Source organism: Ammodytes marinus, assembly GCF_949987685.1.
Source record: "Ammodytes marinus genome assembly, chromosome: 7".
NCBI classification, from domain to species: Eukaryota; Metazoa; Chordata; class Actinopteri; order Uranoscopiformes; family Ammodytidae; genus Ammodytes; species Ammodytes marinus.
Genome location: NC_137211.1, coordinates 31776029 through 31913784, shown reverse-complemented (window position 1 = coordinate 31913784; position 137756 = coordinate 31776029). Strand labels below are relative to the sequence as shown.

The 137756-nt window shown below is 41.9% G+C and overlaps 2 protein-coding genes across 5 annotated transcripts; both read left to right on the top strand.

Annotated features, from left to right (window-relative positions):
- Positions 1–21370: 21370 nt before the first annotated feature.
- Positions 21371–53416, top strand: vwa1 (von Willebrand factor A domain containing 1). Its single transcript, XM_080030790.1, has 6 exons — positions 21371–21670; positions 34975–35532; positions 36763–37092; positions 37345–37617; positions 38579–38827; positions 52409–53416. The coding sequence occupies exons 1-6, from the start codon at positions 21586–21588 to the stop codon at positions 52435–52437; spliced, it is 1524 nt and encodes a 507-aa protein (XP_079886916.1). The 5' UTR covers positions 21371–21585; the 3' UTR covers positions 52438–53416.
- A 3617-nt stretch (positions 53417–57033) lies between these two features.
- On the top strand, positions 57034–124242 carry ralgapb (Ral GTPase activating protein non-catalytic subunit beta). Of its 4 annotated transcripts, none has more exons than XM_080030570.1 (31): positions 57034–57162; positions 58216–58442; positions 59764–59966; positions 60414–60580; positions 60674–60860; positions 61410–61541; positions 67914–68092; positions 68959–69110; positions 75299–75524; positions 81793–81994; positions 83425–83592; positions 83762–83876; positions 84113–84260; positions 84402–84466; positions 84559–84703; positions 85744–85865; positions 88361–88543; positions 88754–88902; positions 93523–93710; positions 94914–95017; positions 97166–97318; positions 97476–97541; positions 98103–98312; positions 117907–118065; positions 118253–118421; positions 118548–118670; positions 118779–118915; positions 119028–119136; positions 119597–119675; positions 120784–120932; positions 122183–124242. In XM_080030570.1, exons 2-31 carry the CDS (start codon positions 58266–58268, stop codon positions 122374–122376), a joined length of 4560 nt encoding a protein of 1519 aa, XP_079886696.1. In that variant the 5' UTR covers positions 57034–57162; positions 58216–58265; the 3' UTR covers positions 122377–124242. The 4 variants fall into 4 exon arrangements, with proteins under 4 accessions (XP_079886696.1, XP_079886695.1, XP_079886698.1 ...); XM_080030569.1 differs by having other exon boundaries at positions 97163–97318; XM_080030572.1 differs by lacking the exon at positions 97476–97541.
- Positions 124243–137756: the final 13514 nt, after the last annotated feature.

The following is a 137756-nucleotide window of genomic DNA, read 5'->3' as shown; positions in this document are numbered from 1 at the left end:
TTCCTAGCAGCAACAACACACAGATGTGCTTTATGCAAAACACAGCTGTATTCAGTACTTTGGATGGTTTTTGACTTTAAAAGTCTCATACAGATTTTTTTTGTGAAAGATTGATCCACTACAGTTGATCTAGACACATGAAAACAAAATGTAAATGCTTCAGATTTTTTATTTTATTTTGCTATTTCAGGTTTTTGCAAAAGTAAAAAAAAACACAAAGACACACAAGAAATGGTACAACAAAATGTTCTACAAAACATAGTGTTTTAGGGGAATGATTGGAGGACATTTAGGCTATGGATCCTGTCTCCTGATCTATAACATGGTCCACTATAGTGACCCTGTCTCAGTCTGTTGTCTCCTTTGTCCTCGTCCTCCTGCCTCTCTCTCTTGTCCTCTTCCCCTGACTCTTACTGTCTCACAAAGGAGCTGAGCTCATCTGAGGTCTATTTGTAATGCTAAGGCTCACACTGATTGGTATTGTATTAGCTTTATTTTTATTTTTCATGTGTGTGAGTCTGTGTGCTTTTCCAATTTTAGTTGTGTTTTGTATTTTAAATAGATGTGTTTTCCCAATGATTGCAGGAGATTTCATTTTTTAATAATGTGTCTTCTGTGAAAAACAGTGTGTATTGTTTTGCATTTGAATTTCAAACACAGTGCAAAGCACATTTTGTGTTTGTAGGGTTGGTGCTTGTGTTTAGGGCATGGTCACCAAAGTTAGAGGTTGTGATGCTTTGGGCATAGCAACCACTATTAGTGTTTACAGTTTTTGCCTAATGCTTAAACACTAAAAGTGGTTGCTAGGCCCAAAGCATCACAACCTCTAACTTTGGTGACCATGCCCTAAACACAAGCACCAACCCCACAAACACAAAATGTGCTTTGCACTGTGTTTGAAATTCTCCAACACACTTCTTGCAAAACACTACACACAGTGTTTTTTACATGTTTTTGACACATTGTTCTAAAATGAAATCTCCTGCAATCATTGGGAAAACACATCTATTTAAAATACAAAACACAACCAAACTTGGAAAATCACACACATGAAATATACAAAATAAAACTAATATAATACCAATCAGTGTGAGCCTTAGCATTACAAATAGACCTCAGATGAGCTCAGCTCCTTTGTGAGACAGTAAGAGTCAGGGGAAGAGGACAAGAGAGAGCGGCAGGAGGACGATGACAAAGGAGACAACAGACGGAGACAGGGTCACTATAGTGGACCATGTTATAGATCATGGCCTGGCAATATAGGAGGCTGGTCTGAGAGTCCAGCCCAACAACACAATAGCTCCATAATTAGGACATTTAGACTGGATATCAGGAATAGTTTCGCTGTTGCTTCTCAAAGGATGACATTGCATGTGATCGATGAGGCGATGTGGCCAGACGCAAGCGTGAGGCCGTATCCAAAGGGTTCATAATCCACTCGCCCCATTCCTTACAACACTGTTTTTTTATTTTCTCATAATCTTTTCAGAGTTTATAGTGACACACTGAATTGCTTGTTGAACTGCATCCTACCTATTCGTTTTTTTGTTGGCCAAAATCATGACATTGCAATACACTTTTTTTTCCAGAAGCTTTTTTATTTTTATTTTCATGTGTCACTAGATCACATGTGTCAAACTCAAGGCCCGCGGGCCAGATGTGGCCCGCGACACGTTTTTATCTGGCCCGCGAATCAATTCGGCCGATTTGAATCAATTCTGGAAAAAATAAATAAATAAAAAAAATTCTTCTTCATGGAGCCTGTGCCATATCCGCACGTCGCATATGCTCCCAACTGTTAGGAAACTTACGTGGCTTACAGCTAGGAATGTCTGCTGAAAGTTCTACAGCTCAGGATTTTATTATACTATTTATGATTTTAAGCCATGAATTGATGAACTTGCATCTAAGAAGAGCTGTCAGTTTTCTGAGGGCTGTAAATAGGCCAATATATGTGGCCAAATAGCATGCTAATATTGATGATTGATTGTGTCAAGTGTCTAAGGCAGTGGTGTCAAACATCCGGCCCGCGACTTGTAGAGCACACATTTCTGAGCATTTGAAGAAAAAAAAGTAAGTTAAATTAAGATTAAATTAAATTGGGAAAAACGTATTCCAAAACAACAAATAACCTCTGTATTTAAAAATAAATCAAAACAGTAGAAGTTGCACTTTTATTTAATTATATTTTGTACTGTCTGCATGTTTGCACAAAATGTGTCCCTGTACATATAGTAAACAAAATTGGACAACTGTAAGGTCAGTGCCTGTTGTATTTGTGTATTCAAATAAACAGTTGTTTATTTCATTAGTGTGTATTGGCATCTTTGAGCAAAATACCCCCAACATTTTTGCTGCGGCGCTCCGCACCTCCTATTCCCATGGCCGGCAGCAACCTTTACTAAGACATTTCCTGGGGGCTACAGAGATCCCTTGTGATCCGTGATAATGTAGGTTACATATGTAGGCTGAGTTATAAAGCATATTACTGAAAAACAAAGCTAAAGATTTGGATTTGACATACAGTCATATGAAAAAGTTTGGGAACCCCTCTCAGCCGGCATTATAATTGACTCTGCTTTCACACAAAAAAGATAAAAGTGGTATGTCTTTAATTTACCAGGAACAGCTAAGTACTGGGATGTTTTCCAAACAAATATTTTTTGAAAAGCAGTATTTAGTTTTATGAAATTAAATAAAATGTGAAAAACTGGCTGTGCAAAAATATGGGAACCCTTGTGGTCTTGCTGATTTTAATGCCTGTAACAGCATGTAAAACTGAGGACTTTAAACACAAAATTGGTTGGATTATGTTATTAAGCCTTGAACCTCATATAAAGGTCTGTTTAATCATGATAAAAGGTATTTTAGGTGCCTAAATGCAAGTTCCACTTCTCTTTGACTCTCTGCAGAAGTGAGACAGAATGCGATCATCAAAACAGCTCCCAAAAGATCTTAAAAACAACGATTATTCATTGTCATGGTTTAGGGGAAGGCTACAAGAAGCTTTCCCAAAGGTTTCAATTGTCAATTTCTACTGTAAGGAACGTTGTCAGGGAATGGAAGGACACAGGCACAGTTGCAGTTAAACCCAGGTCTAGCAGACCAAGAAAAGTACAAGAGCGGCATATGCGGCGGATTGTGAGAATGGTTGCACACAACCCAAAGATCACCTCCAAAGACCTGCAAGAACATCTGGCTGCAGATTGTGCATCTGTACATGGTTCAACAATTCAGTGCAATTTGCACCAAATCATCTGTATGGCCGGGTGATGAGAAGGAAGCCCTTTCTGCGCCCACGCCACAGATACAGTTGCATGGAGTATGCAAAAGCTCATTTAGACAAGCCAGCTTCATATTGGAAGAAAATGCTTTGGACTGATGAGACAAAAATTAAGTTATTTGGTCTTTATAAAAAGCAGATGTTTTGGTGCAAATTGCGCTGAATTGTTGAACGATGTACAGATACACAATCTGCAGCCAGATGTTCTTGCAGGTCTTTGGAGGTGATCTGTGGGTTGTGTGCAACCATTCTCACAATACTCCACCTATGCCGCTCCTGTTTTTTTCTTGGTCTGCCATGCCTGGGTTTAACTGCCACTATGCCTGTGTCCTTCCATTTCCTGACAACGTTCCCTACAGTCGAAATTGACAATTGAAACCTTTGGGAAAGCTTCTTGTAGCCTTCCCCTAAACCATGACAATGAATAATCTTTGTTTTTCAGATATTTTGGGAGCTGTTTTGATGATCACATTCTGTCTCACTTCTGCAGAGAGTCAAAGAGAAGTGCAACTTGCATTTAGGCACCTAAAATACCTTTTCTCATGATTAAACAGACCTTTATATGAGGTTCAAGGCTTAACAACATAATCCAACCAACTTTGTGTTTAAAGTCATCAGTTTTACATGCTGTTACAGGCATTAAAATCAACAAAACCACAAGGGTTCCTATGTTTTTGCACAGCCAGTTTTTCACATTTTATTTTATTTCATACAACCAAATACTGCTTTTCAAAAAATCTTTGTTTGGAAAACATCCCAGTACTTAGCTGTTCCTGGTAAATTAAAGACATACCACTTTTATATTTTTTTTGTGAAAGCAGAGTCAATTATAATGCCGGCTGAGAGGGGTTCCCAAACTTTTTCATATGACTGTATGTACGTTATTTTGCCATTATTTTACTGGTCCGGCCCACTTGAGATCAGAGAGGCTGTATGTGGCCCTCGAACCAAAATGAGTTTGACACGCCTGCTCTAGATGAACTGTAGTGAATCAATCTTTCACAAAAAAAATCTGTATGAGACTTTTAAAGTCAAAAACCATCCAAAGTACTGAATACAGCTGTGTTTTGCATAAAGCACATCTGTGTGTTGTTGCTGCTAGGAAAGAGTCATTCAAAGGTGCATGTGTGTATTGTTTTGATGCTAAAACAGTTTTGAAATGGGATTGTTAGGTTTTGTTTCAAGAGTTTCATTTTGCCATATAAGTTAGAAGTTTATCTCCATGTGCTTTGTCCTATTCGGCCTGTGTGTTAAGTTTTGACACAGTGGGCCAAAGTCTGCAACATGTGTGTAAGCATTCGGCAAAAACTGTAAGCGTTAGGTAAAAACTGTAATCGCATTTGCTATTAGAATGCATTACGTGCGAAGATAATTACAGGCTGACAGCTGCGCAACGTGAACACTCTACCGTCAAATACAGGGTTAGGAGTTAAAGTTATTGGGGGACGAGATCAGCAAATAAAGATGGTCAAACAACTAGAGGAATTCCCCCGCTCGGAATATTGAATTAACTTGTTTTTAATTAAATAATCGCGTTTGCGGAAATAATATTAATCTCAACAGGAATCTAGTTGTAGTCTTGCAATATGAGACCCCATGTCTTTTCAAAATCTCACTCTGTGACTGAAAACTAATGACTTTGTCTTCAGGTGTGAGTTGATTGTCTTTAGATGTAAGAGGGTTTCAGTCTTCAGTCTTTTCAAAGTCTTTTAAAAGTCCTCTAGTGTAAGCCCAGCATAAGTTATTACGCCACTTTGGCTGGTGAAAGATGTGTGTTTGCCCGGCGGCTTTTCTAACGTCTGCTAAACTCTTGTCACCACCACCAGTACACGGCTTTCTATATTGCAGTGAAGTTACTTCTTGTGCGAACAGAATATTTCCTGTGCGCCTTCACATTAAAAGCCTGTTACTAGCCAAACGCGAGTTGACTTTTATTTTTAAGCAGATAGAACAGGAAGTTGTTGCCTTGCAGCTCTCCAGTCAATAGCAGCGATTTCCGTGTTTTGAGATTTACGCAGTGAAATAAAAACAGAGGACAGAAAGCTTGTCATTTGCAATACTGGCGGATGCAACTAACATTCATGAGGCTTCTATAAAAGCTGCATGAACGCCAGTGATGCATTTTCAACATATTTCCGCTCAGGCAGGGGGCGGCAGTTGAGTAGGAGGTCCCTAATGTGGACAAAAGTCACATTGTGTTTCCACTACCATTTGAATGCGGACACATCGGACACAAGCGACGTAAACCACCTCTGAATGTGGTTTTTGTGATCCGATCTCAATGCGTCTTGAGAGTGTTTTCACCTGTAGTTAGAGCTGTATCCACGTGATCAGATCACAAAATTATGTTAAAGACAAATGGAAACGGGGTCTTACTGTCTCACAAAGAAGCTGAGCTCACCTGAAGTGTATTTGTAGTGCTAAGGCTCATACCGATTGGTATTATATTAGTTTTATTTTGTATATTTCATGTGTGTGAGTCTTTGTGATTTTCCCAGTTTGGTTGTGTTTTGTATTTTAAATAGATGTTTTAACTTATGTATTACTCCTCCATTATGGAGGTACTATTTATTCACTAGGCGTGGCAAAGAGTGTTTTTATCTGCCATATGTCGAGTACAGGTTGATGCTGTGTGTGTGTTTGTGTGTTTGTGTTTGTGTGTGTGTTTGTATATGTTGGGTATGGACACACCCTGCTGTTCCTCCACATATGAAGTTCCTAACGGAAGAATAAAGTTATTTGAATTTGAATTGAATTTCCCAAGGATTGCAGGAGATTTCATTTTCGAACAATGTGTCTTCTGTAAAAAAAACAGTGTGTAGTGTTTTGCAAGAAGTGTGTTGGAGAATTTCAAACACAGTGCAAAGCATATATTGTGTTTGTAGGGTTGGTGCTTGTGTTTAGGGCATGGTCACCAAAGTTAGAGGTTGTGATGCTTTTGGCATAGCAAACACTTTTAGTGTTTAAGCATTAGGCAAAAACTCTAAGAGCATCCTAGCAGCTGCATTCTGAACAAGAGTTTACCGAGTTTCCACTAACTCAGAGCGAACAAACTCTGAGTTGCCTCAAAACCCGCTTCATGAAACACCCCCCTGATTTTTGAAATGTTTCAAAGATGAAAAAGAGGCAGTTCTAGTAATATCTCTGTAAGTTGAATGTAAGGGAGGGATCACAAGAGATGTCTGTGAATTGGCCATGTGGGGAGATTGTAGCTGTTTTTGAACCATATACGAGGCCTTGTGTGTGCTCTCTTTACATTTGTGCACAAGCTGATACAGGAGTGGGGGTGGTTTTCCTCATTGCTTTGATAGGCTGCCAGGTTCCTCCCCCACTCCAACTCAACCTGCCCTGACAGATTCCACAGCGGATGCACTTGTAATTAGGATAGATCCTCGCTTCTTTAAACCTTCAGACATACCACAAAAGTGACTTCAGCTACCTTATGCATGTGTGTGCATCGGCGTGTGTACTTGTGAGGGCTTGTGTGCATGCTCGTGTCTGTGTGTTTGTATAGCAGGCAGGAGTGTTACTAAGGGTGGAGGGCAGCTGGGACTGTTGAGGAGGTGAAGAGTAGTAAGAGAGAAACACACAAAGGGAGGAGGAGAGAATGGAGAACCCAGCTGTTATCCACCGCAGCCAAAAGGAAGAAGGTGGAAAAGAGAAAAGGAAACTCATGGAGCCTGCTATATTACAGTTTTTCACAATTGCTTAAAAACATTTCCTGATAGACTACCTCACTTTTTCAAAACCCTAAACACAAATCTCAAAACTCAAACACAAAATGCAAAATCATTCACTTCTCTTGCAAAAGCACACTTTACCCTCAAAACAGTGTTAACTCTTCACTAAATGGTTTTTTATTTTCAAATGACAAACACATACATCATATGAGTAGACATTTATAGCACTCATTGAACACTGGTGAGCAGAATGGAAAACACTGTAGTATAAATGCAAAACACTATATGAATGCTTTATCAGTAGAATTATGCCTTTGCATGTTCATACACTTTCACCTACAGTAACAACAAATACTTTACGGTTTTTGCCAAATGCTAACAACACACATGTTGCAGAATAGTTTATTTTGCCATTTCAAACAAACACAATGAATAGGTAGGACTGCAGTTAAAGCAATTCAGTGTGTCAGTATAAACTAAGAAAAAATTGCAGCAAAATTAGGGAACAATGGTAAAAAAAACAGCGTTGTAAGGAATTGGGTGGTTGGATTATGAATCCTTTTATGGATACCGCCTCCTGTTTGCGTCTGGCCACATCGCCTCATCAACATCACACTCAATGTCATCCTTTGAGAAGCAACAGGGAAATGATCACCTGATATCCAGTCTAAATCTCCTAATTATGGAGCGACTCAGGTTGGGCTGCACTCTCTGTCCAGGCTCCCTCATTGATAGGCCATGATCTATAACATAGTCCACTATAGTGTTCCTGTTGTATGTGTCTCCGTCTGTTACCTTCTTTGTCCTCGTACTCCTGTCACTCTCTCTCCTCCTCTCTCCCTGACTCTTACTGTCTCAGAAAGGAGCTGAGCTCACCTGAGGTCTATGTGTAGTGCTAAGGTTTAGACTGATTGGTATTCAATTAGTTGAATTTTTTTTCAAGAAGTGTGTTGGAGAATTTCAAACACAGAGCAAAGCATATTTGTAGGGTTGGTGCTTTGGTTTAGGGCATGGTTACAAAAGTTAGAGATTGTGATGCTGTGGTCATAGCAGTCACTTTTAGTGTTTACAGTATTCGGCAAAAACTGTATTTGTACCAAAATGTGCAGTCTACTGTAAATCACAGCAAACAGGAGCTCATCTCTGACCCTTCTATAGCTAACTGCACAAAAGCCTTTTGAGTTTAGAAATGTGATTGGCAGTGTGTTCTCAACTTGCCACCATACACCCCATTTTTGAACCCCATTGAGGAGTTCTTTTCAGCATGGCGCTGGAAAGTGTATGACCGTCAACCACATGCCCGCATGCCTCTTCTACAAGCCATGGAAGAGGCATGTTGCCACAGTGGACCCCCTTTGTTTACATAGGCCTACCATTTTAAACAGCATAGGCTGTGTATTACAGTTTTATGTTGCAGACTTTGGCCCACTGTGTCAAAACTTAACACACAGGCCGAATAGGACAAAGCACATGGAGATAAACTTCAAACTTATACGGCAAAATGAAATTCTTGAAACAAAACCTAACAATCCCATTTCAAAACTGTTTTTAGCATCAAAACAATACACACATGCACTTTTGAATTACTCTTTCCTAGCAGCAACAACACACAGATGTGCTTTATGCAAAACACAGCTGTATTCAGTACTTTGGATGGTTTTTGACTTTAAAAGTCTCATACAGATTTTTTTTGTGAAAGATTGATCCACTACAGTTGATAGACACATGAAAACAAAATGTAAAAGTAAAAAAAAACACACAAAGACACACAAGAAATGGTTCAACTAGAATATTCTACACAACATAGTGTTGTAGGGGAATGATTGGAGGACATTTAGGCTATGGATCCTGTCTCCTGATCTATAACATGGTCCACTATAGTGTGAGTCTGTGTGTTTTCCAATTTTAGTTGTGTTTTGTATTTTAAATAGATGTGTTTTCCCAATGATTGCAGGAGATTTCATTTTTGAACAATGTGTCTTGTGTGAAAAACTGTGTGTAGTGTTTTGCAAGAAGTGTGTTAGAATTTCAAAACACAGTGCAAAGCACATTTTGTGTTTGTGGGGTTGGTTCTTGTGTTTAGGGCATGGTCACCAAAGTTAGAGGTTGTGATGCTTTGGGCCTAGCAACCACTATTAGTGTTTAAGCATTAGGTAAAAACTGTAACACATTATAAGTGGACACACAGTACGGTCAGGTTATGGATTGTGAGGGAATATTCACAGATGTTGACAAAAAGGGATTTTGACAAAAAGCGTTCTCCAGAATCGCTGACTACAACTTTTTTTTTGAATTGCTTGGGAGAGGGATGAGAAGAGAAAGAATGAGAAGAAACTAAGGCATGAGTGGACATGTGACCAGAGAAGATGAGCAATGAAATAGACGTGACTACACACACAAACACACTTCAGCACAGTGCTGGTTTCCAGTGGTCAGAAGCTGCGTGGGAGAAAGGCCTGTTCCATCCAGCCAGGACTGAAGCCTACCAACGTCCTTCCCACAGGCTGCATCCAGCAAGAGAGTACTCTGAGATCCATGAGTCACCGCCACTGACCTTTCTCATGTGGTCTCTGACTAAGTGGGACTTTTAGTATTTCTCTTGTGTCAAATGTTTAAATCCCAGTGCTTCTCTGAGCAGTTTGGGCTTTGGATCCAAGGCCATCATTCCATTCCATGTGGTACAGAGAGCACTCGGGGGCAAACTGTGGCTGTGAATGGAATTTTTTCCTTTTCATAAGGCCAAACTACACTCAACAACGCAGAATTCCTGGATCTCGGTTACTCTATTTAGAGATTGCCAACAGCAGAGCCTCTCCAGAAGACTTCAGACTCATAAGGGCCAATGTTTCTCTCATGCCATTGCTGTGCTGTCAAAATCACCCATAAAACCTTCTCTCAGTTAGCGTCTACATGAGTCATAGCAGTCTAATCTCAGGCGCTAAATGGAATCAAATCTTTGGACCTGCGCCATCAGCCAGCCATCTTTTTAAAGAGGTTTATCCAACTGATCAGTTTCAGTTCATCCTGTTCCAAAAAGATGAGTGCAGTTATCCGCTGTAAATAAATGATTCCCTCTCCACACCACAATAACACCATTGTCCGAGCAGACCTTTCAAGAGGAGCCCAGCCAGCTTTGGAGGAAAACCTCCTTCAACCCAACTTGGCAGAACCAGAGGCTACAAGTGACATTTTACTGTGGAAACATGCAGTGGGTGTTGGCCTCATCAGTGCCGAGGCTCGCTCACAGTCGATTATTGCAAAACAGATTTGTAAGAAGCCAGTCAGGTCTAGCTGTATTCCTAGTTTTACTTTAAGACAGAGAGCAGACACGGGGAGGCTTATGTCCAAACATAAACATAACCTCCGTGAACATGTGCTTCTGCCTCTGGACTGTTACTTGTGTTTAATGTAAGTTGTCATATTTGTTTAGGCAGAGCAAAGATTAAGCATTTCTCGGCATGCAGTTATGTCTTTTTGTAACATAGGGCGATAGCTACAGTTCAAGAAGCAGCATTTTACCATTTTTATGTCTCATTTCTTTGAACCGTTCTGTCAGATTTTTTAATACAAAACAAAATGTTCTTAAAGTTTTTTAAATATTTTTTTTTAATTAAAGTTCACATATTATGCTCAGTTTTTGGTTCAGAATTCTAATTTGTGTTTCTCTTAGAAAACAGTTTGCACGGTATAGCGTCCAAAAAAACATTTATATTTCTCAGTGCCATTTCTGAATCTCCTCTTCTCAGCCTCTGTCTGCAACACTTCGTTTTAGAGCCTGTCCGTTGAAGCCCTCATTCCAGAACATTGGTCCTCTGTGATAGAATGTTTAAATGAGTCAGCTATTCTGGACAAAATCTATTTTTTAAATTTCAGTGAATATCTCCTCCCAATCCGCTACCTGAACATACTGTGTGTGCAATGGGGAAAAAACAGTGTTACAGTTTTTCACAATTGTGTAAACACATTTATTGGAACATCAAACACAATGTGCACAATCTGAAACTAATTTACCAACTGCTTAACCAATTCTGCTGAACTCCAAACACATTTCCTGCCTTAAGGCCTTTGCACACCGGGCGCGACGCGAATAAACGCAACGTAAAAGCGAATGTTTTGAAATGTGAATTTTGTCGCGTCTCACTTTAGAAGCGACGTCCCAGAAAAATTGAACTCAGCTCCAAAAAATAAAAAACGCAAATTCGCGATGCGAAATGACGGCGCTGGTGTGGAAGCTTGTATTGACTCTGTATACGTTCGTTAATAAACGGATTAATCGCACGAATAAAACGCGCCCGGTGTGCAAAGGCCTTTAGACTCATATTCTCATTCCAAAACACACATTTTTCACAACACTACACACAATTCTCTATATGTTGCACACTCTTCCTGAATTCTCTCTCTTATATTCACACAGAACACACTGCCAATCACTTTTCTAAACTCAAAAGGCTTTTGTGCAGTTAGCTGTAGAAGGGCCATAGATTTTGGTACAAATACAGTTTTTGCCGAATACTGTAACACTAAAAGTGACTGCTATGACCACAGCATCACAACCTCTAACTTTTGTAGCATGCCCTAAACCAAAGCACCAACCCTACAAACATGATATATGCTTTGCACTGTGTTTGAAACTCTCCAACACCCTTCTTGTTTTTTTTAACAAATTGAATACCAATCAGTCTAAACCTTAGCACTACACATAGACCCCAGGTGAGCTCAGCTCCTTTCTGAGACAGTAAGAGTCAGGGGAAGAGGAGGAGAGAGAGCGACAGGAGTACGAGGACAAAGAAGGTAACAGACGGAGACACATACAACAGGAACACTATAGTGGACTATGTTATAGATCATGGCCTATCAATGAGGGAGCCTGGACAGAGAGTGAAGCCCAACCTGAGTCGCTCCATAATTAGGAGATTTAGACTGGATATCAGGTGATCATTTCCCTGTTGCTTCTCAAAAGATGACATTGAGTGTGATGTTGATGAGGCGATGTGGCCAGACACAAACAGGAGGCGGTATCCATAAAAGGATTCATAATCCAACCACCCAATTCCTTACAACGCTGTTATTTTTACCATTGTTCCCTAATTTTACTGTAATTGTTTCTTAGTTTATATTGACACACTGAATTGCTTTAACTGCAGTCCTACCTATTCATTGTGTTTGTTTGAAATGGCAAAATAAACTATTCTGCAACATGTGTGTTGTTAGCATTTGGCAAAAACCGTAAAGTATTTGTTGTTACTGTAGGTGAAAGTGTATGAACATGCAAAGGCATAATTCTACTGATAAAGCATTCATATAGTGTTTTGCATTTATACTACAGTGTTTTCCATTCTGCACACCAGTGTTCAATGAGTGCTAGAAATGTCTAGTCATATGATGTATGTGTTTGTCATTTGAAAAGAAAATACCATTTAGTGAAGAGTTAACACTGTTTTGAGGGTAAAGTGTGCTTTTGCAAGAGAAGTGAAGGATTTTGTATTTGAGTTTTGAGATTTGTGTTTAGGCCCTAAACACAAATCTCAAAACTCAAAAACTTTAGGGTTTTGAAAAAGTGAGGTAGTCTATCAGGAAATGTGTTTAAGCAATTGTGAAAAACTGTAATACCCATCCTAGGCTCTGTAAAGGACCATGTTGTTATCTTCAATGGGACCCATTTTTTACAAAGCCTTTGTGTATACCAGTTTACAGAGCCTTTAGGCTGTGTATTACAGTTTTTGCCAATTGCTTACACACATGTTGCAGACTTTGGCCCACTGTGTCGAAACTTAACACAGGCCGAATGAGACAAAGCACATGGAGATAATCTTCTAACTTATACGGCAAAATGAAACTCTTGAAACAAAACCTAACAATCCCATTTGAAAACTGTTTTCAGCATCAAAACAATACACACATGCACTTTTGAATGACTCTTTCCTAGCAGCAACAACACACAGATGTGCTTTATGCAAAACACAGCTGTATTCAGTACTTTGGATGGTTTTTGACTTTAAAAGTCTCATACAGATTTTTTTTTTGTGAAAGGTTGATTCACTACAGTTCATCTAGACATATGAAAATAAAAATAAAAAAGCTTCTGAATTTTTATTTTATTTTGCAATGTCATGGTTTTGGCAAACAAAAAAAACAATAGGTAGGATGCAGTTCAAAAAGCAATTCAGTGTATCACTACTATACTGTAAACTCTGAAACAATTATGAGGAACATAAAAAAACAGTGTTGTAAGGAATGGGGCGGGTGGATTATGAACCCTTTGGATACCGCCTCATCGACATCACATGCAATGTCATCCTTTGAGAACCAACAGCGAAAATATTCCTGATATCTAGTCTAAATGACCTAATTATGGAGCTACTGTGTAGTTGGACTGGACTCTCTACCCAGGCTCCTATATTGTTAGGCCATGATCTATAACATGGTCCACTATAGTGTTCCTGTTGTATGTGCCTCCATCTGTTGCCTTCTTTGATCTTGTCCTCCTGTCGCTCTCTCTCCTCCTCTTCCTGTGACTCTTACTGTCTCACAAAGAAGCTGAGCTAATCTGAAGTCTATTTGTAGTGCTAAGGCTCATACTGATTGGTATTCAATTAGCTTTATTTTTTTTATTTTTAATGTGTGTGAGACTGTGTGCTTTTCCAATTTTAGTTGTGTTTTGAATTTTAAATAGATGTGTTTTCCCAAGGATTGCAGGAGATTTCCTTTTTGAACAATGTGTCTTATGCAAAACACTGTGTGTAGTGTTTTGCAAGAAGTGTTTTAGAGAATTTCAAACACAGTGCAAAGCATATTTTGTGTTTGTGGGGTTGGTGCTTGTGTTTAGGGCATGGTCACCAAAGTTAGAGGTTGTGATGCTTTGGGTCTAGCAACCACTATTAGTGTGTAAGCATTAGGCAAAAACTGTAACACCAGATTTTGATCATTGAGTCAGATTACTTTTGTGTGACTATAATATAATTTTTAATTAAAATGTTGCATCTTCAACCTTTAAAGTCAAAAGCTTAGGAACTGCCTTCATAGCCAGGACCCACTGTAAACACACACAGGATGCTGATCAGAGGCAGGAAAGCACCACTGACGCAGGAGCGGAGGTGTTGCTCAGGAAGGCAGTGGGCATTTGGCACACTGCTGGTCTTCTGCACATCCCAGTGATGGAATGGGAAGTCCCTCCGACGTCTCCGTCTGTATTTTTAGTTTAATGGCTTTTATTTATGGCTCATGTCAAAATAGACTACGCAGAAGAGCTGTTTGCCTGTGAGCTCCAAATGTAAAATCAGCTTAATATGGTTTCAATCTTATCCAGCATTGATGGAATTTATCTACACTCCGCTTCCCTTCCCTTGCTCTTCTCCCATCTCTCAATTACTATTTTGTCTTGCCTCTCCCATTTCCATAATCTAATTCAGCAACGGAAACTTTCAAATATTTTAGATTCCTTACGCACAAAGTGAAATATTTCAGGCCTTTTTTAAAAATTAATCTAGTTCATTATGGCTTGCAGAAAAAAATCCAGCATCCCAAAATAGTACAATATTACATTAAACCAATAAAAAAAAGGATTTCTAATACAGAAATGTCGACCTTTCGAAAATAATGGTCATTTATACATTGACTTTGGACTTGATTACACAGTGGACCAACACCAACAGATCACATGGCAAACCAAATCATCACTGATCCAAATTAAATTTGACATTTCATTTGTAAATAAAGGTCCCAGAGTCTGGAGGAAGATTTGAGAGGCACGAAATCCAAGTAGCTCAAAGTCCAGTGTCAAGTTTCCACAGTCAGGGATGATTTGATGTACCATGTCATCTGCTGGTGTTGGTCCGCTGTGTTTTATCAAATCCAGGGTCAATGCAGCCTACCAAGAGATTTTAAATACACAAAGTCAGGGAAGACATGGGCTGTGTTCGGAAAGCCATACTTACGTCCTCATACTCATTTTGACGTCAATTTGAGTATGTGTTTGGGTAGGCGAGAAATCCCCGGATGAGTACTAACAAGTATCGTTTAAGAAGAAGAAGAAATTCTTTATTGCTTGAGTATACTTCAGTGTGAATGTTTCGACGCACCTCGCATACACTATCGATCGTTAAGTAGACAGTATGTAGTATTAGTAGGGCTGTCAAATTAACGCGTTAATTTCGATTAATTAATCACAGAAAAATTAACGCGATTAAAAAAATTAACGCAGATTAATCGCACTTCTATAATGCCCTTTGACCCGGTGCAAAAGTGGTGCGGAGCTGCACCTGTAGCTCGCCGCGCCGGGTGCGTGGGTTAAAGGGAGAAAGGTAAAGAGAGAAGCAGGGGAAAGGGGCCGACTCAAGGGCTCTATGGACGGTTTATGGGATGCATGAAGGTAGGAAGACATCTTACTTAATTCTCCGCAGTGTCCGTGCATTATTTATTTAGTGGGTGCAACAATGTAGGCTAGGTTCAAAACAGTAGTAGGCCATATCTCTCAATCTTCCTCCAATTTTGTTTGCTAGCTGTCTAGCACCCGCCCCGTGTGTGTGTGTGTGTGTGTGTGTGTGTGTGTGTCAATATTTTTGCCTATGAGTAGGCTACGAAATGGTGGCAGTGCAGCGCTGTCTGTTGTGGGAGATGGAAAGTCGTAATTTTGTCTGCTTGTTTTTTTGAGAAAATTCGGCGCTAGTTCATAGCTGGCTGAGGGGAGGAGACAGAAGTTACGAGAGACGGAGAGCGAGCGCGCGCGAGAGAGAGAGAGAGAGAGAGAAACAAACTGTAGTAGGCTATACAGCTGTTTATAAACAGGTATAAAAGTGTCATAAAAGTATGCGATTAATTTAGATTAATTAATCACAGAGTCTGTAATTAATTAGATTAATTTTTCTAATCGCTTGACAGCCCTAAGTATTAGATGTTGAGTATGTAGTAGGGAAGACGTTAGTATGGCTTTCCGAACACAGCCATGGAGACACAGGTGAAACACATTAGTGATCAAACAGGAGGGAAACTTGACATGGGATTAAAGAAGATGACACATTACCAAAATAAAACAGGAAACAGTGAATCATACAAATACAATGAGACTAGAACACTTGCCCTGCATTCCGAATCGCATACTCTTTCTTTTTTCTAGTCTACATACTACATCTGACGATAAAAATAATCTAGTTAGGATGCAATAGGCATACAATTGGGAAATACTATTACTTTTAATACTTTTAATTATTTATTTCATCATAACATTGCGCCTTGATCTTGCCTCTTGCTTTTATATCCATCGCATCCCTGTTTGTTTTCATATGGAGGCTCCGTCGATGTGACGTCACTTCAGGTACACAAGGGATTATGGGTCAGAATCACCCAAATAGCATGCTGTTTTCAACACAAACAATCTTGGCCGGATGTAGTAGACATCCGGGTCTTTCTAACCATCCTAAATCTGGCCACAAAAATTAGGACATCCTAAATCTTTTTTCTACCATACTCAATAGTAGATCGTATGGGTATTGGAACGCAGGGATCGTGAAACACACTACAAGTTAAAGTCCTGGATTTATGTTACCTAAGTAGAAGTATGTAAGTATAATCAGGAAATTATACTTACATTACAGTGTAAAAAGCCATAGCATTATTTGCATATTTGCATTAAATATTACTACAAATCAAATAGTCTATAGCCAATTGATTTTGGGTTGGTTGTAGCCTACAATATTTTCATAAACTCTATACAGTATATATGTAGAGTCCAACAATCTTAATTCGTAACAAAACTAATAATTTAAGTTATCAGATAAAATGCAGTAGAGTAAAAAGTTGAATACTTCCCACAGAATTGTAGTGAAGTAGAAGTTGAAAGTAGTATGAAAAGAAAAGATTACAAAGTGCCTCAAACCCTGCACCTCTGGATGCTTGTTTTACTAAAAAAGAGGCAACATTTCTGATTTTCTTCACAAGGGTTTGCCAAACCTCGAATACCATAGACTAGCTGGGGAGGAGGGAAAAAGTTGCAAATACAGATCTTTGGAATTCACTTAACCCCTGACAGTGGCATTCCAAATCCACTGTAGACAACATTTTAATTGGTAATTGCAACCAGGCTGCTATTATGGGCCAAAGAGGCAACAGGCAGTAACTGGGACACCTTTAAGAGAGTTTATTTTTTTATTTGTTGTTAAAGCGGGTTGCGCTGTGCTCTTTTCCTTTATTTCCATGTCATCACACCCTCAGTGTAGTGATGAACTCAATGTGCTAAACTCTTCCACTGCTATGATGACATATCACTGTTCCTCCCATACTACTCCCTTTGCTGCTGCCGGCCCACAGCTCAAAGATCACCGTATCACACTCCAAGGAATTTCACAAGGACTATGGTGGCATACAGTGTCGTGCGAAAGTTTGTGAACCCCTTGAGCCTTTTGGAATTTTATTTATGTTAACCATTATTAATTCATTTTTTTCAATACCAGTATTTTTTATATGAAATAACAGATGTTTGTTTATCAATTCAACATTTTTCTTTTCCAGAAATCAATTGTTAAAATAGATAAAACAAATTATTTGACAAATGTTGTATGTGCAAAAGTTTGTGAACCCTAAGCTGCATTGCTTAAATCGAGCAAGGTAAACACAATCAGGTGGGCCAAATTGATTGATGAAATAGACCAATGTAGTGAGAGATCTTTAGGGAAGAAATTGGGCGCCACTAGATAAAACCAGGTCAGTTTAGGCCCACCAAACTGAACCCATACAGGTCAGACATGCTTAAAGGGAAAAAAATCTCAGAAGATCTCAGGAATAGAGTTGTGATGCTGCACATTTGTCTGGGGACAGCTATAAATTATTTCAAAAAAAGTTTGAGCTCCATCGGTCCACCGTGAGGCAAATCATCTACAAATGGAGAGCTTTAAGAGTGACTGAACATCTGCCTAGAAGTGGACTTCCTTCAAAAATATCTTCAAGCGCCACAAGAAAAGTATTTTTTTAGTTAAAAGCCAACCCACACATTACATCTAGTGATTTGCAGACCTCTCTTGCAACATCTGGGACAGATGTGCATGGTTCCACAATAAGAAGAAAACTCAGTCAACATGGCTTTCAAGGGAGGGTTGCTGAAGAAGCCTCTGCTCTCAAAAAAGAACAGAACTGCTTGTCACAGCTTTGCCAGAGAGCACCTGGAGATACCTGAAGTCTTATTCTGTGGACAGATTAGTCCAAAATTGATCTGTTTGGTCATAACCAAAACCGCCATGTTTGGGCAAAAACGCAACTCTGCCTACCTCCAAGAGAACCTTCTCCCAAGTGAAGAACGGTGATGGCAAATGGTCTGCAAATCTCCAGATGTAATGTGTGGGTTGGCTTTTACCTGAAAAATCCCTTTTCTTGTGGTGCTTGAAGATATTTCTGAAGGAAGTCCACTTCTAGGCAGATGTTAAGTCACTCTTAAAGCTCTCCATTTGTAGATGATTTGCCTCACGGTGGGCCGATGGAGCTCAAACTTTTTTATACGAATGTATAGCTGTCCCCAGACAAATGTGCAACATCAAAACTCTATTCCTGCTATCCTCTGAGATTGTTTCCCCTTTGAGCATGTCTGACCTGTATGGGTTCAGTTTGGTGGGCCTAAACTGACCAGGTTTTATCTTTGTTTTATCTAGTGGCGCCCAATTTCTTCCCTAAAGATCTCTCACTACATTGGTCTATTTCATCAATCAGTTTGGCCCACCTGATTGTGTTTACCTGCTCCATTTAAGCAATGCAGCTTAGGGTTCACAAACTTTTGCACATACAACATTTGTCAAATAATTTGTTTTATCTATTTTAACAATTGATTTCTGGAAAAGAAAAATGTTGAATTGATAAACAAACATCTGTTATTTCATATAAAAAATACTGGTATTGAAAAAAATGTATTAATAATGGTTAAAATAAATAAAATTCCAAAAGGCTCAAGGGGTTCACAAACTTTCGCACGACACTGTATGTCATTCAAATGAACAGAGAGTATCACTGTTCAGGTTCCACAGTGTGAGGGACTGACTGGGGCAGTGGAGAGTGATTGTGTGTTGGCTGGAAACAGCTGGAAACAGCGCAGAGTCAAATACTCAGCGGAGCTGCTTGACACAGGCCAGTCAGCTGCATGCAATCTGCCGTTGCACAACAACTCCTTCAATGCGTGACACGATCAAAAACACAGAGAGATGTGTTCACATGCTTGCACACGCTAATGTAAAGAATATACACTCAGAGCATGCTCTATATGCACATGACTGCTTTGCTGTTCACCGCTCTCACACGCGCCAGGGCCAAGTTGTTCCATGCAGATGGGGAGTATTCTGTTTAACTGATTTACAGCTTGCTGACTAGACGGTAAAACAAGAGGAAAGCACAGGAAGAGAACTGCCATCTGTGATCATATCCAAAATGCAAAGTGTCGTTGACCATGAACCACAAATATGCATGTAACGTGTTCAGCCCTGGAGGGGAGGAAGACTACAACAACAGAGACATTAATGTTGCATGTATGCTGCGCAGGAGGAGCAGGTTGTAAATGGATCATGATGGAGTGAGGAACTTGACTCCCAGGGCCTTTCATTTTAGCAATAGACAAATAGACACAATAGTACAAAGAATTTCAGAAACAAGAACCAGTCTGAGATTGTCCTAATGTAAATGCGTAGGAAATCAACAGAGGGTGACCAATGGGCCATGAGTCACAAGCTATATCAAATTGCTTTCCAGTCATTGCACTGTTTGTGCTAGTGTTTAGTTACGAGGTGTGTGTATTGGGAAGGGCGTGTTTATTGTCCATGTCTCACTGGAACAATAGAAGTATTTGGACACGATTATTATGAAGGAATCCAGACCTTTGGATCTCTGCATCCTCTCACAATCCAGCCATTCCCTCCTACCCCCTTTGTTTCTTTTTTGCTTGTCTCACAGAAAAACACACAATACACACGCACGCACGCACGCACGCACGCACGCACACACACACACACACACACACACACACACACACACACACACACACACACACACACACACACACACACACACACACACACACACACAGTAGAACAAACACTCAATAGTTTCCATGCTGAATCTTACAGTAAAGGTCCTGAGTGCTTGACCTCAGAAAACAGCACCCATGCAAATCCTTTTCCATTCTAGGATATCTACAGTATCTCACAAAAGTGAGTACACCCCTCACATTTCTTCAAATATTTCATTATATCTTTTCATGGGACAACACTGAAGAAATTACACTTTGATACAATGTAAAGTAGTCAGTGTACAGCTTGTATAACAGTGTTAATTTACTGTCCCCTCAAAATAACTCAACACACAGCCATAGGCCTACATGTCTAAAGTGCTGGCAAAGAGATTAGACCCCTAAGTGAAAATGTCCAAATTGGGCCCAAAGTGTCAATATTTTTTGTGGCCACCATTATTTTCCAGCACTGCCTTAACCCCCCTGCTGTATATAATGCTGATATACTCTGCATTAGCTAATGTTTCTCTTTGGTGTGTATGACTCATTTCAAAGACAGAAATTGAAAGTGAGTTGTAATTGGGTTCTCCATTTATGTCCTGCTAATAAGGTTACATGATGACTTAAATGTAGTTGTGGCTCAGAGCCAATGTGTTGACGCCTGCATGGTGAACATTGCTCTATTTACTATTCTGAGTTTCTGGGGAGACTGACTGAGGAGAGAAGGGAGGAGTGAAGTACACACGATAGTCAGAGGTGTCAAGCCACACAGAAGTATCCAGAGGGAAGTCAACGCAACTGTACCTTCAAAATAAAGTCAAATTTTTGCACAGCGAAGCATTTGATCAAGTCTGTGTCCACTACCTCATGGAAAAGTTACTGAATATAGTTTAATGTATAACTCAACTCATGCATGTTCAGTTCTACATAACATACTAATGGGGCTAACTTACTTTAAATGAAATCATTTGAGGTGCTTAGTAGTAGAAACTTTTATTTTTTATTACAAAAAAACTCCTTTAAGATAAAGAAGTAGCCTAGGCCTATCGAGGCCTATGCAAATTATGCCCAACGTAAAATATACATAATAAATGACATACATTTATTTACATTCTGTAATTGCTATTTTATTTAGGCTACTTTAATATCAACTTTATTCCACCACGGACTTAAGCCAAGTGTTATGACCAAAATGTCCTCTTTTGTTTATAACCCTAAATAGCCTAGGACTATTAAGCTGTGGAGTAAACTGAGCGAGGGTATTTTGGCAGTTCATATTAACATTTTGTTTTTGTCTGAAATTGGCCTGGGCAAAGCAGAGCTTTATTTGGAAAGTTTTCCAGGGAAAGCTCGTGCTTAGTTGTCGCGCGCTTGATATTCGTCTCCACCTGAGCGCGAGCGCAGCCGAGCCGCGCGTTCACTCTGCCACACGGACTGAAGTTAAAGTTTCGCTTCCAGCGTCTCCACTGACCGACTGGTTGGGCATCACAGAAGAAAGAGGAGAGGCCACATAACATGGGACGTGTATTCATTAAGCTTCTGTCTAGGATTTACTGAGTGCGCTCCTCCGGGCTTTGGTGGATATATCAGTGATTCAAGAATTGTTTAGCTATAATTTGCTTCTGTGGAACTAGGTCATAACCATTACGATGGACAGCCACATGTCGCTGATATGGATGCTGTTGTGTCTGCTCATGCGGCCCTCGGCGTCACAGAACCAGGCACCTGAAGGAGGTAAGCTCCCAACACACACACACACACACACACACACACACACACACACACACACACACACACACACACACACACACACACACACACACACACACACACACACAAACATACACGCACAAGCACAATCTATTAATCCAACGGCATCCAAATGTGTTATAGCCTAACTCGTAAACATGCACCAGCAAAAAGTGAAAGACCAAAATATCCTATAATACTACTTCTACTACTGCTAATAATAATAATAATAATAATAATAATAATAATAATAATAATAATAATAATAATAATAATAATAATAAACTGCATTACAAGAGTGCTTTACATTGAAATAGAAATGTAATGAACATAAAAGCAGGGATAGAATACCATAAAAAGAAAATAAGATGAAAACACTTGATAAAATGTGCATACTATAGGCTATCAAATTAAATTACACCTAATACTGTCTATGTATTTTGTTGGACCAATATTCGCTTTATGTTCATATCTTTGTTATTTAAGAGCTACCTGGACCAAATATACTGTATTCTCAGTCATCACACACAACTTTGGCCCTGGTTAATATGAAGTGAGTTTGAATGCATTTGGTGGCTCATAATATGGGACACAATGACTTTGCCTGTAGAAACAGATGGTGCTGCTGCAGTCTATGCTCAGGGTGGGGTTGATATTACACCAGTGTTCTCAGTGACATGGCACCACTCCAGGTATTAGTCAGTTGATGAAACCCTGCAGCCCGGAGCAGTGCTTCCCCAAACGGAGGAGGCACATGCAGGGACCACCAAACGCCTTGAATCTCTGAGTACATGAATGTCTGCCGATGATATCTTTTGACATTACAGCAGCGGTTTACAGGGGAAGGACAAAGCCGTCTTCAACTCAGAAATATTCTCATTTAAATGAATATTTAATTGGCTCAACAAATAATTTAGAATGAAAAGAAAGAATGACCCATCTGATCTGCAATTTTTTCCCCACCTCTACACTCAAATATTATCGATAATAATAAGTATGAGAAACAAAAATCACATATGAGGGTCACTTAGATTACTGTAAAGTGAGAGTCGACCAACACATAGGCACTCCTCTGTCAGTTTATAGGGTGTGGGTAATTCGGACCAGATTTGATCAGTGACAACAAGACAAATGTTATCAGCCAGTACTGATAGGGCAGTGTGTCACACCATGGGTATAAGGCTCCTGTCCGTGGCGTGTGTGTCTGAGGCTAAACTTGGCCCAGTCTGTCAATGGGAGCCCATCTAAATGACTGCTTTAACATAGTAGTACTAGTCAGTGAGATGCTGTCACTTTGCCCTTTCCATTAATAGGGACCAGATGAGACTGAAACCTACATAGCTTACTGTAATTATGGGGCTCTTTACAAGTTAAACATGTGCATTATACCCAGCCTTGTAAAATGCAGAGTTAAAGGTGGAGTCAGCAAATCCGGAGAACACTTGTTGTCAAAATCCCTTTTTGTAAATATCCCCTAACGATACCTGACAGTACTGTGTGTGCACTGAAAATAAATCCATTGTTATTACACAGTCTAGGCTCTGTAAACTGGTATCTAAACAAGGGGTATGTTAACAAAGGGGCCCATCGCAGCTTGCAACATGCCAGTTTCTCCGCCAACTACCACCTTGAGAGGGTGTTCACATTGGAAACGGTAACGGTGAATCCGCAAAAGTATTTTTACGGATGCAGCCTATCATTAAAATGATAACAGGAAACACAGGATTGAAAACGCAAACTTTTAAACCACCTTCCGGGGTGGAATCTTTTGAAAACGCAACTGCAGCTGAACCTTGTAAACTAGTGAAACGGTCTCTCTGGTAACGCTGACGTCACGGCTCCACTTCACACATGCGTAGTCTATTACATTTGCTGTCAAAATACCCACACGCGAGTTAGAAGTTAGAAGACAACATGCACGGTGTCTCCGCGGCACCATCACTGTGATCAACAGAGAGTCTCATGCAGGGATCGGATATAACACTCGCCAAATGTGGGTACATTTAGTCTAAACGATTAGTTATTGAGACAACCCGCCACTTGGCTGGGGAAAGATTTGTGCTCTGCCAGATTTTCTAGCGAAATAAACTCATGTCACCTATAGAGGAGCAGGATCTTTCCACTTGAGTAGGATAGCCCTACGAGCAAGTAATGAGGTGAAGGCCAGTACCCTCAGCTTCACTTTAGGTAAGCCCGAATTTGGAGCAATGCCAAAAATTGCAGTGAAAGGGTTCGGCTTAATTTGATGCTGAAGTACTTCAGAAATTGTTTGAAAAACTGATGTCCAGAACTCAGTCAAGGTGGGACACAACCAGTACATGTGAAAGAGTGATGCCGGTGCGCTCTTACAGCTATCACAGGTCGGGTCTACATCGGGGAACATACGAGCTAATTTAGTTTTAGATATGTGGATACGATGTACTACTTTAAATTGCACAAGAGCATGTCGGGCGCACATGGAGGTAGAGTGTATCCGATCCAGGACTGAATCCCACATGTAATCTGTGAAGGCAGAACCTAGGTCCTGCTCCCACAGGGTTCTTATAGCTGCTAATGAGGGGCTATGCAACTTCGAAATAAGGTTGAAAAACACGGAAATTGAGCCTTTTAATGTGGGGTTTACAGAAAGAAACAAATCGACATGATTGGCTGGCGGTTTATAAGGGAATTGGGGAATTAACTTCTGCGTAAAATGCCTGATTTGCAGAAATCGGAAAAAATTTGTCTTTTTGATACCGAAGTGTTTTGTCAATTGAGAAAAACTAGCAAATAGATCATTAATAAATAAATCACCGATGCATTTTAAGCCTTTTTTATGCCAGATCTTGAATGCACCATCCACCGTCGAGGGAGTAAACAAGTGATTAGCTGCAATTGGGCTGAAAAGTGAAAAATTCTGCATTCCAAAATTCTTCCTAAATTGGGTCCAGATTCGAAGGGAGTACTTAATCACGGGACTACTGTTGGGAATAGCCGAAGAGAGTGGAAGTGCGGCGCATAAGAGGGCAGATAGAGACAATGGGCTAATAGCGCTGGACTCCATTGTTACCCAGACTGGGGCTGAGTCGTCAAGGTGAAAATGCACCCAATACACTAAAGAACGGATATTAGCAGCCCAGTAATAGTATTGGAAATTAGGGAGGGCCATTCCACCTGTTTGTTTGGGTCTTTGAAGAAAAGCTTTCCGTAACCGAGGGTGTTTACCATTCCAAATATCATTAAAGAGTCAAGGGCCTGAAAAAAGGATTTGGGGAGAAAGATGGGGAGACATTGGAATAGATATAGGAACTGTGGGAGTAATGCCATTTTAATTGAATTTATTCTACCTATAAGAGAGAAAGCCAGAGGAGACCACTTCGATAATATTTGCTTCGTCTGATTCAATAATTTGAGGAAGTTCGATTTAAATAGGTTTTTAAAATTTCTGGTAAAACATACCCCAAGGTAACTCAGATGATCTGTCACCACTTTGAGTGGGAGAGCTGTATAATCAAGTTTAAGAGCTTCTTTATTAATCGGAAAGAGTTCGCTCTTACTCAAGTTAAGTTTATATCCAGAAAACTGACTAAAGACCTCCAACACAGAAAGTGCCTCCGGTAAAGAGGTGGCTGGCTTGGCGACAAACAAAAGTAAGTCATCGGCGTATAATGATACCTTATGTTCGATTCCTCCTCTCTATATCCCCTGAATCTGTTTGTTACCGTGAATGGCAATCGCAAGTGGTTCGATTGCAATAGCAAAAAGGAGCGGGCTCAAAGGACAACCCTGCCGGGTCCCACGGTGCAGATCAAAACTACTTGAGTAACGGCTGTTTGTTAATACTGAGGCAGAAGGGCATGCATATAATAATTTAACCCAAGAAGTGAAAACAGGACCCAAACCGAATTTTTCAAGGGTGAAAAACAAATAATTCCATTCTACTCTATCAAATGCTTTTTCAGCTTCCATAGAAGCGAGGCATTCTGATTCAATATTTCTGGGGGACTATAAAATGTTCATTAGCCGGCGGATATTATAAAATCATTGGTGTCCCTTTATAAACCCAGTTTGGTCGGGGGATATGATAGAGGGGAGAACATCCTCCAATCTGTGGGCGAGAATTTTAGCAAGTATCTTCACATCCGTATTAATAGTGAAATTGGTCGGTATGATGCACAATCTAGAGGATCTTTATCCTTTTTTAACAACAGGGAAATACAGGCCTGGTAGAACGAAGGCGGGAGTTTACCTGAGTCAAATGAGTCTGAGAATACTGAACATAAAAAAGGCGACAATTCGGCTGAGAATTTCTTGAAAAAGTCAGATGGAAGTCCGTCTGGACCAGGAGATTTGCCTGATTGCATAGATGTTATTGCTGCAATAATTTCCTTCTGAGTAATAGGTGCCTCAAGGCTATGTCTCAGGTCTTGAGAAAGGGAAGGCATGTTTAGGTTACTGAAAAAGGTTTCCATCACCCTTGCGTCTACTGTACAGTCAGAACTATAGAAATTTGAATAGAATGTTTTGAACTTTTCGTTTATCGATTTCTGATCTGATGTTGTACACCCACTGTCTGTCCGTATTCCAGGGATGAGTTGCTTCGCTCTAAATCCGTGCACAAAACAAATCGATGAAAATAGGGTTTAATCAGTTAGGTCTGAAATAGTTAGTGGGAGCTAGAAAGCGAACGCACCTACTCCATGCTCTGTAACCCGGAAGTCTCACTAGCAGCATGTCTTCTGTTTTCACGAGTTCTACGCGGTGAAATAAGAGGACAGAAAGCTTGTCATTTACAATACTTGTAATCCTAAACTTACACCAAAAGCTTCATGAACGTTGGCATTCATTTTTGGTTACAGTAAGGTTTTATGCTTCGAATTGTCACGGAAGAGCTATCTACTAGGCTAAGTGTCACCGCCGACTACTGGCTTGTTATCAGGCTCCCAGGAGCAGTGTCTTCTTCCGCAGTCCAGCAGTGCTCAGTGGCCATGCCTGGTACTGCAGTTGTTTTGGCCGGCTGTGGACGGGTCAGTAAATTCATACGACCCCAGAAGCAGATATCCCTGTTCACTCCAAAACAAGCGTCAAACACGAATGTGTCTCCGCAAATATTTTCTGGATATCAATGCTCATAGCTCATACTTATCTCTAGACCATGTACTAATAAAATGAAAGTTTTCTCTTTTCAAAACGCCACCTCAAGCGTTTTATTAGCCATTTTATTTTCAGTTTTAGACGAGGGGTGGGGTCTATGAATTCTAGCTCAAAATGCTAGAGAACGACAATATTTCTACATCCAGAATGTCGTGAAACGCGCACTGCGCATCATGCGCTAGGGGTGTGTTAGGCACCTACGATGCGGAAGAAATTCTATCCTTGGTGTTGCTCTGCGACACTGAGCAGCTTTCGTAGGAATGAATGGGCACCATGTTTTAATATGGTGTCCTTTTTATAACATGTCAATGCTTGGCATGCATACTACAGCTATTTCGGACAGTTTTCTCCAAAACAATGTGCATGATGAAAGTATTCAAAACAATTGTGTCTGAACGCAAACACTTTTGAAAACGTAAAGTGAAAACCTTTTCATTGTGTGAACATGGCCTTAACCATCCACACAACCCACACTCACAGATTGTTGTTGACTGGTAATTATGATCAAATATAAAGAGAAACAATAAAGAGATACAAAGTTACTATGGGTGTCTTTCTACTCTTCTCTGGATGGCTGTTAGTTTGATGGTTAGGCTTTGTAAGCCATGCTTGGTATTCAAATTCCTCAAAATTTCTGCAAAACTGAAACTTGTACCTCAAAAAACACATTTCCAAATGAGCATGGATTATGTAATATTTTTTAAATATTTTTTTTTTAGTAATTTGTAGCCTGTTAATATTGTATAATGTTGAAACATTGTCTGGTTCACTGTCTGGGGCAGTGATATGGAACTAGTAAAAGGATGTAAGGAATTATTAGGGCCGATGGAGAGAAATGCGGAGAGCGTTCACTTCTGCGTGTGTGTGCACATGTTGGATGTGTGTGTGTGTGTCTGTGTGTGTGTGTGTGTGTGTGTAATGTGTATACACGCCCCGCTGCCTTCTTAGCTTTCAACACCTTGTCTCATGTGTTAAAAATATTGGTATATCCTAGGTCTAGGTCAGGGGTCGGCAACCTTTTCTACTCAAAGAGCTATTTGGGACCGCCTCCCAATAAAAAGAAAGCACTCGGAGCCACAACCCATTTTGACATCATATGTGTATATACACAGTATATATATATAACCTGTATGCTATGTACAAAAAACTATACTACGTTGCATTTAACCTATGGTTTTCTCGCCTGCGCATCGACCCAGTGCGCCAACGGTGGCGCAAAGTGTCCGGGCGATCCCCTAACCCTCACGAGAGGGGTGCCGCTGGGCAGAGCAACGTCACACATCTCAGTGTTCATGGATGCATCTCTGTCTGGCTGGGGAGGAACCTGCGAGTCTCACGTATAGGCCTTTCACACCAAAATGAACCAAGCGTTTGGCCGGCCCCCGTGATCATGCATATAAACGCATTGGAGCTTATCACTGTGTGGAAAGTAATCCAACACTTTGCCCCAATGTTAACAAATCAACATGTAATGATTCGCACGGACAACAAGGCGACAGCAGCATACATCAATCGCCAAGGGGGCGTGCGCTCAGCGCAGCAGCTGAGCATAGCGAGACGTTATGCTGGACGCACACACACTTGCTCTCCATCAGAGCAGTGTACATCCCCGGTGTCCTAAACAGAGGGGCAGACATAATGTCGAGTGGGGGGCCAGGAGACTGGACTCTGCACCACGATCTGATCAATCAGATATGGAGCGAGTTTGGGAAGGCGGAAGTCGACCTATTCTCCACACGGGAGAACACACAGTGCGCGCTGTGGTTCTCTCTCAGCGCGAAGGACAATCCCCCGCTCGGGGTGGATGCGTTCGCTCACAGACCGTGGCCGAACACACTCCTGTAGCCTACGCTTTCCCACCCGTCCCTCTGAAGTCTTGGACCGAGTCCAAGAGGAGCGGCTCTTGGACTCGGTCTCAAGCACCGCAACGCACGAGTGCGCCGTGGTTCCCCTGTCTCCAGCGACTGCTCTCGGGGCCGCGATAAAAATATTAAAAACTTTTTATTTAAATGTTACAAGTTTACCATAATCTTCAAATTCAGAATTATATTTTAAAATGAACAAAGTCACAGGGAGCCACAACAGAAGGATGAAAGAGCCACACGTGGCTCCGGAGCCACGGGTTGCCGACCCCTGGTCTAGGTCTAGGAAAATGAGAGATTCCAAAGATGAGGTGGTTGAGTTGGAACGTGTAATTGCAGTTTTGCAAAAAAAATACTTTTATTTTACCAAGAAAAGTCTCAAGCCAAGAGAGTCCTGTCCAACACAGGCAGCAGAACACTTTCACTGTTACAGACCAAACATTTAAAACAACACATAATACAGTCACAATCTGAGAACATCACTTAAAGCAGCTAGCCTTGTGCTACCAGACCATCCTACTTCATTTCATTTGTACAGAAGGTCTGGAACTGCTCTATTTGGCAAACGTTCACTCACTTGGAGGCGGGTGTCTGTCGAAGTTTAAAACTATTGGATCTGCTCAGTGCCACTTTGGATCAGCCAACCAATCGCATAACGTTTGGTCGCAGCATTCAACTGAAACTGGAGCACGACTTTGACGTCATCGTTCTCAGCCACTCGCTCTGTTCGCTGATTGGATGGCCGGAAATTTTCCTGAGCTCAAACACGTGAATTCACCGCAGCCCCAGACTGACTACTGAAGGGAAAATTAAATTTGGGCGGAAGTAGGTAGGCGGGCGGAGCCAGGCTATAAAGCAGCTACGAGTAACATTTAAATATCTTTTAAACAGCCTCATGTTTCCTCTGATAATCATAAATTACCTTTAACAGCAAAAGAGACCATCAGTGCAAAGAAAGACGTTTTTATATAGTTTTTATTACTGCGTTTGGTCTGGTCGCACACCCAGTCCGATTTTCGGTTTGCGCGTGCAGGCTCTATGTAGTCCAGCAGATAGGTGCAATATATGAAGGAATTGTGCTTTTTTTGATACAAACATGAGCTTTGGCACACTGTTAGAGCATGCCCTAAGGAAGATTTTTTGCCTATAGGGCCATCGCCAATTTCTCCCATAGTTGCCATGGCAGCCATTTTAAAAAATGGCCGCCATTGGCTGTTATAGTATCGGTAGCTTGGGTTGTATAGCACCTAGGATCTTGATTATGGTGTCTAATCCTACATTTTCAAGGATGAAAAAGGCAATGAAGAAAAAGCTAAAAGGGAGAGTGGTAGACGGGCGGGAGGAGGGCGTTGCCAAGCAACGTGTACACAATTTCACGGGAGTGAACTAGACTGCAGTGTTTACTCCTAAATGAATGAGCGGTACTAACACAAAGTTTACTTTGCCTCACCAGCATCAGATGACCATTATTCATCTGAAATAGTCATTATTTACAACAACATAAACACATTACCTCATCGTGATCCATACAAACTACCGTCTCTCGTTCATTAGCTTTCTGTGAGGACACGTAATCTTTCAGCTCTGTGAGAGCAGTTAGGTGACACTGCATCAACTCATTGCAATCAGGTGTGTGTAGCACTGACTGGCATTAGTTGATGCTGTGTCACTAACCACTCTCACAGAGCCGAAAAGAGTCCGGTGCCCTCACACTTTTAACACACGGACATGCACTATATTGCTTCCTGATCATTTGAATCTCGCACGCCTGGCACAAGCTAGAAAACAGCTTCACGACAGCTGGCGTCGTAAAAATACTAGGCTACCGCTTTTGTCCAAATGGGCCGCCAACGGACAAAGTTACTCGTAGTGGCTTTAACAAAGCTTGTACAGACAGAGGTGCCTGCTTGTCATTCATTAACAAGCACTCAATCTCTTTAGAGAGACCAAAAGTCTCAACTCATTGTACAGCTTGTTCCAGGCAGAGGGAGCTGCAGAACCTAACACCCTTTTCCCCGTTTCAGGGCAGACTTTTTGGACAGTTAGTAGGAACTTTTGGCTAATACCGGCATTTCTAAACCATGTATGATCATGTGTTGTATTCATTTGTCACCTTCTTAAATAAACTGAATTGAATTGAACTCAGAGCGAAGGTGGGGAGTTTCTGTACTCTTGAAAGATATAGATATGTATGTAAGACACCAAGAATAGCTTTATAAATAGGGACATGCCAATGGTTAAGTGGTCAGAGCAGACCAGCTGAGCATACAAGAAGCAAGTAAAGAGTTTTAAGGTATTCATATATAAAACATCCCCATAGTCCAGTACAGACATAAAGGTTGCAGCAACAAGGGTCTTTTTGGCCTTGAAGGAAAAACAAGACTTCTTTTTAAAGTAATAAGCCTAACTAGAAAATCCCGTGGAGATTTTGAAAGTACGGGCAGCCCGGCGCAGGCCGCCAATCCCCGCGTCGGCGGCGCCCCGCCCGTCGGCCGGGCCTGAAAGCTTTCCAAATTCCAGTCCCGAGTTGTGGCCGATCGAAGGTCGCAATCGTGGCAAAATGCAGAAAAACGGCCGTTCTCGCAAAGACGTTTTCGCTTAAGGGCGGCCATGTTCTTTGAGCTATCTCGCTAAAACTTTGTACACACGGGTACGTCGTTCCCCTAATGCTGTGTACACAATTTGGTGATGATAGGTTGGAAATCCACGAAGTAGATGTCACTTGACTGTATTTCAGGTCACGCAAATTTGGGATGAAAAAAAAAATCATGGCTGACCCCTATGGTCCAAGAGGCTTTATTGTAGAGCACCATGAGCTGTACATGTGTAAGAAATTTCAAGTCAATCAGAGTCAGGGGGCATTTGTGGCGCCCCCTATGGGTTAATCTCGATAAGCATCGAGGGACATGCTACCACATGACTTCTGCACATACCCAGCAAGTTTGATGATGATAGGACCTATGGTTAAGGAGTTATGGTCAATTTGTTAATAAGCCCCGCCCCTGCGTAAACGTTTTGGTCAATGGCGGCCATATTTTTCAAGCTTTCTTCATCAGATCAATCACTTCTTTACAACGCTTCAAGATTTCTTTGCTTATTTATCTTAAATCACCCTGCTCTTGTTTTTGAATGCACATATTTATTTGTTTTTGTTATTGTTTATTTATTTTTTTCATTGTTGCTATTTTTGGAGAATTGTGAGAGCCTGTGTATGTACTGTGTGTGTTCTCGAAAACGAGATACATCTCAAGGGGCTTATCCTTAAATAAAAATTTTGAAATTAAACTCTATCTTTAAAGGTGTAGTCAGTGATTCTTGAGAATCACTTTTTGACAAAATCAGTGAAAATCTCCTCATGATCCACTACCTGCTCCGAAAAAGAATCCAGTGTTAACACACAGCATAGGCTCTGCAAAACGCATGTTGCTAGCTACGTGGGTCACTTTGTAAACATTATTATTATTATTATTATTTTAATTTTTTACAGTTTACAGAGGGCTGTCAGGGCTGTACAGTGCGACAGTTTTGATCGCATTTGCTACTGAAATTGATCACGTGCGATGATGAATACAATTGACAGCTTGCTAATGAGCAGATGCTGTCCGTCTGAGACACAGAGGAGTGCTGCACAACACTGCTTAGAGGGCTCTACATTAACACTCTCCAAATTCGGGTAAATGTAGTCTCAGGCAAGTAAGTTATTGAGTCCACCCTCCACTTTGGCTAGTGAAAGATGTGTGCTCGGGACCTGTGCTTGTGCGGTGATTAATACACTTCACCAACGGTAATAACCGGAAGGAGACGACACACAGTTAAGTTAGCGCGTGTGCAAACATTAAAAGCCTGTTACTAGCCAAACGTGAGTTGACTTTTATTTTGAAGCCGGTAAGAACAAGAAGTTAGCGCTTCACAGCTCTGCAGTGCGCTAGCTTGAAAATCAACTGCTTCAACTGCAGAGAGCAGTCAACAATAGTCTTTTTAAACAAAGTTTGAAATAACTGATAAGCCACTGAAGAACTACTCCCAACACATTCACAACAACCTATTTAACTTATTCCAAATTTTACCAATATGTATAGGCCTACTTATTTATTTAATAGGCTATGTTTAATGTTTTAAAGTTTGGTTTTAATTAACAGAAGGACATTTAACAAAAAAAAATATTATTATGAATATAATAATGATATGTATATATACAGAAAATATATAGATATTAATTTTATGGGGAGAAATAATTCTGAATCAGCAAAAAATTACAATTGGCAGGTTAGATTTTTTTGTCTAAATTACAATCAGTGCACCCCTATTAATTTTTCTACAATTATTACTGCACACACTAGGATATGATATTAATTGAGAATTTCAAATGAGACCAAGATGACAGGCTAAAAGGTAATTAGAGCGAAATGCAAGGGTTAAGGTTATGCAAGTTTTCGATCATACTTTGTGTGCTACTGAATTTATTTTTGTGCTACTGATTTTTTTTGCTTGCTAGCACCAGTGCTACCACCTAAAAAAATAAGCGTACAGCCCTGGCTGTGTATTAACACCAGCTTTTTTTCAGTGCACACACAGTACAGAGACACAGCCGATCTTTAGAAGATATTCACTGATTTTGACAAAGTGATTTTGTCAACAAGTGTTATACAGAATCAAGAACTCTACCTTCCAATTTGTTGTTGTTGTTGAATATGAGGCTTGAAAGAGAATGGTCCATTATAAATCCTAGATATGAATCATAATTCATAGATAAACAATCTATAGGCAATCTAAGGCATTCACCTCACAATAGGTCATTCTCTCAAAGGATTTTTTTTCTTTTTTTCTCATTGGCCCTTGCTCTTAGGAGTTTAACTGTGGGCCTTTTGTTTTGGTTGACTGTGCAGTCAGATCCGCATCTAAATATTGCTTTTAGATCTCGGCTCTATTGCTGCAGCTATTCTCTCTCTCTCTCTCTCTCTCTCTCTCTCTATACCTCCCTCGCTCTCTGCTCTGTATACGCAATCCAACATTCCTGGTCGTCTCTCACATGGAACCCTGCCCCCCCCCCCCCCCCCCACACACACACACACACTCACCACCACCACTCCAAGCCTCTGTCTCCTTTAAACGCCTTTTATTTCCCCTTGTCCCACCTCCTCTCTCCACTCCCTCTCCCTCCTAGCACCAATGCCCAGTGGCTACTGTTTTTTCCTGTCCTTCCCTTTTAACTTGTGCTTCTGTTACAAAGTGTGTCTCTGTGGCCATGCTCCACTTGTCCAGTGATCATAGCGTTGGCATGGTTTCATAGTTCCTCTGTTTGTTTGGATGAACTTCTTATCTTCACTCTAATTGCTTGTTTTCTTGCTTGCTTCTTCTGACTCTCTGCTGCTTCTTGACATTTTCCCCAAATAAAAGTTTTGTGACTGTGTTGTTCCGAGAGAGTGGTTGGAGAAAGCAGGGGGATTCCAAGTGTGTGTGTGTGTGTGTGTGTGTGTGTGTGTGTGTGTGTGTGTGTGTGTGTGTGTGTGTGTGTGTGTGTGTGTGTGTGTGTGTGTGTGTGTGTGTGTGTGTGTGTGTGTGTGTGTGTGTGTGTGTGTGTGTGTGTGTGTGTGTCATTGAAGAATGAGGGGGGACCTGTGGAAAAAGTTGTGGGATTGTAAAGGAATCATAGATGGAGTTGAATGTGGTCCCCACATCCATGTGCACAGACAGAGCCTTGGGCCCCAACAAATAAATAAATAGAAATAAATAATTTTAGTTAAATAAAATAATTTGTTTTTAATTCCATCAAATAAAGACGGAAATGTATAGTAGAATCCATGAAAAATATCCCTTATCAATTTAAATAGTACTCTGCATGCTCTGCCCTCTCAAATGAAGTTTGCAGGCTTTATTGACTAACCACTTCACCACGAGCGCCCTGCTAGGCACCCCTTTAATATGCAACCAGCCAAAACAACAGTGAATTCTTATGTTATTCATTAAGAAAACATTAAAGTACGTCAGTAGGATTGGGTTGTAAATTCCTCATTATTAACCTCTTTAGTGTGTACTTATTTACATACAACGTTTGAATGTAAAGGGAAAGTGTTTTGATTCGAAACGCTTTCCCTATCATGCAGGGTAACTTACAAAGTGTGGGAAAGACTAGTCAGATAGAGGAATGAATGGCACATCAATAAAGATCAATTGAGCCCCTGCCCCTCAAAGTGCACGTCCCAGCCCACATCAGCATCAAAAGGCAGCACGTGTGGATTTTGACCACTTGACTGGCTTGTTGTGACGTCTTTCATCTTCCCTTTTCCTCCACAGTGCTGAACTGCTGTGAGGGGGATGTCCTCTTCCTATTGGACTCCTCAGGGAGTGTGTCGGCCTATGAACACTCCCGCATGCTCTCCTTCCTGTCCGAGCTGCTCCTGCCCTTCAGCCTGGGAGAGGAGCAGGTGAGGGTGGGCCTGCTACAGGTGGGCACACAGCCACGCCTCCAGTTTGGCTTCAGCGCCCACAGCAGCCAGAGTGGACTGCAGGAGGCTGTGAGGAGCACCAAGCCTCTCAGGGGGGACACCAACACAGTAGGCGCCCTGCTGCTGGCAAAGGAGAGGGTGTTGAGAGCTGGAGCAGTGGACGGGGCCCGGGCAGGCCTCCCCAGAGTGCTGGTGTGGTTAACGGATGGGGTGAAACCAGGAGATGTGATTGGACCAATGGCAGAGCTGCGGGAGGAGGGCGTGGCAGTGCTGGTGGTCTCCACTGGCCATGGAAACTACCAGGTGCTGAGGGAGGTGGTGACCCCCCCTGTGGAGGAACACCTGTACTTTGTGGACATTGATGATATGAGTATCATCACAGATGACCTGCGGGATGCCATCATTGGTGAGTATGCTTTGGGTTAACTGATTTGCATTGTATGGAGGCTGTACCAGTAACATTAGGAATTGTTTATTGTTTAAAATGATTTTGCAATATTCCCTCACAGAAGGAAAAACTGAAGTCAGAAAGAAAGAAAAAAGGAGTAAGAAGAGAATAATTTGGCTGCTTTGCTGACAATCACTCAGTTGACTTGGATTTCTTAACCCGACCTGATTTGAAAATACTTTTTTAAATCAATACATACATTTTTCAAAAGAGACGTGCTTCTGCCCAGCTAGCTGCTGCTAGAAGTAAGACAAAAAGTATTGTTTGTGAAAATGGCAAACTTTAAAAATAAAAATAATATATAAATAATTAATTAAAGCTCATGAGCGAGGAAACCGTAATGCTAAAGCTGCTCAAAACATGACTTTCAATAGTTCACACACCGTCATCCAAACAGCCACAATCACACAAGCTGCAGCCCACTCATACACAGATGAGTTACATGTCTCTGTGCTTCTCCCTAATTCCACACATGCTCCTGAAGACTAAGTCAGAAACGGGGATGTGTGTGTGTGTGTGTGTGTGTGTTTGTGTGTGTTTGTGTGTGTATGTGTGTGTGTGTGTGTGTGTGTGTGTGTGTGTGTGTGTGTGTGTGTGTGTGTGTGTGTGTGTTTGCGTATGTTTGTGTATGTGTATAGTCGTTGTAATAAGATAGGGTGATCTATTAATGGATTAATGATTCAACTTCTCTTGCTGTATTCTCCAGCACTATGCAAGACATGGTACATATATGTATATTTGTATATATATAGACCAGGGAGGTGGGCCACTTCTCTGGCCAGATTAGGTAACTGCCATAACTCTCACACCTCAGCATTTCTACAGTATATACTGCAGCTGTAAGAAATGATGCATATTATTATTAATAAGGCTTGTGTACAACAGGGGTAAATGCACAAGTCCTTGCTGAAGGCCTGAGGATCCTATCAGGGATATCAATGCCCCTGTGGCATTAGTTATTTTCTTGCAGGGCTTAACTGGGTTGGCTATTTCCAGTTGTCCCATTGCAAGGGTTATATATGAATGCACGGAGAAACCCAAGTCTGGCTGTCTGCGTGGGTGGCTGTCTGAAGCCAAGGCAGTTTTAGCAGGTGTCTTGTCATCTTCCATCACCATCCCTCTTTCTGTCTATTTGCAGAATATTAAGTGATTACCGTGTGATAACAACATTCATCTTTCACCCAACAGAGATTATCCGAGCAGAGCGAATGACGGTCCGAGACATCTCCACCAGCTCTGCCACGCTGCAGTGGCGGCCGCTTCTGTCTGGTCTGACTGGATACTACGAGATCCGCTTTGCCCCTGTGCCCAGCGGGGCAGCAGGAGGCGGGGGAGGGGGCACTGGGACCAGCCCCAGCACCGGGGGCAGCCATTACCAGAGAATCACCCAGAACGCAGACACCAGCAGTGCCAGGCTAACAGGCCTGCAGCCAGACACCACCTACACTGCCACACTGACCCCGGAGTCCAATGGACAAGCGCTCAACACACTGTCTGTCACCTTCACCACAAAGCAAGGTTGGATTACATCCTATGTACACCTTGTGTCATAACCAATAACTGTGCACAGACTGTGCACTTTATGTAATTGGTAGTGTATTAATTGAGGACTGTCTATATTGTTATAAGGAAATAATTATAAATGAAATACCTCTAAAATGTCAGGTTAAACATACTATAGGTTGCAGCGCAAGTTACTTTTCTTCATAGTCTTATGAACCGAGATTGTCTTTCTTGCCACCCCCCCCCCCCCCCACACACACACACCAGAGGTGATGAGCCCAGCTGTGGTGACGGTCTCTGATTCGGGGCCGACCAGCGTGCGTGTGAGTTGGGGTCCTCTCCAGCCCCAGGTCAGCAGTTACTACATAGAGTACTCTGCCCTGCCCCGGGGCAAGCTGCACGCTGTCACTGTGGGCCACACACACAACTCCACCCTGCTCAGAGACCTCCAGCCAGACACCACTTACCTGGTCACCGTCAGCGCCCGCCACGCCTCGGGCAAGGAGAAGGCCATGTCTGTCAAAGTGTGTACTGAGGAAGGTGAGTGAGGGAAATACAACTTCATTTAGTGTAATCATCCATTTAAATCGCACTTAATCCTATGCAGCCTTAGTCCTCTCTGGGTTTTAAATTGCAAATAATTACTAGCGGTTCCATTCTGGTTTGACAAGTCAATGGACAGTTCTGAGCAGCGACAGGAGCTGGAGCCAATCAAACGCTCGCTGAATATAACTGGCAGTTAGATGCAGGACCAATCAGAGCAGCCTGGGCTATTTGGAAGGCGGATCTTAAAGAGACAGGCTCTAAAAAGGAGCGTTTCAGACAGAGAATGAAAAAGGAGATTCAGCAATGCCACTGAGGGAATTTTAAGTTTTTTTTTGGGCAGTACAACATGAAACAAAGTTTCTAGTTGAAAGCCAAATTACTACTTTGAACCTGAAAATGAGTAAGAGTTTGTTTTATTTACTTTAAACTCCTATTCATTCATATCCTCTTCCATTATGCTCCTTTCAGTTCTCATGTCCTTTTGAAACAGACTTTGACATGTGACGTCTCTGTCAGTGCGTTTCCATGGGACAACTAGATTGGATTAAGACATATACCGAACTTGCCAGTCGAACGGACCGCGTCACTTTTCTGAGTATACATGGCCTTTCACATATTCGATAAATGGCTGGAGCATAGCTGACTCCGCTATGCTAGGTGGCGCTGTAGCCCTTTCAACAAGTGGTTATAGAGCCACGTCCGGTTCCTTTCCGGCAACAAAAATACTATTTATTACGCGTCGTCTCCTTCCAATTTCTTGTGAAATCCTCCGCAGGGATTCTCGAGCAAGCGCAGAATGCAAACTCCGATATGCATTCGCTTGTCCGTTAATGTGCCGATTTGTGTGCGAAGTAGATAAAGGTGTTTACATGCATTTTACAAGTTGAAGTCTTATTAGTTTATTCACCCGATTATGAGTCAGCATGTAAACACACTGTGTGTTGTCCTTGTGCAGTGACTCCAGCCCTGGCAGACCTGCAGTTGACCACAGTGGGCAGTGACTCTGTGCAGGTGGAGTGGCAGGGCAGCGTGTCTGCTGTGAGGGGCTACTGGCTGACCTGGGAGGGACAGTCCCTCTACCTGCCTCCACACTCAGTGTCTACACGCCTCACACAGCTCCCCCCAGAGGCCAGGGTGTGTGTGTCACCCATCTACCGCACAGCAAGGGGAGAGGGACTGTGCTGCACCGCACACTTCCGTTCAGGTGAGTGGTGACGGGGCGTACCTCACGTTGCTTTATATAAATAGTTTGACAGTTTGGGAAATATGAGTCATTGCTTTTTTCTTTTTTTTTCCAGAGAGTTTTATCTTATGCTACACAGCTAGAGCCAGGATGTGATAAGCTTAGCTTAGCATAAACTGAAAGAAGGAAACGCAATCTCATCATGAAATGATTACAGTATGTGACTTCTTCCAAAAGCACATATTTGTTCTTTTTATACTCCTGTTTCAGAACAGTATAACACATGGGATAACTCCTCTTTTTTTATCTATTTTTTTTACTGGTGAGCTTTAGAGGTGTGGCTACGGATGTTTTTAAACTTTTGAAGGAACAGGCTAGCGGCTTCCATTATTATGGCTACCCGGTTCAAATTCCATAATTAACTAAACCTTTGACATTTTGCTAAATAAGATCATTTGCTTTCTTTTGATCAATGTCTTTTTATTGGTTTTTACATTTTACAGAGAAACAAACTCAAACAACCCCCTCCACCCCCCAGATACCAGACATATGCATACTAATATTACATAACCAGACATCCGTAAAGAAAAATACAAAAAAAATTTAATAAAGTAAATAGAAATTATACAAATGAAATTGTTTACATTGTCATATTGTCAGCTTCCATTCCCTCAACAAAAGTAAAAATGGCTGCCAAATATTATAAAATGTCTCAGTAGACCCTCTAACTGTATATCTGATTTTCTCCAATTTTAGATGACACATGACCTCCCTGATCCAATGACTATGTGTCGGTGTAATAGGGTCTTTCCATTTAAACAGTATCAGCCTCCTTGCTAGAAACGAACAAAAGGCCAACATGTTGACTTCCCTTTTACTAAGAGAGGCGTCTTTGGGGGCTACACCGAACAATGCAATTAGTGGGGATGGCTCGAGTACCTTTCCAAGTATCCCAGAGAAGGTCTCAAAAATATTAAGCCAGAACATGTAAAGTCTTGGACATGTCCAGAACATATGCAGCAGAGTGGCGGGATCCTGCCTACATCGATCACATGTGGGGTCTATATCAGTAATCTTAGAGAGTCTGACTTTAGACCAGTGCAGACGATGAACAATTTTAAATTGTATAACAGCATGTCTAAGACATATGGATGATGAGAAAATTCTCTGTATTATTTTGTGCCACATTTCTTCTGAAATAGGTTCATCTAAGTCCGTCTCCCACTTATTTTTAAGTATGTCCAATGGTGTCAAGTCGTATATATTGAGTTGTTCGTAGATTCTGCCCATAGCCCTTTTTACCGATTTACAATTGAAAATTAAGTCTAACAGCGAACTGGGAGGGCACGATGGAAAGCAATCGGAATTCAAGACTACAAAGTTCCGAAGTTGCAAATACCTAAAAAAATGTGATTTGGGAATGTTATATTTCTGTACCAGCTGTTCAAAGGAGGCAAAATTACCATCGATATAGAGATCAGACAGTGAGACCACCCCCTTCCTAGACCAAGCATCAAAGGCTTCATCCATCATTGATGGAATAAACATGTGATTTTTAGCAATTGGTGCAGCCATTGATACATCTTTAAGGGAAAAAGATCTTCTAACCTGATTCCAGATTTTAATTGAATGTGTTATAATTGGATTAGAAGTGAAGCTAGAAATAGGCTGTGTGAATGGTGGTTTGGAACACAATAAAGCTGCTAGAGAGGTGGACTCAACTGAAGCCCTCTCGAGAATTGTCCACGCAGGGGCAGTAGTGTCGCTCCTCAACCAATATAGCAATGCTCTTATGTAGGGCTGCTCGATTATGGCAAAAATGATAATCACGATTATTTTGATTGATATTGTAATCACGGTTATTAAAGACGATTATTCATTGTAGGGATGCACCAAAATGAAAATTCAGCCAATTTTTTTCAACATTACATAAACAAAACTCCCAATTGTGCTCCTCAAACATAGCCTACAACTAAAAAGCCACACAAAATAAATAATCAGTAAAACCTTCGAATCTAAGAGTAAAATTAATATTTTACTAGGGATGTGATTGTGAACCATTCATTGATTTGTACTTCGACTTATAAGAGGAGGTAGGCTATGAATCTACAAAAAGATAGACTTATTGCCTTCTTTTTTTTTGCAGTGCACGTTGAGTTGCTGTAAAAAAAACTACACCACAGCTGACATCAGAGCGCTGATCATAAAAATTAGACGCTTTATTTAAACGAAGTCCATGCTTAGGTGCTGGTTGTAACTTTTCGTCTGTAGACTGAAACTAACGGAGGGGGTGCGTCTCACTGTATATTTGCTCTTGTCGCGCAGATAGTTTGCCGACATGGCACAATATATTCAGGCTCGAGAAATGCTATCAGAAAGCGGAAGCCTTTCCCCTCAACAACGTTAACGTGCAGGAATCCCCGACTATTACTTTACCCATAAAGCCACAGAGCTTTTCTGCGCTGCGGCTCACACCAGTGTTAATTTCGTAGACTAAGACTATGACGAAAAATATTCGTCTACGAACCTTTTTCACGGACGTAAACTAAATAAAAACTAAATAAAAAGGCAGATGTGATGACGAAGACTGAGACTAATTTAACTGACACTATAGTCTACGAATAGGAACTAGACGAAACTGTTAGGGCGGGACGAATGGAGAAGAGATCCAATCAGAACTACTCTTTTTGTGGGACAAGTTGGGAAGAAATCCAATCAGTACAAAGCAGCGAATTCAACCCTGTGTCGGTGAAAATCGACGGGAGACCGCGCAGGTATGAGCGGGTGGAGTGAGCCGCTGTGCTGAAAAACTCTGCGGTATGATGGACAAAAATGATAGCCAGGGATATCCTGCCCGTTAACGATGTCTAGGGGAACGGCTAAGTTCCGCGATCTGTTTGTAGTAGGCTCTGTCTCGAGTTTGAATACACAGAGCCATGTGAAACTGCCGCCTCCGTCCGTTAGTTTCTGTTTTTAAGTTACAATCAACTCCGACGCATGGACAGCGTTCAATTAAAACCTCTAATTGTATTATCTAAAAGGCTTTGATGCAAAAGAAGTCCGAACACACACAGCGGCAGCAGTGTTGCTTAAAGGAAGATAGATAGATAGATAGATAGCTTTATTGTCATATGCACCGTTACAGCACAATGAAATTTGCCTTTTCAGTACACACCTCTCCAAGAAACATACAAGACAGTGACAATAACATGGGTGGACAGGAGATAGTGTAACTGCAGGGTCGCAGCGGTGCCGCGCCCCTGCAGTTGCTCAAATTGATCAGCACCTCAACTGCGTGCTGCTGCTGCCCAGGGGCGGCCTTAACGATCTCGGGGCCCGTTTCAAGACCTAGTGTGGGGCCCCCCACTTTTTTAAAATATTTTCTTTATTTTATTTTTTTTATAAATAATGCTTGTGCATGCTCCCCGCAAAAAGAAAAAAGATTGTGGAATCCAGTTGGTTCATAGACAGATCATGAGATAATGGACCCCCGGGCACAGGCTCTTAAAGCCCCCCCTCCCCACTATCCAGTCAGGTACACTGATTTTATGTGAGATTATTACTAATGAAATAGAATACATTTTTTGTATTACAACCATTAAATCTGTGTCTGTATTGCATATTCAAACCTTAATACCATCCAATGAAGAAAAACACTTAGTCGACGAAGTCCGCTGTAGATTTAGTCAAACTAAAATCTGCTTATATTTAGTAGACTAGACTAGACTAAGACTAAAATATTTTAGATGACTAGAATAGGACTAAGACTAAATGGTGTGATATTCAAAAGACTAAGACTAAGACTAAATCAGAATTTGCTGCCAAAATTAACACTGGCTCACACTGTTCTCACAGTGAATGACACCGTTACCCACCGCCATCACAGTGTCTCACTCACACCATGTTTCACCGAGTGAAACGCTGCTTCAATCGCGCAAGGCTTTTGTGTTTCGGTGTAACATCCTGGACGAGCGTTTTAACTTTATGCTGAATAAACAATTGCACTGGAATCGCTGAAAGCGACAGTGTTCGGGCGGGGCGGAGCGCAGGTGGAGACAGAAGGGTGCGCTGCATTTACTACACATGACCCGGCGTGCTGCACAATAACCGTTTTATTACGATTATCTTGTTTTCATGATCGAGGGAAGCCAAAATTGTAACCGAAATCGAAATTCAATTAATCGCCCAGCCCTACTCTTATGTTGGCCGCCCAATAGTAATACATGAAATTTGGGAGTGCCATCCCTCCCATTGTACGAGGTCTCTGCAATATAGTTCTTTTAATTCTTGGTGTTTTTTTGTTCCAAATAAAGGTCGAGATCTGATTATTCAGTTTGGAAAAGAAATATTTTGTTAAAAAAAATGGAAGACATTGAAAAATATACAAAAACTTGGGCAGCACGTTCATCTTTACCGCATTGATTCTTCCACCCAAAGAGAGAGGCAGATGGTCCCAGCGCTCAAAGTCTTGTTTTAGATTAGCTAATAAAGGTTGATAATTAGCCACATATAGATCTTTATGGTTATGTGTGACTCATACCCCAAGGTACTTACATTTTTTAGGGCTAATTTTAAAGGGAATTGAGCCGAGAGACATCCGACTAGCTCCATCACCAATAGGCATGAGTTCACTTTTCTGAATATTGACTTTATAGCCAGAAATGTTTCCAAATTCTGTAAGTAAAGTCATTAGTTTTGGGAGACTTGAGAGGGGTTGGGACATGTACAATAACATGTCGTCAGCATAAAGTGAAACTTTGTGTTCCAGCCCTGCCCGCTGGATTCCTTTAATGTCTACATTTTTTCTGAGAGCTAAAGCAAGTGGTTCCATTGCAACTGCAAATAGCAATGGGGACAAAGGGCATCCCTGTCTTGTGCCGTGTTGTAGCTCAAAGTAAGTGGATACATTATTGTTAGTGCGCACAGCCGCCAACGGAGACGTATATAAAAGTCTGACCCATGATATAAGCTTATGGCCAAATCCAAATCTCTTCAATGTGCTAAACAGATAGTCCCACTCCACCCGGTCGAAAGCCTTTTCAGCATCTAATGAAAGCACTACCTCTAGCTCACCGGGTGGAGAAGGGCCATAAAGAATATTCATAAGTCGTCTGATGTTAGAGAAAGAATAGAGATTTTTAATAAAGCCTGTTTGGTCAGGTGATATGACAGAGGGCAGAACTTCCTCCAAACGGCGCGCGAGGACCTTAGCAAGAACTTTGGCATCAGTGTTAAGAAGGGAGATTGGACGGAATGAGCCGCACTCGAGAGGGTTCTTGTCTGTTTTAAGGATTAAAGAGATAACTGCCTGTCGCATGGTTGGTGGTAGGGATTTCAATGAAAGAGATTCTTAAAATACTTTTAACAATAAAGGGGAGAGCTGTTTTGAGAATTTTTTAAAGAAGTCTGTGGGGAAACCGTCCGGCCCCGGTGATTTGCCACCTTGCATTGATCTAATTGCTAATGTTATCTCCTCAGTTGAGAGGTCCTCCTCCAATTGATCAGCCACCTCAGGGTTAATGGAGGGGACATGTACATTTTGAAAAGAATCTTCCAACGAGGAAGGCTCAATTGGTTACTAGAGGAAGAAGTCTTTTATCAAGGAAAAAATTATCTATACGGGAGTAACTCTTATGAACGGGGGAGAAAAAAGAGTATTCTCTGGAGGTAGGATTGCGAAATCGCCACACGTCAGCAACGCCATATGATTTAAGAAATACTTTAATTGAACGTGCTGATTTAGACAGGGATGCCCTTTTCGATGAACTACGATCTAATACCGGGGAAAGTGTACAATTTGTGTCACCACCAAGAAGGTGGTGCGATGACATATTTGGTAGACGTGAAAAAATGTTTGAAAAAAACCCAGGGTTGTCCCAGTTTGCCGCATATATATTGGCCAAGATAACTGGTAAAGAGTGAAGTTGTCCCACTACAATAACATATCGCCCCAAGGGGTCAGCCTCTACACTAGTCATAGTAAATGGTGAGTTTCTATTAATAAGTATGGCTGCCCCTCTAGCTTTGGAATGGAAATTGGAGTGATAAAATTGTCCTGCCCAACTCCCTTTCAGCCGAAAATTATCCACTGTAAGTAAATGTGTCTCCTGAAGGAATGCGATATCAACATTGAGCTGTTTCAAATGTGAAAGTACTTTTTTACGTTCCACTGGATGGTTGAGTGATTTAACATTCCAACTCACAAAGTTGACTGAGCAGCCATCCAACCCTCTGGAATTATAGTTGTCAGTCATACGTATATAGGGGAAAAAGTCATACATCTGAAACCTATACAAGCCACAACATGACAGCAATGACATATAAAACGGACACCTGACAGGGTAAGTCTGGTAAATAAAAAAAGTCTGGTAACATCCCCCCACCCCCCTTTACACCTACAAGAACATGTTGAGTACAATACCCCTTCAAAACAAATCCACACATTTAGTGCTTGTGTATGGGACACTAAAGAGCAAACCGCTCAGGCTCCCGCCGAACCCCCTTATATGGAAGTAACTCAGATAGCGCATTGTGATATTAAATCAAATTCTGCTCTTAAATAAAAAAATAAATCATAAATAAAAATAAAATTAGTCTTAAGACAATGGCAAAAGCAATTACATCTTAAGATGCATATTGTACGCTTCTCATAAAAAGTAACAGAGCATCACAAGCTCATAACAAAGGGTAACCAATAGGCTGTAGGCTACTGTTTATCAAAACAGGCTATACAAGAAAATAAGATGAGAGGAAGTCTTTACAGTACATTAAAGTATTCTGTGTAATACAGTCATATGAAAAAGTTTGGGAACCCCTCTCAGCCGGCATTATAATTGACTCTGCTTTCACAAAAAAAATATAAAAGTGGTATGTCTTTAATTTACCAGGAACAGCTAAGTACTGGGATGTTTTCCAAACAAAGATTTTTTGAAAAGCAGTATTTAGTTTTATGAAATTAAATAAAATGTGAAAAACTGGCTGTGCAAAAATATGGGAACCCTTGTGGTCTTGCTGATTTTAATGCATGTAACAGCATGTAAAACTGAGGACTTTAAACACAAAATTGGTTGGATTATGTTGTTAAGCCTTGAACCTCATATAAAGGTCTGTTTAATCATGATAAAAGGTATTTTAGGTGCCTAAATGCAAGTTCTACTTCTCTTTGACTCTCTGCAGAAGTGAGACAGAATGCGATCATCAAAACAGCTCCCAAAAGATCTTAAAAACAAAGATTATTCATTGTCATGGTTTAGGGGAAGGCTACAAGAAGCTTTCCCAAAGGTTTCAATTGTCAATTTCTACTGTAAGGAACGTTGTCAGGGAATGGAAGGACACAGGCACAGTTGCAGTTAAACCCAGGTCTAGCAGACCAAGAAAAGTACAAGAGCGGCATATGCGGCGGATTGTGAGAATGGTTGCACACAACCCAAAGATCACCTCCAAAGACCTGCAAGAACATCTGGCTGCAGATTGTGTATCTGTACATGGTTCTACAATTCAGTGCAATTTGCACCAAAACATCTGTATGGCCGGGTGATGAGAAGGAAGCCCTTTCTGCGCCCACGCCACAGATACAGTTGCATGGAGTATGCAAAAGCTCATTTAGACAAGCCAGCTTCATATTGGAAGAAAATGCTTTGGACTGATGAGAAAAAAATTAAGTTATTTGGTCTTTATAAAAAGCAGATGTTTTGGTGCAAATTGCACTGAATTGTTGAACGATGTACAGATACACAATCTGCTGCCAGATGTTCTTGCAGGTCTTTGGAGGTGATCTTTGGGTTGTGTGCAACCATTCTCACAATCCTCCACCTATGCCGCTCCTGTTTTTTTCTTGGTCTGCCATGCCTGGGTTTAACTGCCACTATGCCTGTGTCCTTCCATTTCCTGACAACGTTCCCTACAGTCGAAATTGACAATTGAAACCTTTGGGAAAGCTTCTTGTAGCCTTCCCCTAAACCATAACAATGAACAATCTTTGTTTTTCAGATCTTTTGGGAGCTGTTTTGATGATCCCATTCTGTCTCACTTCAGCAGAGAGTCAAAGAGAAGTGCAACTTGCATTTAGGCACCTAAAATACATTTTCTCATGATTAAACAGACATTTCTATGAGGTTCAAGGCTTAACAACATAATCCAACCAACTTTGTGTTTAAAGTCATCAGTTTTACATGCTGTTACAGGCATTAAAATCAACAAAACCACAAGGGTTCCTATATTTTTGCACAGCCAGTTTTTCACATTTTATTTTATTTCATACAACCAAATACTGCTTTTCAAAAAATCTTTGTTTGGAAAACATCCCAGTACTTAGCTGTTCCTGGTAAATTAAAGACATACCACTTTTATATTTTTTTTGTGAAAGCAGAGTCAATTATAATGCCGGCTGAGAGGGGTTCCCAAACTTTTTCATATGACTGTAAGGTAGACCTGGTACGATCAATATTTACAGCAACACAATTTAGGAAAATATTGTCCACACAAAGTTGCCCTTGAAATGAGTCAGAGCATCACTTACCCATGACTGAGGATGACCAACCCCACATGACAGCAGCTGAAGATAATGTGAACAAAATAAGTATTGCTCCATTGGGGTAGGTTTTAAGTTGGAATAACGTAGCCTACATAAAGCTCAGTCATTCAATAACATTCAGGCCTCAGTAGAGATGATGTTCTTTTTAACGTAGCCCATCGCTTTTTCTGCATCGGTGAATTCTTTTTCTTTACCGTCATGTGTGATGCGTAGTCGGGCTGGGAATAAGATGCCGAACCGGACGCCCTCGCGTTTGTGCAGCAATTTCCGAACCTCCGTGAACACAGCCCTGGCCTTGGCGACGCTTGCAGTATACAGGTCCTTCTCATATAATTAGCATATTGTGATGAAGTTGATTATTTTCCATAATGTAATGACAATAATTGAACTTTCATATATTTTAGATTCATTGCACACCAACTGAAATATTTCAGGTCTTTTGTTGTTTTAATACTGATGATTTTGGCATACAGCTCATGAAAACCCCAAATTCCTATCTCAGAAAATTAGCATATCATGAAAAGGTACTCTAAAGGAGCTCTTAACCTAATCATCTGAATCAACTAATTAACTCTAAACACCTGCAAAAGATTCCTGAGGCTTTTAAAAACTCCCAGCCTGGTTCATTACTCAAAACTGCAATCATGGGTAAGACTGCCGACCTGACTGCTGTCCAGAAGGCCATCATTGACACCCTCAAGCAAGAGGGTAAGACACAGAAAGAAATTTCTGAGCGAATAGGCTGTTCCCAGAGTGCTGTATCAAGGCACCTCAGTGGGAAGTCTGTGGGAAGGAAAAAGTGTGGCAGAAAACGCTGCACAACCAGAAGAGGTGACCGGACCCTGAGGAGGATTGTGGAGAAGGGCCGATTCCAGACCTTGGGGGACCTGCGGAAGCAGTGGACTGAGTCTGGAGTAGAAACATCCAGAGCCACCGTGCACAGGCGTGTGCAGGAAATGGGTTACAGGTGCCGCATTCCCCAGGTCAAGCTACTTTTGAACCAGAAACAGCGGCATAAGCGCCTGACCTGGGCTACAGAGAAGCAGCACTGGACTGTTGCTCAGTGGTCCAAAGTACTTTTTTCTAATGAAAGTTAATTTTGCATGTCATTCGGAAATCAAGGTGCCAGAGTCTGGAGGAAGACTGGGGAGAAGGAAATGCCAAAATGCCTGAAGTCCAGTGTCAAGTACCCACAGTCAGTGATGGTCTGGGGTGCCATGTCAGCTGCTGGTGTTGGTCCACTGTGTTTTATCAAAGGCAGGGTCAATGCAGCTAGCTATCAGGAGATTTTGGAGCACTTCATGCTTCCATCTGCTGAAAAGCTTTATGGAGATGAAGATTTCATTTTTCAACAAGACCTGGCACCTGCTCACAGTGCCAAAACCACTGGTAAATGGTTTACTGACCATGGTATTACTGTGCTCAATTGGCCTGCCAACTCTCCTGACCTGAACCCCATAGAGAATCTGTGGGATATTGTGAAGAGGAAGTTGAGAGACACCAGACCCAACACTGTGGATGAGCTTAAAGCTGCGAACACACCGGGCGCGTTGGCGCTTTGGGCCGAAGCGACCAACGCGCCCGATCTGGCGCTTGGTCATTTTGTGTCAAAAAATTGTCCAACGCGCCCAAAAGCAACGCGCCTACGTCATGGCCTACGTAGATGAGCCCACCCGAAACTTATTTCCCCCCGCTTTTTCTATTGCTGATCAACCATGGCTGAGATAATCCCCATTGCTGCGCTCTATCTTTTGTGGGAGTCCGAGGAACGGAGCTACGCAGCTAGTCTCCCCCGATATATTTATTCCCCTAATCAACCATGGCTGCGATCAGATCCGACCCGACACAACAGCGTTCATGTCCACACAAAAACAACAACTACACGGCCAACAATTGTGCCAAAAAAACAAATAAACAGCAAGTGAACGGAACAAATAGCCTTAAAACAGCATTGCAGATTCACGCCACTCGGAAATGAACACAAACAGCAAGGCAGCACCATACCAAACACATTTACAGCAGCATTGTGCACAGGGCAGTAGAAAATAAAGGCAAGTAGCCTACATTACCTGGCTGTGACGGGACCGTGGCTGGCGTAGATAGCCTATAGGGCAGGCATAAACACCGGTGCTTCGCTGTACTCGTTGTGAAAGTTCCCCGGATTTAGCCGTTATGTTTGGGTTCATTATATGGAGGTGGTGGCCGCACACAGCCGGGTGAGTTAGCTAACGCTATCCGACCGGTGCTAACTTGGTTTATCGGCTTAAGCACAGCCACACATATTCACTGAATTAACCAGGAAGCCCATTCTCCTGGCTCACTTTCCCCACCCGAGCGGCTTCATATCACCAGCCAGCCGCATTTCCTCCACGGTGTTTATACAGTCTCGCACACACAGCGGTGATTATTTGCTCCTGGTTCACTTTCCCCACGTCTTGTAACCCCGAGCGGCTTCATACAGCACCAGGCAGCCAGCCGTAAATACATTTCCTACTCTGTGTTTGCCTCTGTGTTGTCACGTCTCGCACACACAGCGGTGATTATTTGCGCCTCCATTTTGTCTCAGATTTTTCTGTCCTCCGGCTCTCTGCCAGTGACGTAGGGTCAAGCTCACCGCTGATTGGCCAACGCGGCTAAACGTCACGCGCCGGAGCGTTGAAAGTTCAATATTTTCATCTTTTTTTGACGCTTTGCCGGCGCGGTGACGCTTTGGCGACGCTTTGCCGGCGCGGTGACGCTTTGGCAACGCGCCCAAAGCGCCCAAAGCAACGCTTTGCCGCGGCCAACGGATCCTCGCGCCCCAACCAATGGTTCCCTATGCAAAAATAGGATTTTTCAACGCGCCCACCACACCCAACGCGCCCGGTGTGTTCTCACCTTAAGGCCGCTATCGAAGCAGAGGCCTCCATAACAACTCAGCAGTGCCACAGGCTGTATGCCACACCGCATTGAAGCAGTCATTTCTGCGAAAGGATTCCCGACCAAGTATTGAGTGCATAACTGAACATAATTATTTGAAGGTTGACTTTTTTGTATTAAAAACACTTTTCTTTTATTGGTCGGATGAAATATGCTAATTTTTTGAGATAGGGATTTTTGTTTTTTCTTTACTTTTTTGCCAAAATCATCAATATTAAAACAATAAAAGGCTTGAACTACTTCAGTTGTGTGTAATGAATCAAAAATATATGAAAGTCTAATGTTTATCAGTACATTACAGAAAATATTGAACTTTATCACAATATGCTAATTATATGAGAAGGACCTGTAGTCTGGAAATATGGCGATTGAGTCCCCGTTGAATCTCAGCGGAGCTTGTGAGCGCGCACGGCTCAGCACATCGACACAGTCTTGATAGTAGTGGAGTTTAGCTACGATGGCGCGTGGTTTCCCATCTGGTCTTCTTGGACCCAGGCTTCTATGCGAGCGGTCCACAAGCACATCCTTATCCAGCTGTAGTGTTTCTCTCAGCAGCCTCGACACCGACACAGTAGAGCTTGATCCATCCGTCTCAGCTACTCCCATAATTCTAATGTTGCACCGCCGCATTCTTCCCTCCATGTCTTCGCATTTGCGTTTTAGCCCAGCTACCTCTGTTTTCAAGTCAGCGACCACAGACTGCAAAGTTGTCACCTCGTCCGACCACGTTGATAGCCCGCCTTCCACATCCTTGATAGTAGCCTTCATTTTATCCATCTCCGAATGGATCGCTGCTGTGTTGTTTATTATTTCCAACTTAACCGCTTGAATTTCGGTTTTGAGGGCATTGAAGTCCTCGGCGAGCGCATTTTTCAGTTCGGATTTAATCACCGCCAATATGTCCGCCTTTAGCGAGCGAAGAATGTCGGATTTCAAGGCTACAGCGTCCATCTTCTCTGGGCTGGTTGAAGCGGGTGGAGTCACTCGAGATCGGGTGACGGTGGAACTCGGTGTCGGGGCGGTGTTAGGCCTAGTATCGAGTGATCCGTCGTACTGATATTTGCGTAGTTTTTCAGCCATTGCCTCACATATAGACACTTTTCTTGGTTCAGAAACAGGTTCAGAGCAGAATCACCAAAGTTTTTGTAATGTAAAGCGCGAAATAACTTAAAATTCAAGTCAAACACGTCCTACTCCATTGCCAATCAAACTCCGCCCCCGATAATTTGCTTTCTTGACGAGAGTAAGATTGGCACTGCTCTCACAGTAGTTGCTTGGCATCCAATGGAGACTCCAGGGAAGTTACATAGTCCGCGAGAAGAAAGAACAAAGTTCTCGGTGACAGAGCTGCGAGAAGAAAATTACGTCATTTTCTTCTCTTAGCTCTTGTTTAGCTGTTCTCGCAGCTTGTTCTCGACACATCACCCGGGCCGAACTTTCTTCTCGCAGCTTGTCCGAGAACTATTGTGTGATTGGTCAGTCTGAAGTCAAAGAGGAAAGCGAAGTGAAATCAGCTGGCGCTACTGAGTCAATTACCATGGTAACAATGCGCCGCGGTGAGGAGTTCGGCAGTTGAGTTCTCGTGAAGTATGTAATGTCAGACCAGAAAGAACTTCTCGCAGCTCTGTCACCGAGAACTTTGTTCTTTCTTCTCGCGGAGTATGTAACAGCCTTTACTGGTTCCACCAATGAAAGGAGAGTAGACTACTACTGATCCATCTTTCAGAAAGACAAGTGAAATATGAGTATTTCCCAAAATGTCTAACTAAACTATTCCTTTAAAGACCTTACCTCAGTCCTCTGACCTCAGACAGAGGTAAGTGTTTGCCTATTTTATAATATGATGTAGGTACATTAATTTTTGTTTGCTTGCTTTCTGCTGTGGTAATAATCCATGAAATTACACTTTAATTTTAATTTAAAGTGTGCCTGCATGTCTTCATACATACTACTGGAAGGAAGTCTGGAAATGTGTTTAATTGTCATTTCTAGTGAGTTAAACTGAAACATAAAATGTCTCCAGGTTCATTTCATGTGTTGTTTGATGGTAATGTTCATAGACCCAAGGCAATTCATAACAAAGCACTTTTGCCGGAATACTTAAATATACGAATGTCAATGTCTCAACTTCCTTTTTTCTCCCTCTTCAGATGCACTAGCATACGGCTACCAGTCATAGCAGCGCTGAACTGCTTGTCTACCTTACCAAACATGGAGGGATGATGGCCAGAAGAATGCTGACTCTGATCCATAACTCTTTGGCTTGTCTCTCCCCTATGTGGACCTTATCCAGGAGATATGTGTGTTTGCTTACTGAGTGCTCATGTGGAAGCCATTGACACTTCCATATGGTCTGGGACGACGTGGCCACATGTCAACTGCTACAATCTGCAACACAGGGGACTATCTGCTTTTCCATTTCATCTGGTTTACACCTGTAGTCAATGTATAGTGCATCAGTTTTAAAAAAGCAAGCTTTTAGATAAAGATATTTATTTGCAGACACTGAGTTGACAGAGGGAATGTTGATGGGGCTTGTTTTGGAGAAAGGCTTATGCCCAGATCACATTTGTCTTTTTCTGTGAACACTCAGAAACTGAGTGTTCACTGATTCACATTTATATTGAACATTTATACGTGTGTGTGTACGCTGGAGTGCAACAGGGGAACTTTAACATGCGGTCCCTAATTACAGGATCTTCAGGATTGCTTTGAACTGCCCAGAAATTACCAACATACCAGCCACATGCCTTCAAACTACACAGGGCATGGGTAACACCAACAGTGTTATCCCGCTCACATTAGACGGTGATCCCTTTTGTTACAAACTTGTCTAAGTGAGAGTCTTCTTTTGTTCCTGGACATAGACAAATCATATTTATTAATCAAGAATCATGTAAGTATGAAAATGTATAGTATTTACAGACCTGCTTATTACAATTTAAGGCAGTTACCTTTTTTAAGTCTTTGCTGCCCCCTACTGAAAGGATCCTGAGCTGATCTGTCAACGTTATCCTCTTAGATGAAATGTATTTTTTTGTTTGTTGACCACTATTAAAAAATTAACATGAGCTTGCAATAAAGTTGTTTTGTTTTACTAATTGTAGTGTTTTTTACAACAATAATAAAATGTGTTTCACAAAAGTGTTTAAATCACACTTGCCTTGAAAGTTGTTTGAAATAGGTGCAAGGTTGGGGTCCATTGACAGCTGTTGCCTAATAATAATATCTACATGGGACTGCAAAACAAAAGATTACCTTTCTTTTAAAGGTGCACTAGCAGTTTCGCGGGAGGGGAATTTATTTAGCCTACTTTTGCAGAGCCTCTATTTAGTCTAAAAAACAAATTTTTGTAAGTGTATGTTTTAGTAGAGAGAGTGGGGTGAGTTGTGCCACTTTTTGCTCAAAGTGACTTTAAAGTGAAGCCTTGACAGTAATGTCTCCAATTCAAATATGTATGTATATTTCAGGATGTGGTGCATCCCTGGCAACAATTACTTTGGATCTGAAATAAACTGTTTTAGAAATATAGCTTTAGAAAGAAAGGTGGTCTCGTGGCACAACTTGTCCCCGGTGCGGGGTAAGTTGTGCCTTTAGAGAGAATACGTTGGGGTAAATTGTGCCATTGACATATATCTCATAAACTGTAATGCTATATAAAAGCAAGATTAATCCATTAGAAAAAATACTCATTTAAGATTTATTTAAAGTAAATATTTGACAAAGATTGAAGGTCAATTTTCTTAAACAAGGCCTAGCAGATCTAGGTGGTTTTATCTGCAAAGCTCACAATGACAAAGTCACCAGCAGACAGATCCTTGTCATCATCATCATCGTCATTCTGGCCATCTGAACTCTCATCAGTTATGTCAGTCTCTTCTGAGCTACTGTAGACAATCACTTTCTTTTTGGTGACCAGCGTATACAGCCATGCCACCGGCACACCTCACCCTAGGCCCTTTGGCACAAATCACCCCAACCCCAGCATTTTGGGAAAACTAGCATGATTCAGCAGTTTAGGGCTAACATTGTGCTAACTGTGTAGACTCCTAATGTAGCATATTAAAGAACTAAAACATTTGTCAAATGTTTTAAAATTTGTCTTGAAAGGCAAACAATTTTTTTTTAGTTTAAACGTGCTTACATCTCATTCCATGTGTCTCCCTTTTTTTCAGGATGAGTCAAATGGATGGCTCTTACAGTTTTTTTCGATCGCTAAACCACAGTGGGCACAACTGTAGCTCAATGTGCAAAACTCTAACTACAGTCTGCACTACCAACAGTCATTGGAGCTGAACAGTTCACTGCACCTGCAAAACAGGTTCAGTGCAGCAAACACTATGAACCAGCCTCATTGAGATAACACACACTGTCACTCAGAACCTGCTCAGAGTACAAACACTATAGCATCAAACCCCAATACACAAATTACAAACTTTTAATCTTTACAGTTTGAATAATTCGAATTATTTCACACAAATTACATAATATTTTCTTTGATGAAAGGGTGAAATTATTTCACATGAAATTGTTTATTTTATAACATACCAGTTTTTTTAGGAAAACAAAAAGAAATTAAAATCAGAAGTTTGCTTCAGTAGATACACATTTTGTATATTTTATTGAAAACATTTCCAAATGTAGTATTTATCTGTGTAAATATTCTATAATTGTAATACAGAAATCAATTCCTGTAATGTTGTCATTTACTGTAAGGATGCAACTCTAAGCTGTTTGTTTGCTGGAAAATTCGTATTACAGATGCAACTTTAGATTTTTGCAGATTGGGTTGCACTCTCAATCCTGCCTCTCTCAAAGCGAGACCATGATTCACAACAGGGTCTATCTGTCAGTCAGTGCGTTTACATGCAGACTCATAATCGGGTAACTAAACGAATAAGACCTCAACAGGACTTTTAAACTGCATGTAAACACCTTTATCCGATCTACTTCGGACACAAATCGGCACAATAACGGACAAGAGAAGTCGGATAAGAACACCTAGATAACTCGTTCATTGTCGGCTTTCTCTCTGCATGTATACAGGGATCGGACATCGCATATCGGACTTCTCGTTCTGTGCTTGTGTGCCTGCGCGTCATAGACATTATAATGTCTATGCTGCGCGTGATAGGGTTATTGACGGAAGGGAACCGGACGTGGCTCTAAAACCACTTGTTGAAAGCATGGTTGAAAGGGCTACAGCGCCACCTAGCATAGTGGAGACGGCCATGCATCGGACATTTATCCGATTTCTGAAAGGCCATGTATACTCAGACAAGTGACACGGTCCGTTCGAGTGTCTTGTTCGATATATGTGATAATCCAATCTAGTTGTGCCATGGAAACGCACTGAGTGCGTTTACATGCAGACTTATAATCGGATAACTAAACGAATAAGACCTCAACAGGACTTTTAAACTGCATGTAAACACCTTTATCCGATCTACTTCGGACACAAATCGGCACAATAACGGACAAGAGAAGTCGGATAAGAACACCTAGATAATTCGTTCATTGTCGGCTTTCTCTCTGCATGTATACAGGGATCGGATATCGCATATCGGACTTCTCGTTCTGTGCTTGTGTGCCTGCACGTGATAGGCTACACCATGGGTTATTGACGGAAGAGAACCGGACGTGGCTCTAAAACCACTTGTTGAAAGCATGGTTGAAAGGGCTACAGCGCCACCTAGCATAGTTGAGACAGCCATGCATCGGACATTTATGTCTCTCACTGCCACTCTTCTACCTCCAATGGACCTTCCTTGGTCCATTTCCAAAAACATTTTTTTTTGAGCTTTCCCTTTATAGCCTACTGTATAAATGTTCACTAACAAGTCTAACAAGTCACAAGACATCTTAGTGTTTCAGTTGAAATTGCAATCCGCAGTGTTTGAAAGGCATTTATTCTGTTTTGAATGTGTGGTTTACAGTTGTGGCAGCAGTGTGTTAGCATTTGAAAAAAGTGCTGGAAATCCACAGTGTTGTGCAGGCTGTGGTTAAGCCATGAGATAGGTGTGTAGAGTTTTGAAAATTGTGTTTAAGCAATGAAAAACGAGCTACAGTTTGGTCCGAATGAACCGCTACTCTATTGAATACATATATCATCATAAATCAAAACTTAATTATTTTGATGCACCTGGAACAGAACATAAGTAGCCTAAATGATGTTTGTTCTTAAACGGTGGGCCCTGCTGCTGTAAACAACAATAGTGAAACCTAGTTACATTAAACCTCTGAAATATTAGCTTTATCTTAGTTATTCTCTTTCTGTTTAATTTGATTTAGGAGCATTAAGACAAGAATAAAAACTCAATATAATCTATCACTCAATTATTTGCGTGAGGGTGTTTGTGGGAGATAACCAAGATGGTCTGAAAAACAACATTGCTGTTTTACATCTTTGTTTTATTTATTTATTAATAATTAAGCCAAAACATAACCAGCCTTGCAGCTGTGAAGATCATTACAACTCCCTCATCTACCCAATCCAACCATCTCTGCAACATAAAGTGATGATGACACACTCAAACGTTACATCTGTCAAAAAAACATCTGTCATAATTCCTTGCCCACTCCTATGTATCTAAAAGCTTTCCACTGACTGAGTTGAGCGCACGCGTGACCTAGAGTAGGCTAGTAGGCTATATTGACTGGGACTTCAGGCAGCGAGAGTTAACCGGTAGCCCCTGAAGGCAGCATGAGGTCTGCTGCAGGTACCGTACCAGCACAGTAGGAGGCGTCAATCTACGGATGCTGTTTCCCGTTAGCCCGTCAAGCTCCAATATCCAAGCCTTGACATTGCGAAGATGGAGGCTGTTATGGTCTAGACCAGGAAACATAGAAAGCACACACTGGGAGTTTCAGAGCACTGTTATGCCAACATTTCCAGTTTGTCCAGGTAAATGGAAAACCCCCTTGTTACCAAGCTAAGCTAGCAAACGTTAGCGTATTTGCAAAGTTAGGTAGTTAGCACAGATGACAGCCAGCTCAGCTAATGTCAGCGATCGAGCTAACGCAGCTAACATTAGCCGAGCTAGCTAGCAACGTCGGATCAACTGAGATATCGGATAAGTTAGCACATAGAACCGCCAGTTTTTTTCTTAACGACAGTTTCCTGCGTCCTCCAGAGAGGCAGCCTTGTAACGCAGCAGCCAGAGAGCAGCTAACGCGAGCTACATCAGCGAGATAAGGACGGTGTTTTGATGTCACTGTTAGCTAACTTTAGCAAGCTAATCATTTTCAAAACCGTTTCCTGGTTCTTGGGCTTGTTGCCTACCCGAGGTTTACGATATAAATTGTTGGCATGTTTAATTCCTCGACTTAGTTTAAACTCACACGTCCGAAAAGCATACTGGCATTGAACATAATAAGCTATGTCATTCTTGCTTTGGTACTTTTGTGTGTTTTCTCTGGAAGGAGAGATCGTATCGTTAGCATCAACAAGAACATACTGGGGTTGTTTGATGGTTTCCTGTTTACTGTCAAACTAATCTATGAGCATGACTTCACAATGGTTTTTGCTTTGCATGCAGTGCATTACATGACAATTGTTGTAATATAATGAAATGTATTGCCCTTGTTTTAATCCTGCATTTTCTTTCCTCCAAATACAATTGTTACGTAGGATAGTAATAAACCAGTTCAACAAGTTACAGGTTAATTACTGCTGGATGAATCCGTTAATAGTTGACAAGTTTAAACCCATTATTATGAAGAGTCTTGTTGTGTTAGACGTTTGTAAGTTTGTTAGTGTGGTTACATATTGGCAGCTTTGGCAGAAATATTCTCACACCAGAGGAAACCTACCTAGTGCTATTCAGTATTAGCCAGGAAGCCCACTCTCATACTTTTCCCAGCTATGAGGTTGACTTGTGTGTGTGTGTGTGTGTGTGTGTGTGTGTGTGTGTGTGTGTGTGTGTGTGTGTGTGTGTGTGCGTGCGTGTGTGCCCAGGGTGGAGGCAGGAGGTGTGAGTAGAGTACAGTAGACGTCAGCCAGGCAGCATGTACTCAGAGTGGCGCTCGCTGCAGCTGGTGGTGCAGAGTGACCAGGGCCACCTCAGCGTTCTGCACTCGTACCCGCCCAGCGTGGGCACGGAGGTGGCCAATGCTGTGGTCAAGCCCCTGGGCACAGCGGTGAGCCCCGTGGCCACTGAGAACATCCTCAAGACAGACAAGGAGGTGAGTGACAAGTCCACGCCGTATGCTATGTTCTATGCAGTATTCTACTTATCATCTGAATGCTTTGTTGGTCTGCCAAGCTGACAGCTTCATCACGCAAGTGTTGGCAGAGCCTGTCAGTTTGAAAACATACAGTATGTGATCTAAGGCCGTATCGATCCTTCAGAAGATGCATTTTAGACAATACCAGTTACAAGAGCTCAGAATACCATACTGTTAGGATGCAGCACTGCTCACACAGTGTTACACATAGCTTACCTTACAAGTAAAACAATATTGTTGTATTGGTATTTTATACATAATTAAAAACGTTGTGCTATACGACAGGACAGGGTTATGGTTAGTAGAAACTCAAGGCTTCTGATCTCTTCAGTTAAGGTGGGGCTATTAATATATCCTGCTGGTGTTTTCCAAAGTGCCATGTAAGCTAAATGTACAACCCCATTCCAAAAAAGTTGGGACGCTATGTAAAACGTAAATAAAATTTTATTTTAAAAATTTTAAATCCTTTTTGACATATATTCAAGTTGAAAACAATACAAAGGCAGTGACTCCCTTCTTCAGCGACATAATACAGGAAAGGGAGAGCTGTTATGCATGCTTATAATGTGGGTTGTAGCTGTATTATGTAGGACAAATGAATAAACATCAAATCTTGGATTGGACTTGGCAGACTGGACATAAATGGACGTGGATGGAAATCCCCAGCTTTTACTCCCTTGTTAAATCTTGTGCTCAATATGTCATTCTGACATAAAGTTACAGAATGACATCAAAAGAATGACAGCACTTTTATGAATAAGACACTCTTGAAAATAATTTTTTTAGAGCTGTCATTGTTCTTTTTTTTTTAACTTTTTTTTTATTTGTTTTTCAGGATGTATGAGAACAAACAAACAGACAAAGAACACTAGGGCAGCATGGGCCATACTAAAGTGTGAGAATAAAAAAGGACAGGAAAAGAAAACAGGCAAATTTACAATTAAAGTGGTTTACATTCCTTAGTGTTCAGACCATCTTTTCCAGGCCTTGATATAGCTGTCAAACTGTAACCTTAAGGAGAAGGTCAGTCTCTCCATACAGTTTATTTTGTTGACAATAGCGATCCATTGGTCTTTAGAGGGTGGCTCTTCCCTTAGCCACTTCCGGGTGATGGCTTTCTTGCATACAATAAAAGGGATTTTGTAGAGGTATTTATCGTGTGCCATAAGGTTGTCCGGCAGTTTACCCAGGTATAGTATAGCAAATGACTTAAGAACTTTTATTCAGCTGTCATTGTTGTTGATGTGAAGGTCTGTAATGAGACTTGTTTGGTTCCCAGGTGAAGTGGACCATGGAGGTGCTGTGTTATGGCCTGACCCTCCCCTTAGAGGGGGACACAGTCAAGCTGTGTGTGGACGTGTACACAGACTGGATGATGGCCCTGGTGTCACCCCGGGACTCCATGCCTCAGCCTGTGGTCAAGGAGCCCAACATGTACATCCAGACCATCCTCAAACATCTCTACAACGTCTTTGTCCCAAGGTATAGCAGCAACGTTCCGCCTTCATCTGCCCTGTACATTTTACATGTAAAGGTCGCCTATTATGCTAAATGCACTTTGGTGACAAGTGACTCCCAACGTCTGAGAAAAAACAGTCCACCCTTCTGAAAACCTGTGTTTTGGAAGGCGGGGCTTGAAGAGACAAGCTCTAAAACAGAGCATTTTAGACAGAGGCTGAAAAGAGGAGATTCAGTAATGGCACTGCAAGAAATATATGCTAGTTTTTTTTGGACAATACACAACATAATCAGTTGAAACCGAAATAACAATTTTGAACCTGAAAATAAGCATAATGTGACCTTTAAATGTATACAAGATGCATGTTGTATACATAAAGAGTCATCCTACATACATCTCTGACTCCAGATGCCACCTTTCTTAACACTGTCACCATCACCTGGTTTGAACCCTTCTGTCTTCCCCTCCAGGCCTGAGCAGCACAGTCTGAACCACATCCGGCTGTGCCAGCAGGTTCTGTCAGCAGTGCAGAAGCTGGCCCGAGAGTCTGTCTCCATGGTGAGGGAGACCTGGGAGGTGCTGCTGCTCTTCCTGCTCCGTATCAACGACACCTTACTTGCCCCCCCTACAGTTGGAGGTACGCCCCTCACACTCCTCTAGCTGTATTAACCTAGCTACTAATAATGCTCCCTAACATCAATTATCTCTTTATATTTTCTTTTTCTTTCAGTTGGTGTGGCAGAGAAACTGGCTGAGAAATTAATGGCCGTGCTGTTTGAGGTGTGGCTGCTGGCGTGCGCCCGCTGCTTTCCCACGCCGCCATATTGGAAGACTGCCAGGGAGATGCTGGCCAACTGGAGACATCACCCTCCGGTTGTAGAGCAGTGGAGCAGGGTGGCCTGCGCTCTGACCTCCAGGTTAGAAAGGCATCAACGGGGGCGCTCGTGGTGTAGTGGTTAGAGTGCCCGCCCATAATGGCTCAGTCCTCAGAAGCAGCAGACCACAGGTTATGCCAGCTTTTCTTAAAACCTCCGGGTTCTCTATCCCAAACAATACAGAAATACTGAGTTTTCCAAAATCTCCACTTTGACCGGAGTTTTCAAAACACAAAAGACCAAATCACACAGAAAAAGATCCGGTTACCAAAATATCTGTGCACATGGAATAAAGCTCACGCATGTTTGGATACAGTGCTGAAAAAGGTTCCATACAGTTCGCTGAGATGTGAGATGAGTTTATGCTCAAAGTATTGCTGAGACGATGGTAAGAGTTTAGACAGTTTGTCACTGGGTTTGTCTAACCAGTTCAAGTCCTATGTCTGAGATTTAGGGGAGGCAAATCTCATTTTATACAAAACCAAAGTGGCTTTTGAAATGGAAAATATCTTAGGTATTTGTAAGGAAAAAATGCCTGTTTTCTTTCCTGTGAGTGATCATCTGTACTCTTGTCTTGCTTCTTCAATGCAGGCTTCTGCGCTTCACCCACGGACCGTCCTTTCCACCTTTTAAAGTTCCAGATGAAGATGCCAACCTGATCCCTCTAGAGATGGACAATGACTGTGTGGCACAGACGTGGTACCGCTTTCTCCACATGCTGAGGTGACATGCACTCTCATTTTGCTGTGTTTCCTAACCTGAAAAATACATGTTGTTTACCCATCAAACTAACACTAAGGGACACAGATGATTGTGCATGTATGGTGAAGGACAGAGAAGTTGAAGCACAGGGAGGAACCAGATAAGTAGCTCATGTCACTCTGTTACCATCAAATAGTTCCCTCTCTACAATGCTTCCTGTTTGTAAAAACTCACCCCCAACACTGTCCTCCTTTCTTTTCTTTACTTTCCTTTATTTTTCTTTATTAATAAGGGCTGTCAAACCATTCATAAAAAAATAATCACGATTAATTGCAAAATTTCCATAGTTAATCACGCTTAATTTGGTTTATCTCATGTTTAAGTTTCTATTATTTAGCATTTCACAACAGTTTTTAAGTCCATATTAACTACGTAAAGCTATTTTTACCAGTTTTTTTTTATTTGGAATCCAATGAATGCAAAGATAATTATTTAACGTGACTTTAAGATTTAGTTCAAATCAAAAGGTGCAATGAGCGGGGTAACACAATGTCTGCTTCAAGAATATAATTTGCCTTAAACAGAAAAAAAAATGCTAAAGGAACAGCGTGATCTTGAGGTAGGAGACACCTTCAAAGTGTTTCTTTTGTCAGATACAATTTTTCGAAGGATTTCACTGTTCCACACTTTGAAATATGCAAAGTGGACTGCACTTGTATGCATACAGTATGTTGCAGCTCAAACTCGAAAGAACGTTGGTGATATTTTAACTTTTTACGTTAGACTGAGGAGCCGTGGCCACAGGGTGGGTCTCAGATACCGATCTAGAAAGGTTGAAAATGCTCCAGACATGACTTCAAAGTGCTCCGGCCTGTAGAAAGCACCAGCTGTGGACTCTGAGCCGTTTGGGAGTTTGAACAAGCTGTTGAGAAGCGTATTGTTGTTGGTATCCATGACCTGAGGTGTGTCAAAGGCCATTAAAAAAAAAAAAGTATGGCGTTTTGCTCTGATTTGAACTAATCCTGATTAATGCGTAACTCTGACAGCCCTGGTATTCATACATTCATCCATTTCTTCACCCTCATTTCCTTCAATTTATCATTCAGTCATGGTTTGATCTTGTACATTCTGCTCCCAAACATCTTGCTCATTGTGTTTCTGCAAAGTTTGGCGTCTGTCCAAAGTTTGCAAAGTCAGTCCTACTCATACCTTATAATTTCGGCCCACAGGGGTCAATCTTGGGGCCGAAATTATTCCTGCTTTACATAAATGATATATGAAAAAGTTTGGGAACCCCTCTCAGCCGGCATTATAATTGACTCTGCTTTCACAAAAAAAATATAAAAGTGGTATGTCTTTAATTTACCATGAACAGCTAAGTACTGGGATGTTTTCCAAACAAAGATTTTTTGAAAAGCAGTATTTGGTTGTATGAAATAAAATAAAATGTGAAAGTTTTGAAGTTTTGTTGATTTTAATGCCTGTAACAGCATGTAAAACTGATGAATTTAAACACAAAGTTGGTTGGATTATGTTGTTAAGCCTTGAACCTCATAGAAATGTCTGTTTAATCACGAGAAAATGTATTTTAGGTGCCTAAATGCAAGTTGCACTTAAATCAAAATCAAATCAGTTTTATTTGTATAGCCCAAAATCACAAACACATTTGTCTCAGTGGGCTTTACATTTCATACAATATGATATACGATACAATATGATACAATATGACACCCTGCCCTTACACCCTTAGCTCGGCTGAGAAAAAACTCCCAGTAAAAACCCTTTACCGGGAATAAAAAAAATTGAAGAAATCTCAGGGAGAGTCGACAGAGTAAGGGATCCCTCTCCCAGGACGGACATGCTGCAATAGAAGTCATAAGTAGAGAAAGTCACGAAGGAATTTGATCATTGACCAGGTGATTACATGGTAGTACTAAGTAAAGTGCGAATAGTGTGGATGCAGGAAGACTTCAGATGCTGCCAGAGGATCCACACCGTCTCGTCTCCACCAGGGAAAACTAAGGTTTCCATCGCCGGGATTACATCCCACGTCTCCAGGTGGCATCCTTAACCACTGCAACATCTTTCGCGTTGATGGTCCATTCTCAGATGTTACCGGAGGGGGGACCAGATCCACACCGTCTCGTCACGACCAGAGAAAACTGGAAGAGGACAGACAGGCAACCAGTGAGCAAAGCAAAAATTAATTTAAAGATTGAACAAGCAAGCGAGTAGAAAGAGTACTATCCTGATGGACGGTGAATCAGTGCTGATGTGAGGCAATAGCAGGCGGGGAGCATCCGTTCCTAGGACAGCTGATTCCGCACAGAACTCAGAGTCAGTCGAGTAGCATGGAGAGTGCTTTGTAGACAGAGGGAGAGAACCCCCGGAGCAACGCTCAGCCAATCATGGAAGATGGACAGAGGAGAACAAATGTCAGAGAAATGGTATCAGTTATGCAATTAGCGTCGGCAGGACAATTTTTCAGTGGGAGGACAACCGGTACTCAGGCCCAGACAAACCGAGACCGAGGCAGCTCCTCAGGCTGTTTAATAATAACGCTATAACAATGGTAAACAATATGAACCCAATTAACATTAAATTACATTGATCTACCGTTCCCCACCGACACACAATCGGCGCCAGCCCCCCAGACCCAGAGCCTGCCCCCCAGCACCCCGCCCCCAGAGAGCACACCCCAGTGCGGCACTAGTCCCGAGGAGGACCGGGGCCATAGATAGAGAATCGAGTATAGAATAGAGAAATAGCCAAATGCACCGCTGCCACGAGGAGCAACCACAGCCGAAACCCCCGGAGGGGCGGCCCGTACAGCCCACTCGGGCCCCCCGGACCGGCCATGCCCAGCCCATGAGGCAAGGCCAGAGGCTTCAGGCACAAAGGGCGCGACGCATCCGCCGCCGCCATCGGCATACCCAGAGCTAGGACCAGCCGGAGGAGCACCGACGCCGGGCAGCGAAACACAGACGCCAACAGTGACGCCACAGAGCGGACCGCCAGGCAGGGACAAATGATTAAAAACAGTTTAAAAACAGTTTAAAAGCAGTTAAAAACAGTTAAAACGCAAATTGCATAGATTGCTTCTCAAAAGCAACCCGCGTCAACGATTAAAAACATCGCAGTGCCCACCTACCAGTGCAACAATTACACAATCTTCACCCGATGCCCCACTTCTCTTTGACTCTCTGCTGAAGTGAGACAGAATGGGATCATCAAAACAGCTCCCAAAAGATCTGAAAAACAAAGATTGTTCATTGTCATGGTTTAGGGGAAGGCTACAAGAAGCTTTCCCAAAGGTTTCAATTGTCAATTTCGACTGTAAGGAACGTTGTCAGGAAATGGAAGGACACAGGCACAGTGGCAGTTAAACCCAGGCATGGCAGACCAAGAAAAAAACAGGAGCAGCATAGGTGGAGGATTGTGAGAATGGTTGCACACAACTCACAGATCACCTCCAAAGACCTGCAAGAACATCTGGCTGCAGATTGTGTATCTGTACATCGTTCAACAATTCAGCGCAATTTGCACCAAAACATCTGCTTTTTATAAAGACCAAATAACTTAATTTTTGTCTCATCAGTCCAAAGCATTTTCTTCCAATATGAATCTGGCTTGTCTAAATGAGCTTTTGCATACTCCATGCAACTGTATCTGTGGCGTGGGCGCAGAAAGGGCTTCCTTCTCATCACCTGGCCATACAGATGTTTTGGTGCAAATTGCACTGATTTGTTGAACCATGTACAGATACACAATCTGCAGCCAGATGTTCTTGCAGGTCTTTGGAGGTGATCTTTGGGTTGTGTGCAACCATTCTCGCAATCCGCCGCATATGCCGCTCTTGTACTTTTCTTGGTCTGCTAGACCTGGGTTTAACTGCAACTGTGCCTGTGTCCTTCCATTCCCTGACAACGTTCCTTACAGTAGAAATTGACAATTGAAACCTTTGGGAAAGCTTCTTGTAGCCTTCCCCTAAACCATGATAATGAATAATCTTTGTTTTTAAGATCTTTTGGGAGCAGTTTTGATGATCCCATTCTGTCTCACTTCAGCAGAGAGTCAAAGAGAAGTGCAACTTGCATTTAGGCACCTAAAATACATTTTCTCATGATTAAACAGACATTTCTATGAGGTTCAAGGCTTAACAACATAATCCAACCAATTTTGTGTTTAAATTCATCAGTTTTACATGCTGTTACAGGCATTAAAATCAACAAAACCACAAGGGTACCCATATTTTTGCACAGCCAGTTTTTCACATTTTATTTTATTTCATACAACCAAATACTGCTTTTCAAAAAATCTTTGTTTGGAAAACATCCCAGTACTTAGCTGTTCCTGGTAAATTAAAGACATACCACTTTTATATTTTTTTTGTGAAAGCAGAGTCAATTATAATGCCGGCTGAGAGGGGTTCCCAAACTTTTTCATATGATTGTATGTAAAGTTTCGAAAGTCTTAACCCATTGATGACTATGGCACTCTAGGATGCATGTCCTTAATGCCTGAGGGTTTTCTGAAAAAATAGTACGAATTGTCAAGTCTACCAAAACCTTAATATCTAAGCCTGTGTAGCACATAGAAACATGAAATAAAAAACATTTAAAAGTTAAGGTTCACAGGTTTTATTTAAACATGCTCCCTTAGCGCTTACAAACCAACAAATATTTCTAAAAATCGTCAAAATTAGATGAATTAGAAAATTATTAAATATTGTTAATAAATAGATGCAATGTGTTGTGTGATTTTCGTCAGTAGTCTATAGTAGACCTTGATTCTGCGCACCAAACGCCACTAACTGTTCTGTCGCCGACAAAGCTGGCGTATTTTTTTTATTATTTTGTTTTATTTTATTTTTTATTTTTATTTTGATTGACATGATTTTCGGCAAACCACACAACTTTTGGGTGGTCACGTGGTCTTAAAAAAATCAACAAAACCCACCTCATGTGTATTTGAACCAATGACAGTGCATTCTATGCTGGGAATGCCATGAAAATTAGATAAAGTAATAATGCTGCGCGACGCAGCATCAGGCAGGAGAGCCAATGTGGCATCGCGCAGCAGCCGTCATCAATGGGTTAAGGTTAATCTTATTTGCTGACGACACAAACATCTTCTACTCAGGGAAAGATCTGAATAATCTGGTTGAGATCGTAAAAAACATTGAATTGACTAAGTTACATGGGTGGTTAAACCGAAATAAGTTATCGCTAAATTTAGAAAAAACTAAATTTATGATGTTTGGTAGGAGAGCATCAGATGTTTCTGTGAAAATCCAGGTAAATGGGATAGATATTCAAAGGGTCAAGCAACACAAAGTCCTAGGGGTAATAATTGATGACAAGTTAAGCTGGAGGGGGCAAACTAGCTAGGAGTATTTCTATACTTTGGAAAGCACAACATTTTTTCAATCAAAAGGCCTTACTTGTATTATACTGGAGTTTAGTTTCCCCACATCTGCATTACTGTGCTGAGGTGTGGGGAAACACTTACAAAGGTAAATTGCACCCGTTGGAGATTCTTTAAAAAAAGCAGTAAGAATTATATACCAAGCAAATTACAGGGAACACACTAATAACTTCTTTATTGAAGGTAGAATTCTCAAATTAGCAGACAGACTTGACTGTTTTTGAATACTTTTGCAGATGTGTTTAGACTACCAGAGAAGAAATTGAGAAGGCCACATCACAAGGCCACATCACACTCTGCATTGTCACAGACAGAGAGGATACATTACATACATACAAAAGCGGCTATTACTGCTGTTCGGGAGGAGATAGCAAAAATGGGATCCGATATTGCAGCTATCAAAGGAGACATCGCAAAAATGGCTTCAGAGGAAAGAGAGGATAATGATGAGTAATCAAAATTCATTGGGAAAATGGAAAGCATGTCTGTTGTGCACTGTCAATGAATAAGGAGACCTAAAATTGACTGTGTATTGGACTGCAGCTTCTAAAAAAAAGCACAAAAAAAGCAAAGCAAAAACAACAAAAACAAAATTGTGTTTTATCTGTATCAGTAGCTGTGTATCTGTGTATCTGAATCTGATGAAAATGGGGGCGGGACCTGATAAGCCTTTGGCTTCTCCTGTCACCCTTCGGACCATAATCACAAAGAAATATGTATGAATATGTGAAAGAGAAAATTGTGTATTGTGTGAAATTGTCCGAAAGAAAGAAAGGTGATTTGTTAAAGTTATCATCTTTTTTTCTGTCATCATCTTAGTGTTGACAATATTAAATATCAAAACTGATTCCAATCTTTCCAAGCCAGGTCAGTATCAGTTATTGGGTATCACCAAATCAAGGTTGAGCAACATGTGCAAGCTCATTACTGAATCCATGAAATGTGCTTCTGTTGGTGTGTTCCTAGCAACCCAGTGGACCTGAGCAACCCCACCATAGTGAGCACCACTCCAAAGTTCCAGGAGCAGTTTCTCATCTCCAGCGGTATCCCCCATGAAGTGGTGCTGCATCCCTGTTTGAAACAGCTGCCCCAGATCTTCTTCAGGGCCATGAGGGGCATTAGCTGCCTGGTGGATGCCTTCTTAGGTAAAGGGAGGCCCAGTTCAAAAAACAAAAGCTCATTCATGGAACACTTTCTACTATTATAAAAAATGAAAACAAGACATAGTGTTTCTAGTTATCTACATCAAGCAAATTGCAAGTTTTTCAAAGTTCATTTTCATGACTGTATTGCCATCAAATGACAATTCAAACGACTCAGAAAAGGTTTCACAAAAGTGTCTAATGTCTGCGATTAGTAGGTAAACATACAATGAGTCATTTAGACAGTTGACTGTTCATGTCTTGTAACTGTATTACTCCTCTTCCAGTTGTCATTCAGGCACTACTCCTGAGTAAAATGAAGATGGAGAATCCCTGTTTAAACATTTGACTAGAAAGATGTCAGTGTGTATTTTTCTTTTCACACTGTAGGTGTCTCTGTTGAAAAGAGAGAGGTACGGGAGAGGGAGAGGTGGTTCTCTTTTTGTCCAGTGCGGCTCTCTCATGGTACAGACCTCAGCCTCAGATACATCCAGTAATGAGACGGGCATATGACGGACTGCTCTATGTATTGGTGGTGTTGATGTTTAATAACTGGGGTTGGTCTCGCTGTAACACAATGACATGTGCAGGACATTCAGACTGAGCCATTGGATCATCAACAAGGGGTCTCTAGCGGGCAAAACAACTCAAATCAAGATCCACAGATATCAATGATTCTAACCGTTGTCTTGCATGTCTACCAATGAATATCATCTATGATCAACTGACTCTGGAACCCCTTAATTCTCTTCTCTCATAACATTTTGACTGGGGAAAAAATGGCTTCAAATAATGATCCATCGTAAAGGTTTTTCTTGCTAGCAACTCCTGAAGTCCCACACTCATTGTTTGACCCTTCCTTCTGCCAGGTATTTCCCGCCCCAGAGCCGACAGCGCCCCTCCAACCCCAGTCAACAGAATGAGCATGTCCCCGCCCCCTTCTATCGCCAACACCACGCCCCCTCACAGCCGCAAGCAACGGCACACAGTGGTCACCAAAACCACAAGCAAGAGTTCCACTGTAAGTTAAAACACAACATGAAGCACAGAGTTATAAGAAGTTTACATCTTTCCATGTGTATTATTTTTTTTTATTCATTTGTTTCAGGACAATGCACATGTCCAGCAGTACACGTAAAAATGCCAGATTGTAGCCCGGGGGCTAATTTCCATCTGTAGTCCATTAGCCAGATTGATGTAGCAATAAAAATGATATACAATAGAAACATTTGCTTTATACAAGTACGGAGAAACAGAAAGAAAGAAAAGTAAAACAGGATAATTCATTTGTAGGATTAGTAGGTTAAACAAATATACAATTAATACACAACTAATAAGGTACATACATTTAGGGTGTATTCACACAATCATGGAGATATACTGCGATCGTGTTTATTTTGTGCCATCAGCAAATAACAACTGTGCGTCATTAAAATCTGAAGGCTAGACTGCGAGTCATTTACGTTGTAGCGAGAGGGAGGCGGGGCAGGGCGGGGTGGGCTAATGCCTGATTTACAGTTTGATATAATATAGGGTTAAAAATAATAAATAAATAGGCCTACATCTATGTCATATGGTTGAAATATATAGGCCTATGTCAATGCCACGTTATGTGGCTTGTAGCCTACGATTTGAAACATAATTTTTACTGTATTTTTCCAGCTGGACGCGCGGCTCGCGAGAAGAATAGGCTCAAGCTGTGTCTGCTGGGTATCAGTTTGGCTTAGCTCAGCTCCAAACTGTCACGGGGTAGTATTGACGGTCCCGTTAACATGGGAAGCAAAATAAAAACACACATGTCATGCAAAGCGCAGCGTGAACCTGCTGGCACTGTGCGGAGACGCTCCCCTCTCCTTCATGTGATCGCTGAACACATTCAGCATGTGTACACGTCTCTATCAAATGTAATATTCGCTCAGGGCTCCCAGTCAAACCACAACTAATCTGCCTAACAATAGCGAAAAAAACACTTTCCTGTAATGTGAAGCTGACGTCGATTTATTAAAAAAGAAAAGAAAGGAAAGGCACAGTGCTTGCTGCATTTGGGTCGGATCGAGTCCGGCCAAATTCACACCACAAACGAACTGCAGCAGAGTGCGTTTGGAAGCGCATCGAGACCACCTCTTCAGCTGGGTCTCGGAGCGCTTGTTTGGTCCGCCCCCGAGTGCGATTGCTGTATTCCCACATGTCTGAAAGATGCGCTCCGAAGGCGGAAGTGCACCTGAGTTCGTTTCAACCGAACTAAACACGGCATGTGTGAATACACCCTTAGAGGTGGTTGCACCTTTGGTTAGTTCTTAGCCATACCTATAAATACGTATGCCATGTAGGTCATCAAGGGACTGAACAGAGCTAAAACATTTGTAATACATTTGGCTTGCCTTTATAAAGCTACACTTTTTGGGCAAAATGAAGTACAAAGGCCTTAATCAATGTGTGTATTGCATCTCCTGCAGTTTGTTCAGTAGTGGACAAAGTATTCATACCAAACTACAAAATAAAGGTCATTGAAGATTGAAAATGTTCCCCAAGTAAACGTATTACGTTTATCAAGAAAATGTACTTAAAATATTTAAAAACAAAAGTACCCAAAGCAGCAAACTTGACTATGATGTTTTATTATTACATTCTTATTACTCATTAATAATGTTGAAGCAGAATTTGTAGCTTGTTTAGGTGGATTCTTTAGGTGGAAAAACCATCCAGTGTTAATACACAGCCTAGGCTCTATAAACTGGTATGTAAACGTGGTACGTAAACATAGGGGGCCCACCGCACAGGCTTTGTACGGCACTGGATTTTTTTACCCGCTGCACTCACATTTTTAGTTTTTTTGTCTTATTTATGTGAAGAAATAAATAAATAAATGGTATTTAGTAGAGCTGCAACGATTAATCGACGAATCGATTATTAATCGATTACTAAAATAATCGGCAACTATTTTGATAATCGATTAATCGTTTCGAGTAATTTAAAAAAAAAAATTGTCCAAATTCTCTGATTTCAGCTTCTCAAATGTGAATATTTTCTGGTTTCTTTAATCCTATTATGACAGGAAACTGAAATATCTGTGTGTTTTGGACATAACAATACATTTGAGGACGTCAACATGGGCTTTGGAAAATTGATCAACATTTTTCACAATTTTCTGACATTTTACGGACCAAAACACTAATCGATTAATCGAGAAAATAATCGACAGATTAATCGATTATCAAAATAATCGTTAGTTGCAGCCAGGGGTGGACTGGCCATCTGGCATACCGGGCATCGTCCCGGTGGGCCGGCAGGCATTTTGGGCCGGGCCGGGTCCATTTATAAAAAAAAAAAAAAAAATATATATATATATATATATATATATATATATTTTTTTTTTATGGACCCTCGGCTGTGTGACTCGGCCCGGCCCGGCCAAGTCACACAGCCGAGGGCCGAGGGCCCTTCCCTCTCGGGAGTGCCATGGACATATAATTGTGCGTGCAGGCTGTCAACTTCACCTGAAAGTTAAATAAAACTTTGTCCCAGGCCATTACTCATTATGATTGGTTCTAGGCTGGGCCTGGCCCAATCACACACACAGCAGAGGGCCGCCCATTCAGAGGCTGCATTAAATTGTATTATCATGCATTCAACTTCTACTCCGTAATTATGAGCATCTGACGATGGTCAGTTACGTTCAGGGCCGTCGGACTGCGGACAGGCTTGGGGGGCCCAAGGCAGAGGGGGGCTGCACCCAAAAAAAAAAATATATATATTTTTTTTTTACTGGCTCAATATAGGCCCCTGATCTTTGAAGGCCCAGAAAAACGTTATTTAGGGAAAAAAAAAGATTTCATGGGCCTTTCATTCGTCAGTAGATTTATGTTATTTTTTAAATAACATTGTTCGGGGCTACGAAGATCAGGGGCCTATATTGGGCCATTAAAAAATACAAACAAAGGAAAAAAATTCCCGAAGCTGACTGGATTTTTTAAACATGTACATTTCTTCTTTCTGCTTTTTGGTCATCTGTGTCTATACATTATTCCAGCAAATAATAGCTTACTAAATAGCTTACATAGGAAACAGTTGATTTATCCTTAGTTTTCTCTTCAAAGTGCACCAGATTGATGAATTTTACTTTAAAGCTCCCATATTATACACTTTTCGGTTCTATTATACACCATATTATATGGTCTTAGTGGTCCCTAATACGTTTTTCTTTAATTGTTTGCTGAAAAAAACTTTCAGATAATTTATTGTACTATGCTGATGTTCAGCTAATCTCACAATGGCCTATTTTTTAAAAAAGAGTTGCAGGTCCCCTCGTAAATATACAATCTTTGAGCTCCCCCCGCCCCCTGTCCGGAAGCGAAGCCAGATACGCCTCGCCCTCTGTCTGTCAGGGCCGTGGACCAATAAGAAATAGGGGTGTGGGCTGCACAGTGGAAGCTTCTGGCTTTACGGTTTGTGAGGTCAGAAAAGGGGATAATTCTGACTGGAGTGTTTTTGGGGGGAGGGGTGGGGGTTTCAGAAAAGGGGAGAGTGAGAAAAGGAGAGATTGTTATTTTTTTTGATATTTTGGCAGTCTCTAGGCACACCGTGGACGCATGGATATGTTGGAACACATTTAAAAAGTGCATTTAGCATAATATGGGACCTTTAACATTTGAAAAAAAATCTTCCGGGGAGCATTCCCCCGGACCCCTCTAGAACAGTGGTTCTCAACCGGTGGGGCGCGCCCCCCCCCCCCCCCCCCGGGGGGGCGCGGACACCCTACCGGGGGGGCGCGAGGGGGATGAAAAAAAAAAAATAAAATCTTAATCTTAATCTTATTTTTTTTTATTTATTTTTTTTGTAATTTAAATTTTATTCCTGATATGTAGCCTAGTTCAGAGATGATATGTATTTTTTTTCTTTCTTAACTTTTTTTGATAGGTAGTTGCCAAGTTCATCACACAAACACTCCAATCCACTGATATGAGATCAGTTTGCAATTTTCAAGTACTGAATTAATGGTAGGACTGTGGCCACTAGAACTGGTCTCTGGTCAGCAAAGGTCTTGAAAACAGCATAAGTGTGCTTGTGAAATGCGTGCCACCCATGCATGTGTATGGGCACGTGTCCCATCAGATTTTTGAAATCTGAATAAAAAAATGTAAGTTTGTAGTTAGCAAGTGTAACATGTTCTTAGGGCAGAATTTCATAAATAAAGGTTTATTTTTTTAGCAAGATATTTGGTCAAAATCTAGTTGTCATCCTTCCCTCTGTCCAGTTGTTAGGCATCTGGCTGCTAGCAAGTTATGTTGTCTTGCTAATTTTACTATTCATCTGAACTGAAATGAATATCGACTTTTTCCTTTATTATCTTCGCCAGAATGCACCAGAATGCTTAGATTACATGTTAAAAACACAAAAAAATATTCTGGGGGGGATGCCCCCAGACCCCCCTTCAGGGGTTTAGTTTTCTGACAAACATTACAATGGATACTAACTTGATTTGGGCATTTGGGATTATAAATCATCTTTGAATTGGTTGTACAGCATATCACATGCTATTCATTCAGGGGTGTGATGGCCACCCCACTCTAGCTCTGTGGCCCACCTTGGCCACCCCCAGTCAAAATTTCCTGGAATCGCCACTGAGACACACACAACTCCGCGTTCAGGCTGCACAGCACATTAATCGCAGGTAGCATTTTGAGCTAAATCTGGCCACTTTCCAAATCCAAGACTCAATAGTTGAAACATTCTCTGAACTGGGTTGTCAGACAGCAGTGTTTCCCATTGATCATAGACTTTGTTTTGTGAAGCTTTTTCATAACAGGTATACCTATTGTAGAATTTATTCTGTGTATGTTCTATTTAGGCTACTATTTTCTTCTCTTCTAAGGAGATTTAAAAAAAAAAACATTTCCTCAGTGTCACATAAAAGTGCACCAGAATTTAACGTTAAATTATAAGAAATTTCCGGACCCCAACCCTAAACCCAATGTTCAACTCAAAGGTGCGCCACTGGCCTAGTCCTTGTGATAATAACAATAATAGAGTATCTATCTATCTATCTATCTATCTATCTATCTATCTATCTATCTATCTATCTATCTATCTATCTATCTATCTATCTATCTGTCTGTCTGTCTGTCTATCTATCTATCTATCTGTCTGTCTGTCTGTCTGTCTGTCTGTCTGTCTGTCTGTCTGTCTGTCTGTCTGTCTGTCTGTCTGTCTGTCTGTCTGTCTGTCTGTCTGTCTGTCTGTCTGTCTGTCTGTCTGTCTGTCTGTCTGTCTGTCTGTCTGTCTGTCTGTCTGTCTGTCTGTCTGTCTGTCTGTCTGTCTGTCTGTCTGTCTGTCTGTCTGTCTGTCTGTCTGTCTGTCTGTCTGTCTGTCTGTCTGTCTGTCTGTCTGTCTGTCTGTCTGTCTGTCTGTCTGTCTGTCTGTCTGTCTGTCTGTCTGTCTGTCTGTCTATCTATCTATCTATCTATCTATCTATCTATCTATCTATCTATCTATCTATCTATCTATCTATCTATCTATCTATCTATCTATCTATCTATCTATCTATCTATCTATCTATCTATCTATCTATCTATCTATCTGTGTAGGGTGGAGTGTGTGTGTGGGGGGGGGGGTTGTCAGGGTCGGTGGGGGGGCCCAACTGCAATGACCCAGCTTTGGGGGGGCCCAGCTTGCAGAAGGTTGAGAACCCCTGCTCTAGAAGGTCCAGGGTCCACGACACAGTCTCCCAAATTCCTGTGAGAAACACTGTGTGTGTGCATGGTTATTAAGAGTCATTAGACCAGGGGTTGTGTTCAAGTACGCGTAATGATTTGGTCATTCATCAATAGAAACATTGTGTTGTTATCTGGCTCAGAGAGTGACCAGTCACTCATACATTTTGGACTATAGACAAACATAGCTTTTACATGTTTGTATTGTAAGACCGCCTCTCAGAGGGCCCATCAGGACTTCCTGTATAGGGGCCCAGAATTTGGAGCAACGCCCCTGCCTCCACATATCGTATAAATAATCATGATGGGCTGCCATGGCCAAAAATGCCAGGGCTGAATTTTTGTCCCAGTCCACCCCTGGTTGCAGCCCTAGTATTTAGTTTTTGTGAGGGATCTAGTGTGCTTCCCTAGTCATGTTGTCCACAGCCTAAACAGATATGGTCCTCTATCTCTATAAGAAAGGTTGTACAAGTTGTTGTTCTCCCTCCCCACTGTACAGAGCAGCGGTAGTCAACCCACCAAAGCCTCCCAGCAGCAGCAGCCCTCGTCCTCTCCCACCCTGCTGTCCAGTCCTAACCACTGCAGCTGGGAGTCCAGGCCCCTGCCGGCCCCAGCCCGGCCCCGGGTCAACAGCATCCTCAACCTGTTTGGCCAGTGGCTGCTGGACGCTGCTCTGGTCCACTGTAAGCTCCACAGTGGCCTCAGCCGAGACCCCAGCATGACTGGTAAGAAGCCAGGACATGGCTCATTGTCTTTGCCTTTATGCATGGGCCGGTGGGTGTTTTGTTGCTGTTCATTAAGTGTGTGTTTTTGTGGAGTTGTCTGTATTTTTTGGTGTTATTTTTGAATTTTCTTTTATATACTATATGTCGTTAGGATATCCTTTCCTTTTTTTCACCATTTTCTCTGAAACACCTTTGACCCTTTCTGTGTGTGGAGGGCTTGGTTAGAAGTGGCCTCGTATGATATATCCATCTGATTCTAATCCATTTACATCTACCAAAAATTTTATATTAGCATTAACCGGGCTAAAAGTGCATTTAGACTATAACCACACGCTAAGGACTTCATATACAGGTGAAACTCATATTATTAGAATATCATGGAAAAGCTCTTTTTTTTTATCTAATTCAATTCAAAAAGTGAAAGTTCCATATATTCTAGATATATTAGACTTATAGTGATATATTTCAGGCATTTTTTTGTTTAAATGTACAGGATTCCGGCTTACAGCTCATAAAATACCAGAAATCGAGCATCTCAAAATGTTAGAATATTCCATAAGGCCAATCAAAACAAATATTTATATTACAGAAATGTCGCTCTTTTCATAAGTATTTTGGTGGAAAAGGAAATTGTCATCTCCATAAAGCTTGTCAACAGACAGAAGCATGAAGTGCTCTAAAATCTTCTGGTAGACTGGACTTGACACAGTGGACCACCAACAGCAGCAGATGACATGATACCTCAAATCATCACTGATACGAATTAAATGTTACGTTTCATTTTGAAATCAAGGTCCCACAGTCTAGAGGAAGAGTGGAGGGGCACAAAATCCAAGTTGCTTGATCATACCTGCAAACTCGTCGCTTTTCGGCGAAAATCGCCGTTTAGAATCAAAATATATGACCCACGTGAATCGTATAGATCCGAAGAGTTTTTGTTTTTGGGAGGGGGGGGGGGGGGGGTAGCGGCAGCTGCCAGAGAAGTCAGCCAGCGCTTCCCAGACTGGACTGTGTGGACGAGTTACCGTAGTGTGAGACAAGGGAATATCGTTATCTTGGCAATAAAACATCTTTGGTAGACGTCATGAGTATTGTCCAATCAGCGTTAAGATCGGGCAAAGCATCACTGCTGCCGCTGTGTGTTCAGACTTTAGAATTGGCTAAAAGTCTCAATCAAAGCCCTTTTGATAATAAAAAATTAGAGGCTTTGATTAAACACTGTCAATGCTTCAGAGGTTAATGCAACAGCCTACTGAAACAGAAACTATACGGAGGGACGCAGCTACAGGTACAGTCCCTTTATTTCGTCGCGCTGTCAGTTTGCCGACATGGCTCTCTGTTAGACTCGAGACATAGAAAAAGATCGCGGAAGCCGTTCCCGTAGACAAAGTTAACGGGCAGGATATCCCCGACTGATTTCATCCATCAAACCACTGTTTTTTCTGAGCGGCGTCTCACTCGCTCACTGGGTCTCCCGGGTCCCGGTGATTTTCACCGTCACAGCGATCGACTCGCTGCTTTGCTGGGGCGGAGACTTTGTGTGAAGGTGATTTAACATCACGGTCGTAGACGAATGTTATAATGTGTATGCTGCATAGTTTGTACTGCACTGTTGACCCACACAGGACTCTTAAGTGAAGCTGACAGTTTAATGAGCGCACATTGCAGAAATGAAGTGTCTGCAGTGCGCTCACAATCAGAGCCGACCGACAGCCCCCCCCCCCCCCCCAATTTATTTTTATTTTTATTTTTTAGTTTGTGTATTTGATATTAACATCATATTATTATATCATACAAAAAAATGAATACAATGTTTTGATCTAGATAGCCTAGTTAATAGCCCAATAATTTAATCAGTTCATCTGGGAGGTAATCCAAGTTTAACTGATCACGTCACGTTCACGTCCAGTGTGTATTGAGTTTATTTAAAAACATTTGGAAATGGGGCTCAGATGCCCATGCACTGTATAACCTATTTCAGCCTCGTCTGTGGAAAAAAAGATAGCTGGACAACAGAGTTCTTCTGCTTCATTCCTCTCACTGCATTTAAATGTATTCATTATATTACAGAGAAATATGTCCCATAAAAGAAAAAGAGCACCAAGCCCAACCCAGAGGACCCTGCATAATATTTTATTTTAAATGAACATTTTAATGGAAAATCCAAGAAGCTTCTAATTCATCCGACCCAGTGTCTCCAAATTATTTGTTCACACAAAATTCCTCAGATTTAGCCTCTTAATTTCCCTCTCAAAGTGCACCAGATTCATGCATTTCACTTTAAAAAGTTTAAAAAAAATCTCCCGGGGGGGCATACCCCCGGACCCCCCTAGGAGGGTCAGGATCTCAGCTGGCTATTATTTTCACCCAGCTGGACATTGGAGGCAATAGTGGAGAACTCTGGTTGTGTGAATGATATTTAACAATAGCCAATCGTTTGGACAGCGAAAAACACCCGACCCCCCTAGAAGGGACGGGTGTTTGTCACCTTTTTCACCTTCTATGAGTTTGCAGGTCTGTTGATGACCAGTGTCAAGTTACAACAGTCAGTGATGATTTGAGGCACCATGTCATCTGATGGTGTTGGTCCACTGTGTTATCAAGTAGGGCCCGACCGATATAATCGGCCGATTATAGCACATCTCCGAAAAATCGGCATCGGCAAAATGGCTGCCGATTTTTTTCATTTTTTTTTTTTTTTTTTTTTTTTTTCAGCAATCATGTTTAGTGAGATGCATTGCTGCCCCAGAGGTAGCCTTATAGCATATTAACAGCAGCAGCAGGTGTGTTGTAATCAAGGACGGATTAACATGACCACGGGCCCTGGACACAAACCAGTCATGGACCCCTACCAACACGCAAATACACGCACTAGCCCACCGTGCAATCCACAATCACACACATTATAATGCAGTGCACGGCCTAGAGAGAGAAAGAGAGAGATAGAGCGAAATACAATTCTATAAAGTCTCTCTGGTGCTGAGAAAGAGACTCTTTGCGCCGGAGCCTACTAGACAGTTAGATTGGGGCAGAGACTCCGACGATGCGAGCGCGCGCTAAGCGCGCGAGCAGATTTTTTTTTGCCTTTGTAAGATCTCTGCGCCTGCTTTTTGGCCCACCCTTGCCCCCCCCTCGGAGCCTACACTCAATGTCTGAGCGAAGCAGCGCGTCACCCGGTGAAACGCTGTGTTGGTGTCGTTCACAGTGAGACAGACACACTCTGTGGTTTAAAACTAAATGATCACAGGGGATTCCTGCACGTTAACGGGTGTCGAGGGGACAGGCTCCGCGATCTGATTGCATGTCCCGAGCCTGGATACCCCAATCTCACTGCCGACTAACTGTAAAGTGAAACAACCGCCTCGCTCGTTACACTGGTACTGGTGCGTAAAGGGTACGCACAGTTGGCAAACTCTCCTCACTGCAACTGCCACAGCAGAAAAGCCACTGTAGGTCGATCGCTTTGTCGATTCGTGCCTCTGACACGTTGACTCACAACATAATGAGTCGAGGCTTTGATTTCAGTGGGGATGTGGAGCTCTATGGCCATTTCCCGTGCCTTTTTTTCTCTAGACACATCGTTCTCTCTCCAAGCGCACACGCGCTTGTCCCGGCCGAATATAAGACCCCGAATATAAAACAACCCGACTTTTTACGACCCATTCCCAGGGGGGAAACCCCCGTCAAATTTTTTTTAATAAAAAAAAAAAATCAAGGGCCCCCCTATTGGCCAGGGCCCTGGACATGTGCCCACTTTGCCCATGCGGTAATCCGTCATTGGTTGTAATACATTAGATTAATTCACACTTGACAGTTCCCCCTGACACCAATAGCAGAGTCATTGGTCATCTCTTGACTGTTAATAGTAGTTGATATTACTATAGTTATTATATAGAAGTTATATAGTGCTTTATTGGAGATCATTCAAATACACTTTACATCAAACATATATAAAATCATACTTATAGAAAAAGAAAACAAAATACAGACAAATTAAAGATAAGGTTTGGAGTGGAGTCCGGTGTAATTATGCTTTCTGAAAGAGGTGAGTTTTGAGTTGACTTTTGAATGAGTTTATTTAGTCTGAGATGCTGATGTTTGGAGGGAGGGACTTCCAGAGGGTTGGGTGCAGTTACATAAAATGCTTAATGTCTGAGTTTAAAAATGGGTCATGTCACTTTAGACATATTTGTAACACTTTATTTATTTTTAGATAATGCATATTTCAATAAATAAAAAGTTCCTGTACCCCTATTGACAGTAACAAGTATTTATATATATTTAAAAAAGTAAATTTTTTCAATATATATTTATGGGATTAAAAAAATAATAATAATCGGCCGATTTAATCGTTATCGAAATTTTTCTCAGAAAATAATCGGTATCGGCACCCAAAAATCCATATCGGTCGGGCCCTATTATCAAGTCCAAAGTCAACACAGCCATCCATCAGGAGATTTTAGTGCACCTCATGTCTGTTGATTAGCTTTATGAAGATGCTGATTTCCTTTTTCCAGCAAGACTTGACACCTGTCCACAGTGCCAAAACCACTAGTAACTGGTTGACTGACCATGGTATTACTGTGTTGATTGGCCAGACAACTCTCCTGACCTGACACCCATAGATAATCTATGGAGTACTGTCAAGAGGAAGATGATACACACCATGACCCAACAATACAGACGAGCTGAAGGCCACTATCAAAGCAACCTGGGCTTCCATAACACCTCAGCAGTGCCACAGGCTGATAGCATCCATGTGACTGCTATCCTCAGCCATAACTGGAGTCAGAAATGAGGCAAAAATTCATGCAAAAGGGGCCAAAACCTAGTACTGAGTACATATGCATGATTATACTTTCTAGAGGGCTGACATTTCTGTATTGAAAATCCTTTTTTTATCGATTTCATGTAATATTCAAATTTTATGAGATTTTGAATAAACTTTAAACCATAATCATCAAAATTATAACAAATAAAGGCTTGAAATATCTCACTTCGCATGGAATGGGTCTATATAATATATAAGTTTCACCTTTTGAGTTGAATTACTGAAATAAATTAACTTTTGCATGATATTCTAATTTTTTGGAGTTTCACCTGTAGGCTTTTTATTGATGAAGTCATCGCTAGAGGTTTCAATGACTACTGGGTATTTGAAAAGCAATTTGGCCCATCATTGGCTTTCCATTTCTTTTTCTCTCTGGTGTAGTGTCCTGCACGTGTCTACCATGTCTAATTAATGCTAAACAGTTGTAATGGGTCAATAGTCATGTATTAAGGAAAACAAAAAAACAAAGAAATAACACACAATTCATAACTGATAATGAATTGATCCCAAAATATTGGATCTGCTTTGATTTTGTGTCTCTCCACTATTTCTGTTATCTTTCAGCCTCTTTTATCCAAATTCTCCTTTCTTATAAATCTTGTAAGTAGGAACGGCAGCTTTTTTTCCTCACTTGATTTTCGTTACTTGACAAAAATCTCCTTGCTTTTATTTTTATTATTTTAAATTGACTTAAGTTCATCATGATCATTGCCATTGTCGTCATTGTTTCCTGTTCCCACTGCTTGTCATGTTTAAGAAGTTCACCAGCGTTCTCTCAGCGTTCCTCCCAAAGGTGATGGAATGGGCTTCACCAACTGACCACTTGTCTGGAACATAACGTTGCCAGTTTGTGACAACCCCACCCTGTTTTCTGTTCTCATCTTTGCTCTTCCTTTGGGTCACACTAATCCTTATTATTTAGTTTCAGACCCCCCTCCACAAGTTCAGCATTTAATGTTTTGTCCCTTGTGAATTTGGTTCTGTTTTGTCAGTTCACCTGAGTTTTGATTTTATTGGTTTGGTGCCTCAATGCATGAAGTGAATGTTCTGTAAATGACAGTCATATTATTGCAACAGCCAGGGAGCTGACACAGGGATTTTGCTTTGTAAATCACATTTTACAAGCAGCAGCACACTACACTTGGTCAGCCAGCGATGTGGTAGAAAGTCTATGGCAAACTCTTTGTGTCAGAGTTCCCTTTGGCATGCTTTTAAATTATGTGAGAGTGTGTTTGCAGTCATTCAAGTCTCTGTTCCCTCTTGTGATACATGTCTGCTTACTGGTGCTTTTGTTTTTCAATTGTTTCATTTTATTATGGTAGTGTGCATATAGTAGCTATGTGTCTGCCCGTCTCTCATACATACATGCATGTATACAAAGGAACACATTACAATTCAGGGTCCTTTCATTCTCTGTGGCTTCCCCCCCCTCTCCAGCCATAGCCACTCAAGTAGGTCTGGAGCTGCGGAGGAAAGGTTCCCAGATGTCCACCGACTCCATGGTGTCCAACCCCATGTTCGATGCCAACGAGTTCCCAGAGAGCTACGAGGCCGGCCGCGCTGAGGCCTGCGGGACCCTCTGCCGCATCTTCTGTAGCAAGAAGACTGGAGAAGAGATTCTGCCCGTTTACCTGTCCAGGTAATGTAGTTAGCACACAGCACGCCACTCACTCTTTCCCTGGGTGATGGTGTTCCCTGCTATCAACCCGACAGCCATGTTTTTAAATGTCTTCTGTGCACACTGACGTATTGTGTCGCAGGGAACAGTCTCGTATAAACTGAAGTCAGGACAACTGTATATAAACTTGCTTGTGCATGTGCTCGTGACTGCTCATTAGCATCTGTATCGTGCCCAAGGACACCTCTCTCACCTGTGCCTGGCCCTGGGACCAGAAAGTGTCCCGTGCTTGAGTACATACATAGCACTCACACTGGTCAAACAAATTAAACTTTTTTTTTTACTTGAGCACGGTACAGATGGTCTAGTGTGAGTGCGCCTTAAATGCCAGTTAGATTAAGGGGGATCTGGGGGTGTTCTTATCACAGGTGGAGGTAGTGCTAAGTTAGGTTGGTAATGAGGGGGGTGTGGCTTCTCCCATTATGACATCATAAGGGGAGAGAACTGAGACTGGGGTTTTTGAACACAGGTTTTCAGAACGGAGGAGGTAGAGAAAAAGAGAGAGGGTTGGTTTTTCTCAAAGCTTTTACAGTCTAGTCAGACCGAGGACCCACATGAATGTTGAAATACCATTGAAAAGTTCCTTTTGCATAAGAGGTGACCTAACTAGGGCTGTCAAGCGATTAAAAAAAATAATCTAATTAATTACAGGCTCTGTGATTAATTAATTCTAAATTAATTGTATACTTATATGACACTTTTATGCCTGTTTATAAACAACTGTATAGGCTACCGTTCGTTTCTCTCTCTCTCTCACTCTCTCTCTCTCTCTCTGTCTGTCTCTCGTAACTTCTGTCTCCTCCCCTCAGCGAGGTTTCTACATTAAATACACACACACACACACACACACACACACACACACACACACACACACACACACACACGCACACACACACACAAAGGAGGAAAAAAGAAAGGAATATCTGCTAGGAAGAGTGAGAGGGTGTCCGTTAACGGGAGACGATCGCAGCTAGCAAACAGAAGTGAGACGGAGGAAGATTGAGAGATAGCCTACTGTTTTGAACCTACACTGTTAATTAGGCACCCACTAAACCAATAATGCACAGACACTGCGGAGAATAACATAAGACGTATTCCTACCTTCATGCTTATTTTCCCGGAGCAGCCCATAACACATCCATAGAGCCCTCTCTATGCTTCTTTATTTACTGTTTAATCCCGTCCGGGTCGTTTCCGCAAGCTACAAGTGCAGCTCCGCTATCGTCTCACCTCTTTTGCACCGGGTCAAAGGGCAATATAGAAGTGCGATTAATCTGCGTTAATTTTTTTAATCGCGTTAATTTTTCTGTGATTAATTAATCGAAATTAACGCGTTAATTTGACAGCCCTAGACCTAACACTATAAATATTCCCCTTTGTGTTGTTTGCAGGTTCTACATGATCCTGATTCAGGGTCTCCAGATCTCTGATTTCATCTGCAGACCAGTTCTGGCCTCCATCATTCTCAACTCTTCCTCTCTCTTCTGTACTGACCTGAAGGGCATTAATGTGGTGGTGCCATACTTTATAGCTGCCCTGGAGACTATTGTACCAGACAGGTTAGACCGCTAGTATCTTGCACTGGATCGGTTATCATATTTAAAGTATCTTTGATTTACTGGATAACATTTTCACACTAGGATTTTTTAGTTGTATTTGTTTTCAAAGGTTAGGAGATGATTGTTTTCAGTGTCTTGAAGTCCATGAGATGTGTTTTACTCTAAACAGGGAGCTGTCAAAATTCAAGATCTATGTAAACCCCACCGACCTGAGGAGAGCCTCCATCAACATCCTGCTGGCCATGCTGCCACTGCCACATCACTTTGGCAACATCAAATCAGAGGTACGGCTTTCGCTATCACATTTTATTTATTTGACATTTGCCTCTTTAGGTCAAAATTAAGTGTGTTTGTGGTTTTGTGGTTTGAATTGATTAATTTTTGGTCATAGCATATTTCCCTCGTAGCTTATGGGAAATCAATGGAATGGACATTAAAAGTTTTCTGGAAGATGTACTCGCTTGTAATAATGACTTATAAAGTACTCCATGTTCTTCACCATATTGTGGCTATGCTTCAGGTGCTATTGGAAGGAAAGTTCAATGAGGAGGACGGGTGGCCTCACGACCAGCCTGTGTCTTTCCTGTCCCTGAGGCTGCGTCTGGTCAATGTGCTGATAGGAGCGCTGCAGACTGAGACCGACCCCACCAACACACAGCTCATCCTGGGTATCTACCGCCGCGTTTACTTCTTCTTCATCCATTTCTTTGGCCTGATCATATTCATTGTGCCATGTTTTTGCTGACTTTTTGGGCTGTGTTGAAGTCTAGATTTTTCTGAATTGCCCCTCCCCCCATCTCACTCTTCAGGTGCAATGCTAAACATTGTTCAAGACTCGGCACTGTTGGAGTCCATAGGCACACAGACTGAAACGGTAAGGCTTAGATGGCTGCCAAACGTTCTAGGTATATGATGCTGATGGGATGGACATTAAAATGTCTGTGTTTTTTGTTGTCGTGGTGCTAGGGGAGTATAGACGGGAGCCACATGGCTGTGAGGAGCCAGAGTCACAGCCGTACCAACAGTGGGATTAGTTTTACCAGCGGGGGCAGCACAGAGGCCACCAGCCCAGACTGTGAGCGCCCAGCCCAGGCTCTGCTTCGAGACTACGGTAAGGCACCGGAGCTAATATATACACACAGATAACATGACAAGCTTATTGGAGCATCATTTCATGTGATCAGTACCTGCTTGCTGAACTATGCAACACCTATAACTGAGCAACTCCACCTGTTTGTTCTTCATAGCTAACGTGGTTAAAGTGATATGCAGAGTTAAGAAGCGTTGGGTAAAATGTCTTTGTAGGTGAATCCAACGTTATTTGCTGTGATGCTGTGCTGCTGTTGGTTTGGCACTGTGCCTGATTGCCTTTGGTTGCAAATGTCTTTTCTTACGTCTTTTCCTCAGTAGGGCTGAGTGATGTTTGACTAAATGAATGGAAAACAAGCAACTCACTGAACTCTGACTGGTTAGAGGCAACGTTGTCCTGCAGGAAATGGGGAAAGGGGGATCGCAGACTTCCTGTTACATTGCATTGTGAGGCTGGACAGGAAAAGCTGAACTATACATTCTTGTTTCACACTCAGTCAACTGTTGCTTTACTTTATAGTGATTTTAAGACTTGCAAACCGGACGTTATACTGGTCAGCGCCTCATCAAACAGTGAAACACATTCTGAGGTCTATCCTCTTATGTTACAAACTCTTAGCAATTGATTATTATATCTCAGAAAACCCATGAGACAACAACAGCATGTTTGGTTCAATGGTGTATTAAATATTAAGCTATTTGAAACACTGTCAGGATTTCTTTGAAAAAACATTTGCATAGTCATGAATGTTTGATCCAGGTTTGGATGATAACGACAAACATAAAGTTTTTCTTTGCCTCAAAGTGAAAACTTGATCAATCAGCCCTAGTTTACTATACCGTATACTCTTCAGTCTCCTTGAAGTATTCCCAGCATTGTGTGATGTAGTGATTACAAGCTCTATTTGAATGCATGCTTTCAACAAGAGGACATATCAACAAAGTTGGGATCCAGGAAATGTTTTCCTGTTGTCCTATAAAGTGTGGCTGCCTGAATCCTGCTGTGCTCTATCCTCTGTGGTGGTTGGTATTTTGGGTTGTTATATGGTCTAGCTCTTCCAGATACGGCGGCAGGCCTGCTGGTTCGCAGCATCCACCTGGTCACCCAGAGACTCAACTCCCAGTGGAGGCAAGACATGAGCATTTCACTGGCTGCCCTGGAGCTGCTGGCTGGACTCGCCAAGGTAAAGCTCCAATCTGTGATCACTACCAGCGGCTTAGGCCATGCTGACACTGACGCTGTATTTACACTGCCTTGTCTTGACGCCTCATTCAGATTTTTTTTTGCCAATTGCGATACTTTTAAAAGCAACCTATATCCGATACCTGTGCTTTACACCTGCTTACTGCTTCAAACAACCCTCATGCGTACACAAGGGTTTGGTTACCGAAAACAGATGTAAACGCGTGAACAACCTGCACTGTGCATATAATGGAGACAAAAATGATCAGATTGCATTTTTAATGACGTGGGAATCTAACCTAAAAAGGGTTATATAATATGTATATGTGTGTACAGTATCTCACAAAAGTGAGTACACCCCTCACATTTCTTAAAATATTCCATTATATCTTTTCATGGGACAACACTGAAGAAATGACACTTTGATACAATGTAAAGTAGTCAGTGTACAGCTTGTATAACAGTGTAAATTTACTGTCCCCTCAAAATAACTCGACACACAGCCATTAATGTCTTACGTGCTGGCAACAAAAGTGAGTTCACCCCTTAGTGAAAAAGTGTTAATATTTTGTGTGGCCACTATATTTTTCCAGCACTGCCTTAACCCTCTTGGGCATGGCGTTCACCAGAGCTTCACAGGTTGCCACTGGAATCCTCTTCCAGTCATTCATGACGACATCAAGGAGCTGGTGGATATTAGAGACCTTACGCTCCTCCACCTTCGGTTTGAGGATGCCCCAAAGATGCTCAATAGGGTTTAGGTCTGGAGACATGCTTGGCCAGTCCATCACCTTTACCCTTAGCTTCTGTAGCAAGGCAGTGGTCGTTTGGAGGTGTGTTTGGGGTCGTTATCATGTTGCAATACTGCCCTTATTATCACCTTTTTCACCTCTTATGAGTTTGCAAGTCTGGTTTAAGCATTAAGCAAGAACTGTAAATAAATTGTGCAAATAATTTTCTGCGTTGTGGCATTTTGTGTTTAAATATTAATTTCTATACAAAAATTTCAAAATCTGTAAATAAAGACACAAAAGGCAAAGTTGCAACACCAACAATCCCATCTATCTGAATAGTAATTAGTGCATATTCTCCTCTCAAAGTGCACTAGATCAATGCATTCAAATGTAAAGGGTACAAAAAAAAAATTGGCCGGGGGGGCATGCCCCCGGGCCCCCCTAGGAGGTTCGGGGACCACGCCACCGCTGCTGAAAAAAATCCTGCGGGAAACACTGCACTGACTACTTTACATTGTATCAAAGTGTCATTTCTTTAGTGTTGTCCCATGAAGAGATATAATGAAATATTTGAAGAAATGTGAGGGGTGTACTCACTTTTGTGAGATACTCTATGTGCTCTACAGTGACGTCATCACGTTGCTCTATTGCCGGCTCTGGTCGGTGGGAAACAAACCAGTGTGCAACTGTTTCCAGTGTGGAACCAGTTACGAACCGGCCCCAGCACAAGCCCGTAACTGGAGCTTTATTTTTATGTTTTAAATTTGTTCCAAAATGACCAATACACTCTGTATTAACCCATTGATGACGGCTGCTGCGCGATGCCACATTGGCTCTCCTGCCTGATGCTGCGTCGCGCAGCATTATTACTTTATCTAATTTTCATGGCATTCCCAGCATAGAATGCACTGTCATTGGTTCAAATACACATGAGGTGGGTTTTGTTGATTTTTTTAAGACCACGTGACCACCCAAAAGTTGTGTGGTTTGCCGAAAATCATGTCAATCAAAAAAATAAAACAAAATAATAAAAAAAATACGCCAGCTTTGTCGGCGACAGAACAGTTAGTGGCGTTTGGTGCGCAGAATCAAGGTCTACTATAGACTACTGACGAAAATCACACAACACATTGCATCTATTTATTAACAATATTTAATAATTTTCTAATTCATCTAATTTTGACGATTTTTAGAAATATGTGTTGGTTTGTAAGCGCTAAGGGAGAATGTTTAAATAAAACCTGTGAACCTTAACTTTTAAATGTATTTTATTTCATGTTTCTATGTGCTACACAGGCTTAGATATTAAGGTTTTGGTAGACTTGACAATTCGTACTATTTTTTCAGAAAACCCTCAGGCATTAAGGACATGCATCCTAGATTGCCATAGTCATCAATGGGTTAAAAAAGAAATCAAACAAGTAGGCTAATAATAACCATCAATGAATTATAGGCATCACAGAAGGCCTATTGTTCATAATACGGCACGTTCCCATACAAGGTCAAATGAGTAAAATAAAATGTTTTGCCTATTAAATGGAAATATCTGACACTTGCTATCACACAAATGAAGTTCTGAAGAGTAGAGAGAGAAGGGGCCATGACAACATTAAATTGACATGGGGTATTCTAAATTCAAATTTGCAGAATTATTTTGTCACGTAAACACCAGAGCCCACATAAACTGTTCAAATGTATTTGAAATGAAGAATGTTATAATGTGTACAGTATTTTCCTGTGTATTTGTGTATCTCTTAACCAGGTAAAGGTGGGGGTGGACTCGTCAGACCGTAAACGTGCCGTCAGCTCTATCTGTAGCTACATTGTGTACCAGTGTAGCCGTCCGGCTCCTCTTCAGTCCAGAGACCTGCACTCCATGATAGTAGCTGCCTTCCAGTTCCTCTGCGTGTGGCTCACAGAACATCCAGACATGCTGGATGAGAAGGTCAGTTTAAGGGCTGATTTAAAACTCCCGGAAAATATGTTGCTTTGGTTGGAGACGGATATCATTTAGTTGTGGTTACATTTAACTTGGATACCTTGCCATTTCTCTCCCAATACATTCTTAAGCCCCATTTTAACATGAGCCTGTTGTTGTTGGTAATAATGTTAAGAGTCCTTCATAAGAGAAGAATAATGTGTTCATTCCGCTCAGGATTGTTTGGTCGAGGTGTTGGAGATTGTGGAGCTGGGAATCTCCGGCAGCAAGTCCAGACAGGAACAGGAAGTCAGACATAAAGGGGAGAAGGAGCACAACCCGGCTTCCATGAGGGTGAAGGACGCTGCAGAGGCCACTTTGTCCTGGTGAGACATACATTACATTCTTCTAAATGTTCTATTGTTTACCTCATTATTTGAACTGAAATACAAATGTAGTTTTGGGATGTGTATATCTGCGTCGTCAACATGCAGTGGGGCATCTTGTGAGGAAAATAAATGTACCAAAACGGGGAAAATGTTCTTTTCATATTTCTTGCTGTGCTGTGAACGGAGTATTTGTTCCAATGTTCTACTGCAGGAATGACCTCGTATCCCTAGATTTTCTGCTGAACAAAGTCAAATATTAGACAGCTGTACCTATTGAGCCGGTTGGTGTACAGGTGAAACTCGAAAAATTTGAATATCGTGCAAAAGTTCATTTATTTCAGTATTTCAACCTAAACGGTGAAACTAATATATTATATATACTCATTACATTCAAAGTGAGATATTTCAAGCCTTTATTTGTTATAATTGTGATTATTATGGCTTACAGCTTATGAAAACCCCAAATTCAAAATCTCAGAAAATTAGAATATTACATAAAATAAATAAATAAATGATTTTAAAAACAGAAATGTCGGCCCTCTAGAAAGTATAAACATGCATTTGTTCTAAGTACTTGGTTTGGGCCCCTTTTGCACTAATTATTGCCTAAATGCGGCCCAGGTTGCTTTGATAGTGGCCTTCAGCTCGTCTGTATTGTTGGGTCTGGTGTGTCTCATCTTCCTCTTGACAATAGCCAATAGTTTCTCTATGGAGTTCAGGTCAGGAGAGTTGTCTGGCCAATCAACACAGTAATACCATGGTCAGTCAACCAGTTACTTGTGGTTTTGGCACTGTGGACAGGTGTCAAGTCTTGCTGGAAAAAGTAATTCAGTATCTCCATAAAGCTTGTCAACAGACAGGAGCATGAAGTGCTCTAAAATCTCCTGGTAGATGGCTGTGGTGACTTTGGACTTGATAACACAGTGGACCAACACCATCAGATGACATTGTACCTCAAATCATCACTGACTGTTGAAACTTCACAGTGGTCTTCAAGCCCCTTGGATCTTTTGCCCCTCCACTCTTCCTCTAGACCAGGGGTGTCAAACTCATTTTGGTTCGAGGGCCACATACAGCCTCTCTGATCTCAAGTGGGCCTGACCAGTAAAATAATGGCAAAATAACGTACATATGTCAACTCCAAATCTTTAGCTTTGTTTTTCAGTAATATGCTTTATCACTCAGCCTACATTTGTAACCTACATTATCACGGATCACAAGGGATCTCTGTACCCCCAGGAAATGTCTTAGTAAAGGTTGCTGCTGGCCATGGGAATAGGAGGCAACATTTTTGGGGGTATTTTACTCAAAGATGCCAATACGCACTAATGAAATAAAGAACTGTTTATTTGAATACAAAAATACAACAGACACTGACCTTACAGTTGTGTAATTTTGTTTGCTTTGTACAGGGACCCATTTTGTGCAAACATGCAGACAGTACAAAATACAATTAAATAAAAGTGCAACTTCTACTGTTTTGATTTATTTTTAAATACAGGGGTTATTGGTTGTTTTGGAATACTTTTTCCCAATTTAAAACATAAAAATAAAGCAGCATTGAAAATTAGGAAATAAATCTTGCAGGCCTACACTAGCATGCTCCTGCTCGTTTCTCGCGCGCAGAGCCGCAGACACACCACACTTGCTTGTACATTAATTGTTCAGCACTAAAAATAAAAATATAAGTATCGGAACGGTGAGGCCAATTCCTTTATTTTTGCTGTAGACTGGAAACATTTGGGTTTGACACCAAAAGATGAATATGAGACAATAGGTCAACATTTCAGCTTTCATTTCCAGGTATTCACATCTGGATCTGATACACAACTGAGAAGATATCATTATTTGTAAAGGAACTGTGGTAGCCGGATCTCCCATGGCATTGACAAAGACAAAGGCGGCAGACTGGACTTCAAATCAATGTTCCAAGTTTATTTCAGAAATTCCAACAGACATTACAGAGGACTTAGTGATAGCATTGAGCTGGGGGGCTATCCCCCAAAAGGCTGTTAGTACATGCTCACACACAGTCTTATATCGGTGTGGGGGGAGTATCAGGTGTATTAATATCTGCAAATAGACATATCGTTCCATTACTTGTGCAACACTAAGTTGAACACACGTCCATCTAGGGATGTTCTACCTCTTCCTCGTGACCCCAACTTTAGACTATCTGCTCGGCAACTCTTGATGAATGGAGACTATTTAAATCTACCACAGAACACCACATTTTTAGGTGAGCAAAAGTATTGGAACAGATAGACTTTAAATAAATTAAAGTGAATAAAACGTACTATTTTGTCGCAAATCCTTTGCTTGCAATAACCGCATCAAGCCTGTGACCCATTGACATCACCAAACTTTTGCATTCTTCTTTTGTGATGCTTTTCCAGGCTTTCACCGCAGCCTCTTTCAGTTGCTGTTTGTGTTAGGGGGTTACTCTCTTAAGTCTCCTCTTTAGCAAGTAAAATGCATGCTCTATAGCGTTTAAATCTGGAGATTGACTTAGCCAGTCTAAAACCTTTCACTTCTTGCCCCTGATTAACTCCTTTGTTGTGTTTTGGGTCATTCTCTTGCTGCATGATGGAGGATCTTCCAATCAGTTTGGTTGCATCTTTCCTTAAATTGTCAGACAAAATGTTTCTGTAAACTTCTGAGTTCATTTTGCTGTTGCCATCATGTGTTACATCATCAATGAAGAATAATGAGCCCATCCGAGAAGATGCCATGCAAGCCCAAGCCATGACATTGCCTCCACCGTGTTTCACAGATGAGCCTGTATGTTTGGGATCATGAGTAGATCCTTTCTTTCTCCAAACTTTAGCCTTTCCATCACTTTGGTAAAGGTTCATCTTGACAACAACACAGTAACACATGATGGCAACAACAAAATGAACTTAGAAGTCTACAGAAACATTTGGTCTGCCAATTTAAAGAAAGATGCAACCAAACTGATTGGAAGATGCTCCATCATGCAGCAAGATAATGATCAAAAAAAAAACTGCAAAAACAACAAAGGAGTTCATCAGGGGCAAGAAATGGAAGGTTTTAGACTGGCCAAGTCAATCTCCAGACTTAAACGCTATAGAGTATGCATTTTACCTGCTAAAGAGGAGACCGAAGGGAGTAAGCCCCCAAAACAAACAGCAACTGAATGAGGCTGCGGTGAAAGCCTGGAAAAGCATCACAAAAGAAGAATGCAAACGTTTTGTGATGTCAATGGATCACAGGCTTGATGCGGTTATTGCAAGCAAAGGATTTGCAACAAAATATTATGGTTTATTTACTTGAATTTATTTAAAGTCTATCTGTTCCAATACTTTTGCTTGCCTAAAAATGTGGTGTTCCTTTTAAAAAAATTATATTTTCTCAGTTGTGTATCAGATCCAGATGTGAATACCTGGAAATGAAAGCTGAAATGTTGAGCTATTGTCTCATATTCATCTTTTGGTGTCAAACCCAAATGTTTCCAGTCTACAGCAAAACTAAAGGAATTGGCCTCACTGTTCCGATACTTATGGAGGGGACTGTATATTTTTTTGGTTTTTACTTTGCCATAAAGCACTGGAGGAAACATTAATAGCGGTGAAGCAAGATTGCCATTTACCATTTCCCACGTTGCTAAAATGTGCTTTTTTAAATTTTGGCTGCCCCCTAGAGTGAGCATTTTAGTTATTTCTTAAAAAAATCATAACTCCTCACAGGAATGGGCTAGAGACTTACTTTTGTGTGCTCTACAAGTCGCGGGCCGGATTAAATCATCTCGTGGGCCGGATCCGGCCCGCGGGCCGTATGTTTGACACCACTGCTCTAGACTGTGGGACCTTGATTTTCAAAATGAAACGCAACATTTCATTTGGATCAGTGATGATTTGAGGTATCATGTCATCTGCTGCTGTTAGTCCACTGTGTTATCTGTTATCAAATCCAAAGTCACCACAGCCGTCTACCAGAAGATTTTAGAGCACTTCATGCTTCTGTCTGTTGACAAGCTTTATGGAGATGACAATTTCCATTTCCAGCTAGACTTGGCACCTGCCCACTGTACCATAAACCACTGGTAACTGGTTGACTGACCATGGTATTACTGTGCATGAATGGCCAGACAACTCTCCTGACCTGAACTCCATAGAGAAACTATGGACTATTGTCAAGAGGAAGATGATACACACCAGACCCAACAATACAGAGGAGCTGAAGGCCACTATCAAAGCAACCTGGGCTTCCTTAACACCTCAGCAGTGCCACAGGCTGATAGCGTCCATGACACGCCGCATTGAGGCAAGAATTCATGCAAAAGGGGCCCAAACCAAGTACTTAGTACATATGCATGATTATACTTTCTAGAGGGCCGACATTTCTGTATTTAAAAACCTTTTTTTATTGATTTTATGTAATATTCAAATTTTCTGAGATTTTGAATTTGGGTTTTTTATAAACTGTAAGCCATAATAATCACAATTATAACAAATAAAGGCTTCACATATCTCACTTTGCATGTAATGAGTCTGTATAAGATATTATTTTCACCTTTAAAGTTGAATTACTGAAATAAATTAACTTTTGCACATTGTATATTGATGCTGTTGCTGGTTCTGCTGTGGTGTTCCCCAGTATCATGCAGGTGTTGGGGGCCTTCCCTTCCCCCAGTGGGACCGCCTCCACCTGCAGCCTGCTCAATGAAGACACTCTGATCCGCTACGCCAGACTCAGTGCCACGGGAGCCAGCAACTTCCGTTACTTTGTCCTGGACAACTCTGTGATCCTAGCCATGCTGGAGCAGCCTCTTGGGAATGAGCAGAGTCAGTAACTTATCAGCCTTTCTTTGACCGTTAGACCGCTTTGAATCAAGGCGTTACTTGTAGATGTATCCATCAATAACCGACAGGGCATTCTGTTCCTCCACAACACTGCACACTTAGTCACTACCACTTTAAACTAGTGGTAGTGACTAAGTGTTTATTTATTCACTTTATTATTTTTAAATATTTGAAGATTGCAGGCAAGTAACATACCAGCAGCCACTTCATTCTCAATGATAGACATGAATAATTACCTTTTTTTTACAGTTTAAATCAAATTTTTGAACAATACAGGAGAATAAATATTTGAAAGCAATACAGAATGCATGATATTACTGCATTGTATTCTATTCTATTTTTGTCACCAGGAACCTAAATGTTGTCAATTAGCCTACTACTTTACATACATTTGGTGCATACAAATTCACCAGAATGCAGGAAATGACAACCTACACCCTTGAAATTCATGAATTGTTTTGTTTTATTTGTATCTATAGGCCTTTGTATAAGGATACATTGTAATTTTAATCACATTATTTTAAATCAAAGTCTTAGGTCCTGCTTATCAATTGCTCATAATAACCAGTAGGCCTACTTCTGTGTTGGACATTACTGAACCTCTTCCCATTTACAGCACCCAACGTCCCTGTCTAGTTCCATGTCCCCAAAAAATCAAATAAAGGAACCCCCCCCCCCCAATCATTTTCTGCGTTGTGGCATTTTGTGTTTAAATATTAATTTTTATACAAAAATGTCAAAATCTGTAAATAAAGACACAAAAGGCAAAGTTACAACACAAATAATCCCATCTATCTAAATAGTAATAAATGCATATTCTCCTCTCAAAGTGCACTAGATCCAAGCATTCAAATGTAAAGGGTACAAAAAAAATCCTGGAGGAAACACTGGCTTGGTACCCCAACGTAAGGGTGACAAAAAGAGGTACAGCACGATGCCCTTATTTTGGTACCCTTTCCAACTTTTGACAGTGGAAATGCAATTAAATGCTCAGTGGAAACAAGACTAAATATAAAAAGTACAAAGTGTTATGACAAATGCAAAGTGGAGGTAGATGCAAAGAAATAGAGCCTTAAAGTAAGAATAGATAGCCTCTGATGATACTAGTTGTATTACACATTAAAGTGACAATTCTACATTGTTATTAATACATGAATAAACTATTGTACATCTCTGTTCTCACAGACCCCAGTCCATCAGTCACTGTTTTGATCCGAGGGACGGCTGGCAGACATGCCTGGACCATGCAGCTCTTCCACCAACCCAGAGGAGCTCGGGCCAATCAGAGGGTGAGATCACACCAGTGTTAATTTCGTTGACTATGACGAAAATTATTAGTCAACAAACCTTTTTCACGGACGTAAACTAAATAAAAAGGCAGATATGATGACGAAGACTGAGACGAATATAACTGACACTATAGTCAACGAATAGAAACGATACGAAAATGTTAGGGCGGGACGAATGGAGAAGAGATCCAATCAGAACTACTCTTTTTGTGGGACAAGTTGGGAAGAAATCCAATCAGGGCAAAGCAGTGAATGCAACCCTTTGTCGGTGAAAATCGACGAGAGACCTCGGCAGTGTGGGCGGGTGGAGTGAGCCGCTCCAGAAAAACTCTGCGGTTTGATGGGCAAAATGATAGACAGGGATATCCTGCCCGTTAACGTTGTCTAGGGGAACGGCTAAGTTCCGCGATCTGTTTGTAGTAGGCTGTGTCTCGAGCTTGAATACACAGAGCCATGTCCCCAAACTGACTGCGCAACTACTTAGGAAATTAACTGTGAAACTGCCGCCTCCCTCCGTTAGTTTCTGTTTTCACCCGAGTAAGTTACAATCAACAGTCTCCGACGCATGGACAGCGTTCAATTAAAACCTCTCATTTTATTATCAAAAAGGCTTTGATGCAATAGAAGTCCGAACACACACAGCGGCAGCAGTGTTGCTTAAAGCAAAGCGCAGTTGCTCACTTTTGTCAGCGCCTTAACTGCGTGCTGCTGCTGCCCAGGGGTGGCCTTTTCGATCTCGGGGCCCGTTTCAAGACCTAGTGTGGGGCCCCCCCACTTATTTTTTTTATTTTCTTTATTTTTGATTTTTTATAAATAATGCTTGTGCATGCTCCCTGCAAAAATAAAAAAGATTGTGGAATCCAGTTGGTTCATAGACAGATAATGAGATAATGGACCCCCGGGCACAGGCTCTTAAAGCCCCCCCTTCCCCTTATCCAGTCAGGTACACTGATTTTATGTGAGATTATTAGGATAGAATAGAATACATGTTTTGTATTTCAACCATTAAATCTGTGTTTGTATTGCATATTCAAAACTTAATACCATTCAATGAAGAAAGAAACATTTAGTCGACTAAGTCAGCTGCATATTTAGTCAACTAAATTCCGCTTATATTTATGCTGGGCTTACACTAGAGGACTTTTAAAAGACTTTGAAAAGACTGAAGACTAAAACCCTCTTACATCTAAAGACAATCAACTCACACCTGAAGACAACTAGTCATTAGTTTTCAGTCACAGAATGAGATTTTGAAAAGACCGGGGTCTCATATTGCAGGACTACAACTAGATTCCTTTTGAGATTAATATTATTTCCGCAAACACGATAGTGATTATTTAATTAAAAAAAGGTTAATTCAATATTCCGAGCGGGGGACTTCCTTTAGTTATTTGACCATCTTTATTTGCTGATCTCTTCCCCCAATAACTTTAACTCCTAACCCTGTATTTGACGGTAAAGTGTTAAGGTTGCGCGGCTGTCAGCCTGGTTCTCCCACCGAGGCTTCAAGGAAAAAGTGTCCGAAATAAGTGCCTACACAGGTGGACACAGGTCGCGACTAATGCCGCTCCTCCTGCGTCGTGCTTGGTGCATGCGAGAGTGTGACAGTGTTTACGTAATTTTGCTTGAGCCAACCCCCTAAGACTGGCGATAATATCAAACATGTTTGATAATGTCGGAACGTCAAGACGGGAAGAAGACTGGCTGAAATCGGGTCAGAAGACCACCATACACCAAACGACTGAGATTACGTGCGCGCGCCACAACTCCAGCACGACTTCTGTGATTTCAGTCAGACATTGGAAGATTGTCTGCGACTGTCAAATCGCGTGAAAAGTCGTGTAGTGTAAACCCAGCATAAGTTGACTAAGACTAGACTAAGACTAAAATATTTTAGTTGACTAGAATAGGACTAAGACTAAATGGTGTGATATTCAAAAGACTAAGACTAAATCAGAATTTGCTGCCAAAATTAACACTGGATCACACTGTATTGCATGACTGCTTTTTTAAGCACTTTGTGTTACATTTACTTGTATGAAAAGTGCTCTATAAATAAAATTTGATTGATTGATTGATTGATTGATTGATTCTGTCGCTGATAACACCACTCTCCTCCATTCTGCTCTTCTCCTCCCTCCACAGCAGGTGTTTGTTCCAGAGGGCCGGCCCACGCCCAAAAATGACGTGGGGATCAAGTACAACGTCAAGCAGAGGCCCTTCCCTGAAGAGGTGGACAAGATTCCTCTAGTCAAAGCGGATGTCAGTATTCCTGACCTAGATGACATCGTCAGTAAAGAGGTGAGATGTGTTACCTGTTGAACCCTGTATTTGATCTTGTATCCACACTATGACTCATTGTCCAATAACTACGCGCATGAGCCAAAAGAAGATTGTTGAGGCTAAAATAGCCATGCAGTGAATGAATAATAATATTATTATTATCATACAAACTCAGGTGTGTTGTATGGGCTGGCAGGATGATTCCAGAGCTACAAATACACTGATGAATAATAACCCGCACGTGAGTTGTTTGAGAGATGATATTTCACTTTGGTGCCTCTTGATGTGCTTTGGTGAACAACATGATCGTCTTAATCCAATAGCTAACTAAAGGTCTGCAGAACCTGTGTGACAGGGTGAAGAAATAATAACCACATATTATAGAAATGCTCACCAAAAAATAGATATCTGTTCAATTGTACGCTACGTGTAGGATTTTTTCATGTATTTCTAAGACAACTGGCCTGGTGCAGTGCAGCGTATTACTCCTTCATCAGCTTTTCTACTTAGAGCTAGCATAGTAATACATGGCCGAACTACGCTTGGAAAAAAAAGTCCTCTTCAACAATAATGAACTAGAGCTGATGTACTGGATGGGATCAATCCTATTGCAGACTCCCTGATCTTGGTTACTCATTCTCCACTCTTTTCACATCTGGTTTGGGAGGTGACAGCTCATTTTATGTATTGTGGGACTTTCTCCTTTTGGGTTCATGCTGAATTAATGCAATGTATGCCCCTTAAAATTGTCTTTGAAATATGCCCCTCCCCCCCCCCCCCCCCCCCCCCCCCCTCCTTCCAGCTGGAAGTTCAGCACGACAGGCTTCGTATCCTGATGACCAAACAGATAGAGTATGAGACGGCGCTGGATCGACACAGTGAGGACATCTGGAAGGCCAGGCGTTTCCCTGACCCACAGACAGACTGCAAACCCCCTCCACCCTCACAGGAGTTCCAGACAGCACGCCTCTTCCTCTCCCATTTTGGCTTCTTGTCTCTGGAGGCGCTCAAGGTTGGTACATATCATTGGTTTGATCGCTTTTTAAATACCGTACTTTCCGTACTATAAGCCGCACTGGACAATAAGCCGCAGGTGTTATAATGTTTAATTACCATATGTAAGAGTTCGTGCACAGAGGGGATTGTCGGGAAAGAGATGGCTGTTTGAGGAAGCTCCCATATACAGTGTCGTGCGAAAGTTTGTGAACCCCTTGAGCCTTTTGGAATTTTATTTATTGTAACCATTATTAATTCATTTTTTTCAATACCAATATTTTTTTATATGAAATAACAGATGTTTGTTTATCAATTCAACATTTTTCTTTTCCAGAAATCAATTGTTAAAATAGATAAAACAAATTATTTGACAAATGTTGTATGTGCAAAAGTTTGAACCCTAAGCTGCATTGCTTAAATCGAGCAAGGTAAATTCAATCAGGTGGGCCAAACTGATTGATGAAATAGACCAATGTAATGAGAGATCTTGAGGGAAGAAATTGGGTGCCACTAGATAAAACAAAGATAAAACCAGGTCAGTTTAGGCCCACCAAACTGAACCCATACAGGTCAGACATGCTCAAAGGGGAAAAAATCTCAGAGGATCTCAGGAATAGAGTTTTGATGTTGCACATTTGTCTGGGGACAGCTATACATTCGTATAAAAAAGTTTGAGCTCCATCGGCCCACCGTGAGGCAAATCATCTACAAATGGAGAGCTTTAAGTGTGACTTAACATCTGCCTAGAAGTGGACTTCCTTCAAAAATATCCTCAAGCGCCACAAGAAAAGGGATTTTTCAGGTAAAAGCCAACCCACACATTACATCTGGAGATTTGCAGACCATTTGCCACCACCATTCTTCACTTGGGAGAAGGTTCTCTTGGTGGTAGGCAGAGTTGCGTTTCTGCCCAAACATGGCGGTTTTGGTTATGACCAAACAGATCAATTTTGGACTAATCTGTCCACAGAATAAGACTTCAGGTATCTCCAGGTGCTCTCTGGCAAAGCTGTGACAAGCAGTTTTGTTCTTTTTTGAGAGCAGAGGCTTCTTCAGCAACCATCCCATGAAAGCCATTTTGACTGAGTTTTCTTCTTATTGTGGAACCATGCACATCTGTCCCAGATGTTGCAAGAGAGGTCTGCAAATCACTAGATGTAATGTGTGGGTTGGCTTTTAACTAAAAAAATACTTTTCTTGTGGCGCTTGAAGATATTTTTGAAGGAAGTCCACTTCTAGGCAGATGTTTAGTCACTCGTAAAGCTCTCCATTTGTAGATGATTTGCCTCACGGTGGACCGATGGAGCTCAAACTTTTTTTTAATTAATTTATAGCTGTCCCTAGACAAATGTGCAGCATCACAAGTCTATTCCTGAGATCTTCTGAGATTTCTTTCCCTTTTAGCATCTCTGACCTGTATGGGTTCAGTTTGGTGGGCCTAAACTGACCAGGTTTTATCTTTGTTTTATCTAGTGGCGCCCAATTTCTTCCCTAAAGATCTCTCATTACATTGGTCTATTTCATCAATCAATTTGGCCCACCTGATTGTGTTTACCTTGCTCGATTTAAGCAATGCAGCTTAGGGTTCACAAACTATTGCACATACAACATTTGTCAAATAATTTGTTTTAACAATTGATTTCTGGAAAAGAAAAATTTTGAATTGATAAACAAACATCGATTATTTGATATAAAAAATACTGGTATTGAAAAAAATGAATTAATAATGGTTAAATTAAATACAATTCCAAAAGGCTCAAGGGGTTCACAAACTTTCGCTCGACACTGTATTAACATTTCAACAAACAAGTTGCATATTTGCATAACGTACGTAAGTGTTACCATTTTGTGCAATAGTAGCTATTACGGATGGGCACGAGTGTTTTCGCTACTCGTGTGATCGCTTGCATTCCTCGAGGATCAATCGATTCCTTGTTAAACTTTTTTCTATTTTTAGAACGCAACGCATCTGTCTACAGAACAACGGTTGACCGCAATAAAGCGCTCAATGCTTATGTCAAACAGTCACAGTTGCCATATGATATTAAGGATTTATTTTCCACAAGTTTAAAACACATTTTCCTAACTGAAAGTAATTAAATAAGCGGGCCACAATTTAAACCGATCGAGTAGGTCTGCGGTAGCCTGGAAATCCAGACCCTGATATCTTGAACGATAGAGGGTCTGGCGACGATCAATAGTAATTTCCAACTCAAGGGGCGGCTCCTACTCGTGCATTTCAAATGCCACTGCACGCAGTTGGATAGCACTACAACCAATCAGAGCGATGCACAAGGCGACGTAAGCCCCTTTCGTTTAGCGAACAGCTGTTAAACTGTTAAATTAAACGTTTGCCGTTGTCGGTCGGCAAAATAGAACATTCCACTTACTTGCTAATGAAAGATTTGAGTGCCGTCTTCCAAATCGTTAAGGGTCGAGGCCAAAGCAGTCTCAAACTCACACAACATATCCGCAGCCATCTCTGATGTTTACTATCATGGCTTCGACGTCGCATGCACGTCACTGTCGTCATCCGGTTACGTCCTCCCTAGAGTACCATATAAGGGGCTCTGGCGCGCCCGCCAGATTTCTGGCTTTCTTGATAAGCTTCAACGGAGCGTGTCCAGACCAACACGCGCAGCAAATTTAATTTTCCAGCGCCTAGTGGCAGGTCTGGGAATGCCAGGCTAGGTCTGCGGTGGAGAGAGAAAAAAGAGAGAGAAAAAAAGCATGGGCTGTAGTTGGCTAACAATCAAAATAGACATTTAAAATAAGAAGGGCAGCAAATACAATACAATTATTGTCCTACAATTTAAACACATAGATAGGCTAAATAACTCACCAAAGCAGTAGAAGTAGTAGTATATCCAACCGCGTAATGCTCACTCCTGTCCGTGACTAATTACCGCGACTAAGTCCTCGTTAACGGAACGTTACACCGGTCGGCTTTTGAATCTCTATCCTATATTCCATAATAAAGGCTTCTTAAATGTCGTTTGCTGGAATGTGCCCGAAGTCAGTCTGGCTTCTTTACGTGACTTTCCAAGTTTTCCAGCACCGCATTCAGCTCCGCGGTGCTGTGGAGACCACACACTGGCTGCGCTGCACGGAGGTGGCAGTCATTTGCGGTTTCTGTTTGACACAACGCTTAGTTTATTTAACTTGGATCAAAATATTTAATTTTGTTAAACTTTATATCCGTTTTGTGCTGTTTTGTACACGTATATAACATTTTAAAATAGGGGCGGCCCGCCGGCCGGCCTAAAGGCTACAAACACTAAAAAAAACAAAAAACGATTTTCCTCATCCACCAATCGAGATCATTTGAAACGAGGAGTACTCGATTATTAACGCCCATCCCTAGTAGCTACAGAATATATACTGTGCTGTGTAATAACAGCGTCGAAAAACGGGGAAAAAGTCGCGGCTTATAGGCCGAAAAGTACGGTAAATAAAAAAAAATCTTTGATTGAAACTGCAAAAAACACTTTCTACCTATTTCAAATGTTGTATACAAGCCTAACAGCTACTTATACTTAAAGGTGGAGTTAGTGATTCTGGAGAACGCTTGTTGTCAAAATCACTTTTTGAAAATCTCCTCACGATCCTATACCTACTTTGTGTGCGCTGAAAAGAATCCAGTGTTAATTAGGGTTGGGCAATCGGGTCTTCTTTCAGATCGCCCAATCATGTTCACTAGGGATGGCCGAAAGACCATCCGATCGCTATCTTATCTCTTCTCTCGCAAAAATCAATCAATAGCCTAAATCCATCAGCCTTATGGGGGCTTATATCATCAGGCAGCCCAGCTGTACAGGCTCAGAATGGGCCTTTGGGGGGTCAGTACGCGACCAACTTTTTTTGGGGTCGCGACTATGCAACAATAAAGGCAAACGGTTTATGTATTTTAAGAGGGTGTGGGGTTGGGAGAGGTCAGTTTCTGTCCAGATAAAGAGCATTTCAGTCAGCCTGTCAATCACTGCGTTACCATGGAGCTCACTGACGCTTATGAAATCACAATAAACAACCCTGTAGATATGAAGTCAAAATACTAATAATGACTAGGCCTACCTATTTAATACTTTAATTGTTTCTAATTTATCTAAACCATGGAAATTGCAAGAAGGTAGGGCTGCTTGATTATGAAAAAATCATTATCATGATTATTTTGAGTAATCACATTGTGTTATCACGATTATTAAAGACAGTTAATCATTGATTTAAGAACATTATGCATTTATTTTACTTTTAACAAGGTTTTTTTCTAATAACACCATGACTTTGGACTTTAAACAAAGGCCTAATTGAACTGAAAACAGGGAGAATAGAAATAGGCTAAATAAGTGAAACATATTTTTAATAATTGCGTAAAATAAATATGTCAAAATAAAAATAACCAGTTGTAAATGGTGTTGATAGGGCACATCTTTTGATAGCATTACATGTAAGGGCATGATTTATTTATGTCGAGGAGCAGGGTGGATAGGCAGTTGCATTGTAGTGTTGACAGTTGTGGTGGCAGGAGTCAAGGAGCTTTAAACTTCCTGTGTTTTTTATTCATTGATTGCTTGGTCATAGACCACTATGATTCGACTTTAAGTGAATAAACAAATTGGTCGGGATGTTTACTCTCTGGACCAGCCGATATAACTATCAGGTGAGGGAGGGGCCGAGCGGAGCGCATAGCAGAAGGGTTCGCTGCATTTACAAGCCTGCATGCCCCGGCGTGCGGAACAATGATAGTTTAATAACGATTATTTTGTTTTCATGATTGAGAGAAGCCTTAATAGTAATCGAAAATGAAATTCAAGTTATTGCCCAGCCCCTCAAGAAGGATGACTTAAATTGAGCTGAATTTGGAGAGGTTTTAAATAGCTATATTTATTCTCAATCTTTATCATTTTGGCGCTCCTGATTTTCCTTTGGCGCTGGATAAATCCGCATAGGCGCGCGCCAAAACTTTCTCTATGCAGGAAAAACCCTGCTGTAGGATACAACGGGAAATGCTGCTCTATCCATACAGATCCCTTTTTACTATGCCTAATGTTGATGCTTGGCGTGTGTCTGTGTCTTCTATGCGCAATTTGTTTGTTAAATTAGTATTCAGAGCTCAATTCAGTATTCGGGATTATTTTTTTTTTGCAAAGGTAGCTCAAACTGCAGTATATTTTGTCAGCAAATCATATTTGGATATACAAGTTATAAAACAATTGTAAAATCCAAATTAGACGTTCATTTAAAATATATTATCGAATTATTTGAACTTTGACCTAGTTGGCAGTTGCCCTTTCAAAGCGCAACCGGTGATATCAGCTGTAGTAGGCTACGTGATGTTACCAGAGTGAGGCAAACTAAAAGCGGCACCAAGCGCAGGAGGGAGAGAGAGATGGAGGAAGAATAGATTGTGTTCCTAATAACTCTATAGGCTACCACAACATTAGCGCGATTTCGGAAGGAAATGTAATGCTAACGTTAGCTTAGCTCAGATGTTTGTTTACATTCAGCCATGCTATTCAGCCATCATCAACCGTGACTTGCTTGCATCATGGGAATAGGCAGTCAATAATGGATATAATATGGACACAAAAGACTATCAATATTGGATCTTTGTATGGATTTATAAATCGCCGAAAAGATGCACGTTCCTGGATGAATTGATAAGCTCCTGAATGGGTTACGGTGGCGCGGAGGACAGCTGATTTGGAACGGAAAAACAGCTGTTTGCCTCCACGGGGAAAAAGTAAGGAACTCCGACTTTACTACCGTTCGAAAGTTATTAAAGCATCAACAAACTACGCAGCTTGCTGTCTCGGCTAACACACTCGGTTTCAGTGAGTACATTGGCATTATTAATGTTGGTTTGATGGTGTGTTTTTCTGGAACGAATATCCGAATATTCGCTCAGAAAAACCAACGAATACTCGAAGCCTGAAAAATGGCATTCGGGCCAGCCCTAAACATCTTATGATAGTAAGTTAGTTAAAGTTGACTTCATAGGAGATCCAATCGTCTTGGTGAAAAAAATCGTTATCCATCCCTTTAATCGCTGATTAACGATCCGATGGCCAATCAGAACAATCCTAGTGTTAATAACAAATTTTGGCAAAAAGTGATTTTGACAACAAGACGACAACAGAATCGCTGGCTCAACCTTCAAAGGTCACTTCTTGTGCGAAATGCACGTTTTCATTTTCCTGGAAATCCAGACCTGCCACTAGGCGCTGGCAAATTAAATTTGCTGTGCCTTTTGGTCTAGACATTCTCCATTGAAGCTCATTAAATATGTCAAGAAATCCTGAGCTACCAATCAACTCGTCCTTTTTGATATGGGCGGGCCAGAGCCCTATGTATGGTGCCCTGGGGCGGACGTAACCGGATGACAACAGTGCTGTGCATGCCCCGTCGAAGCCGTGATAGTAAACAAAGATGGATCCGGATATGTTGTTTGAGTTTGAGACGGCTTTGGCCTTGACCCTTTACGATTTGGAAGACGGCATTCAAATCTTTCATTAGCAAGTAAGAGAAATGTTCTGTTTTGCCGACCAACCACGGCAAAAGTTTAATTTAACAGTTAACCCGCTGTTCGCTAAACAAACAGGGCTTAATACGTGAAGTGAATGTGTACATGTATTTCATTCATTAAGACTTTTAACTAGGGCTGTCAAAATTATCGCGTTAACGCAGGGTGATTAATTTCTGGAATTAACGGCGTTAATTTTTTTAACGCATTTAACGCATGCGCAGAATGATCCGCCCCGTACATGCCACCGGCTCTGTGGGATGTAACGTTGTAGCTGACCCAGGATCAGTAGCTGCGCGCAGCCAAACATAGAAGCACGTTAGCCCGTGCCGTGTTTTAAAGTTTTAAACTGCTAATGGTCACGTCTGTGTCGGGGGCATAGATAGTATATAAAATCAACTGCCGCGGCTGGCAGTTGATGTCGGGAGCAACAGGAGGAGAAACATTGTCCGCTCTGTTCAGAGCCTGTGAGGACACAAACGTCTGCAGTTTTCAGAGGTGTGTGTGAGTAGACATCAACATAACGTTGGCTTCCTGGCACAAATGAACAGTCCCCTAGGACGTGGTCGCGTCTACAAACGCACGCACGCACAGACACACACACACACACACCGCGGACTGTAATCAAGTTGTATTTAAGAATGCACAACCTATAGGTTCACCAAATAATGGCATTCTATAGCCTATCCTATATTTGCCCAAAGACATAGAAAAGAGACAGACAAATTGAATTATGGTTTGGTTTAAATTTATTTTCAGTATTAAAACCATAATTTGGATTTTCAATTAATAAACGTAGCATACTAATTTTAAATGTACATATCCACCTTCTGTCATTTATCTTTCCGTTCATACAACAATATACCGAGAAAATTAGATTTTTTCGGGCATATTTCGAATGGTAAAATGAATCGTGATTAATCGTGATTAATCCACAGAATCCTGTGATTAATCTGATTAAAAATTTTAATCGTTTGACAGCCCTACTTTTAACACTAAAGTGAATTACTTGTTCCAACTCTTCAGCAGAGTGGTGGTTACGAAACCCCCCCAAACATTCCTCTGCCAAGAGCCGAGGCATTGTCTGTGACTGATTGCACCAATGTGCAAAACAGAGCGATACAGGAAGTCCTGCATACCAGCTGCCATTCGATTTTATAATGCACAAATATAACTTGCACTTTTTAGTATTTATTATTGTATTTATTGTTTTTTATCTTTTAAGTATTTTAGCTATGCGGGAATGTGTGTTGTTATGTCTGTCCAGACGCTGTTTATGTGACACTGTAATTTCCTGCAAAGGATCATTAAAGCATTTCAATTCAATTCAATTCAATTTCAATTCAATCAATTCAATTCAATTATACTTTATCCCTTACTTAGCCTAGCCTAGCTTTCCCATTGTACAACTTCTTCTGGGCAGAAATAGACTCATACACTCTGCAAAATGAAGCGCGGGGGTTTGGATTGAGCAACGGACCTCATGATCAGATAGATTATACGCCGTTCCTTTTATTTGGTGATTTTACGAGACATCAGGCCGCCGTGATTAATGTTAAACACACGTCCTTCAACTGCTAACATGGTCGCATGTTTAGAACGCAGGCTATGGAACGTCAAACGCCCCCCTGTTCCGCAACAACAAGCTGGAGCATTTAAACAGAGAGGCGGAACTGATTGTGTCGGGAATCTTACTACCCCCCGAGGTAGTAAAATTCCCGGAACAATCTCTCGCACCTTTCTTCCCTCGTTCCGCAACTGTCGCATTTAAACAGCAGGGCGGAGGGCCGAAAGGCCGGCATATTCCCGGCTTTCACTGGCTGTGTAAAAGGGGCTTGTGTTTTCACACCTATCTCTGCCTGAAGCTTGGCCATTGTCTTGGGTTCGCACCTAGCCAGCCCAGCCAGGATGTCCCTCCCTGTCTCTTCTGCCATTGGTCAGAAGTCTTATGCTGTTTTTGAGGATAGCTATTGAGCTGGCTACAGTCAGTCTCTTCTCACTGCACCTCCGAACGGAGTGGTGCAGCCCGCTCTCTCTCCTCTCTTCTCTACGCACCACCCAACAGAGCGGTGGTGCCAGTCAGTCTCTTCTCTACGCACCTCCAAACGGAGTGGTGCAGCGTCTCTCCTCTTCAACCACCATCGGAGGTGGTGGAACGCTCACGCTTGGCCTACCAAAAAGGAGGCTAGCACGCTCTCTCCTGCCCCAACTTCCATACTGGAAGGGGGACTCTCAAACTCCTGGACCCGGGCAAGGCCCGTTGTTCTCTGCTCTCCCTGATCCAAGCCCTGTAGCACAGCCTGTCCAAACAGCCGTGAAGGCCCTCTCAACCAAAGAGTGACAAGGATCCAACCTGCTGCTCCAATAGGCCTTTCACACCGCCGCAAAATCGGAGCTATTTCGGAGTTAGAGCCAGTGTTTTGGTTTGACAACGCCAGAGAGTCGGCTCCGGGCTGTAAAAACGGGTTCAACTCAAACCCCAGGATTGAGCAGGGTTTGAGGTAAGAACTGCTTGCGCCAGCTGCCGGGGGAGGGATTATCATGACCAACCAGACCAACTCAAACCTCATGCCCTCCATATTTAAAAACACCGCTACTACGAGACGTAAACATAACATAAATACCGAACGTAGCGATCAAATTGACCGGCGAAAATACGCTGTATGGGTCCTGTTTTAGCAAAATAAACTTGTGTCACCACCGGTAATGCCAGAGACACGGCATTCTATATTGAAAAACACTATCTTTAGATCAGCGCGCAGCAGTTAAGTTACAAATAGAGCATTAAGGCTGCGGCTTCACATTAAAAGCATTTCACTTGGCTTCACATTAGCATTTCACTGGACAAACGTTGGCTTTTATTTTGAAGTAACATGAAAGTAAACGCTGAAGCAGGCAGCATCTTCACAGCATGGACATATAAACATAGAGCTCACTGAGCCGAGCAGCGCGATAAACGGAGACACACACACACACACACAGATAAAGTGAGAGCCAACACGTGTAAAAATAAGACGTATTCGCCGCTGTTGTTGTGCTTAAAGCTAGCGCTAGCTTTAGCGTTAGCCACAAGAGCAGCGGCGTCGGGCGACGTACACACACGTTTACAGTGACGTCATGACGTTGCTCTCTTGCCGGCTCCATGGCTGGCTCTGGTCGTTGTGAAACCAACCGGTTCATAACTGGGATAAGGCTGTAACCAGTTTTGAACTGGCCCCAGCACCAGCCCGGAACTGGCACATGGTTCTTTTTGGTGTGAAAGGCCTATAAGCAACCCAAAGAGGAACCAGAAGAACCAGGTAACAGACCAAGCTCCTACCAAGGCCAGACCCTTTAAGAAGAAGAAGAACTACTGAACTACAACCGTAGCCCAGAGACAACAACGCCAGTTAGCACGCCGCTACTGAAGAACCAAAGGACCAGCTCAATAGAGCTGCATCACGACCGACCCTGCCAAGCAGAACCCCTTTTTCCTGCCAAAAGACCAGAACCCAAGCACGGCTATGAGCGCTGTGTAAACATCTGGTATCGTATGAACTACTGGGCAGTTAGCTTAGCTTAGCAAGAACACATGGCTTAAAGGAGCTGTAAGCAGAATGGTTCTTTTAGCTAACTTCCTGTCAGTTACTGCAGTTAGCAGTCCCCTCGCCCGTCCCTACGTCACCACATTAATGCATTGCGGTCTTCAAGCAGCAAGTTATCTAGCATCATCTCGGATCCATAAGTGTGATAAAACCGGATAAAACATGATAAAAACCATCAAAACAGACATTGGGAAGGATTTTTACCTGCTCCGCCATTGTAGGCGCATACACATCATACACATTCACCCATCTGTTGCTCTGGCGTGCACCGGTAGTGAGACCATGGAGTGTATATAATATATATGAGTAAGACGAGTGACGGTTTGTAGCGTTCTCTCTCCTGATTGGATAAAAAATCGGGATACTACAACATTTTAATTGGGCTATTACTGCAAATGAGAATGACTTGGAGACCTGTGATATGACGTCCGCACTCTGTTGAAGTGATTGCTGTAGGAATATGGAGTGATATAACACATATATTAACACAAATAAACCGCTCACTTCACCTTTAAAAGACTGTTAACTTGGAAATGTATATTTACTGATTTTGAACTGTTCATTGTTGTTTTGTAATTGGGTTTACATACTTTGATACTGAAACTTTAATGGAGGCGCAGAGGTCTTAGGCCCTGTTCTCACGGTGAAAACGTGACAGTTTTCCCGTTTTTGGTTTAAAAAAAAACCCATTCAGACACAATTTATCTGACATCTTCACTCGTACACATGTTTTCAGAGGAAACGGGACGAAATCGCTGTAGTAAGCATGCCAGGCCAGCAGTTGGCGGTACAAGGTAGTAGTAGATAGCTTTTCCGGTACAATTTGATGCATAAAACCTTACTGTAACCGAAAATGAATGCCACTAACGTTCATAAAGCGGTGGGTGTAAGCAAGTATTGTAAATTACAAGCTTTCTGTCCTCTTATTTCACCGCATTGAACTCGTGAAAACAGAAGACATTCTGATAGTGAAGGGGCTTTTAGGGTCCTATGATTTCCGCGATAACGAAAACGCGGACGGAATCACGGAATCGGGCAATAAAAACGGAATCTGCTTGTTAACACGAAATGTCACGGAATTCGCCATTATTTTGGTGAAATTCAATTTCCAAGGCAAAGGGAAACAACACGGTTGAAATTAAAGCAGAACTAGGGAGGAATTTTGGTTTGGCGACATCTAAAGACCAAACTACTGCCGTGGATCGCTAATGTAACACACAGCACCAAACCCCTTTCACAAATCTGTCTATTCAATGTTTACTTATGAATGTATCCATGTACGTAACTCTGACATGTACATAACTTAATTTATTGTTAATAATATAGTCTGTTTATAAATTCAGCATATGATTAAAGCATCTAAAAGCACGTAATCATGTTAAACATTTACTGTTTTTAAGTTATTATTGCCACTCGCTCCCGCAGATACACAGCACAGGGAAGTCTTATATTCAGCCATTGCTAAAGGGAGTGTTGTATTATGGAACGGCCGCTGTGGTACGAAATTCCAGTCTCAACAATGTTTCTTACACGCAATTATAACTCTAGCGTCTACAGCCTGTTGTTTTCATGTAGTGTAACTTGTGTAATGTGTTACATTATTCAGCTGTTGCCGTGATGTCGGCTAACGCTGCTGCTAATGTTAACTAACTCTCCGTCGCACAATAGACTGTTTATTTATGTAAAAATAATATTTAATGTTTCACTTGAAGCACAAAATGAATGGCTTTATTTTCTGTTATAGCCTATACCCAACACATTTGTTTTTTCGCTTTTTTTAAGCACTAAAAAGAGTGCAATGTTGTGATGTATTTTAAATTTAGTCTTATATCTGATTAAATTGTTAGAATATTATTTGTTCGCAATAATTAGACACTCGTTCTGATGACGAAATGAGTGTTAATTGTAAAAAACCGGAAGTCAGCGAATTTGTGAAAAAATAAAACGGAATTTGGAAAAAAATAAAACGGATTTCATAGGGCCCTAGGCTTTGTGAGCGGCTACTTTCCTGTTAGGCGTACTTCAAAATAAAAGTTGACTCACGTTTGTCCAGTGAAATGCTATTAATGTTTAGCCAATGAAATGCTTTTACTGTGAATCCGTAGCCTTAATGCTCCTTTTGTTGAACAGTAACTTAACCGCTGCGCGCTGATCTATAGATAGTGTTTTTTTAATGTAGAGAGAGCCGTGTCCCTGGCATATAGAAGCTACACACGTTTATTTGGCTAGAAAAACCGGCAGAGCACAAATCTTTCCCCAAACAAAGTGGCCGGTGGTCTCAATAATTTACTAATCGCTTAGACTAAATTGGCGAGTGTTATATTTGAGCCCTGCACGACACTCTCCGCTGATCACAGTGATGGTGCCGTGGAGACACCGTGCATGTTGTCTTCTAACTTTATAACTCACGTGTGGGTATTTTGACAGCAAATGTTATAGACTACGCATACGTGAAGTGGAGCCGTGACGTCAGCGTTACCAGGGGAAATGGTTTCGGTGTTTACAAGAAACCAAAACCGTTGTTTTCCAAAAAATCCTCCCTTAGAGGTAATTTCAAAAACCTGCGGTTTCATGCCTGCGTTTGCTGTTTTCATGTACATGATATAGTGCAACCGCGGGAATATTTCCGCGTTTGCACCGTGTCGTGTAAAGTGCCCCTTAGGTCACCCTCCTTCCCTTTGTCCTGCTCACCAGTCAGTGCGTTTCCATGCAGACTCATAATCGGATAACTAAACGAATAAGACCTCAACAGGACTTTTAAACTGCATGTAAACACCTTTATCCAATCTACTTCGGACACAAATCGGCACAATAACGGACAAGAGAAGTCGGATAAGAACACCTAGATAATTCGTTCATTGTCGGCTTTCTCTCTGCATGTATACAGGGATCGGATATCGCATATCGGACTTCTCGTTCTGTGCTTGTGTGCCTGCGCGTGATCATGAGCGTGATAGGCTACACCATGGGTTATTGACGGAAGAGAACCGGACGTGGCTCTAAAGCCACTTGTTGAAAGCATGGTTGAAAGGGCAACAGCGCCACCTAGCATAGTGGAGACAGCCATGCATCGGACATTTATCCGATTTCTGAAAGGCCATGTATACTCAGACAAGTGACACGGTCCGTTCGAGTGTCTTGTTCGATATATGTGATAATCCAATCTAGTTGTGCCATGTAACCGCACTGAGTGACCACAGAACAAAGGTTTTTCACATCTCCACACTTACACACACACACTCGAAAGCTAATTTGCATCCAAATACCTGCACCTACAGACACACACACACACACACACACACACACACACACACACACACACACACACACTGTGTGCTTAGTTTTAGGGATTTTAGATGTGTTGATTTCATTACTTTCTGTTAATAAATTACATGCATTTTCTTTTTGTAACTAGAAGTTTCTGTCCTTCATTTGTGTGAATATTTTGTGGTACGTCAGCCGCTGACACGTCAAGAATTCATTAACTTTCGGTATATTGAGGTCATATTATCAGATTTATAAGCTCAATAATAATTGATTTATTACTAGATGTTATAGAGAGTGATAATTCGACTAGGTTTGATTAACATTTATTTATTTAACTGATCATTAGACTAATCATTAAAGACAAACCATTGATAAAACGAGACAAACTTGCTATTATTTTTCCATTCTCAAGTGAATGGTGGCGTCCCTACATAACTTTAGTAAATTATTAATGTATTGTTATTTTCAGATTTAATTCTAATAGCAAAATTAATCTGAATGAGCCTATGACCACTACAATACGTCACATTGTTCATTGCTCTGATTGGTTGTAGTGCTGTCCAATTGCATGCAGTGGCATTTGAAATGCACGCGTAGGTGCCGCCCCTTGAGTTGGGAAGGTCTATTGATCGTGGCCAGACCCTCTATCATTCTAGATATGGGTCTGGATTTCCAGGCTACTTTTTTATGTTTTTTCTTAATGATATGTGTCCCTGGTGTAACTAGAGACTCCCAAAGTATGAGAAAAAATAACCCTCTCTCTTTTTCTCCACCTTTCTGAAAACTTGTGTTAAAAAACCTAGTGATTACCAACCTAACTCAGCACCACTTGTGATAAGCACACCCCCAGATACAGTCCCCTGCAAAAGTATTGGAACGGTGAGGCCAATTCCTATATTTTTGCTGTAGACTGAAAACATTTGGGTTTGACACCAAAATATGAATGAGACAATAGATCAACATTTCAGCTTTCATTTCCAGGTATTAACATCTGGATCTGATACACAACACATAAGATAGTATTATTTTTAAAGGAACACCACATTTTTAGGTGAGCAAAAGTATTGGAACAGATAGACATAAAATAAATTAAAGTGAATAAAACTTAATATTTTGTTGCAAATCCTTCTCTTGCAATAACTGCATCAAGCCTGAGACCTATTGACATCACAACTTTTGCATTCTTCTGTTGTGATGCTTTTCCAGGCTTTCATCGCAGACTTTTTCAGTTGCTGTTTGTTTTGGGGGGTTACTCCTCTTTAGCAGGTAAAATGCATGCTCTATAGGGTTTAACTCTGGAGATAGACTTGGCCAGTCTAAAACCTTCCATTTCTTGACCCTGATTAACTCCTTTGTTGTTTTTGCAGTGTGTTCTGGGTCAATATCTTGCTGCATCATGAAGGATCTTCCATCAGTTTGGTTGCATATTTCTTTAAATTGGCAGACAAAATGTTTGTGTAAACTTCTGAGTTCATTTTGCTGTTGCCATCATGTTACATCATCAATGAAGAATAATGAGGCCGTCCCAGAAGAAGCCATGCAAGCCCAAGCCATGACATTGCCTCCACTGTGTTTCACAGATGTGGAGGGATGTTGTATGTTTGGGATCATAAGCAGATCCTTTCTTTCTCCAAACTTTAGGGGCACTTTACACGACAACACGAAACGGTGCAAACGCGAAAAATTCCCGCGGTTGCACTATATCATTTACAGGAAAACAGCCAACGCAGGCATGAAACCGCAGGTTTTTGAGATCACCTCCCAGGGAGGATTTTTTGGAAAACTTAACGGTTTTGGTTTCCTGTAAACACCGAAACCATTTCCCCTGACGTCACGGCTCCACCCTCACACATGCGTAGTCTGTACCATTTGCTGTCAAAATACCCACAACACAAGCGAGTTATAAAGTTAGAAGACAACATGAACGGTGTCTCCACGGCACCATCACTGTGATCAGCAGAGAGTGACGTGCAGGGCAAAAATATAGCCTAACACTCGCCAATTTAGTCTAAGCGATTAGTAAGTTATTGAGACCACCGGCCACTTTGTCTGGGGAAAGATTTGTGCTCTGCTGGTTTTTCTAGCCAAATAAACGTGTGTAGCTTCTATGCCAGGGCAGGGACACGGCTCTCTCTACATTAAAAAACACTATCCATAGTTCAGCGCGCAGCGGTTAAGTTACTGTTCAACAAAAGGAGCATTAAGGCTACGGCTTCACAGTAAAAGCATTTCACTGGCTAAACATTAATAGCATTTCACTGGACACACGTGAGTTGACTTTTATTTTGAAGTACGCCTAACAGGAAGGTATCCGCTCACGAAGCCCCTTCACTATCAGCAAGTCTTCTGTTTTTACGAGTTCAATGCGGTGAAATAAGAGGACAGAAAGCTTGTCTTTTACAATATTTGTAACCCCAAGCTTACACCAACCGCTTTATGAACGTTAGTGGCATTCATTTTCGGTTACAGTAAGGTTTTATGCATCAAATTGTACCGGAAGAGCTATCTACTAGGCTGTGTCACCGCTGACTATTGGCTTGGCATGGCTGCTACACTGCTACTACAGCGATTTCGGCCCGTTTCCTCTGAAAACATGTGTACGAGTGAAGATGTCAGATAAATTGTGTCTGAACGGGGGTTTTTTTTTTTAAACCAAAAACTGGAAAACTGTCACGTTTTCACAGTGTAAAGTGCCCCTTAGCCTTTCCATCACTTTGGTAAAGGTTCATCTTGACAACACAGTAGGGGAGAACGGGGTAATTTGTCACACGGGTTGGTTGTCACAATCGTTATATCTCGGAACCAGAAGGCGCTGTCTGTGAAATTTTGGTATGTAAATATCCAGAATTCGGATCAGAGGTCACCTACATAGTCTTCCTTGGAGTTAGACTGCTGAATTTGAGGTGAGACGACTGTTTGTGTTTTTCATGTCAAATTGAAAATATTTAGCTCTTCAGTATTTTTCTTCTAGGCTTTTACACAATGGGTTTATAACAAAACACTTGTTACCCATACAAAGTGTGTAGGGTAAACTATAGTTTAGATTGTGGTTTAATTAGTTGTCAGATGGTTGTTGGCCTTGATGCTAGCAACAAATTCAAGTTGGGGTTGGTCGTCACATTTTTTGGGGGGTTGGTTGTCACATGTTATCTCAAGGCTGCAGCCAGAAAAGGAACCCAATAACGAAAGAAATGGTCAAGCTGTATCCTCACTGACACCCCAGAGAAGGAAAGAATAGAGCAGGAAAAGGCAGCTAGCATGCAAAAGAAAAAAGGGCAACAAAATCAAAACAACCCAGTGCATCCCAAACTAGACCAGCTGCCAAGGCTACAGTAAGTTATGTAGGCCTATTTGTCAACTTGACAATGCAATTAAACTTTCAAATTTAGTTCTACTTTCTTGCCTTCTTTTTAAGATTATTCCCATTAAGATAACATTGTGACAAACAACCCCATAGTGTTTGACAACCGACCCCTTGATGGGGTTGGTTGTCACAATGTGTAAGGGTGTCTTTGATGATTAATTTCTTCTTAATTACAATAAGATAGAAAAAGTGAGGGGTACATATTTCAAGCCAACACCTCAAGCTTCAATTTAATGTAGGAATGACTATTGAAAGATGTTTAGGTGATAAGCAATTCTCACTAGAGTAAAAAGTGTGCCTACTTACCCCGTTCTCCCCTAACACATGATGGCAGCAGCAAAATGAACTTAAAAGTCTACAGAAACATTCCTTTTCTTCCAATTTAACCCATTGATGACGGCTGCTGCGCGATGCCACATTGGCTCTCCTGCCTGATGCTGCATCGTGTAGCATTATTACTTTATCTAATTTTCATGGCATTCCCAGTATTGAATGCACTGTCATTGGTTCAAATACACATGAGGTGGGTTTTGTTGATTTTTTAAGACCACGTGACCACCCAAAAGTTGTGTGGTTTGCCGAAAATCATGTCAATCAAAAAAAAATCAAAAAAATACGCCAGCTATGTCGGCAACAGAACAGTTAGTGGCGTTTGGTGCGCAGAATCAAGGTCTACTATAGACTACTGACGAAAATCACACAACACATTGCATCTATTTATTAACAATATTTAATAATTTTCTAATTCATCTAATTTTGACGATTTTTAGAAATATTTGTTGGTTTGTAAGCGCTAAGGGAGCATGTTTAAATAAAACATGTGAACCTTAACTTTTAAATGTATTTTATTTCATGTTTCTATGTGCTACACAGGCTTAGATATTAAGGTTTTGGTAGACTTGACAATTCGTACTATTTTTTCAGAAAACCCTCAGGCATTAAGGACATGCATGCTAGATTGCCATAGTCATCAATGGGTTAAAGAAAGATGCAACCAAACTGATTGGAAGATCCTTCATCATGCAGCAAGATAATGATCCAAAAAAAGGAGTTCATCAGGGGCAAGCAATGGAAGGTTTTAGACTGGCCAAGTCAATCACCAGACTTAGAGCAGGGCTATTCAATAGGCGGCCCGCAAAGGAATATTTACTGGCCATTCCATTCCTGCCTTGACTACCGACAGACCCAAAAAAAAAAAAAATAATAATTTTTTAGTGGTGCACAATTAATGTACTAACACGCGCGATGTGTGCTTTTGCATGGTCACAACTGCGCGAAAGGCCGCGATCTGCAGTAAATAAATGTGCACATGTGTCTCCAAGCGTTTCTCTATCAGCTGCTCTGTGTATGCAGCTTTGTGCGCGCGATTGTACCGCAGTGTGAGTGTATGGTCCATTATTTGTATTTAGTGTGTCTGCATAATATTGCACCAGTAGAACTTTGCTTTGTTCTGTCTGCATGTTTGCACAACAGTTGTACCTTCACATAGCAAACAAAATTGCACAACTGTAAAGTCAGTGTCTGTAGTTTTTTTGTATTCAAATAAGCAGTTGTTTATTTCTGTACTGTGCATTGGCAGACAAAATACAGACAAAATTTTCGTGCGCCGCGCCTCCCATGACCCTGGACAGTGACCCCTTGACAAACACATTTGTAGCAGAGTGGCCTACATTTATTTCTATGTTTTTTGATAAGCTGTTGCACTCTTAGTAAACCTAGGCCACCTGTATTTTGATAAGCTGTTGCACTTAGAGTACATTTATTTCTATGTATTTTGATAAACTGTTGCACTTAGAGTACATTTATTTCTATGTATTTTGATAAGCTGTTGAAGAGTTTTAACCTATTGTGTTTTCCTGAACTGATAAGATTGTTAAACACTTAAACAACAGGCAGCCTATGTTAATCAAATAGGGATTTTTTTTGATAAGCTGGTGAACTCTATTTGATAAAATAAAGACAATATATGCACTCCTGTCGTTGTAGTGTTTTACAGTATATGTAGCTATTGATGTGATGCTCATCAATTTTAGGCATTTTTTTCTGGCCCCTCATTTTGGATCATTTCCACCAACTGGCCCCCATTCAAAACTAATTGAATAGCCCTGCTATAGAGCATGCATTTGACCTGCTAAAGAGGAGACCGAAGGGAGTAACCCCCCAAAACAAACAACAACTGAATGAGGCTGCGGTGAAAGCCTGGAAAAGCATCACAAAAGAAGAATGCAAAAGTTTTGTGATGTCAATGGGTCACAGGCTTGATGCAGTTATTGCAAGCGAAGGATTTGTGACAAAATATTAAGTCTTATTAATTTTGATTTATTTTAGGTCTATCTGTTCCAATACTTTTTCTCACCTGAAAATGTGGTGTTCCTTTACAAATAATGCTATCTTCTCAGTTGTGAATCAGATCCAGATGTACATACCTGGAATTGAAAGCTGAAATGTTGATCTATTGTCTCATTCATATTTTGGTGTCAAACCCAAATGTTTCCAGTCTACAGCAAAAATAAAGGAATTGGCCTCACCGTTCCAATACTTTTGGAGGGGACTGTATATTGAATCTTACTGGCAGTTATTCTTATTCTTTTTTTTATTTTTATTTTTTTTTAAAGAAAAAATGTATTTGTAGAAAACCAAATTACAATTTTGAACCTAGAAATGTGCATAATATGTGAACTTTAACTTGAATTGGTAGTTTTGCATTATGATCATGTTTTATATCTGTGGCATAAATAATGACACAGTAATGTACAAAGTATTAATGTTTGTTTGTTTGTTTATTTATTTATTTATTTGTTTATTTATTTATATAATTTTTTTTCTCTCACCAAGGTTCATTTAGAATGTATTTCTTTTCATTTGTTATTGATAGGAGCCCAACAACAGTCGTCTACCTCCTCATCTGATTGGCCTGGAGTCATCCTTGCCAGGGTTCTTTGATGACATGAGCTACTTGGACCTGCTGCCCTGCAGACCGTTTGACACTGTCTTTATCTTCTATGTGAGGGCCGGACAGAAAAGCAGCCCTGAGGTGAGGAAGTTTCAGCACACTGTATGAAATACAAGAGTATACTGGGACAAATGACAAATGGGGCTTATATCAAATTGTATTTAAATCGATTGAATTTACCTTGAACATCTAGAGATGTTAATGTTTATACTTATTTCACATGTATAAAAATAGGTGAATTAGAATTGATGAGTATTTTGTTGATCAGATCCTGAGGAATGTGGAGTCTTGCTCCAGTGTCCAGCCTCACTTCCTGGAGTTCCTCTTGTCCCTTGGCTGGCCTGTGGACGTGGGCCGCCATCCAGGATGGACAGGACACCTGGACACCAGCTGGTCCATCAACTCCTGCTCCGACAGCAATGATATTCCACACACAGGTTAGCTACTTAGCTTAGCTAACTAAGCTAACTACTGCATCAGAACTGAGAGAGACGTTATACACATTAACGTTTTTAATCATTAAATCAATGTTGAACTTTTGATATGTTCCTCTTGTGCTGTAGAGGAATCGTCTACTCCAGAGGACACAGGAGGTTCAGTGTTCAACGGGGAGAAGAAAGTCTTGTACTACGCTGATGCTCTGACAGAGATTGCCTTCGTTGTGCCATCTTTAACAGAACATTCTGGTGAGCATTCACTCCCTCCAATATGAATGTATAGATGCTGTACTGTACAAGATGAAAGGCCAGAGAGCGATTGAGGGTTGACCCACTTTGCTCTCTGTTGTATCCCAGAGGAGTCGTCGGTGCACAGTGACTCCACGGTGGAGGCAGACACCAACATAGAGCCGCTGCCAGGTTCACTCAAACAACACAATCTCACACTGGAGCTCTTCCCCAACCATACTGACAACCTGGAGTCTGCCAAAAAGGTACAATCTGGCTCACACGACTCTATGTATTGTATCTGAGCTGAATGCTGACAGATTTGTTCATGTACCCTTGGCTTAATCTCACTTGTATTGTATTGTGCTATCTCTGTAGCTGAGCCCACTGGTCAAGACAAAGAGGTCATCCACTGGAAAGTCTTTCCCCCCACTGGGTCCTGAGACCAAGGTGTTTGTGGTGTGGGTGGAGCGCTTTGATGATATTGGTATGTAACATAACTTTAAACTGCTCCTCTGTCCTGACATGAAAAGAATAATAGTAGTGAATTCAAATATACATTATATTCTATTTTATCAACTTTCTCATTTTCTCTTCAGTAAGTTACGCCACACATTCTCTTTTGGTATACAAACACTACGTAGCTTTAACAAGGAACTTTCAGTTTGTGTTCTAGCGCCCCCTTTGGACAGAAGTGGTAGTGTATTTACCACGCCAGCTGTTGTTCCTGGGTGAGCGTACCCGAACAAAGGCATTAAGAAAAACTATATAAAAACAGCATTGTTTGCACTGATGGTCTCTTTTGCTGTTACATGTCATTTATGATCATCAGAGGAAAACGTAACTGTTTCAAAACTATTTAACCTTCCTTCTAGCTACTTAAAGTATCTAAATGTATGTTACCAATGGATTGGGGAACATGAATGTCATTGTTTTTGTGTTTTCAGAGAACTTCCCGTTGTCTGATCTCTTGGCGGAAACCAGCACGGGCTTGGAAGCTAGCATGAGCAACAGCACTTCCTGCAGGTATTCATGAGTTTACACCCAAATACTTTGAGCCCATTTGAGGAACATATGATCCATGAATTAGTTTAGGTCAGGTGAACAAATGAAAAGATGAGAACTTTTTGTACTCCGACACGCAGGATAAAACAGCATCAACAACAGCAGTGCATAAACACATACAGTGCCAAACAAGAGTTACGTATGTAACTACAGTTCTATAAATTCTGGATGACCGCCAGAGGCGGTGCTTGAGCACTGGATGTTTCCATCTCGCACATGCTCAGGTCGAGTAATTATACCAACAAGTCACCTGTGACACTAGCCTGGCTCCGCCCGCCGACCTACTTCCACTCAATTTTCATTTCCCTTCAGTAGTCAGTCTGGGGCTGCAGTATATTCACGGGCAGATCCAATAGTTTTAAACTTCAACAGACACCCTTTAAGTGAGGTAACGTTTGTCAACTGAGCGATTCCAGACCTTCTGTACAAATGAAATTAAGTACGATGGTCTGGTAGGACCAGGCTAAATGAAGTACGATGGTCTGGTAGGACCAGGCTACTGTGACACCTGGGTGACCCTGGAATATCTATATTTTCCGGAAGTCACCAGAGGATCTGTTCCAACTGGATCTTCTCGCGGTATCTGAGAAGTCTGAGTGACAGAGAACTCTGGCGGTCATCCAGAACTCATAGAACCGTAGTTACATATGTAACTCTCGTTCATGTCATTCTTACTGTTCGCCTCTGCCCTAGCACTGGATGACTTATACCAGAGAGGTCAGAAAGAGTACTCACCAATTAAGGGCTCAGAGCCATCGACAAGACAGCCGTCACCACAGGAGGAGGGCCAAACGTACAACCCCAATTCCGAAAAAGTTGGGACGCTATGTAAAATGTGAATTAAGCAGAATGTGATCATTTCCTAATCCTTTTCCACATGTATTCAATAAATAACAGTACAGATACATTATCTGTTGTCTCCTCATAAAATCACAAAAACATTTTTAGCATGTGTTTCAATCAACACATTTATAATTTGTAGATGTGGTGCTTCTATGGTGTTTTGTATTGTGTTACTGCTTCCAACATAATTCTATATTGTATATCTTGTTTCCTGCTGGGTCTGCAGGTCAGGGTTACTAGAGAAGGATGTTCCTCTGATCTTCATCCAGCCTCTGAAGACAGGACTCTTCAGGATCCGCCTGCATGGAGCAGTGGGCAAGTTTGGTATGGTCATCCCCCTAGTGGACGGTATGGTGGTCAGCCGCAGAGCACTGGGTAAGGTCTCTCTCTCTCTCTCTCTCTCTCTCTCTCTCTCTCTCCTCTCTCTCTCTCTCTCTCTCTCTCTCTCTCTCTCTCTCTCTCTCTCTCTCTCTCTCTCTCTCTCTCTCTCTCTCTCTCTCTCTCTCTCTCTCTCTCTCTCTCTCTCTCTCTCTCTCTCTCTCTCTCTCTCTCTCTCTCTCTCTCTCTCTCTCTCTCACACTCACACACACACACACACACAACAGCCTGTGTGCGCGCAGTTTCGCTGTCTACGTTCCGAAAGCCGGCTATATTAGGCTACGGACCTGGTTCCGCTATATTCAAACTAGGGATGGGACGATCCACTTTTTTTTAGTTCCGATCCGATTCCGATACCTAGGGTTTGGATATCGGCCGATACCGATACTGACCGATACGATATCATAATTGTTATACATTTTTTTGTTGGTGGTGATTTTATGTATTAGGCTAGGAAGGCTTAAGCAATTCTAATTTAAAAGAGCAATAAATATACACAAATGCATATATATGCATATTCAATTCAATTCAAAATTGGCTTTATTGGCATGACAGTTTTTTAAAAAGCAATATTGCCAAAGCAAACATCAAATAATTCAAACAAATATTCAGACAATACACAATGTGTCAAAATAAAACAATATACAATATGAACGATATATACATCTGTATGAATATTATATTGTGTGTGTGTGTGCCTCAATCATTCACTGTCCCTCAAGTTGTGGCATGTAAATACATACTGGGCAGCAAGATGTGCTCCTTCTCCGAGGAGTATTTCTAATTTGGAGAGGTCGTTCAGCTCTTTGAAATCTGGTACTAAAGAGCTGAACTTGTTCAAATACAATTTTCTTGTGTCATTTAATTTTGTACATTGTAGGAGAAAGTGCATCTCTGTCTCAACCTCACCTGTCGAACAGTGACCTCTCTCTCTCTCTCTCTCTCTCTCTCTCTCAGAAAGAGAAATGTAGGGTTAGACAGTGAGACCATAAAACACTCTTTCTGCCTTTTCTCAGGCTAGGATGATCCGATTTAATTTTTTTTTGCACATTTATACTTCATAGGATCTCCGAGTTCAATACACCTTCATATTCCAACCGGTGAAGTACCGGTTTTAATCGTTTGACAGCACTAATATATATATATAGAGAGAGCTCCATTTTGAAATAACATTAATTTGTACACCATCTCAAACTGGTCCCATTGCTTTGGTCTGATGAGCGCCTGTGTTTGCCTCCTTCTCCCAGGGTTCCTTGTTCGTCAAACCATCATCAATGTGTGCCGACGGAAGCGTCTGGAAAGTGACTTGTACAATCCTCCTCATGTGAGGCGGAAGCAGAAAATAACTGAGATTGTCCAGCGTTACCGCAACAAGCAACTGGAGCCTGAGTTTTACACCTCCCTATTCAACGAGGTGGGGGAGGGCAAGCCTCACCTCTAACCCCCCACATCTGTCCTACACTGGCTCACAAGCGCACACACCGTTATCCTATGCTCATACATAATCTACAACTGTGCGTGTACACACACACACACACACACACACACACAGAATCTATATATTTATACTGTACTGTTTTGTTATTTATATGAATACATATATCAACACTGTCTGCCTTTGACTCTGAGAGCAAAGTGTCAAAAACCATGCCAAGGTGGACAAAGCTCCATGTCTATGCTGAAGCCACTCATTGAAGATTTGAATGGCTGAAGTTCAACAGTGACTGTCTCCTAGTTTAGGTTCATGCTTTGAAGCAAAAAGACTTTCTGCTCGTCATTAACTGCAATACAATAGTCACACTGTTGGCCCTTCTGAAATTCTAAAAAGGTTTGTCCTTTCAAATCCTGTTCTATGATTGGGTTTCATGCTGTTTTGGTAATACAGAGATGTGTCCAGAATCAGATCAGAAACTGTCTTTGTTCTAATCAAACAGATTTTTTTTTTATTATCATACAAATTTTGGTCCACATGCAGACACCTTTTTAAAGTCTTCCTAGTTCAAACACACAGTCGGACATTGCAGCAACTGATCAGCACATAAATATTGTTGTTTATGTTTGTCCTCCCCCAGATAATTTAATACTGCACTATTTGTGTGTGTGTGTGTGCACATGGCCATATATATATGCTTGTAAAGCGAGTCAAGTCTTTTACACTACAAGGAGCCATAGTGACCCCTAGAAACCCCATGAAGGGCATTTAAAGGGAAATCCTGACACTTTAAAATGAGAATCTCAAGCTCATACAGTTTTGAAAATTTCAATTTCCTCAGTCAAGACGTGGCCCTAGAATACTTTCCTCCTAATGCTTGGTAACATTTGTGTTGACTGATAGTGAGGCTGCTTGCAGAGATCCCGGGGTTGGCTCTTGGTGTTAATATGAATTGACCACAAAGACATTGAAGCCTCTGCCCATACCAAAGGGAACTATAGCACAGCTCAAGTGTCTTGCTCCTCCAAACAAATCTATGGCCATGAATCCATAGCCCAACACACTCAATGAAGCTAACGGCATCATATACAACTTGCATTTTGGCTGATCGTTTGGCTGTATTTTTAAAGAAAAATTCTAAACTCCAGAAAGAGAACTTTAAATCTTGTAAGTTACATTGAGTTTGGACTGCAGAAATGCACAGGTTTGCCTTCACATGTTTTATTACCTTTTTATTTTGCTTCACAATTCGCTTCACTTTTGTTTACTCACTGTACGTTGGTTTTGATTCAAGCCCGTCTCACTGTCTGCCTGTAACAATGTGAATCTATTTATCACAGAGATGGAACAGGGCAAAACACGTCTAGTTTCTTTGTTATATTGGAAAGTCTTAATGCACTGAGCACATTTTGTTTTCTTTGGTTACCATTCATGTCTTTTTGTACTTTTGTGCATTTTGAAAGAGAACCCTGCTGAAGGAAGAGTTTTATCTTGTGAAATATGAATGAAGAAGACGTCGTGGACTTTTTAACCTATCATGTCTAATCGTGTGACTCACTTTTTATGACGGTGCTTTATGCACATGCCTTTTTTTGGAAGGAAAAATAGATTAAATATGCTTCAAAGAAAAATCCATACAATCAGTCATACATTGTATTCTATGTTGCTCCTCTGATGTTTGATCATATTTAAGGATTTGTCATGTACAGTAGCAGAGGGTGATATGTAAATATATGATAGTGTAAGGCATTTACCAGTCGTCTGTTGCATTCTTCATCTGAGATGGCAAGAAAAGTTCTGTGTATGCAATTATTATGTGGGAGGATCACAATGGGTTCTGAATGTATCATGCATCAATTAAAACTATTATTGACATTTTAATATCTTCCATTCCAAATATTTGCCTGGATGTCTCTAGGGAATACAGGTAAGTTCCACTTTTAATCTTTAACTGATACTTTTTTTCTTTCAAGGAGCAGCTTAGGTTCTTTTTTTATTTTTTCATTTTGTCTTTATTTCAAACAAACAACATAGCAAGTATGACATATCATGCAAATACATATAACACAAAAAACAATAATTATAAAGTGTCATAAACAATATTTATAAAATAAATGTGTCTGTTCGAAAAGGAGTGAGAGGAAGCCGAAGCTTATGTATTCCCACCCCTTATTCAACGGCTCTTAATTATCATAATGTATATTATTTATATTTATACAATACTCTGATATTTACAAAATGTACAAAGCCTTATAAAAACAAAAAAAACACAAAAATAAACCAAACGAAAACAAGGAAGAAAACTAAACAAAAAAAACTAAAACAAATCACTTATCCCAATAGAACCAGTGTAGCTAATATCACACTCAAAATCACCTACCCTCACCCCGATAACGTTCAAAAATAGTGTTTCTGTACCTCTTTTTAAACTGAATTATGTTTGTGCTAATCTTTACTTCCTGTTCTAAATGATTCCACAAATTCACCCCACAGATGGTAATGCACATACTTTTAAGAGTTGTTCTGAAATTGTGTTTTTTTAAATTAAGTTCCCCTCTCAAATTATACCCACCCTGTCTGCCCATGAAAAGATTTTGGATGTTTCCCAGAAGTAGTTGATTTTTTGCCTTGAACATGATTTGTGCAGTCTTAAATTGAACCAGATCGGTGAGCTTCAGTGCATGTGACTTAAGGAATAATGAGTTGGTATGTTCAAGATATCCAACGTTATGGTTTTGTATGTATTTCCCCATATCTCCACACAGTAAGTTAGATATGGCAATATGAGAGTATGTAATGATTTGTGGTCCAGAATGTATCTTGATTTTCCCAATATTGCTATGGTTTTTGCCAGTTTTGATTTAACGTGATTAATATGTGATTTCCAGCAGATTTTGTGGTTTAAGATCACACCCAGAAATGTTTTAAGTACGGGTCCTCTGTTTACAGAGGACCCGTACTTATTACTCTCCACCATACTTATTCTTCTGACTTCTTTTTATTCTTCCTCAAATTTCTAGCTGCTTCTCCTCCCACACCGTTACACTCAGACATGCAAAAATTTCACACAACGTGCGTCCCCACCCCACGGGGTGTGCTATTATACAGTTTTTTGAATTTCCGCTAGGCGGCGCTGTAATGAAGTCCTGACTGAAAGAATTTTGAGAGGCCACGCCCCGCACACCGTAACTCCGATTGACTTGAAATTTCTCACACAGGTGTATGTTAGGGTGCTCTACAAAAAAGCCTCTGGGACCATATAAGTCCGCCAGGGAATATTTCCCGCTGATTAGCATAAACTGAAAAACAGGGTGTTATCCACAACTTTCTGAAATTTTACTGTATCAACACTAAATTTCTCGTGAAGCACCGGGGGACTACAATAAACATACCCGTAAAAGATTATTAGGACAACTTGAAAAACATGGCCGCCATTGACCAAAAACATTACGCACGGGCGGGGCCTATCCACAAATTGGCCATAACTCCTTAACCATAGGTCCTATCATCATCAAACTTGCTGGGCATGTGCAGAAGTCATGTGGTAGCATGTCCCTGGAAGCTTATCGAGATTAACCCATAGGGGGCGCTACAAATGCCCCCTGACTCTGATTGAATTCAAATTTCTTACACTTGTACAGCTCATGGTGCTCTACAATACAGGTCCTTCTCATATAATTAGCATATTGTGATAAAGTTGATTATTTTCCATAATGTAATGATAATAATTAAACTTTCATATATTTTAGATTCATTGCACACCAACTGAAATATTTCAGGTCTTTTGTTGTTTTAATACTGATGATTTTGGCATACAGCTCATGAAAACCCCAAATTCCTATCTCCAAAAATTAGCATATCATGAAAAGGTACTCTAAAGGAGCTCTTAACCTAATCATCTGAATCAACTAATTAACTCTAAACACCTGCAAAAGATTCCTGAGGCTTTTAAAAACTCCCAGCCTGGTTCATTACTCAAAACCGCAATCATGGGTAAGACTGCCGACCTGACTGCTGTCCAGAAGGCCATCATTGACACCCTTAAAGCGGCAACGAGTAACTTTTAAATATCTTTTAAACAGCCTCATGTTTCCTCTCATAATCATAAATTACCTTTAACAGCAAACGAGACCATCAGTGCAAAGAAAGACGTTTTTATATAGTTTTTATTACTGCATTTGATCTGGTCGTACGCCCAGTCCGATTTTCGGTTCACGCGTGCATGCTCTATGGTCACATATCCGTATTGGTCACAGATTTCAGTGTGGTGCAGTTACGCGATTTGAGAAGCCTATCCCTCCAGGTGAGGGAAGAGGAGCGGGAGCCTTGTTTGAGACAGTTGTTTGTCGTCATAATGACTGATAACGGGGCTGAACCATAAAAGAAAAAAAAGAAAATGCAATGAAGAAAAGCGAAAAGGGAGAGTGATAGTCGGGCGGGAGGGCGTTGCCAAGCAACGTATACACAATTTCACGCAGCGAACGTAGACTGCAGTGTTTACTCCTAAATGAATGAGCGGTAGCCTACTAAAACAAAGTTTACTTTGCCTCACCAGCATCATCAGATGACCATTATTCATCTGAAATAGTCATTATTTACAACATAAACACATTACCTCATCGTGATCCATTCTAACTAACTGCCATCTCTCGTTCATTCGCTTTGTGTGGGGACACGGACTCGTTCAGCTCCGTGAGAGGTGACAATGCATCAACTCATTGCAATCAGGTGTGTTTAGCACTTACTGGCATTAGTTGATGCTGTGTCACCCATAGACTCACGGAGCCGAAAAGAGTCCGGTGCCCTCACACTTTGCTTTCAACACACGGACACGCACCATATTGCTTCCTGATTATTTGAATCTGAACGCCCTGCACGAGCTAGAAAACAGCTTCACGACAGCTGGCGTCGTAATAATACTACCGCTTTTGTTCAAAGGTGTCGCCAACGTGCCGACTTACTCGTAGTGGCTTTAAGCAAGAGGGTAAGACACAGAAATACATTTCTGAGCGAATAGGCTGTTCCCAGAGTGCTGTATCAAGGCACCTCAGTGGGAAGTCTGTGGGAAGGAAAAAGTGTGGCAGAAAACGCTGCACAACCAGAAGAGGTGACCGGACCCTGAGGAGGATTGTGGAGAAGGGCCGATTCCAGACCTTGGGGGACCTGCGGAAGCAGTGGACTGAGTCTGGAGTAGAAACATCCAGAGCCACCGTGCACAGGCGTGTGCAGGAAATGGGCTACAGGTGCCGCATTCCCCAGGTCAAGCCACTTTTGAACCAGAAACAGCGGCAGAAGCGCCTGACCTGGGCTACAGAGAAGCAGCACTGGACTGTTGCTCAGTGGTCCAAAGTACTTTTTTCGGATGAAAGCAAATTTTGCATGTCATTCGGAAATCAAGGTGCCAGAGTCTGGAGGAAGACTGGGGAGAAGGAAATGCCAAAATGCCTGAAGTCCAGTGTCAAGTACCCACAGTCAGTGATGGTCTGGGGTGCCATGTCAGCTGCTGGTGTTGGTCCACTGTGTTTTATCAAAGGCAGGGTCAATGCAGCTAGCTATCAGGAGATTTCAGCACTTCATGCTTCCATCTGCTGAAAAGCTTTATGGAGATGAAGATTTCATTTTTCAACAAGACCTGGCACCTGCTCACAGTGCCAAAACCACTGGTAAATGGTTTACTGACCATGGTATTACTGTGCTCAATTGGCCTGCCAACTCTCCTGACCTGAACCCCATAGAGAATCTGTGGGATATTGTGAAGAGGAAGTTGAGAGACACCAGACCCAACACTGTGGATGAGCTTAAGGCCGCTATCGAAGCATCCTGGGCCTCCATAACACCTCAGCAGTGCCACAGGCTGATTGCCTCCATGCCACGCCGCATTGAAGCAGTCATTTCTGCGAAAGGATTCCCGACCAAGTATTGAGTGCATAACTGAACATAATTATTTGAAGGTTGACTTTTTTGTATTAAAACACTTTTCTTTTATTGGTCGGATGAAATATGCAAATTTTTTGAGATAGGAATTTGGAGTTTTCATGAGCTGTATGCCAAAATCATCAATATTAAAACAATAAAAGGCTTGAACTACTTCAGTTGTGTGTAATGAATCTAAAATATATGAAAGTCTAATGTTTATCAGTACATTACAGAAAATATTGAACTTTATCACAATATGCTAATTATATGAGAAGGACCTGTATATCCTCTTTACAGCATTAAGCTCCTCCCCTTTACCACAGTAGGCTCCTCCCATTTCCCCACAGTAGGCTCCTCCCCTTTACCACATTAGACTCCTCCCCTTTCCCACAGTAGGCTCCTCCCCTTTACCATATTAGGCTCCCCCCCTTTACCACAGTAGGCTCCTCCCATTTCCCCACAATAGGCTCCTCCCCTTTACAAAATTAGACCCCTCCCCTTTACAAAATTAGACCCCTCCCCTTTACCATATTAGGCTCCTCCCCTTTACCACATTAGGCCCCTCCCCTTTACCACATTAGGCTCCTCCCCTTTACAGCATTAGGCTCCTCCCCTTTACAATGTTAGGCTCCTCCCCTTCACCACATTAGGCTCCTCCCCTTTACCATATCAGGCTCCTCCCTTTACCACATTAGGCTCCTCCCCTTTACACCATTAAGCTCCTCCCTTTTACCACGTTAGGCTCCTCCCCTTTACACCATTAGGCTCCTCCCCTTTACCACATTAGGCTCCTCCCCTTTACCATATTAGGCTCCTCCCTTTTATCATATTAGGCTCCTCCCCTTTACCATATTAGGCCCCTCCCCTTTACCGCTTTAGGCTCCGCCCCTTCACCACATTAGGATCCTCCCCTTTACCATATTAGGCTCCTCCCTTTTACCATATTAGGCTCCTCCCCTTTACCATATTAGGCCCATCCCCTTTACCATATTAGGCCCCTCCCCTTTACCACATTAGGCTCCTCCCCTTCACCACATTAGGCTCCTCCCCTTTACAATATTAGGCCCACCCCCTTTACCACATTAGGCCCCTCCCCTTTACCACATTAGGCTCCTCCTCTTTACCATATTATGCTCCTCCCCTTTACCACATTAGGCCCCTCCCCTTTACCACATTAGGCTCCTCCTCTTTACCATATTATGCCGCGTATGAGTGCGGAACAGGCCACGGACCTCGGTTTTCAGTCCCTCAAAGACTCGGACACCGGGCTGCGCCTGGAAAAAGTGGCGATCGGCGACTCAGGGGTCAGGTTATGGTGTGACCTCTCCACCGGCCAGCCCAGGCCACTGGTCCCTGCCGGCTGGCAGCGGGCTGTTTTCGAGGCAATACACGGCCTGTCCCATCCCGGTAGGAGGGCGTCCGTGAGGCTGGTCTCTCAGAAGTTTGTCTGGAAAGGACTGAAGAAGGACGTACGGGCCTGGGTCGACTCGTGTGTGTCCTGTCAGCGTGCAAAAGTGCACCGCCACACCAAGGCCCCGTTGGAGCCATTCGTCGTCCCTGGTAGGAGGTTCGACCATGTCAACATCGACCCCCTTCGCATGGTTTCACCCACCTCCTCACGATGGTGGACAGGACGACGCGTTGGCCTGAAGCTGTGCCACTCACCTCGACATCGTCTTCCGATGTGGCCCGTGCGTTTATCGGCACGTGGGTCGCGCGCTTTGGGACACCTTCGGACCTCTCCTCCGACCGGGGTGCACAGTTTACCTCGGAGATCTGGAATGTGGTTGCCAAGGATCTGGGGGTTAAACTGCATCGCACTACCGCATACCATCCTCAGGCTAATGGTTTGTGCGAGCGGTTCCATCGCTCCATGAAGGCGGCCTTGCGTGCCAGTTTGACGGACGGCAACTGGTTGGACAAACTTCCCTGGGTGATGCTGGGGCTCCGGACGGCGCCTAAGGAGGACCTGCAGTCCTCGTCTGCCGAGTTAGTCTACGGTCAGGTGCTGCGAGTTCCAGGGGATTTCATTCCGAACGCCACAACACCCTGGTCGGCGGCCAGGCAGCGGTCCTCTCTGCTGGAGGTCGCCAAGCAGTTCGCACCCGTCCCCACTTCGCATCACTGCACCCCCGTTTCCCTGGTGCCACCCAATCTGCACACGGCGGAGTTTGTGTTCATCCGCCACGACGCCCACCGTGGACCGTTGCGCCCCCCCTATGACGGGCCGTTTAGGGTCTTGCAACACGGGGATAAGAGCCTGGTCGTGGACGTCGGTGGTAGGCCCGAGACTGTCTCTGTCGACAGGATCAAGCCTGCCCACGTGGACATTTCCAGACCGTTGGAGTTGGCCCAGGCTCCGCGCCGTGGACGCCCCCCGTTGCCACGCCCCGCTGGGCTCCCTGCCGCCTTGTCGGTGCCGTTGCCGCCCAGTCCTGGGCTTGGTCCTGCCGCACCCACCACGCCCCTCCCCTCTTCGGCCCCTGCCACTCGTTCTAGTCGCGGCCGGGCCATCGTGCCTTTCCGGAACAGGGACTTTGACTATGGGTGAATTCTGGGGGGGCTTGTGTAGTGATCTTACATAATTCACCTATGGAACTGAAGTTCCGGGGTTCCGGGGGAACTGTTATGACTGGGGGAATTTCCTGTTTTGTCTTGTTGGCGTTTTGAGACTATCAAGAGTTTACTGTCTGCTCCGTTGTTGTTACTCGACAAGTGTATTAATGTCATTAAAGCAGTTAGCTCCGTCTTTTGACACTCCGCCTCCGACTCCCGTCTCTACACGCCACACTCTAAAGGAGCTCTTAACCTAATCATCTGAATCAACTAATTAACTCTAAACACCTGCAAAAGATTCCTGAGGCTTTTAAAAACTCCCAGCCTGGTTCATTACTCAAAACCGCAATCATGGGTAAGACTGCCGACCTGACTGCTGTCCAGAAGGCCATCATTGACACCCTTAAAGCGGCAACGAGTAACTTTTAAATATCTTTTAAACAGCCTCATGTTTCCTCTCATAATCATAAATTACCTTTAACAGCAAACGAGACCATCAGTGCAAAGAAAGACGTTTTTATATAGTTTTTATTACTGCATTTGATCTGGTCGTACGCCCAGTCCGATTTTCGGTTCACGCGTGCATGCTCTATGGTCACATATCCGTATTGGTCACAGATTTCAGTGTGGTGCAGTTACGCGATTTGAGAAGCCTATCCCTCCAGGTGAGGGAAGAGGAGCGGGAGCCTTGTTTGAGACAGTTGTTTGTCGTCATAATGACTGATAACGGGGCTGAACCATAAAAGAAAAAAAAGAAAATGCAATGAAGAAAAGCGAAAAGGGAGAGTGATAGTCGGGCGGGAGGGCGTTGCCAAGCAACGTATACACAATTTCACGCAGCGAACGTAGACTGCAGTGTTTACTCCTAAATGAATGAGCGGTAGCCTACTAAAACAAAGTTTACTTTGCCTCACCAGCATCATCAGATGACCATTATTCATCTGAAATAGTCATTATTTACAACATAAACACATTACCTCATCGTGATCCATTCTAACTAACTGCCATCTCTCGTTCATTCGCTTTGTGTGGGGACACGGACTCGTTCAGCTCCGTGAGAGGTGACAATGCATCAACTCATTGCAATCAGGTGTGTTTAGCACTTACTGGCATTAGTTGATGCTGTGTCACCCATAGACTCACGGAGCCGAAAAGAGTCCGGTGCCCTCACACTTTGCTTTCAACACACGGACACGCACCATATTGCTTCCTGATTATTTGAATCTGAACGCCCTGCACGAGCTAGAAAACAGCTTCACGACAGCTGGCGTCGTAATAATACTACCGCTTTTGTTCAAAGGTGTCGCCAACGTGCCGACTTACTCGTAGTGGCTTTAAGCAAGAGGGTAAGACACAGAAATACATTTCTGAGCGAATAGGCTGTTCCCAGAGTGCTGTATCAAGGCACCTCAGTGGGAAGTCTGTGGGAAGGAAAAAGTGTGGCAGAAAACGCTGCACAACCAGAAGAGGTGACCGGACCCTGAGGAGGATTGTGGAGAAGGGCCGATTCCAGACCTTGGGGGACCTGCGGAAGCAGTGGACTGAGTCTGGAGTAGAAACATCCAGAGCCACCGTGCACAGGCGTGTGCAGGAAATGGGCTACAGGTGCCGCATTCCCCAGGTCAAGCCACTTTTGAACCAGAAACAGCGGCAGAAGCGCCTGACCTGGGCTACAGAGAAGCAGCACTGGACTGTTGCTCAGTGGTCCAAAGTACTTTTTTCGGATGAAAGCAAATTTTGCATGTCATTCGGAAATCAAGGTGCCAGAGTCTGGAGGAAGACTGGGGAGAAGGAAATACCAAAATGCCTGAAGTCCAGTGTCAAGTACCCACAGTCAGTGATGGTCTGGGGTGCCATGTCAGCTGCTGGTGTTGGTCCACTGTGTTTTATCAAAGGCAGGGTCAATGCAGCTAGCTATCAGGAGATTTCAGCACTTCATGCTTCCATCTGCTGAAAAGCTTTATGGAGATGAAGATTTCATTTTTCAACAAGACCTGGCACCTGCTCACAGTGCCAAAACCACTGGTAAATGGTTTACTGACCATGGTATTACTGTGCTCAATTGGCCTGCCAACTCTCCTGACCTGAACCCCATAGAGAATCTGTGGGATATTGTGAAGAGGAAGTTGAGAGACACCAGACCCAACACTGTGGATGAGCTTAAGGCCGCTATCGAAGCATCCTGGGCCTCCATAACACCTCAGCAGTGCCACAGGCTGATTGCCTCCATGCCACGCCGCATTGAAGCAGTCATTTCTGCGAAAGGATTCCCGACCAAGTATTGAGTGCATAACTGAACATAATTATTTGAAGGTTGACTTTTTTGTATTAAAACACTTTTCTTTTATTGGTCGGATGAAATATGCAAATTTTTTGAGATAGGAATTTGGAGTTTTCATGAGCTGTATGCCAAAATCATCAATATTAAAACAATAAAAGGCTTGAACTACTTCAGTTGTGTGTAATGAATCTAAAATATATGAAAGTCTAATGTTTATCAGTACATTACAGAAAATATTGAACTTTATCACAATATGCTAATTATATGAGAAGGACCTGTATATCCTCTTTACAGCATTAAGCTCCTCCCCTTTACCACAGTAGGCTCCTCCCATTTCCCCACAGTAGGCTCCTCCCCTTTACCACATTAGACTCCTCCCCTTTCCCACAGTAGGCTCCTCCCCTTTACCATATTAGGCTCCCCCCCTTTACCACATTAGGCCCCTCCCCTTTACCACATTAGGCTCCTCCCCTTTACAGCATTAGGCTCCTCCCCTTTACAATGTTAGGCTCCTCCCCTTCACCACATTAGGCTCCTCCCCTTTACCATATCAGGCTCCTCCCTTTACCACATTAGGCTCCTCCCCTTTACACCATTAAGCTCCTCCCTTTTACCACGTTAGGCTCCTCCCCTTTACACCATTAGGCTCATCCCCTTTACCACATTAGGCTCCTCCCCTTTACCATATTATGCTCCTCCCTTTTACCATATTAGGCTCCTCCCCTTTACCATATTAGGCCCCTCCCCTTTACCGCTTTAGGCTCCGCCCCTTCACCACATTAGGCTCCTCCCCTTTACCATATTAGGCTCCTCCCTTTTACCATATTAGGCTCCTCCCCTTTACCATATTAGGCCCATCCCCTTTACCATATTAGGCCCCTCCCCTTTACCACATTAGGCTCCTCCCCTTCACCACATTAGGCTCCTCCCCTTTACAATATTAGGCCCACCCCCTTTACCACATTAGGCCCCTCCCCTTTACCACATTAGGCTCCTCCTCTTTACCATATTATGCTCCTCCCCTTTACCACATTAGGCCCCTCCCCTTTACCACATTAGGCTCCTCCTCTTTACCATATTATGCTCCTCCCCTTTACAGCATTAGGCTCCTCCCCTTCACCACATTAGGCTCCTCCCCTTTACAATATTAGGCCCATCCCCTTTACCACATTAGGCTCCTCCCCTTGCCACATTAAGCTCCTCCCCTTTACCGTGTTAGGCTCCTCCCCTTTACCTTTATAGCCTCTCGGACCATAGGGGTCAGCCATGATAATTTTTTTCGCCGCCATTGCCCAAAATGTTTACGCAGGGGCGGGGCTTATTAACAAATTGGCCATAACTCCTTAACCATAGGTCCTATCATCATCAAACTTGCTGGGTATGTGCAGAAGTCATGTGGTAGCATGTCCCTCAAAGCTTATCGAGATTAACCCATAGGGGGCGCCACAAATGCCCCCTGACTCTGATTGACCTGTATTACACTTGTACAGCTCATGGTGCTCTACAATATAGCCTCTCGGACAGTTTTTTGAATTTCCGCTAGGGGACGCTGTTATTAAGCCCCGACTGAAGAAAGTTTGAGAGGCCACGCCCCGCACACCGTAAGTCCGATTGACTTGAAATTTCTCACACAGGTGTATGTTAGGGTGCTCTACAAAAAAGCCTCTGGGACCATATAAATCCGCCAGGGAATATTTCCCGCTGATTAGCATAAACTGAAAAACAGGGTGTTATCCACAACTTTCTGAAATTTTACTGTATCAACACTAAATTTCTCGTGAAGCCCCGGGGGACTACAATAAACATACCCGTAAAAGATTATTAGGACAACTTGAAAAACATGGCCGCCATTGACCAAAAACATTACGCACGGGCGGGGCCTATCCACAAATTGGCCATAACTCCTTAACCATAGGTCCTATCATCATCAAACTTGCTGGGCATGTGCAGAAGTCATGTGGAAGCTTATCGAGATTAACCCATAGGGGGCGCTACAAATGCCCCCTGACTCTGATTGAATTCAAATTTCTTACACATGTACAGCTCATGGTGCTCTACAATATAGCCTCTCGGACAATAGGGGTCAGCCATGATTTTTTTTTTCGCCGCCATTGCCCAAAACGTTTACGCAGGGGTGGGGCTTATTAACTAATTGGCCATAACTCCTTAACCATAGGTCCTATCATCATCAAACTTGCTGGGTATGTGCAGAAGTCGTGTGGTAGCATGTCCCTGGAAGCTTATCGAGATTAACCCATAGGGGGCGCCACAAATGCCCCCTGACTCTGATTGACTTGAAATTTCTTTTTTCTTGTACAGCTCATGGTGCTCTACAATACAGGTCCTTCTCATATAATTAGCATATTGTGATAAAGTTGATTATTTTCCATAATGTAATGATAATAATTGAACTTTCATATATTTTAGATTCATTGCACACCAACTGAAATATTTCAGGTCTTTTGTTGTTTTAATACTGATGATTTTGGCATACAGCTCATGAAAACCCCAAATTCCTATCTCCAAAAATTAGCATATCATGAAAAGGTACTCTAAAGGAGCTCTTAACCTAATCATCTGAATCAACTAATTAACTCTAAACACCTGCAAAAGATTCCTGAGGCTTTTAAAAACTCCCAGCCTGGTTCATTACTCAAAACCGCAATCATGGGTAAGACTGCCGACCTGACTGCTGTCCAGAAGGCCATCATTGACACCCTTAAAGCGGCAACGAGTAACTTTTAAATATCTTTTAAACAGCCTCATGTTTCCTCTCATAATCATAAATTACCTTTAACAGCAAACGAGACCATCAGTGCAAAGAAAGACGTTTTTATATAGTTTTTATTACTGCATTTGATCTGGTCGTACGCCCAGTCCGATTTTCGGTTCACGCGTGCATGCTCTATGGTCACATATCCGTATTGGTCACAGATTTCAGTGTGGCGCAGTTACGCGATTTGAGAAGCCTATCCCTCCAGGTGAGGGAAGGGGAGCGGGAGCCTTGTTTGAGACAGTTGTTTGTCGTCATAATGACTGATAACGGGGCTGAACCATAAAAGAAAAAAAAGAAAATGCAATGAAGAAAAGCGAAAAGGGAGAGTGATAGTCGGGCGGGAGGGCGTTGCCAAGCAACGTATACACAATTTCACGCAGCGAACGTAGACTGCAGTGTTTACTCCTAAATGAATGAGCGGTAGCCTACTAAAACAAAGTTTACTTTGCCTCACCAGCATCATCAGATGACCATTATTCATCTGAAATAGTCATTATTTACAACATAAACACATTACCTCATCGTGATCCATTCTAACTAACTGCCATCTCTCGTTCATTCGCTTTGTGTGGGGACACGGACTCGTTCAGCTCCGTGAGAGGTGACAATGCATCAACTCATTGCAATCAGGTGTGTTTAGCACTTACTGGCATTAGTTGATGCTGTGTCACCCATAGACTCACGGAGCCGAAAAGAGTCCGGTGCCCTCACACTTTGCTTTCAACACACGGACACGCACCATATTGCTTCCTGATTATTTGAATCTGAACGCCCTGCACGAGCTACAAAACAGCTTCACGACAGCTGGCGTCGTAATAATACTACCGCTTTTGTTCAAAGGTGTCGCCAACGTGCCGACTTACTCGTAGTGGCTTTAAGCAAGAGGGTAAGACACAGAAATACATTTCTGAGCGAATAGGCTGTTCCCAGAGTGCTGTATCAAGGCACCTCAGTGGGAAGTCTGTGGGAAGGAAAAAGTGTGGCAGAAAACGCTGCACAACCAGAAGAGGTGACCGGACCCTGAGGAGGATTGTGGAGAAGGGCCGATTCCAGACCTTGGGGGACCTGCGGAAGCAGTGGACTGAGTCTGGAGTAGAAACATCCAGAGCCACCGTGCACAGGCGTGTGCAGGAAATGGGCTACAGGTGCCGCATTCCCCAGGTCAAGCCACTTTTGAACCAGAAACAGCGGCAGAAGCGCCTGACCTGGGCTACAGAGAAGCAGCACTGGACTGTTGCTCAGTGGTCCAAAGTACTTTTTTCGGATGAAAGCAAATTTTGCATGTCATTCGGAAATCAAGGTGCCAGAGTCTGGAGGAAGACTGGGGAGAAGGAAATGCCAAAATGCCTGAAGTCCAGTGTCAAGTACCCACAGTCAGTGATGGTCTGGGGTGCCATGTCAGCTGCTGGTGTTGGTCCACTGTGTTTTATCAAAGGCAGGGTCAATGCAGCTAGCTATCAGGAGATTTCAGCACTTCATGCTTCCATCTGCTGAAAAGCTTTATGGAGATGAAGATTTCATTTTTCAACAAGACCTGGCACCTGCTCACAGTGCCAAAACCACTGGTAAATGGTTTACTGACCATGGTATTACTGTGCTCAATTGGCCTGCCAACTCTCCTGACCTGAACCCCATAGAGAATCTGTGGGATATTGTGAAGAGGAAGTTGAGAGACACCAGACCCAACACTGTGGATGAGCTTAAGGCCGCTATCGAAGCATCCTGGGCCTCCATAACACCTCAGCAGTGCCACAGGCTGATTGCCTCCATGCCACGCCGCATTGAAGCAGTCATTTCTGCGAAAGGATTCCCGACCAAGTATTGAGTGCATAACTGAACATAATTATTTGAAGGTTGACT

What these genes read in the sequence shown, in the direction of transcription:
- vwa1 (XM_080030790.1), top strand. Translation starts at nt 21,586, where the DNA reads ATGGACAGCCACATGTCGCTGATATGGATGCTGTTGTGTCTGCTCATG. An exon ending in GAACCAGGCACCTGAAGGAG is followed by an intron (nt 21,671 to 34,974) that starts GTAAGCTCCCAA and finishes TTTCCTCCACAG; the next exon opens with TGCTGAACTGCTGTGAGGGG. An exon ending in CAAAGTGTGTACTGAGGAAG is followed by an intron (nt 37,618 to 38,578) that starts GTGAGTGAGGGA and finishes GTCCTTGTGCAG; the next exon opens with TGACTCCAGCCCTGGCAGAC.
- ralgapb (XM_080030569.1), top strand. Translation starts at nt 58,266, where the DNA reads ATGTACTCAGAGTGGCGCTCGCTGCAGCTGGTGGTGCAGAGTGACCAG. An exon ending in TTGGCAACATCAAATCAGAG is followed by an intron (nt 83,877 to 84,112) that starts GTACGGCTTTCG and finishes GCTATGCTTCAG; the next exon opens with GTGCTATTGGAAGGAAAGTT. An exon ending in ATGACATCGTCAGTAAAGAG is followed by an intron (nt 97,319 to 97,475) that starts GTGAGATGTGTT and finishes ATACAAACTCAG; the next exon opens with GTGTGTTGTATGGGCTGGCA.